The sequence below is a fragment of the Myzus persicae genome, unplaced genomic scaffold (assembly GCF_001856785.1).
Source record: "Myzus persicae strain clone G006 unplaced genomic scaffold, MPER_G0061.0, whole genome shotgun sequence".
In the NCBI taxonomy this organism is placed as follows: domain Eukaryota; kingdom Metazoa; phylum Arthropoda; class Insecta; order Hemiptera; family Aphididae; genus Myzus; species Myzus persicae.
This window is the reverse complement of record NW_019104170.1, coordinates 10225-127023: the sequence shown is the minus strand read 5'-3', so window position 1 is coordinate 127023 and position 116799 is coordinate 10225. Positions and strand designations below refer to the sequence as shown.

The 116799-nt window shown below is 29.7% G+C and overlaps 9 protein-coding genes, 1 long non-coding RNA gene and 1 pseudogene across 11 annotated transcripts; 6 read left to right on the top strand and 5 right to left on the bottom strand.

Moving 5' to 3' along the window:
• Positions 1-240: 240 nt before the first annotated feature.
• Positions 241-762, top strand: LOC111039596 (protein ALP1-like). The gene has a single exon (XM_022323173.1). It carries the CDS (start codon positions 241-243, stop codon positions 760-762), a length of 522 nt encoding a protein of 173 aa, XP_022178865.1.
• A 6576-nt stretch (positions 763-7338) lies between these two features.
• LOC111039595 (protein ALP1-like) lies at positions 7339-9526 on the top strand. The gene is made up of 2 exons (XM_022323172.1): positions 7339-7634; positions 8701-9526. The coding sequence occupies exons 1-2, from the start codon at positions 7339-7341 to the stop codon at positions 9524-9526; spliced, it is 1122 nt and encodes a 373-aa protein (XP_022178864.1).
• Positions 9527-16020: 6494 nt separating this feature from the next.
• LOC111039594 (protein ALP1-like) lies at positions 16021-23242 on the top strand. Its single transcript, XM_022323170.1, has 4 exons — positions 16021-16065; positions 16672-16715; positions 18774-18944; positions 22278-23242. Exons 1-4 carry the CDS (start codon positions 16021-16023, stop codon positions 23158-23160), a joined length of 1143 nt encoding a protein of 380 aa, XP_022178862.1. The 3' UTR covers positions 23161-23242.
• A 5300-nt stretch (positions 23243-28542) lies between these two features.
• On the bottom strand, positions 28543-29796 carry LOC111039597. Its single transcript, XM_022323174.1, has one exon. The coding sequence runs from the start codon at positions 29440-29442 to the stop codon at positions 28567-28569; it is 876 nt and encodes a 291-aa protein (XP_022178866.1). The 5' UTR covers positions 29443-29796; the 3' UTR covers positions 28543-28566.
• A 3155-nt stretch (positions 29797-32951) lies between these two features.
• On the bottom strand, positions 32952-33705 carry LOC111039593. Its single transcript, XM_022323169.1, has 2 exons — positions 33478-33705; positions 32952-33404 (listed from the first exon to the last, which is right to left on the bottom strand). The coding sequence occupies exons 1-2, from the start codon at positions 33703-33705 to the stop codon at positions 32952-32954; spliced, it is 681 nt and encodes a 226-aa protein (XP_022178861.1).
• Positions 33706-33784: 79 nt separating this feature from the next.
• LOC111039591 (piggyBac transposable element-derived protein 4-like) lies at positions 33785-34871 on the bottom strand. The gene is made up of 4 exons (XM_022323168.1): positions 34790-34871; positions 34643-34693; positions 34512-34577; positions 33785-34449 (listed from the first exon to the last, which is right to left on the bottom strand). Exons 1-4 carry the CDS (start codon positions 34869-34871, stop codon positions 33785-33787), a joined length of 864 nt encoding a protein of 287 aa, XP_022178860.1.
• A 3197-nt stretch (positions 34872-38068) lies between these two features.
• On the top strand, positions 38069-43197 carry LOC111039598 (farnesol dehydrogenase-like). Its single transcript, XM_022323175.1, has 6 exons — positions 38069-38378; positions 39761-39929; positions 42007-42130; positions 42271-42403; positions 42562-42687; positions 42905-43197. Exons 1-6 carry the CDS (start codon positions 38247-38249, stop codon positions 42989-42991), a joined length of 771 nt encoding a protein of 256 aa, XP_022178867.1. The 5' UTR covers positions 38069-38246; the 3' UTR covers positions 42992-43197.
• Positions 43198-44790: 1593 nt separating this feature from the next.
• Positions 44791-46902, bottom strand: LOC111039599. Its single transcript, XR_002605111.1, has 2 exons — positions 46133-46902; positions 44791-45122 (listed from the first exon to the last, which is right to left on the bottom strand). It is a non-coding gene; the product is annotated as an uncharacterized LOC111039599 (long non-coding RNA).
• A 2022-nt stretch (positions 46903-48924) lies between these two features.
• On the top strand, positions 48925-50955 carry LOC111039600 (zinc finger MYM-type protein 1-like). Its single transcript, XM_022323176.1, has 3 exons — positions 48925-49059; positions 49129-49359; positions 49995-50955. The coding sequence occupies exons 2-3, from the start codon at positions 49315-49317 to the stop codon at positions 50679-50681; spliced, it is 732 nt and encodes a 243-aa protein (XP_022178868.1). The 5' UTR covers positions 48925-49059; positions 49129-49314; the 3' UTR covers positions 50682-50955.
• Positions 50956-55904: 4949 nt separating this feature from the next.
• LOC111039588 lies at positions 55905-91696 on the bottom strand. 2 transcript variants are annotated; one of them, XM_022323166.1, is made up of 5 exons: positions 91398-91696; positions 58068-59262; positions 57726-57953; positions 57488-57667; positions 55905-57221 (listed from the first exon to the last, which is right to left on the bottom strand). In XM_022323166.1, exons 2-5 carry the CDS (start codon positions 59244-59246, stop codon positions 56598-56600), a joined length of 2211 nt encoding a protein of 736 aa, XP_022178858.1. In that variant the 5' UTR covers positions 59247-59262; positions 91398-91696; the 3' UTR covers positions 55905-56597. The 2 variants fall into 2 exon arrangements, with proteins under 2 accessions (XP_022178858.1, XP_022178857.1); XM_022323165.1 differs by lacking the exon at positions 91398-91696 and adding an exon at positions 67207-67741.
• Positions 91697-100036: 8340 nt separating this feature from the next.
• Positions 100037-102440, top strand: LOC111039590 (annotated as a pseudogene).
• The last annotated feature ends 14359 nt before the right edge of the window (positions 102441-116799 follow it).

Below are 116799 nucleotides of genomic sequence, written 5' to 3'. Positions count from 1 at the left end.
GAGTGGAACTCCTTTCAGACGATTAGCTTATTCTTTTCGAATTGGAAAATCCACTATTGCTACAATTGTCGGGGTGAAGCTTTATGGGAATGTTTGCAAAAAATCCATATACCTACTCCATCTTCAGACTTGTTTAAAAAAATTGCACAAGAGTTTTATAGAAAATGGGGTTTTCCACACTGTATTGGAAGCATTGATGGGAAACACATCCGTATAAAATGCCCGGCGAATTCCGGCAGTATGTACTATAATTACAAACATTTTTTTTCTATTAACCTACTGGCTGTAACTGATGCTAATTATAAATTTATAACCGTCGATATTGGATCTTACGGAAAAGACAGTGACGGTGGAGTGCTGTCGAATTCAAAATTTCTAAAATGTATAGAAAATAATTCACTAATTATACCAAAAGAAGAGGAATTGCCAAACAGTAACATTATTGTACCGTATGTTTTTATTGGGGATGAGGCATTTCCTTTACGGAATTATCTTATGAGACCATTCCCTAGAAATCAACTTCAAGATCAAGAAAAAGCAGTTTTCAATTATAACTTATCTAGAGCCAGAATGACGGTAGAATGTTCTTTCGGTATTGCAGCAGCCAAATTGAGAATATTAAATAAACCAATTGAGACAAGTGTTGATAAAGCTACTAAAATTGTTCAGGCTATTGCAGTCCTTCATAATATAATTATAGACTTTGAAGATGTACCAAAAGAATTTAATGGTTTCGTAGACACAGATGGTATACGAAAGTAGAAAAAATTTTAATATTGGAACTTCAAGAAAAAATAACCGTGCATCTCATTCAGCGATTGAAGTGCGAAATAAATTTTGTAAATATTTTATGGACCATAAGAATTAAATTATGTATATTTATATATTTACAATGATGTATGTTTTATAACTAGTAATAGATTGTTATATGCTATTTAATAATCAATGGCATTACTAAAAGCAATATAAAAATATTCAAGTCAACATCAACTGTACAGTAGAGCGGTTTATTGGTTTATACTATTAAATTGTTAATACTATTTTATACTATTATTATTTTTTTTAATAAAATTAATTAAAATAAAGAATTTGAACAGGAATGAAAATATATTTAATATAAATACACGTTCACTTTATGTACAGAATTTGAAAAATAATATAAGGTATATTATACAATAATATAACATAAATGTTACAAGAAATAATAAATAATAATTAATAAAAGAGTTTACATGGCATTTCAACTTTGGAGGCCACAATTTCCCACGCTCTATCTACTAAAAGTCGATTACGATGATTCTTGTCTTTCATGTTGTACAATATAGGCTTTTTTTGAACTTCTAACATCAAAATTTCTACTTGAGAATCCATATTTATTACTATAAATTTAAATTATTTAACAAATAACAACAATGTACATACAACTGTAGTCTACACTCTAGAAATCAGAAAATAGTGCCAGTCGCTCGCGTCAGAAACAAATTAATTTGTTTCAACGCGAGCGATAATATTATTATCGCTCGCCCGCCCGCCCGTTTACAATATAAATAGGACATTCCATATAATAATTCTATTTTGAATTTTATCGCGTCGCCCGCTCGCCCGCAAAATCGCGTTCACCTAGGACGCACCGTAATGAGTGGGCGGCTTAAGTAGGTGTTTAAATAGTAGTGGACATATTCATAAAAAGGTCAACCATCGGCAAAACCACGTGGATCCTTCGACGGGGGTCACACTCAAAGCTTAGAGATCATGACTGGGTGCAAAGACAAAGATCATAAAAACAATGAGAGGTACAACTAAAAATTTACTTCAATCCTATCTCAACCATTATTGTTGGAAGGTTGCTTGCAAACCAGTCTTAGACCTTTAGACCAGTCGCATGAAAAAATCACACACATATCAGTTTACCATATTCTTGAATGTTTTACAGCCGCATACAAAAATACAAGAACGTATTTAAAAATAATGTTATTAACAATATTCAGTGATTCTTAACACCTCTACCTTTAAATGTAATACGGCGTCTTGATAGTCTCAATTTTGCACTACATGAACTTAATTAAATTAATTTCGATCAATTATTTCCGAAAGCTGTTTCTGAAATATCTGGCTTGTACATTTTTGTATTGTTCTTTTAACTTTAATACAATGCACATATCTAAAAAAATAAGACTAATAATAGATATGTATAATATTACTATTAGTACACTGTACATCTATAGTAAGGCCTGCGAAACTAGACGAGTGATTTTAGCGCCCCCAGTGGCGTTTCTTCAGTATTGCGCCATATTATACACTATTTAGTTCTACCGAAAAACGCCACTGGGGGCGCTAAAATCACCCGTCTAGTTTCGCTGGCCTTACTATAGCTATCATCATTGGTCTAATATTAGTGAATATGCGTCTCCACAGTCCACTTTAGTATGGCCAATGAAAAATAAGCCGCGATACCAATGTTCCGGGTGGCCGAATTTCATCAGGGCTTCCACAATTATTTGCGATTACCCTTAAATATACCACTAGGAACTTATCAGTCGAGGCTCACTTTTCGCTGTCCGTGCTATAGATATCTAGTTGAGTTTCCTGAAATAAACACATATTCGTTACTGGATTGCACCGTCTCGATCTGGTTTCTTAGGGGCCACTAACAAGGGCACATTCCAAGGGCTCTTACTATTTATTATTATTCCATATTCTTCAAATTTTTCTACTTGTCTGTTTATTTCTTATTTGTGTTTGATAGCCAGGTTGTAAGGGCGCACATTTATTGGCTGGGTTGCCGTGAATATATTTATGTCATGATAAATCGATTCCGTATTCGTTATTTTATCCCCTTCTAAACTAAAGATATCCACATATTGATCGCAGATGGCGATGAGGGATTAATGTTCCTCAGAGTTTAATTGATCGGTTAACAGGACCTTTTTCATAGTAGTTATTCTACTACTTTTGTGTGAAGTTTCTGCTTGATAGGTTATCACATGCACCATGTGTTAAATTTTTCTATACTGAATTCATTTATGTGAGAAGGTGTTAATGTAAATGTTTCTTTGAGATTTATGACAATCATGAGAACACGCCCATCTCTTCAACAATGTTTTTGCAAAAATTACTTAAAATAAAAACATTCCAATTTTAATAAAACCTGTCTTAAAAAAATATCATTCCTTTCTATACATATTAATACTGGTTGTATACTATTGTATATTTTTAAACTGTCAATAGCTTTTGCCATCCACCGTGCATAGGGTATGGCTCCAGGCACTTTAAGTGAGAGTCCTCGTGGTGGTACTCTCCCAAGAAAAATTATGGTCAACTTTAACAGTTCCCTATAATCTTCCCTAGAGAGCTTATTGTTTAAATAACTAATATGAAACTATTATTTCTGTGCTAACATTATTTAATAATTTTTAAGGTACTAATTTTTGATACCAGGTTTGAAGTTTGTTGTATTTACATTTGACCAACATTTTTTAAATCAGACTCTAGGTCTGATGTAGTTGTACCAAATTTCACATCAAATACATTTCTTAATACAATTTCATAAATATGATACAGACACTGTACGTTTAAAATATTACACTGTAATAATTGTTCCAATAAAACAGAAGCACCTATTATACGGCCCATATTGAAGGCTATCACGGGATAATCCTTGAATATTATCTGTAATACACCAATCTTCGAGTATTTGAAATATGAAATATTTTTAATACTCCTGTTCCGGTATCAAGAACTGGAACTACAAGTAATAGACAAAATCCAGACATCTCATGGGACCCTTAGTGTCGAAGAAGTTGCGCCCCACAGTGGTCCACAATTTAAAATTAGGCGATCTTTATTGCTCGATTTCAAAATGAGAATAATAAAATTGAATTTTTTTATATATAGCATGTCTATATCCTGTAAAGTCCAGATATTTAACTGAAATTGTGTAAATATTTATGTAGTACCACGTGGAAAGATTAACAAATAATTGTCAGTGTCCAATGCGCATGAATTAAAAGCATCTGCATTTATTTCACACCCACGTGAAATTGCTGTTAATATATTTTTGAAACGCTTGACTAAATTTAAATTAATACCCGTTATTTCACTACTTAAATCTGGATTAGAGAAAAATCTTCTTGCAGTATTACCATCGTTTGTGTTCCCTTTTCCTGTAATTAAAATTACAATTTTTCATTACAATTTTTAAAATCAATACATTTTAGTAATACTTTTATTTACCTTGCAAAACAACATCTACTAATAAACCTAATTCTGATCAAAATCTGTCTTGAACATACTTTGTTTTTTGTTAAATAGGAGTTTATATGCTGCTAACCTTACCTATAGGTAAATACAATTTTAAATGTATTTTGATTACATATTATTATGATTTGTTGTATTTCTACTAAACTTACAGCCTATTTTTTTTATTTCTAACCGATACTAAATATACAACAAGCATGCAAAAAATCTTATCCATGCAATGAGTGTGGACAATCCAGATCTTAATGACTCTTGGTTGACATTGAATTAAATTACATTTTCAATATTGTTCATTTCTTTGGGAGAAGATCCGCAAACGAAGCATTTTTGACTTAACGTATTAGTCATAGAATTACAGACCTATATTACAATTTAAATGTCAGCAGAGATATTTGTACCAAATTTAGTTAAAATTATTTTAACTTTCCGGCAACCATAGTAAACATCAATGTGTGTGTTACTGGTAATCGGACATTCGGACATTCGGATCCCATTAAACAAAATGACTGTAGGATTTAACTGTTTTATTTGATCCTCAACTGCATTTACTCTTTTTAAAGTAGGTCCTATCGTTTCCTTTTCAAACTTAAATTTTATTGGACGGCAAAATCGAGTTGATGAAGTTTGATTATTTGTCCAAATAATATTTTTATTATTTTGTCGATCAAAACTATTCTGCTGAACAGGAACAATCGAAAAAAAGGAATAGATCTTTATCTGAGCACGAAATATCATTGTCAATATATTTTTGTTTGTACTGTGATTGTCCATCACAGCCATCACATTCCCATTTGTATAAAATTTCGAAACGTTCTAAAAAAGGTTCATTTATTTGTATGGCAGGAATTAAAAATATCCGTTTAGAAGTATGATTAAGTGGACCCTGCAGCTTAAGAGGACGCCACACCCGCATGCGTTGTCTCCGTCTTACAAACGAGTAACATACCAAATTTACGCTCAGCAGTTCAAGTTTTATGCCGTTAGCTTAAAAATTAGAGTGAATTAACCTATTATGAAACTTGATGGTAAGAACTTTATCCGTGTTTTGTTGGAAGCTTTTTTTACGATACTTCAGTTTTTAAGCGAGGTATGCTTGTATAATAAATGTAAATTAAAAATTCTCATAACTCACTTAAAAACTGAATTATTGTAAAAAAACTTCCAACAAAACACAGATAAAGTTCTCACCATCAAGTTTCATAATAGGTTAATTCACTCTAATTTCTAAGCTAACGGCATACAACTTGAACTGCTGAGCGTAAATTTGGTATGTTACTCGTTTGTAAGACGGAGACAACGCATGCGGGTGTGGCGTCCTCTTAATCTCATAGAAATGTTCAGACTTAATACAGTTTTCGGGATAACATTGTTTCTTTGCTGCAATAATTTCATTATATGGAGGAAAAATGTCTGCATTTCGTACTTTTGCGGACAATCTAATATTAGCATATTGTTGTTTTTTAAAATTATTTTCAATAAAAAAAGGTTAGCTTCGTCTGCACTATACGGTACAGGTTTTAAAGTTTCAGCATTTTTAAGTATTTTTTTAGTTTTATTGGCACGGTCTGGTGTTTCTACAGCCTTATTAAACATTTGGACTACACTTCTTTGGCCAGATTTTTTTATTTTATGTTTAGCGGCACTATTAATTTCTGGAGAGGATAACCCGATGTTAGAATTCAATAATAAATTTACTTTACGCCTCTTCGTCCGTTCTGTACATTTGTCCAGTGGCACCGAACAATATGTTTAGATGGGCGGTGGGTAAATTCATCGACTTCGCAGTAGAATATATGCATCCCGAGGCCAAATTATTTTATTTTATTTTGAACCCTTCTGGTCGCTACTCATTACAACCTCAGACCTATCCTAGGGTTTAACAGTATATTTTTTTCAAAAGGTTTATTCAATTTAAAAATGACATAAGTTAATTTTTATTTATTTTATTAAACAGTTTAATTACAATTTTTTCTGGCCTGTTGGTTGGAAAATTCGTCAATTATGTCATCATATTGGAGTTAATTTGTCATCTTTGATTTTATATTGTGCATCGCTAAGGAGTTTAACCGTTCCATTCCATATGTAAACCGTAGATAATTTTTGACTCTTTTAAAAGTAGAAAATGATATCTCTGCTGAACAATCGCTAGATGGAGTACATAATTTATATTTATTGTACCTGTAATTCTGCTGTATTTTTAGGCCATCGCCATTTGTATATGTTAATTATCTTATATTACTGAATTATTGTTGTGTGCTGTACTAAATAAGGAATTTTTATTCCATAAATAAATTAATAAATAAATAAACAATAGCATCCTAGGAGCTATGTCTACATATGGATACAGTTCAATCAGGTTATTTACATTTATAAAAGTCAACAAATCCTGAGCTGTACCTGGGACCATATTCTTAATTTATTTTATACTTAGCATGAAGCTTGTGCCCTGAAGTGAACACATTCATTTGAAAAATTTTTCCCAAGATCTTCCTTGTAGATTTGCTGTAGAACTGCAACCTTCTGATGGGTTTGTGCACAAACGAAAAACGTCTGCTGATGTTTGTTGGTTATCGATAATATTTGCCTCAGTGTTTATAGATAAAACTGGCAGCAAAAAGTTAATCTGGTTATCTTAGAAAGTAAAAATGTACTTCATAAAAATAAACAATGTTATGATATAGATACACTTAATCAATATGAAAACATGTAGCATGAATATGTAAGCAAGAGTAATATGGTATTTTGTATTTCAACTTACTGGGTATGTTTTAAAAAATAATTAAATAGCACCAACACAGCAGCACGCGAATGAGCAGGTACCATATAAACCATAAAAAATGAATATAATTTACACATTACAAGGGCCACACCACAGATTAAATAAAAACATATCTTGAAGTTTGAACTCTTAGGCTAGGTTCACACGAGAGGCGTTAAACGCGCGTTTTTTGTCAGTGTTCACATGAATTACAGATTTTACGCGTTAAGTGCGCGTATAGTATAGTTGTATATAGTATATAGTATATAGTACATAGTTATACTATATAACTATAGTCAGTCGTGTTTTTCATTCCGTCGAAGATGGACGTAGCAGAAGCTGTATGTTTATGGACCTTACATAGACGAATGCAGCGTCGTAGGCAGAGAAATAGGAAATACTGGGTTCATCCTATTTTAAAAAACAGACTAAGTACAAGCTTGTACATCACGCTGTATCCAAGTTTGATAAATCATGAACTAAAATTTTTTAACTATTTCCGGATGTCGATTAAATCTTTTGATGACTTGTTGGAGCAAATCAAACAAGAAATTGTGGCTGACGAAAATGCAATTAGATATTGTATTTCACCAGAAGAAAAGCTCATAATTACTTTGAGGTATGTTAATTTATTTATTTTAATAACAAGAACATAACATTACAGCATAATATAAGATAACAAGTGTAACATTTTTACTAACGAATATTTATTATATTTATTTATTATATCTTAATACATAATATTTTAAAGAACCCTTTGCATACATTATATAATACAATTATTGATAAGTAAATTTTAGTCAAATAAATCAAGTATAGACTGTGCACTGTCTGTTTCACTAACATTTGTTGGCGTTGGTGATGGTGCAGGTGCAGAAGTATTTAGTTGATTACTTTTATCAGCAAAATTGTGATCATAATGATACCCTTGTGTTGTGGTGTTGTGTGGCGTAGAATTATAACCATAATTTGGATATCCAAAGTTACTTGGCCGATATTGTTGTCTATACATAGCATGTTGATATCCATCAGATGATGATGTCTGATTTTGTAAAATTAAATTGTACATATCAATTTTAAGTTTGAGACGTTTGTCTTTAGGAACTTTTTTAATTTCTTTTACTAGTGATAAACAAAATAGTTTATCTTCATCATCCTCATCTTTTTTTTAGGGAACATATCGTTGAGCCATACTTTTTTCCAATATGTTTGCGAAATGTTCATCTGCTGGATGTAATTTTATTTTTTTTTTGTTTTTACGACAATCTTCTTTAGGACTTTTAAAATTGTTATCTACATCATTTACGTTGTTAGAATTTTTAGTTATTTTTACATTTTCATCATCAGTTGAAAAACTGCTTTCGGTTACGTTATTTTCTACTGACCCTTGCAGAAACCGTAATCTTTCAAAATGTAAGTAAGTAGATTTGTTCGATCTTCCTGAACCTGATTACACCATTTTACATTTTTTGGCTTATCTTACATAATTGTCTCGTAAGCTTTTCCACTTTTTTTGTAAAGTTAATCCTAAATAAAATAATATAGTTATAATTATATAATTAGGCATAAGTTTTGAAGAAAAAAATTAAAAATGGTGAGGAAGGAACTAAACTGCATTTGTTCCTAATTATATTATAATTAAAAAATAGGTTATAAAAATATAAAAAATAATATGGTTTTTATAGATACCTAGCAAGTGGATATTCCATTAGTGAATTACATTATGAGTATTTGATGGGGAAAAGTACTGCTGCTGCTATAATCCGCCAAGTATGTAAAGTCATTTGGAGAAAATTAAAAAATATTGTGATGTCTCAACCCACAAAGGAAAAATGGCTAGAAATTTCCAAAGGATTTAAACAAAATGCCAAGTTCCCTAATTGCATTGGGGCACTTGATGGCAAACATATACGTTTGATACACCCTCAAAATTCAGGGTCACTTTATTATAACTATAAACATTTTTTTTCGCTAGTATTAATGGCATTGTGTGACTCTAATTATTGTTTTATTTGGGTGGATATTGGGGCATACGGAAAGAATAGCGATTCTGGGATTTTTAAAGAATCATCTTTGTATACTAAGCTCATTGAAAAAACTTTGAATATTCCTGAACCAAGACCTATTATAGACAACGATGAAATCAAATTGCCATACGTCATAGTTGCTGATGAAGCGTTTAGTATGCTAGAAAACTTGATGAGACCATTTGGTGGAAATTTATTATCGCACGAAAAAAAAATTTATAATTACCGGCATACTTTAGCACTACGATATATAGAATGTACCTTTGGCATTATGAGCAATAAATGGCGTATATTGCATAGACCATTAGATGTGAATATTGAGTTTGCACAAGATATTGTTAAAGCTATTTGCGTACTTCACAACTACGTCAGAATAAGAGATGGAAATAGTTATGAAGAAACGTTATTTACAGCACCCCTATCAAATTTAACAAGTTCTACTACTGGACGTGCTATACGAGTAGCAGAAAATGTTAAGAGTTAAATTTATGAATTATTTTAATAACGAAGGAAGTATAGAATGGCAAAACCGCATGATATAAATTGTAAAAATGTAGTATTAAAAAATAATGTAATATTTTTAGTTTTTATTGTAAAATATTAATAAGAACATAATATTATAATGTACATTATATTGTATTCATTATTAAAATATGCATTTGTTTATGAGTTAAAGTAATAAAGTAATAAAAAATAAGTAATTAAAATAAAGTAATACATACCAAGAACTTTCTTTTTTTCCTCTGTACAACCTTCTTCAGAAAAAATGAGTACTATTTCTTGCCAGGCATTTCTTTTTATTATTTTATTTGAATAATCTCGACTGGTCATGTCCCAGATCGAGGGCCTTTTTTCGATTTCATCGATGAAAAATTCAGTATTGAATTCTTCCATTGTACGAGTAGACGAAAAACGACGTAACGCCTTGAAAAACGCGTTGCAACTGAACACGTCAATGCAAACCTGTACAATGTTCAAACGCGCATCAACTTGGGATGACGCGAGTTGACAGGTTTTTTACGTTATCGCTGCGTTGAACGCGCATCGCCATCCAACGCGCGTTACCATGAGTACAGTTAACAGCTATTAATAGTAATTGTAAACGCTCGTTTGGTTAACGCGCGTTTAACGCCTCTCATGTGAACCTAGCCTTAACGGCTTCATCTCGTTTCGTAATAATTCGTTTTATACGTGATCAGTCGCATTCATATCACAATATCACATTCAACTCAAAATGATTTACGATAGTCCGTTATCACAACATCATTGATAATTAAAAAAATGTTATATCATTATACGCGTTAATCAGTGTTGTATATTTTGAGAATTAAAAAAAAATATAAACTCAACACAATTGTTTCATTTCGTGGCATTTGGAATTTTGCATTAAGCCACTCAGAATAATTTTTTTAAATTTAGTAGTATTTCGATACTATTTACTAAATTTTTTCGATAACGCAACAGAAATTCTTTTTTTCGAAGAATAAAATGAAGAATATTTTTTTGATTTTGTTCAGTTACATGTTTTCTCCGATCTAGTGATCTAAATTGAGACCTTTTTTATGTTTGGACTGTGACCGATGTTTTTTTACAGATGATTGCATATTTCTATTATCAAATTTATGTTGATCTTTAGATTCAGATCACGACCTACTTCCTATTTCGCACTGTATCGGAATATGAGAACTAGGAGGAGACCAGGTAACATTTATTAATTGTCTTTGAATACGAGAATTAGGAGAAGATCTGATTTAATTTCTACAATGTGACCGAAATACTGTTTCAGACGAATAAGTTCTTAACTCTAGTGTCTGGTCGTAACTTGTTTTCAAACGATGCTATATATTCTTATGAACAAGATTTTGACCAATATTGTGGTTTTTTGTAGAACATTTTTTTGACTCAACCATAAACTGTCCATCAGATGACCTCGAATGCTATTCATAATGAACAGTATTTTCTAAAAAATTTAAAACTTATACATAAAAATATGGACAAGAGACAAAAACATTAACTATTTTTTAAATGAATTAATATAGGTACTAAATAACTATACTCGGCGCAAGTTAATCATGACCGGGCAGCGGACCATTTAGCGTCCGTTACGCACAGCCGATTTTTCATTGGTTCCCCAAATATCTGTCCACACCATAGACATAATAGAATGGACTGCGCTTCCCTATGTTCACAATACACATATCATTCAGCTGACATTGAAAGAGAGGGATAGACTAAGATTTGTGGGCAATCATGGAATAAAAATGAAATTTCATGGAGTAAACAGTTAAGCGGAAATATTTAAAGTGGCCCAAAATAGACATAAACACTATGATAATAGGCACCAGTGGCGGCGTGAACTCTTTTATTTCATTATTTTATTTAGTTGTGGCCGGATTATTTTATTTAATATTTAATAATGGATAAATTATGTCTATGAGTGGCAGCTTGTGAATGTATGTAAAATATGGGCAATAGCCAATTGATCGTCGATTGAATATTAAAAATACCAACACTGAAAAAGTGAAAACCCATCGTCGTCCTATATATAGATATTGTCAGTACTGTATTTTAATTTTTAACTATCGTCAAAATATCAAATTGACATTTTTATTTGATCATCAAACGTTCACGAGACTGTCGAGACACGACTATACAATAGTTACAGATCATTATTGTACCTTGTGAAAAATGAAGACGGACACCAATTGACGACTAAAAGTATGTACATAATCAATTACTCTATATTTATTAGAATTTTAAATTATTATATTCTTATATCGGTTGTATAAATATAAGTTACTAGCATAGACCTATAGGGACCTAACTAACTTAGTTTATAGGTCTATGGTTATTAGTTATAGTTAAACTTACTAGTATAAGTTCAACTATAACAATTTGTTATATTTTAGTATTCTATATACTCAACAAAAATCGAAATAAATCTAATTTAATATTTTTAACCAATTAAAATTTATAAGTTTGACACCTCCATCAATGATTCATAATCACAATTTATGATTTATGACTATGATTGAATTATTAGGTAATTAATTAATATAGGTATGAGGTACCTATTATATTTTTTTATAAATTCATAAGTATTTTTTGGGAAGAAAGAGGGATGGTTAAACAATAGGTATATTATCTTTAATATCTATGAATTAAACTAGAAGAATAAAAAACAATAGTTTCTTATTTATATTCCCTCAACACAATATAATTATAAAATATATTACATTAAGCTCAAAACTTCATGACACAAAATACCTGAAATATTATATGAATTAAGCAATAAAAAAACAACAACATTATACCTAATATTATATTATTATATTAATCACAAAATAATAAAAACTTAAATAAACCAAACTTCATTTGAGAAAATATTTATAGTTTAAAAAATAATAGTTTCTTACTTAGGTGATTTCGGGTATTTAAAAAATCAAATATGTTGTTTTGGTGCAGAAAGTAATAGTTGAATCACAGTTGTTAAAATCTGTAAGTTTTAGATTATTTTTACAATATGTCATTGCATCAGCAACACTTTGGCTGAATGTGTGTGCAGCTAACCTTACCTTCATCTTTTCTTTATAATAATTGATGTGTCTTCCTAATTTTTGTAGCAAAATGGAGCCCAAGACCATCTTGTATTGCTACAAGTTTTTCAAAGTATTGCCATTTTATTGGGTTCCCATTTTCATCATATAATTGTTTCCAGTCTCCAAGAGTATTCCTGCAAAGCTTCAGCATGTGCGCTGCATCTAAGAAGATAAGTACATTCTCATTGGTGCCCGGATGTTTAAAGAATGTGGAATCGGAATCAGCTAAAAGCTTTGCACCTAAACAACGGCGCATTGAAAAGTTTGAAGCAGTTCCATCAAACGTTAATGTTCTAATAGAAGCACCAGTATCATTAATTTTGGTCAAACACATATTAACTAAATTTGCCTTTTCTTGGGCAGACATTCCATTGGTGAGGAAATAGGCAACAGGAACTTTCCAACGTGAGTTTATAGCTACTAACATAAATACTAGGGCTTCTTTTGCCTTTGGTAAGTTATCAAAGTCTTCTGTGCCTAAACCTAAATCAACATACCCTTGAATTCTATTATTATTATAATGTACATCTTCTTTAATAAACATCTCATCCATTAATAAGTCACATATTAATTTTTTTCTTTTGGTTTTCTCTAATTGGTCGACCTTAATTTTTATAGCGTTTAGAGACTCAGCAGTGAAACCAGGTGTTCCATCAACTGAAGAATACCAACCTCTTAATGTACTTGTGTGAGGCAAGATTTTAAATGTTTTACGTACATACTCGTAGGCTGCAGGAGAATAAAAATTTAATTTCAAAGCAAATGAACGAATTTCTGGGGGAATAGTTCTTGAAGTTTTCATTTTCAATTGTCTCATTAAAATTTGAAACTCTACATTAGGAACTGTTTCCTAAAAATAAATAAACCAAACCAGACTCAAGTATGATATTATATTTATATTTAACGCAAAATAATATAGTATAATATATAATAGATATTTATTTTTATATTATTATTAGTTTCTTCGTTTGATAATGTAACACATGAGTATTCTAAAAATGTAACATTATACATGCGAATTGAAATATCGTAAAATGGCGATACAAACTTCTGTTTTTCAAATGAACACCCCCTTTTTTACTTTAAATTATTCAGCAAACGAGTTGTAAGTTAAGTTTGGATTTTGATTTAGATACATACAGAAGTTTTTATCGCCATAGGATAATCATTAAGTAGTAGAAAAAATTCAAAAATTATATTTTGATTTTTGAAGAAGTATATTATTAAAGAAGAAAAGGGGGGTGAGCATGTTTGGTGAATCACCCTATATAGTGTGTTCACGGAAACAGAGAACACTATTACTCATTACCCTGTAAACATTTTTAAATTCTGTTTGTGGGACATTGCAAGTTCTAGCTCTTTGTTGCCAGTCCTAGCTCAAACATGCAATGATTAGTTTAATAAACAAATGATCAATGATATAGGTTCATTCTAAAAGTTCATGTTTCTATAGTAATTTGTATCATGGTTGTCAAAAGTAAACAATACGTGCAATTAATAAATAATATAAAATGTCCATATACATTAGTCCAATTAAATGTTAAATAAGCAGAATTGAAAAATATTTACAGGGTAGTGAGTGATAAAGTGTTCCTGGTTTCCGTGAACATACTGTATAATCAATGCTAAGAACTTACTTTAAGCATTGTAAAGCAATTATCCGATATTTTGTTTTTATCTTTCAAATGCTCAACTAACTCCTGTAGATTTTTAATTTTATTCTTCAAATATAAGTTGTTATTCCTCAATTTTTTATTTTTACGTTTTAATATTTTTAATTTATTTTGGCTAGAAATCCAATATTTTCTTCGGCTATTTGGAGTTATTATTTCTGTTTCTGATTTCAAATCTCCGAAAAAACATTTTCTTGCTCTAAAACAAAATTGAAAGTAAACTATTTATTTGATCTTATAGAATACTACATTTCAGACTATTATAATATTAACTACCTTGGTCTTTTAACAGGTGTCAATGGTAAGTCGAAGTCTTGACTAACTATATCATCTATATTTGAATCAATGACTTCGATATTATTCATTGAAGCCACACAAGGAGTACCAGCTAAAAATAATGAGCAAAATATTTTTTTTAATTTCTATAGGTATATTATTTATAATAACTATATAAAATAAAAAAAAAAACAATATAAAATTAATAAACTTACGTGCATTTTCAGAAATTGGATAGGTTATACTCTCATCAATTGTATCAACTACATTTAAATCAATGGCTTCAATATCATTCATAGAAGCCATCAAAGCAGTATCAGCTACAAAAAAATAAGCAAAATTATTTTTAAAATATCAATTATAGTTTTAATAATTATTAAATTAATTAACTTACGTGAATGGTCAGTAATGGCAGAAATCACCAAGTGTTGTTCAGATACATCATCTGCGATCTGCATTCAAATCAATACCAAGAGTGACACAGGCTGGAAAAATACTAGGTACTGATGATTTTTTTTAAGTTTGTTTAGTGCCAGCAATGTTTAAAGTATAATCTGTTGACTGTTTCTACAAAATGATCAGAACATATGACACTATTTGCAGATTTATACTTGAACTCATGATCAAAATCTTGTATAATGTTAATCCATTTATTAAGATTAACAGCATCTTTGGGAAATCTATGAAATGAAGTAAATACATTTTAAAATATCTAAATAAAATTACTTTTCTAATTGTTGTCTTTTATAATTTGTTGCAGTGCCGTAACTAGATACTTTAGACCATGAAGGAAACAATTATTTGGGGAGACCCTCCACAAAATCCATTTATAAACAGAAATTGTTAAAATTATAGACCTCAATAATTCCATAATCATAGTTTTAAATGCGACTACAAATATCTTGGATACCTGTGAAATCTTGGACCTCCTTTTAAAGCTCGGCTTTTTCATCCCAACACACAACAAGTATTAACCATTGTTATGTTTTTTTTATAAATTACAGTAAACTAGAATCAGTAGAATCTCAAGATGTCTAGTAAGTTGTAAGCATAGACGTACTATGGTTGTAAATAGTATTGTAGTAAGTCTAATATTATTTTCAATATAGGTACTTTGATAAGATTATATGAATAACATTCTGTTATCATTATTTTGTTCATGGCGGAAAAATGTTATTATCAATTTCTCCAAGAATGCCCTCAAATGTATAGTTTTCTCTTTTGCACAATGTCGACTTAAGTTATCTCTCTTTAACACTTTGACTACGGCATGGTTTGACCTGAGCGACCCCCCTATGCGGAACATTTTTTTTTGTCAAAAAGGTTCATTTTACTCTACATTACTTGTATCAGTACTTACTTTTACTAATGTTTTGTTTTTCGAGTATAAAAAACGATTGTCGACGCTTATTCGACGTCAGCATCATAGTATGGCGTTTTTCCCAGATGCGGGATGTCGACTATGCGTCGACAATGTTTGGATTTTTATTACTGCGTCTAAACGCCATTATGATTAATGGGTCTAGGACATTTTGCCGCCACCGTTTCGATATACCACCACAACTCGTACCAGAATATACCAGAGATCCAGCAGTGACACCACCAATATGAAATAATTTACAGTGATGCCTTGTTAGCGGCACTCGTCGCTACGCTCCTCGGCGCCGTCGCTCCGCTCCGCAAATCGAAAATATAACTCGACTTGCTATGCAACTCCACCTAAAGTTGGTCACAGTGTAATGGCTGTTATACCATAGTACAACCACTCTTATCATTCAAAAGCTTATCACTACTGAAACGTCCGAAACGGTGGCGGCGAAACGTCCGGCGGCCAAATGTCCATTTCCGTGAATAATAGCCTGTTAACTAAAATTTTATTCGGTCGGAATTTGTTATGTAAAATATGAAAATAAATATATAATAATAATTTATTATTTATATAGGTAGTAATATATTTATTAAATATGTCCTATATTTCATAATAGGACAACTGAAAATAAATAACTGACAACAGTAAATAAAAATAAATGAAAACTTAATAGAATAAAAATAATCATATATTAAAACCTTTAAAAACATAGCAAACGCTTCGCAAATTAAAAATAATTAAAAAACTTAACAAAACGTAAAATAGAACCGTTAAAAATTGTCTATACAATAATAAATCAATAACTAGTAGCCATGATATATTTTATAACACGTACCTAAGTACAATCCTGGCTTTTCGGGGCATTCGTCGCAATTATATGTTGTTTCAACTCTTTTTTTGTTTCTCGTACAAATCACACATCTTTTTCTAATCGGCCTATTTATTGTATTTCTCGGAACTGAAGATATGACATGTAGTCCCTGTTTACTTGTTTTTTGTCTCGGAGTAACGATTTTTGTTATATATTAGTTTGTTGATCACAGCATCTCTGAAGTCTAACAATCTGGTGTTGCGTTTTCCAGGCTGTTGCTTGTATAATATATACGCATTATTCATAATAACATGAAACATAATATGTAACCCGATTTTAGCATACCACCTTAGTATTTTTCTTTCACAAGGATAGTAACTCATGAGTTGGTCACTACGGTCCACACCACCCATAAATTCATTATACTTTTGTACTGATTCCAGCTTTTCCGATACCTTGCCACTTCTTGCCCTGTATTCATTCATAGCATCCCCAAACTCTGACGATATCATAATCACATCTCTTTTATCGTGCCATTTCAGAACACAGATCCCCTTACTGTAAAATGCCGATGTCAACTCTCCTTTTTTCAGCTTTTTACTGACCACATCTGACGGGTTGCCCTTCCTATTTCCTCGAAGAGTCAGTGTTACATATGTATTTTTATCTAGTAAATATTCGGGAATTTCAATGGAGTTATAAAAGTTATCCATATACACCGAATGTCCCACTCCATAATAGTCGTCAAGCAAGTATCTTACGAATTTATTGACATGGCCCTTACCACCCACAATTGGATCACTTGATCCACAATAAATCCTTGTCTTTAGGACAAGGCCATCCGGTTGAGTGAGCACATAAAATTTTATGCCGAATTTGTGTTTTTTATTTTGAATATTTTGGCGGAAATAGAGATGTCCACGCCAAAGAAGCATCGATTCATCTAGACTCAACTCTTTAGTAGGATAGTATACTTCTTTCATTCTATTATGGAATAGGTCAAACAATGGTGTAATTTTATATAGGGTTTCGGGGCTCCAGTAGGCGGGTTTTCGGCGAAGTGTTAACATCGCAATATTAATAAAAATCTATCTCTACTCATAACATTTCTAAAAACATTAAAATTGTACAAATCATTTGTTTTCCAATAATGGGAGGTGGTCGGAGCAGGTATATGTCTGGTTAGAAATATCAAGCCCAAAAAAACTTCCATGTCGTCTCTCGTTATATTTTTCCAGTTTTTATACTTGATTTTGATTTTGTACTTTGACTGCTTAAAAGTCTACCTTGCCGATTTGTTTCTGTAACTATCATATTAAAAATATCGTCAGTAAATAAGTGAAAAAAATTATCTATAGGTTCATCTGAGGTTGGAACTTGAAGCATACCCGTAGAGCCAACAAAAGTAATTAATGGAGCTTGTTAAGGAATCGGAGTTCATACTTGCTGATTTTGGGGCTGAATTACTCTGGATGGTGACCCTGTAGGTAGGTCATGTGACGAGGAAGAAGTAGAAATATTTTGTGTAGATTGGTTTGGGGATTGAAGAGGTGCCTCGGTGTATTCTTCAACGATATATTCGCCGTCATCATCTTCACTGTCGAAACCAAAATTTTCATTTTTAGGGCCCCGCCACACTACTCCGGTTTCACCGGACCGGCGAAAACGCTCATTATAAACCGGACCGGACATTGTCGCCACACTATTGCGGTATTGCCGCGTAAACGGTTACCCTTTCCACCTAAATTTCCACATGTACACTTGATATAAATTATTTAGTAATGCATTTGTAGCACAGAAAATGGTCATTTGTCCGCATGTGCATTTTGAGTGAACATACGTTAATTAGTTATTATTTTGTATATAATATTTAAATTAATATATAAAATGAATAAAAAAATAAAAGCGGTTTGTATTGCGGAAGCACTTGGACTGTTAGATGAGCCCCTGCAACGTACATTTTGGGTTCATCCATTAAACGTTAATCGTGAAAAATCCCAAAGATTTTCATTATTTTTTGAAAATTTAAGAAAATATCCGGATAAATTTTTTGATTACTATCGCATGTCCATAACATCATTTGATGAACTTTTGGAATATATTCGTGAATATATTACGAAAAAAAATACGTCATTTAGAAATGCAATTTCGGCGGAAGAGCGTTTGACAGTGACTACTGACTCTGGTTAGTGATATTAAAATTTTTTTTTTCTTACTCAAACTGGAAAAAAAAACATAACATAATTATTATAACATAATGCATAATTTTTATCTTACATAATATTTTCAATACTTTTGACAAAAATATCATTGATCGGTAATATTTGTATTCTGCTTATGAATATATTTTGAATAGTTTATTAAAATTTTTTTAAGTATGATATCCCTAAAAATAAATGCTTCAAGGGTGTAAAGACCGACACAAAATTACACAAAATTAAAAAATGCATTTAAAAATTTTAGATCAAAACGTATATGTTTATTAAAGGATTCATTTAAACTCATAATTTAAATTATTATTAGGTAAAATTAATACAATTAATAGTTATACATAATAAAAAAATAAATAGTTAATACTTTTTATAGGTATACCTACCTACTTGGTATAGCAATAAATATAAATTAATTTTAACTTAAAATATTTAAATACATTTTTTTAATTTAAACATTACCTACCTGGTATAACAAAAAATAATACAATTTATAAATTAATATTTATTTAAATAACAATTATTTATCACCAATATGTTTGTAAGTATGCGCATCTGAGGGCAGTGTAAGAGGGCTAGGAAGCAAATACGGATTAAATAGAGACGGCAATGTTGAGGATGTTGGTGTAGTTAAAGTAGAAGATTGCTGATAAATATCTGATGAATGATAAGTGGATGATGGCATCCCTATGTTATGATGCAGAGAAGGGTTAAGACTATTCGGATAATTTGTTTGAACACTATATGGAACTTCAGATTGCAAAGTATTTATGTTATAGATGCTATGATTAGAGAGTTCTGGTAGAGTATTGTTTGAATTGGATTCGTGAACAGGATTTTGGAAATTGTGTGGTTGTTGTACTGTTTTGGGAAGACCTTTGAAAAAATTAATTACATGTGATTGAAAATCCAATTTTTGCTCTTCCGTTAATTTTTTAACATGGTTTAAAAAACTCATTAAAAGCGACACATCAGGATCTATATCATCGGACTTTTCTAACATACGCAACAATTTTGACTGGAGAGGAGTTTCAGAATTTTTTTTTTTTTTACTTGGATAGTTAGTTTTGTCATATTGAGACGGGCCAGGCAAATTCGAGATATTCATACTGATTTCGTTTTCAGCGTCTCCTATGACCGACTCGTCGTGTATGTTTTGATCAATTTCATCGACTTCATTTGAAATATCCACAATATTACTTGTCGTCCTGATAATAATATTTTATTAACACACAAATGACTAATATTATAATATTCTACATTTTGTAAAAATTGAAAAAATAAAATATATGAATAATATATGATAATATAAGACACAATAAGTAATAATAAACTTTTAAGATTTTTAGACTTTGAGGGGAGCGATGAATGTATTGATTTTATAAAGTTGTTTTTTTAGATTCTGAGCGGAGCGAAGAATGTATTGAGTTTACTATATGTGTGTGTGTTTTTTTTTTAAATTTTTTTTTATATGTGTACACGGGAACTTGTCGAAATAATGCTTTGATTTTCAACTTCAGTAGCTTTTCCGATTCGAAAATGAATCTAGTTGGTGCATTTAGGCGGTCATTTTTTGAAATTCTCAATATTTTTCAAAAGCACTGGGAAAAACCAAAAAAAAATTAAGGAAAAACGGGAATTTTTACGCAAAATCAAGATCAGATTTTAGATATTGGTGTAACTCTAAAACTAATTACCGTAAAAACATGAAATTTTCACAGAATGCTTATACATTTTCTATACATGATACAATTTTTAAAAAATAAAGGATGGTATTGAATTTGAATTCAATGATACAATATCATTGTATACGAAAAACGATTCTGAACAAAGACGAGTTTTCAGTCTTGAGTAATTTTTAGAATATAAATTATATTATTTTAAAATAAAATGTAGGTACCTATAAAATAAATTCCAAATTGATCAAATTAGATTCATTATGTTGCGTGGAACCTTGTTTCAAATTTTCAAGTTTTTTGACCCAACGAATACAATTTTATTGACATTTATAGAGTAAAAAACAAAAAAAAAGGAAAATTTCAAACGTCTATAAATAACTTAAAAATTATTGAAATATTTTGAAAATTTTATCAAGTATAGTAATTGATGATGTAAATATTTGGTGCAAATTTCAAGTTTCTACAAATATTCGTTTTTATATAACAACAAAATAAGTATATCGGTACAACAGAAATTGAGTGAATATCTAATATTGTAATTCAAATGCTCTTAAAAATTTAATTTGACTTTCCAGTAGAAATTGTTTTATGATAAAAGTAGACAGACTCCTGGAGAATCTTGTATAGAATTTCAAATGAATTTCTAACTCAAAATAAATTGCAATTTTTCGTGATTTTTACGTATTTTGTCAAAATTCGAACTTTCAATGCTAATAAAAAAAAATCGTGACTATGTATTTTTAATATTTTTTAACTACTATTTCAACAATATATTAGATGCCATGTATTAAATTTTGAAGCTTTTTTTTAAAATTATAACAATATAATTAATATAGTATAACATATCCTAGACTGACAAACCGTCTCCACTTAGAATCGTTTTTTGTATACAATTATATTATATCATTGAATTTATTCCAATTTAATACCATCCATTACAGTCACCCACTTGTAACCTACTGTACTTCAGATCGACATCCACTTACATACCTGCTTTTTTTAGAATAATTTTTAGTATTTTATTTAGTATTTATTTTAATTGATCTTTAGTATTATATTTTCAAATGTTACATTTCAAAGAACAATTTTTATAAATGTCTAACTCAAAATAAGAACAAGACAGTTAAGTTAAAAAATCGAAACATAATTTTGAATACTTATCAAGTACATTGTACACAGGCACAAACAGTTTAAACATTTTTTTAAAAAGACACACATTATCAAATCAATACATTCATCGCTCCATACTCCACTCAGAATCTAAAATTATTATTAAAAAAATGTTGTCTATAATATTTTTTTAGATTTTAAGTACAGCTTACTTTCTTTTTTTCACTGTTTGTTGCAAAAAATTTAATGCATCAGCATATACATATTTTTTTTTTGAACTTCCTTCATCACCACTTTTTCCTTGATTGATAAATTTAGCGTAATTGTCACGAATATGACGCCAGGTATTTTTCATTTCTTTAACTATTTAGTTTTTAAAACAAAATTAAAAATTCATAATAACTATGAAATAGTAATAATAATATATAATAATAAAAAATAATTAATGAATTATAATAACATAGAACATTTTTAGCCTAAGATAGTAACTATATAAAATTGTTTTTAATTTAAGGTTTTTATCTACTGGCACAAGTTTTGGTGCATTACAATTTGATTTTTTCATTGCTCGGAGTACTATTGGGGAAATTGTAAAGGAGACATGTACCATTTTGTGGATGGTTTTACAACCAAAAGAAATGCCAGAGCCTTCAAAAGAAAAATGGGTTGAAATCGCAAATACTTTTTATGAGAAAACTAATTTTCCAAACTGCTTAGGGGCAATAGATGGTAAGCATATTCGATGTAAAGGTCCAAACAATTCGGGCTCGCTATACTTCAACTATAAAAAGTACTTCTCGATTGTACTAATGGCGATTGCTGATGCCAATTTATGTTTTATTGCCATTGATGTTGGTGCCTATGGTAAAGAGGGAGATTCGAATGTTTTTAAAGACAGTTGTTTTGGGAAAAAACTTTATTCAAATCAACTCCAACTACCAGAATTAGCAAATTTACCTAATACAAATGAAAATCCTCAGCCTTTCGTATTTATTGGAGACGAGGCGTTCGCCTTACATTCGAACTTATTAAGACCATACCCAGGACGTGGTCTTAATGATACTAAACGGATATTCAACTATAGGTTATCAAGGGCAAGAAGGATGGTAGAATGTACTTTTGGTGTTCTAGCTAATAAATGGCGTGTCTTACATACACCAATACAAGTAGAGCCCGATTTTGTGGACGAAATAATTAAATCGTGTTGTGTTTTACACAACTTTGTTCGAAGAAGAGATGGCTTCAATAATGAAGATACAGAGACCAATATGTTGGATGATATTGAAGTTCATGGTACCGGTGCTCGAACTCAAGGTACTGAAGTTAGAGATTACTTTGCAAATTATTTCATGGGACCTGGATCAGTGCCATTCCAATTTCATAAAATTTAATCTTGATCTAAGTACCTAATTTAACTTGTTCTACTTGAATAATAATTAGTAGTATTTATTTATTTCTACCTATAATATTTATTAATATTTATATTATAATTTAGTAAATGTATACATAAATACAATAACAACATTTGTCATATTTTACACATACATACATTTTTTTTTTATATATAAATTATACATACAATTATAAAATATATTTTAATTGTAAAGGTTTATAAATTGATATTGAAATATAAAAGTAGGTTCCTACTTGTATAAATATTAGATATCTATAATATTATATTATACCTAATGTTTTACATTTAATATATATATATTAAATAATACATCTATTTAGTATTTATATATATATATATATTATTAAATTGTATTAATAATTTGATGAATAATATAATATATAATGTTCATCTTTGTCATATGTTTAAACTATTAATAGTTTTTCTATACAAACTGCGGATTCATATGAAATATAAATCATATACTAATATTAATTATATACCTATATTATACACTGATTTACATTTTTACATAATATATGTGTTATTTTCTTACCTCTTTCATCTTTTCCATTCTTTTCCAGCTCATTCCAATCTAAATACATTGAGCTCCCGATGTCCATCCAACTTTTAAGTTTCAGATGCTTGTCTGAATATTCTTTGGAACCCATTTCCCATATCGAGTTATTAGTTTGAATACATTGAATAAATTTATCATTGTCAAACATGATATTAACCGAAAATTTATTCAATAAGAAATATAACTTAAGAAATCACAAATCGCAATTTCGAAAACTGCAGTCCGGTTAAAACGCAACAGTGTGACAGGTATGATTTGAAATAATGTGTTTTGATTGTTTCATCCGTCTATCCCTTTCCGTTTTCAACGCATCGCGCCCCGTTCATTCCGGTCGACGCACGACCGGACATGAGTTTACAGGAATAGTGTGGCGGGTTAAATTTAAATCAATGTGTTTTGATAAACCGGATGACCGGTGCGTTTTCGCCGGTCCGGTGAAACCGGAGTAGTGTGGCGGGGCCCTTAAAGTCTGAATCCTGTAGAAGCGCCAACAGTTCTTCGTCATTCAAAGCATAACGTGATGTGGTAGATTTTGATGGACTTGGTGTAATGTCATCAATTTTTGACGATTCACTATCGTCATATGACAAACGTCTTTTTGCTGATTTTTTACTCATTCTAGGGAAAATAAAATTACTAAGCACACTCTGTATAATGTCCAGTAATTATATGAAATACAAAAAATAACAGCAAATATACAGCAGGCTGAATCTACAACATTTGTATAGAATTCAAAGAAATAATAATAAATGGTAACGATAAGAGTTCGACACTGCTAATGAAAAACGACATACAATTATAAACATAATATTATGTGAAGAAAATTATCAGTGTGGCTCCACGTGGAGCCGATTTTAAGTAATTTATAATAATGGAATAATGATGTAAAAATAATAATAGTAAGTATAATAATGTTTATTATAAGAAATATGGTTATCTTACCTTTATTACGAAAATAATTAAATAATTAAAAATAGCTGTAATTTCAAACCACCGCGAATTAAACAATTTCAACCTCTTATCTGTGCGGAGGCTTAAGCACGAATGGCTTGTTGTATGCTAGTATTATTGGGAGAGGTCAGAAAGTAATAAACAGGTTGTCGACGATGCATCGACGCCCGCCGCATAGAACAAATACGATTTGTCGACGACGCAGTCCATTCTATTATGTCTATGGTCCACACTTCCATAGTTATTCAGCGGATCATACAAACACTGTGCTCTAGTGGTTTGGCCGCGCAACGCCGCTCCGTCATAAAATCGACTGTACAGTGTGGTGGAGTGAGTTCTAGTTCTTTATAATCACGTGCACGTCTCTGTTGATTCACGAGGCCATTGGTGAGCGATGCGGCGGAGGAAGTTGTTTTGGATGCGCGACTGGTCATGATCTTAAAATGCGCCGAGTATAATAAGGTATATTATTATACCTGCATTAGCTATTTACTATGCCTGAATAGGGTAAAATATTCTTATTGGTAATATTTAAGTACCCACATATTATTATTATTAACCAAGCCTAAACTACAGTAGAAACAGTTTACAATGAAGTTCAAAGGATCAAAGAAAATAAGTCATAATAACCGGTTGTCATTATAACCAATATTAAAAAAAAAATTGTAACTTTGCTACATATTATTATTACATATTTATGCAGTATAATATAGAAAAAAAGTAAAGATAAAAACATTTAATTATGTAAGTATTTAAATTACAGTAGAAACCGTTTATAATGACACCGGTTGTAACGACATATTGGATGTAGTGACCTTAGATAAGGTCCCGGCAAAACTCCTTTTTTTTTATTTTTTTTTATTTTTTTTTTATTTTATTGGTTATACGGGCTTTGGCCCTTTTACATTACAATATGTATTTTACATTAGACATTTTACAATTAGATAAGGCAACTTAGATCTAAACAATTTACATTAATATGTAATATGTATATCAGATGACAATAATAGCTTAATATGTTGAAGAAAAAAAGAAAAAAAAAAAAATATAATAAATAAAAAATAAAAATATTTTACAAATTTAGCAAATCGTCAAAGGAAGGCTCTGCATTGGCAGACGTCATTAGGCGTCTTAAAGGCTTATTAGCCATATAGTTGGTGGTGGCGTGTGGGACATAGAAGAAGTCCTTTGAACGGGATTGACGGGATGGAACTTTAATGGAGATTTGAGAGAGAAGGACTGGAGAATCAATATTGTTGTTTAAAAGGTCCGCAAGGAATTTTAAATCTGAAACATAGCGACGTTCGGCCAAAGGGGCCAGACCAAGATGAACAGCAATCGGTGAATAGTCGTGAGGTGCACATGGTATCTTAAGAATATGACTAGCGTGGCGCAGGAACCGTCGCTGAACACGCTCAATTTGCCTTGCATTATCTGCTGTATGTGGGTTCCAAAGTACGGTTCCATATTCTAAAATGGGACGCACAAGAGCGCAGAAAAGTGTTTTTAAAGATGAAACAAGCCGAAAGTCCTTTATTAATCGAATGACAAGACCAAGAGCTTTTAAAGCTTTACAACATATGTATTCGATGTGTGCAGTTGGGTCCAGATTGTAGCTTAGCTTGAACCCAAGATCCATGACAAAGTCCATAGTACGAGAAACAGCTGCATTGTTGATGAAGTATGGGGACATTATCGGAGAACGGGATCTAGTGAAGGTCATTATTTTGAATTTATCAAGATTAAGTGATAAACCTAGAGTGTTAAACCAATTTGAGAACCGATCGAGGTCGGACTGAAGATTTCTGCAATCATCTGCCGTGGTTACGCGCATATATATTTTGATGTCATCAGTAAAACATAGAAATTGACAGTGATGTAGCACACGATGGAGGTTGTTAATAAATAACTAAAACAATATTGGCGACAGATGACTCCCTTGAGGGACACCAGACGATGCTAGGAACAAATTAGACTTAACATCAAATATTTTAACACATTGATACCTGTTAATAAGAAAGGATCTAAACCAAGATAGAAGGGGTTCGCCAAAACCTGATTCTTTGAGAATATGTATAAGCACATTATGATTGACTGAATCAAAAGCTTTTTGAAAATCAATGTAGATTACATCTACCTGAGTTTGGTGTTGAAAGGAGTCGAAGACATAATTATTGAATATAAGATTGCATGTGGTGGTAGACCGTCTTGGGCGAAAGCCATGCTGTTCTTCGGCTAGAATCGAATTAACTGTCGGTTGAATTGAATTTAAGACCAGGTGTTCAAAAATTTTTGAGATGTGCGATTGGATGGAAATAGGTCGATAACTGGATACAATGGAGGGGCTACCAGATTTGGGAATAGGAATTACAGAACTGAGTTTGAATATAGAAGGAAAAGTGCCTTCATCCAGTGACCTCCTAAATAGAAGCCATAGTGGATAAGCAATAATTGCTCTTATTTCAAATAAAAAATGACCTGAGAGGCCATCCGGGCCAATAGACCATACATTTTCCAACGAGGATAGGCCATGGAATACATCTTCAGCGCTGAACAAAGCATTATTGGGCAGATCGAAGGCGGGAACATCAATTTTTTTGGCATCAAAATCAACATGTTTAGTAGAGTACACTGAGGAAAAGTAGGCAGAGAAGAGATTGGCAGTCTCTTGTTCATTACTAGAAGTGAATTCGTTGTATGACATTTCCTTGGGAATATTATTTTTTGAGCGGTTGTTTCTAACAAATTTCCAAAAATCATTAGGCTTTGTCTTAAGGGCTGTTTCAGTACGGTGTATAAAGTCTCGGTAACATTTTTTTGTTTCATATTTAAGTTTGGCACGCAGTAAAGAGAATTCTCTATAATCATTAACACTTAGAGAGGATTTATATTTAATATGAGCCTTTTTTTTCGAAGATAATATACTTTTAAGATTTTTAGTATACCAGGGTGGGAATGTTGATTCATTAAAAGAGACTAGGGGGATGTGATCCAAGATTGATTTATGTAATGCATCGTATAACACATTAACCGCTGAATTCAGGTCGTATTGAGAAAAGGTTGAAGACCAGTTAAATGAAGACATAAAGGAACGGATATTCTCATAATCGCCTTTGCGAAAATTGAAGAATTTGTGATTCTGCTTACAGCTAGGTACTGGGAGACTAAATGGAAGTAAAATATTTAAAGCTGGGTGGTATTTATCAATAGGAACTAGCGGGTCAAGTGACTTTTCAACGGTTAGAGCTTTATCATTGCAAAAAACTAGGTCTAGAATCGAATTCGTTGAATTATAAATATTATTTTTTTGAAAGAATCCATTAATTGCAAATGATTCGGGAATACAAGGAGCACGAGCAGGAGAGGAATAAGAGTAAACAATACCATAGTCATCATTATCCCATACTGTTTCAGGAATATTATAATCTCCACAAATAATAAATTTGTCATTAGGATAAGTATTAAGCAAATATTCAATGGAAGAAACGTGTGATTCATAAATTAAAGGAGATGAGTGAGGGGGAATATAGGCACCACCAACGATGAAACCGTAAGAACCAATAGTAAGACGGACAAAAACATGTTCAACATTTAGTTGAGTAACTTTAACGATGCATGCAGGGTAATCTTTACGAATGCCAATGAGAACACCACCACCCCGACTACAATTGCTATTAGAAATACATCTGTCATACCTAAAAATATTATAATTAACAAGACCAAGTTCAGAATTAGAAATATTGTTATGTAACCAAGTTTCAGTTAGTACAATGAATATATAATTTACAGAAGATGCATTACATTTAAAATTGGTTAACTTAGTATTAAGACCCCTACAATTTTGGTAGAAGCCGGATAATGAGGTGGAAGCTACTAGTTGATTTTGGTGTTGGTTATTGGATCGGCTAGTCGCCGATGGTGAACTCCGTTTTTTGACCCTTCAGAGATCACAATCGGAGAACCGTTTATGTACTTGATGGATAGCCCAGATTCGCCATTTCTAGTCCTATGGTCAAATTCCGAGTGGCATGATCTCAATTGTTCGCGCTGGAGTTTGGTCTTGTCCTTGACAATTCGAAATCCCTGCGTAATTGATACCCCTTGGTTTCTTAAGTCAGCAAAGGACGCAATCAGTTTAGATGCATCTTCTTTTGAAGTGTAAATGACTTTGAGAGGGCGGACATAATCAGCGCGAGCTTTACCGAGTCGAATGTACTTAGAGCCATGAGAAGGCTCAATCGAATTCTCTTCGAGTAGTTTTTGAAAAGTTTCCTTATCGTCTTTAACACGTTCAGTGATAGTAGAGGAAATTGACTCTGGGACACCATACACAAGAGCATTATAAGAACATCTTTCACGCTCAAATGTCTCCTGAAGAACTTGTGAAACGGTAGTAGATGCAATGTTAGGGGTTGAACCTGACTCAAGGTTCGCAACTTTGTCCATAAGTGAGTCAACGTCGTTTCGTAGCGCAGTATTTTCGGCTTTAAGGTCCGCAATTAAACATGAAAGGTTCTTAAGGTCATTTTTTAAGTCTCTGAATTGAGATGCTTGGGCGGCAGATAGTTTCTCATTGGAAGTTGTAAGGTCGTTCCGAAAAGAAAGTAGAGTCGACATCACGTCATCTATAGTTGAAGAACTTGCAACCGGAGAGAGAACTTTTGAGGAGGTAGGTTGGGTAGTAGTAGTACGGGTACGAAGAACCCGGTCAGAGGAAGAGCTATTAACTGGTTTATTTCCTGAATTCATGACGAGTATTGATGGTTTGTATATAATGTAGTAGTAGTAGATAGATAAGTACCAGCGTTAAAGTCACTGGATAGAAGTAGGTGGAGGTATGGTGTATATAATAATTCAGAAACAATGGCAACCACTGTTAAAGTCTCCGGAAAACAGCTGTTAGTGGTTGTGAGAAACAAGCACAACGTGATAACAACAAAACAAAATTTCAGTACTCACGAAAAAGCTGCTCCGAGGAAACTCGAAAAAGATCACAAAAACCGAAGTAGGTGGACTGCGTCGACTTCCAGAACACTATGAATACACTTAGAATGGTTAAGTAGCAAGTGAAAGAGAAGTGCATACAAATTACAATTAAAAATTGTCTTATACCGAAGACGATGTGCACACGGAGACTGTTATCATTCAAAAAAGAATGAAACTTTATGAACACATAATGATTTAATTTTGAAGAAAAGGCACGATTATGTCGTGCCCTATCGTTATCGTTCGACGAAACTCGTGATTACATCATTCAAGGAATTTATCACAAAGAATTAGCCATGTACGTGCTGGGTAAGTATCACACTGACGAAGAAGAGCCGATGAGCGATCTGTTGGATTGGACGCGGATGAATGCGAAACGTACTGAAATTAAGCAGGAAAATGAACAAAAGGGTCGCCCTACTACAAAAGTGAGCACGAAAGGTGGCTCAGGGCCTGGATGTCTTGCTTCTGGTTCGATAGAAAAGTGGGTTGCGAAGACAGCTAAACCAGAAGTGAGTGACAAGTTAAGGTTAGGTCAACCCCTACATTAAGTGTGGGGAGGTTAACGGCGTTGAAATGACAGTGCTGTTGGACACTGGAAGCTATTATACTTTGTTGAGATCCAGTATGGCATTCCGATGCAAGTTAGAGCTGAAGAGAACTTAGAAATCGTTATACGGACTAGGTAGTGTCTCAGTGCTGTCAGTGAATGCTGTGGGAAAAGCAAACGCCACGATAACGGTAGATAATGTCGAGGCTGGTCCGGTCAAAATATTGGTTGTACCTGATGATGTACAACGGAACGACATGGTCATTGGTCGCAACTGGTTAGACCTGGATGTAGTTACTTATAAGAAGGAAGAGGGAAAGCTCGTTCTGTGCAAGTCGAAAAATGACATAGGACTGGGCGATGTGTCGGTCGTAACCATGGGCAATGAGCTGGATATACTGCAAGTGCTAACAACAGTACCAGGACAGAGACGTAGAGACCTAACAACCGAAGATTTCAAGTATGTTAACACTGATGTATCTACTGAAAAACAGACAGAACTGCTGTCGTTGATAAACGAGTTTCGCGACTGTTTTGCTCTGGGGATCGAAGAGTTGGGTTGCACGACAATGACGGTGATGGATATTAACGAGATGGAAGGAAGTGTACCAGTAACTGGCCGACCATACAAAACCATGGCTGCCGATCGAGAAGCTATAGCTGAAATAATCGGAGAGTGGAAACGACATGTTGTGGTGGTGGAAACTGACTCACATTAAGCTAGTCCAGTGATTTTGGTGAAACAAGGCGATAAAAACAGATTATGTGTGTACTATAGAAAACTGGATAAGCAGATAATAAGACACAATTTTCCATTACCTGACCTACAGGAACAAGTTGAGTCACTGAGGGCAGGATGTTACTTCACGCAGTTGGACCTGGCGAGCGGTTATTTGCAAGTGCCCCTGTCTGAAGTTGCTCAGGAGAAGACGGCCTTCATCACACCTGATGATACTGGCCAATTCACCAGAATGCCCTTCGAGTTAGCTGGAGCTCCTGGAGAGTTAACGCGGATAATGAGAAAGGTGTTGTGCAGTCTTAAAGACAGAATAGTCAAAAACTATTTGGACGATTGGGTGGTCGATGCTGAAGACTGACCGGATATGCTTAAAAAACTAAGAATGGTCCTAGGGAAATTGAGAGTTGCAAATCTAACACTAAAGCCGTCAAAGTGGCAGAGACTATTGAATTTTTGGGATTTGTCATAGGTGGAGGCCAGATCAGTCCAGGGACAGTGAAGAGTCAAGCCATTGAAAAGTTCCCGACTCCGAGAGATGTCCTCACCGGATTCTTTAGACGTTTTGTCCAGAACTACGCCACCTTGGCAGAATCTCTATCAAGACTAACAAAAAAGGATGTGGTGTTCAAGTCGTCAGCAACTCAAGAGACTGCATTCAATGAAACGAAGAGGGTATTTGTTGATAAACCTATATTTTGTATGTTTGACCCAAAAGCGGCTGACACTGAGATCCATACGGACGCAAGTTCTGTGAGGCTGGGACATAGAGTAATATAGAGAGGACATAATGTATACCGTACGTGTTAAGAAAGTGAAGCCGGGCAATCGGAACAGTACTCACTTAACAAAACTATAAGCCGCAAGATAGCGTGCAAAACCTAACCTCCTATTTATATTTTGTACGTTTTTAATTTTAAAAATTTTATTTTCAATAACGTTTTTGTGTTTTCATACTCAATTACTCAAATCTTATTTCGCATTTTCGGCTTTCGCGTTCGGCGAATTTTTACTTGTTAGTTGTTGTTTACTTTATTGACTTTGTTGTGCATCTTTAAAATATTAACTGGTTCTATACATTTCAAATACAGTTTTTATTTGAATTGCAATGCCAAGCTGTAATTTGTGTAACACAAAACTCTAAGAGTAAAAAGACACAAATTACTTTTCACAGGTGAGTGAGATTTATTAGTATTTAATCCACTGACATATTATCATTACCTTGTATACAATTGTATTGTTGTGCTGTTGTGCACTATTATCACGTTGAGTGCCATGAGACACAAATTTGGGTCTCACTTGTCTTCAACCAAACCACCAAATAATTTTTGGTGTGGTTTACTCAAAAAAAATTTGAAAAAAAAATTGCCCAAATGGTTTGAAATTTTACACATACTATCATGGCTAACCTAAGAGATTAATAATATTTTTGAAATGATTAGGAGTGAGACCCTAAAATAGGTCTCATGGCCAAACGAAGTCGCCTATCAAAAATATGTTATTTTTCTGATATTTTGAGACTCATATTTGACCCTCAACTATTTTATAAAATAGGTTATCATAGATTGACATAACCAATTATAAATGTTATTGGTAAATTTAGAGTAAACCAATAATAACATGTAGTCAATTGTATGTAATTAATTGTATTAACATATAAAAATAACATTGCTTATGTTCAATATTCTTATAGAAAAAAAACTAAAAACTTACAAAAAAAAATTTCAGATTACTCAATTGAATAATAATAGCAATACATAATGATTGTAACTTTTTTTATAAATTATAAAACAAAACAAATCAATAAAAACTTGAAACATCTTTTTTCAATCTACTCAATTGAATAAAAATACTAATAATAATAATAACTTTTTTTATAAATTATGAAACATAACAAATCAATAAAAATTCTACTTCTTTACAATTTTATGTTCCTCAAAAAAACAATCAAGACAAAAATGTTTATCACATAAAAAACATTTGGTATTAATTTTTTTTGTATTGCATTGTGCATATTTTCTGCCTTTTTTTAACTGTTTTAGAGTAACATCCAGCACATCTACTTCTATTTGATTTTTCTAAAACATGTTTTTGTGATGTAACTTCTGTGATAGTTTCTTTATTTATTAACTGTTCTACAAGTGTAGTTCTGAATGCTGTAATAGACATTTTTGAAGATGTAACTTTTTGGAATAAAACTAGAGCATTAACAACACTAATGTTTAATAATGCATCTAGAGCAACTTTTCTATACCACTTTTGACTTTGACGAAGAGGGTTGGAGTAGGAGGTCATCTGATCTGAGAGGTCAATTGAAGTCTTTCCAACATTATAACCAACAACTACTGTTGGTTTCTGTACTGTTTTTCTTCTTTTCAAATTTGTAAGAGCACTATCATGTTTAGAAGAAATCATAACTAAATCCCGTTTGTCCCGCCACTTCAGCACCAACACATTGGATGAGCTTCTCTGAGATACAATTTCCCCCCCTTTTTAATTTTTTTTTAGTCACTTCTTTCGGATTAGACTTTCTATTGCACCTTAATGTTCCAACTAAATATGTATTTCTTGATTGTAATAATTCAGCCAGTTCTACACTTGAATACCAGTTGTCGACAAAAATGGTTCTACCATTATCAAGATAGGGTTCGGCTAATTCCATTACTATGTTACTTCCAACATTTCCAACATTTCCAACATTTAATATATTACTAACTTCTTTTCCGCAGTATACCTTCATAGCAATAGTATAGCATGGGGAAATACATAACTTAAATTCTTTGATGTCAAATCTATCCCTTTTATTTTTAATGTATTGTTTAAAAGCAAGTTTTTCCCATGAATTTAACTAAGGACTCATCAATACACATACTTTGGTCTGGTTGCATACAATAATTAGAATTTATCATAATGTCATCAATAACTGTTCCTAATTTGTACAACCTATTTGTAGGGTCAGCACAAGTATTGTCAGAAAAATGTTTAGTTTTCATTAAACATTCAAATCTATTGCGACTCATTATAGTACCAAATTGTGTAGAATAAATTCTTGATAAACTCCAATAAAGATGATAGGATGGCAATGAAACTAATCCTGTCCATAAAAGAAGCCCAAAAAATTGTTTTAATTCACATTCATTTGTATCGTGCCATTTGTTTAAACGTGCATGTGGTGAAATTGTTCTAGCACTCAATAGTTGAGCAGCATATCTATTGGTTTCTATCACAATTTTATGTATTATATCATTACTCACTATGCATTGATAAAAATCTAATGGAGTTCCATCTTGAAGAGTGTCAATAAGATCTGGATTTAAACCAATATTGCTGTTATTTGTGTTGAAAGTATAATTATTAATATTTTGGTCATCATCTCTCCACTGACGATCAATTTGTTGATGAGCCTGATGAGGTATAGTACTTGGAATATTAGCAGGTGGTGAAGAATCGACAGACATTTCTGAACCACTAATATGAGATATATCTGAAATGTATAAGAAACTAATGTAAATCTGTGATTTACAGTTATACAAAATATATAAATACCAGAAAGTGATTCAATTCTGTTAATATTTTCATCATTAAAATAAAATATTCCCGACAGTTCATCATCTAAAATAAATTTCAACCTTAGTTAATAAATAATTTGCATATGTACATTATTTCTATGAGAATACCATTTTCTTCTGTTTCAATTTGTTCAGGATCTGAATCGTCTTCAAATGCAGCTATTTAATAGTTTTAAAAAATTATTAAGTTATTTAAAATGCAAAAAATCTTAATATACTGTTCATAATAATTAATAAACATTAGTAGGTATTTACAAGTATTATAATCTGGATCTTTATCCGAGTCGTCATCGTCAAAATCAGAATCCAATATTTCATTTATTTCATATGGATTCATTTGTATGAGTTAAATTTATAATTATTTAAATTTGAAATTGTTTTGATTATATGAATCTTTATTTCACTAGTAATAGTAAACTAAATGTTTTCAAAAGATCTATAAATAACCGTAGATTACGATTTAAGACAATAAGTACAATTTCTTATCATTGACATTGATACAATAACACGGTTACCGCGGAATATTATAAAACAACTATTACATTACAGACATCGATGTTACAGAATAGAAAAAAATTCATGAAAAAAATAATAAACAAGATATCCCGTTGCTACAAACACCAAATTGATGTGGCAACACTGTAGAATCAAAATCCAATGAAATAATTCCTATAAATAAGACCAATTTCTGGTAATCGCGAATAAATACAATGATATAATGAGACCCATATATGGATCTCACAAGATGTTTTATTGTACTTTATTGAGACCCAATTATGGGTTTCATGGCCAAATTAAGTAACTTAGTAGAAAACCCTTGGCGCTCAACGTGTTATAAAATATCTATAAATCTATAATAGTTCCACTATTATTATTATTTTTTCCTAATTTAATATTTTGAATGATTTTGCTTACATAGGTATCCAAAATGTCCAGAGATCCGTAAAAAGTGGATTGAGTTCAGTAGACGCTATGATGAGCATAGAATCATAATAGTAAATGATAAAAGTGTTGTGTGTTCTGCTCATTTTATGGCTTACTCTTTTAATGTGTATATTAAAAATACTATGTTGAAACCTACAGCTATACCATCATTAATAATTCAACGTGTTCGTTTTGTAAGTTAATTGTACTTAATAATTTCTTATTCATTATACTAAATTTAATATTATTGTATTGTGTTAGTATATATTAGATTATCCTGAAATAACAACAAATTTGAATTCTAATGAGGAACAAAAAGTGGATGATATAGAAGATAAACTTAGCATCATTTCAAAATCTTCTAAGGTATTTGAACCTGAAATGGATGGAGTTGAGTGTCTGGAACCAAGTAGTTCTAAAGGCAAAATTGCTATTACCAATGACAGTCTAGTATCTAATAATGAATTGTCAACCAATGTATGTTTAATTTTTTTTTTTATGTTAACCATTTTATATATATATATTTATACTAGTATGTATTGTTCTTATTGTTTTTACTAGGTCAATAGAGAATCGTTTGTTGAAGCCAGTATTGTGGAAGACGATGACACACCCAGAAGACGGTTTCTTAAACGAGGAATTTCCGTCCTAGCTCATGACACTAATTTGAAATAAAAAAAAAATTAAAATTTTGAACCAAACAATTCGAAGCCAGAGAAAAAAATTGTATCTTTAAAATGCATCATTTCAAACCTTAAAGATAACAATTTAATAAACGAAGACACATCAACATTGTTATTGGATAATTTTGGTGAGAATAAACATTTAATTACAAGGCTTGCTAAGAAAAATGCTGGAATGGCACCAATTAGAAAATATTGTCCAGAACTTCGTAGATTTACTATTTCCTTGCACTTTCATTCTGTATCTGCTTACAACTTTGTCAGAAAAGAATTTAATACAATTCTTCCACATCCTCGAACGCTTGGAAAATGGTATTCTAAAACCAATTGTGAACCAGGGTTTACAACAGAAGCTTTTAACACTCTTGCCTTAAAATGTAAAAATACTTTAAACCCTGTGTATTGTGCATTAGTTATAGATGAAATGGCTATAATGCAACATGTAGAATGTGATGGAACAAATTACCATGGCTATGTAAATATTGGCGATTCTATTTGTAATGAAAGCATGGAAAAAGCTAAAGAGTCTAGTTTTTTAGTAGTTGCTGTTAATGAGGCATGGAAAATTCCTGTTGGCTATTTTTTAATCAACCATATTAATAGTTTACAGAAAGCAGAATTAGTTAATCGTTGTATACCCCTTCTAAGTAAAACTGGAGTAACAATTGTCTCTCTTACATTTGATGGATGTTGTGTTTTGGATGTTGACAATTTGAATACCAGTTTTAAAGTTGATGGCGTTGTCAAAACCATATCAATAATTCCAGATCCAGCTCATATGGAAAAGTTAACCAGAAATGCTTTCGGTGAAAAACGTCGATTTATTGATATAAATGGGGGTGTCATTGATTTTGAATACATCAATAAGCTTTTAATCTTGCAAGAAGATGAAGGTTGCCATTTAGCATATAAGCTTAAAAAAACAGCATGTTTTTTACTCAAGACAAAAAATGAAGGTGAAGTTAGCGAGCGATCCAACTTTTAAGTTGATCTGTGTCTGAAGCTCTTAAGTTTTGTAGAGATAGGTAATTTAAAACTTTATTTACAATATTTTGTTTTAAATTTCAGGTACGATTTTGTGAAAAGTATATCCTACAATTTAAAAAAATATATCAACGAACTGTATACATATATAGTTGCAATATTATACTATAATAATAATAAAAACTTTATTTTATTAATTCATTATTATTTATTATTATTATTATTATTGTTAATACAAATATAATATTATTTAATTAAATACCCAATAACACACAAAAATACGTATCTACTTAATATTAGTGCGATTTTTGGCACTGAATTTCTCCGACAACTTATTTAATTCTGAAGAGTAATCTGTTAGTTTTCAACTTTAAACAAGCATCAAGGATATTATCATTCAGTTAATTTCTTAATTTATTCTTGATGAAGTTCATGTTTAAAAATGTTTACTCACAAATGTAAGTATATCCAAAAATGGTCAAAATTCCGAATACGGCCATTTTTAATAGGCTGAAACTTTTGTAAAAAAAATTACAAAAAAATGTTGTATTCTACTGAATAATGATAGTCGAGTTTAATAAATAGAACGCACACATATTGATTGTATATAAAATAAAACAAATTGTACTATAATATTAATAAATAACAATGAAAACATTCCTGACCCTAATCTAACCTACGTAGTTAATAAGTGGAAAATAATAAAAATAGATACTCGAAAATGTTTAGGTACACACTTGGTTTAATTTAAGAGTAGACCATATTGTACTGTTATATTATAAGTATATTGTTTATGTATATGCTAATGTGATCACACCTATGTACTTATCTATCATTTTATCGAAATTGACGAAACATTCAGAACACTCGTGCATACTAGGTTGCAACGCATAATATGATAACAAAACGCTTGAACTATAGAGTATAATATGACGTATTATTATTTCGTCCGTGAATACCTAATCAGTTCGATCGATAGGCGTAGGCGGTCGTATCTATTATTACTCGCCTAGTAGGTATTAGCCTCATAATATAAAATACTTTTATATTATTATATTAACAACCAGTTGCCGCGGCAGACATACGGAGATAGAGACGTAAACCATTTAATTTCAACGAAAATGGACAAATGGGTAGGAAAAGTCGCCGTGGTCACGGGTGCGTCTTCAGGAATCGGAGAGGCAACTTGCAGGCGACTGGTTGACAGCGGAATGATTGTCGTCGGCTTTGCCAGGAGAGAAGACAGACTCGAGGTGAGTAAATTTCGGGGTGTATTAACCATTAGGTATCGTTTTTCTCACGATAAAATGATTTCTCGAAATATTATAAGTTTATTATTTGTATTAGTTTTTAAATAATAAAGTAGTATAAAACTAAAGTTGAAAATATTTTTAAAATATATTGACATAAATAGAATTTAAGAAGTCTAAAAATTATAGTAATATGTTTTATGTTAAAATAACCTAAGTATTTAAAATTTATTTTTCTTGAGTTCTTGGCTGGTGAACTCATTGATTATACAATCATAATTGATTTGCCATGGATTCATAAACCTCAATTTTTCATGAGTCAAGACTAGTGTTCGCTTCTAAAGTTCTAAAAAATATAAAAATGAATGCTACAAATTTAAAAAATGTTTAAGTTTAACATTAAATTTGAATAATGTTAAACGCTAAATTATTTATAAGGTTTAAACTGTTCATAACGTTAAATTGTATGCACGTTCAGATTTTTATAACGTTAAACATAAAAATTCAATAACGCCTAAATTTCTTATAAACGTGAACAGTATTATTTTTTTTTAAATTAATCCCTGGACTTACAACTATCTAATTGCAACACAGACTGACTATTAGAGTAGGTACATATGTATCAGTTTCTACAAGCTACACAAAAGTGCTGTCAACAAAATATATAAAAATAATACTATTAACATAAATAGGTGGGTTTATAAGTCTTTGGAGGGACAGAAGGATTAAACATTTATACTTAATAACATGTTACTTCTTTTTTGAATACCTACAAATTTACTAATATTTAGATAGTGCACTGCAATAATAAATCTCTGATTCAAAACATAAACATTTAATTCAAAAGAACATCGTATTTAGTTATTAGAAAAAAAATTATTATACGTTAAGTTCCGAGCCCTAATAAAAACCATTTTTCAGGGTTCAATCTTAAATATACGAATATACAATTATTGGGTTAATACTTTATTTTATTTTTAAAATACTATATTTTTTTTAAATCAATATAAATTAATACGGTTTATCCTTACCTACCTTTATATGGTAATAATAACAAACAAAATAATAAAATTACAATTAGACATTAGACATTAAAGACTTTTTTATTTTTTATTTTTGTCTATTTTGTTCGAATATTTTTTATTTTTCAAAATATGTACTTGCTGGTTTTATGTTTTGTAATAAATATCGAATCACCCTCATAATATTATATATGGTACTCTGAGTATAAGGAACCCTACTTTTTCACCTCAACCACTAGATTCGGCACTGCCTATATATTTAGTTATAGGTCAAATCACCTTAGTAAATAATTTTCGATTATTACTGTAAATCGGAAACGCTTTTAATCGCCACGATTATCAAATGGCTTTTGAATCCTGCAGGAGTTACGAAAAGAGTTGATCGGAAAACCGGGTGAATTTCATTACTACAAAGTTGATTTGTGTTCGGAACAAAACATCCAAGAAGCTTTCTCATGGGTAAAGAGCACGTTGAAATCGGTCGACGTATTAGTAAACAACGCTGGAGTTTTGAAAAGTAGTGATGTCTTAGGTAAGTAACCAGTAAGTAATAGTAAAATAAATTACTTCAATAACAATAATATCATAAAATATACTTAGTAATATAGACTGACTGTTAGACCGTCTTAGCTCAGATTCCTACTTCGTATTGAATGATGTGTATAATATCATTAAATTTAAATTTAACACATACATTTAATTGACCCATTCGGCCATGCGACACCTAATTTAAAGCACAACGCAACCAACTCACCTACCTTTTTTTAAATTGTATCTCTGTGTTCACTTTTTAAGGAATTAGCTATTTATTTTGCTAGTATGGTAGCAGAAAACAACTTCGAGTGTGGTTTCTGGCAGCAAATCGGATGTAGTTGTTACCTACTCTTAGGGAGTCAAATTAAAACCATTTTTCAGTAGTTGAATAATCAAGGGAAAAAAATCGAATAAGTAGATGTCGCTCTGCTATACTGTTGGTTATAAATGGGTCACTGCAATAGATGGTGTTAAATTTGAATTCAATGATATAAAATCATTGTATACGAAAAACGATTCTGAGCGAGGGCCGTCTGCCTATAATATTACTAAGTAATTTAGTATATTTGATGATGTTATAGTGATTGAAATAATTTATTTTACTATTAAGGGGATCGGTGGCGGTGACGACTGTCTTTGTCTAACACACGCGCAACATAAGAATTCAGAGGTGTTTTTTGGCAAATGTATTGATTGATAAAGTGGAGCGATAAGAATTCTGAAAACAGATTTGAATTTGTCGTCAAGTCTACATGAGATCGGCCAGTCTACATTTTTATTTTAGATTCTGAGTGAAACGATAAAAATAAAATAAAAAATAAAAATAAAAAAACATGCATCGTTTCACACAGAATCTAAAATCAAAAATATAGACTGACCGATCTCAAGTAGACTTGACGACAAATTCAAATCTGTTTTCAGAATTCTTATCGTTTCACTTTATCAATCGGTACGTTTGCCAAAAAGGCAAAAAACACCTCTGAATTCTTATGTAACGCGTCTGTTAGACAAAGGCAGTCGTCGCGCGTCGCCGCCACCGATCCCCTTAAGTATTAGTAGTATGGTAGATTCATTTTTGCTAAAAAATTACAATTGAAAAGTTTTTGGGTAAATAAAATTTAATACTGTACTCTCAAAGTTTCAAGTAGGTACCCGCGAATAATACTTTTAAATTACAACAAAATAACTTAATATCATTAGCCTTGTGTTAAATTTTCAAACCTTTCGACATGAAAAATAAAATTTTATTGGCATTTATAGAATAAGAAAACTAAAAAAATTGAAAATGTCTAAAAATGGCTTTAAACAAGTTAAAATATTTTTAAAAATGTATAAAATATATGAATTGATAAAATAAACATATTATTTAAATTTCAAGTATACCTAAAGTAATTCATTTTTGAAAAACAACAAAATAAAAAAATCGCCACTTGAGAAATCGAGTGAATATCCAATGTTGTAAATAGTTTTAATTTAATCGCTCATGAAAATGTAATTTGAGTTTCTAGTAGACATTTTTATTGATAAAGGCAGACAAACTTTAGTGGAATTGTGTATTGCATTTGCAAATCTTAGGTATAAAAAGAAACATTTTTATAATTTTCCAACACAAAATAATTTGGCAAAATTTCCCAATTTGTACGCATTTTGTTAAAATTCGAAGTTCAGAGGTTCATAAAAATTATTGTGGATTCACGCTCAACTTTTTTTTTTATTTCCACTAACAACAATGTACGAGAATTTACGTATATTTTCAATTTTTTTTTAAAAGAACTATTTACATTTGAAAATTTCATGTCTATTAATAGCTGAACACGAGTCAAAATATTTTAAAACATTTTTATGTAATTTTTGTATTAATATGTATATTATTTTTAAAAAACTTATCGCTTGTCTATATTTTACAATATTTATCTATAAATTTTAACTGTTTTGTTTGTATCTTTATAAATATACAAGTCAATAACATTAATATTTGATAGGTGGTTAGTGCTAATGGTGACTGTCTACATAATTTATTAGTTACCTATTGTTACAATTTATTCATGTTATTAAGTTTTATACCTACTTATCAGGAAACCCACAAGACTGGAAACTGATGTTTGACACCAACGTGTTAGGACCTAGCATTTGCAGTAAAGAAGCCGTGAATATCATGAAGGAGTTGAAAATCAACGGTCATATAGTAAATATAAATAGGTAAAAACTTTTAGATTCCGAGGGGAGAGAGGAATATGTATTACTTTACAATGTGTGTGTGTTTTGTTTTTGTTTGTCTCACACCACATTTTAAAACAATAATAATGCTTCGACTTCTAAATTATTATGTTTTGTTTCAGTGACGGTGGCCATTATCCACCAACGTTAATGTCCAACGTGTCTGTCTACTGTGCAACCAAGTTTAGTGGCGTTTCAATAACTGAGAGCTTACGAGAACTTTTGGCCTTACACAACCTACCAATCAGAGTCACTGTAATTAATTAATTTTTGAAAAAATAAGAAAATGTATTATACTGAATTATTTAAACCATTAAATTATTAAGTATTATCATAAAATGTTTTGAATTATTGAAACAATACAGTTGAATTCTAGATCAAATTTTAAAATTATAATTATTTTTAATTTTCAGAGTATCAGTCCGGGATTAGTAAATACCGAAATGGTTGAAAATCATGCTTCCGGTGCACCAGTATTGAAACCTTCAAATATAGCTGATGCAATTGTATACGCTTTGGCCACACCACAATACGTTAACGTAAATTTATATGAATTAAAATTAAAATTATAATATAATATGGTTGAAAACTAAAAGTTGAAATTCTATAAGAGTTGTTAATACCTAGTTACAACATATAACTTATAACGATTTCACGAACTTTCTGAACATAGAAAATATTTACGTTGTCATGTTTGTTTGAATAATTTACTACTAGTTTCAAGTTAATAAGTATTTGTGTATAATTTTTTTACAGATTTCTGAAATTATTATTCGGCCAACAAGCGAGACAATGTTACCGTTTATTAAGGACGCGTGTGAAGAATTAAATATTAAATTGTAGTTATTCAAGACGCATATTCTCTAGTTGATATATTTAATGAATGCGGTGTGTTTTATGTAGTTGGTGTATTTTTGATTATTTTTGAATTGTATTAAATGATTAAGTTTGTAGTCATTTTTCACTACGTATCTAGCTACCTAATATCTACGATTAAGTAATAACTATTTTTAGATACATTCAATTAAATAAAAAAGCGGGTAAGTGGATGTCACTCTGCTGTAAATTTGGTGCCTACAAGGTCGCTGTGATGGATCGTATTAAATTTGAATTCAATTATACAATACGAGTATCATTGTATACGAAAAACGATTCTGAGCGGAGTCGGTATGTCAGTCTAAAATATTTTATATTGTTATTTTTTATTTATTAATAAGGTACCTGGTAAGTTTAATTATTATAGTTCTTAAATTATCGGTGGTTTTGGATAAATATTGTATATAGCTACTTCTGTAAACTTGGGCTGTTTTGGAACGAATTACAACAGAATGACTAAAAATATTATTCTTGTATTAATATGTAATTTTGTCTACATTTGAACGTAAAATAACTATAAAAACAGCTGTGTTTATTTTTATTTTTAAATTTTTTGGTTACAGAATTAGTTTCTTGCGTAGAACCTTGTATTACATATTGTCACGCTCTTTGACCCAATAAATAAAATTGTACTGACATTTGAAGAAAAAGAAACTAAAAACATATGAAAATTGAAAATGTTCGTCGACAGCTTAAAACGAGTCAAAATATTTTGAAAATTTTATCAAGTAAATGCATTGGTAATATAAAAATATGATGTGAATGTCAAGTACCTATACAGTTATTCATTTTTGAATTTTATTACAATCAAATAAGAACATCTGTGCATGAGCAATTGAATAAATATCCAATATTTAAAATATTTCAACTTCAAACGCTCATAAAAATTTAATTTGACTTTCCGGTAGAAATTTGTTTTTCGATAAATTACAAACTTTTAAGGAATTTTGTACCTACTAAATTTTTTAATCTTAGATATTAAATGAAAAATATTTATTCATTTCTAACTTAAAATAGTTTGCAAGTTTTCGTGTTTTTTTATGTATTTTGTCGAAATTTTAAGTTCAGACGCTCATATAAAATTATTGCCGACTTACGCTCAACTTTTTTTGACTTCCACCAACGAAAACAAATGAGGAACTTTATATTATATTTTCAAGTTTATTTACATTTTTTATAGACATTAATAGAAGAAAAACTAACAGAAATCGAACATTTCTTATGCCTATAAATAGTTCAACACGAACCGAAATAATTTGAAAATGTTAAGGTGTGTAAGAAATGGTATCACAAATATTCAATGGATATTTCATGTATCTACCCTCCGTACATTTTAGGGTACAAAACATTGTAGCAATGTATGATTTTGTAGTTGCAATGCTTAACATCGCACCTCAACGTTATCAAAACATCATATTTAAAGGTTTAGTTTTATAAATATTTTAATTTTGTACATGAACGTCCGAGAAAAGTTAACATATAATAATATTTCAACTTCTTTGAAACAAGTCTCTGTTGAATTACAACAACCTAATGATGTGATTAAAAACTATTTATATTTATAATAATAATATATATCTAAGTACACAATTATGAGTAATAATAAACTAATTCACCTATTATTTAAAAATAGACCAATTAAGCGTGGCAAAGTGGTATTTTTATATTTTTTATTTCTATCTCCTCGCCGCTTCAGCAACTACTAACCTAACCCACCCACCAGTCATCACACAAAACATTTTTAACATCATCGTATTTTCAACTGCAATAAACTTTTAAACACAAGCCCGCAATTACTAATGTAAATGGTTTCTGCCCTATCCGTTTGGTCATCAAACATTTTTTTTGGTTTTATTATTGTTAGATATTTTTGTTGAGCTACTGTATAGTATTAATAGAACCTATAAACTTTGACTGCACAAAGTTTAAAAAAGGTAAGTGAAATAATATATTTTAAAAGCATTTTTTCTATAGACTTCATATGGTAACTCATATGGTTACTAGGTAACTGCGTATGTATAAAAATGCCAAGCCATGCACAGTTTTAATTTAAGTTTAGGCTAACAATACCAACCTATACACATTAAGAGCACTTTACCTATGAATTTGTTGTCTACTTGTCTCGTATACGTGCAACATGGCAAGTTTTCATTCACTAGTTTCAAAATCTATAATACAAAATTAGGCAAAGAGTTAATATTCGACATTTCAGTGGGCCCTAATGATTTCAGATCATATATAAAATGTAATGGAATACTACACTTAGATATTTTACATAGTATAGCTCCAGTATTAGGTTTGAAAAATGAGAATATGATATTTTTCGTTCGAGTTATTAATTTAAAAACAATTAATTCTATAAAATTAATATGTAATATAGCTCAAGGATCATCCAGCACTCATCTTTAGTCATTCGATTTACGAGTTCTTGCCTAGTGAAATTACAAGATTTAAAGTAATTCAGTCACCACCGAATTTAATAAATTACAAATTGAATATAACAAATATTGACTCAATAACTGTTCAGCTAGTTGATCCAGATCATAATCTGATTGATAATTTCGGTGAGACATTGACAATCGTTCTACAAATTAAACTTTACAGGTCTTGAGATAGGATCAAAATTCAAAACAAACCCATTAATTCAAATCAGTTCAACTAGTCATAAGGCTAAAGTGCTACCAGCAACATCTAATAAAGTTAAAAAATTGACAGAGAAAAATAAAAAATGAAAGGCAAAATGCCTGTAAGTGATATTTGAGCTAACATTATCTTGCCTATATATTGTCAGTTAATGCCTAGGCATTGACAATATCGACTATTAATGTTAGGAATTTATAATATTAGCTAGGAATTTACGTTATTAACTAATTTACATCATTGGTGATAACATAGACATATTCATTTTTCTCACCCTTCAAAGAATCACCAATTAACTGATTTACAAAAAAGCTTGGACTTAAAAATAAAAACTATCGGGTGGGTGAATAAGTAACACAAGATGGAACTGCCGGTATAAAAACTGCGAAGCTTTGAAACAATGTTTCAAAAGTACCTATTCTTAGTGTACCTACTTAAAAAAGAAATTGAAATGTAAGAGCACTTTACCTATGAATTTGTTGTCTACTTGTCTCGTATACGTGCAACATGGCAAGTTTTCATTCACTAGTTTCAAAATCTATAATACAAAATTAGGCAAAGAGTTAATATTCGACATTTCAGTGGGCCCTAATGATTTCAGATCATATATAAAATGTAATGGAATACTACACTTAGATATTTTACATAGTATAGCTCCAGTATTAGGTTTGAAAAATGAGAATATGAAATTTTTCGTTCGAGTTATTAATTTAAAAACAATTAATTCTATAAAATTAATATGTAATATAGCTCAAGGATCATCCAGCACTCATCTTTAGTCATTCGATTTACGAGTTCTTGCCTAGTGAAATTACAAGATTTAAAGTAATTCAGTCACCACCGAATTTAATAAATTACAAATTGAATATAACAAATATTGACTCAATAACTGTTCAGCTAGTTGATCCAGATCATAATCTGATTGATAATTTCGGTGAGACATTGACAATCGTTCTACAAATTAAACTTTACAGGTCTTGAGATAGGATCAAAATTCAAAACAAACCCATTAATTCAAATCAGTTCAACTAGTCATAAGGCTAAAGTGCTACCAGCAACATCTAATAAAGTTAAAAAATTGACAGAGAAAAATAAAAAATGAAAGGCAAAATGCCTGTAAGTGATATTTGAGCTAACATTATCTTGCCTATATATTGTCAGTTAATGCCTAGGCATTGACAATATCGACTATTAATGTTAGGAATTTATAATATTAGCTAGGAATTTACGTTATTAACTAATTTACATCATTTGTGATAACATAGACATATTCATTTTTCTCACCCTTCAAAGAATCACCAATTAACTGATTTACAAAAAAGCTTGGACTTAAAAATAAAAACTATCGGGTGGGTGAATAAGTAACACAAGATGGAACTGCCGGTATAAAAACTGCGAAGCTTTGAAACAATGTTTTAAAAGTACCTATTCTTAGTGTACTTAAAAAAGAAATTGAAATGAAGACGATACAGACGTCAATGAAGCAATAGGTATAATTGTATAATGTACAAGGACCATTTGTAATATTTCTTATTATTTATGTATAACTTAAATCATTATTTTTATTTTTTAGGAATACTCTCAAGAATTACAGAAGGATAATTTGTTGTAGTTTTATTTATCGTGGCCCATGTATTGTGTTCCATTAATGTTCTAAGCAATATGATACAGGATAAAAATACCACATTAGGAAAATCAGCTTAATTAATTAACAGTATAATAAAATCAGTTGAAGACTCTCGATCTTCTGAAAGTTTTTCTAGTAGGTACGTGGACATTCATATAAACATTTGCCAAAGTACACGGTACCATTTCAATAATATTGATCAATTTCAATTTCAATCATTTCAAGCAAAAGGTCATTTTTACTAAAATGTATTAATTTTTTTATTTGACTAACATTATGATCGAATTTCTTATTGTTTCTTTCATTTAGAGCCGAAAAGGAAAAGACAAAAACCTAGTCATTTGGTTCAGTTTTTAGTAAGCACGACTACTGGTGCAACGTCTAAAGCAGTGGATATAGGAATTAGGTACTCTACTCTAGCTGAAGATTATTTTAGAATTAATATATATTTTAAAGTACTTAACTTTAATATTATAAATTTATAAAACTAAATTATGATAATTTAGTTTTATACATTTATGGAAGTAGGTACACAGTTTATTTGATTTTATAAATATTCAGTAGGAACTAAATTAATGTATAAAATTATAAATAAAATGTTTACTTTATATTAGTTACTGGTCTTAAATTAAAAAAAGTTTAAGGTCAGAAATGATGATTGCTAAGAACTTCTAGTTGAACCTGAAAGATACGATATTGAAGATATTAAAAAGAATATTTCGACTCAAGTATTTCCTAATTTTTATAAAATGATTCAAAATACTTTAACGTTACCAATTAGTTCTGCTTCGTGCGAAAGAAGTTTTTCTGTTATGAGGAAAATAAAAACATGGTTAAGGTCACCTATACAACAAAAAATCGGGTAAGTGAATGTCGCTGTGCTGTACATTAGGTGCCTAGGTTACTGTAATGGATGGTATTAAATTTGAATTCAGTGATATTAAATCATTGAATACGAAAAACGTTTCTGAGCGGAGACGGCAAGTGAGTTTAGGATATTTTTTATTGTTACTACTTATTATTAATATGGTAGCTGGTAAGTTGAATTAATATTATTCTAAAATTATCAGTGATGCTGGAAAAATATTAAATATACCTATGCAAAATTTGGATGTTTTGGAACCGAATTAGGTACAACAAAATGAACCTAACCATTATTCTTTGTCTTAATATGCAATATATTATCCAAATTTTAACTTAAAATGTTTGTAAAAAATAAATGTACCTATTCATATATTTTTTGGGTTTTATGGATTATCAGTATTTTGTGACTTTTTGGCGTTTAGTGTTTACTGTGTGATTGTGTTAACTATTTGGTAATATTTATATTTATTATTTAATATTATAGTGCCGTTAAATTATAATACGAAATATTGTTATAATTTATCGTTTATTTTATTCTTCACAATATTGGGCATTTCATAATTTTTTCTATTAAAAAATGCCAAGTCAGCGAAGTGGCTGTGAAAATATAAAACGCAAAGCTTGTAAAGAAGCCGAACTAGTAAAAATTAAAAGCCAATGTTCAATAAAAAACTATTTTTCGTCAAACATATTACATTTTCAAGACTAAGTAATCTTTAAGTATATTTAATAGATGGGTACTAGAAACTAGATGATAGGTATATTATTGTATTTGACATTTTATTAATAATTATTAATGCAAGAAATAAATGACTCATATTATATTTTTGTTAACAGCTAATAACAGTTTCTATAACTGATAAATCAAAGAAAAGTGAATACAAAAATGTACATATTGATGATGGTATGTACTTTTAGTGGCTTTTTAATTATATTGTATATTTATTAATTATATAATTTATTTAATTTTTAGTTAATATGGTAAATGTATATGATCCTGTTACTCCATTACCAAAAGATCGCTTAGAGTTTCAAAATCGAATTTTGAAAGGACGATACAAGCCTGTATTAGATCTTTATCCACGGTCAATTCAAAACTCTAAAAGAAGGTCATTTCAGAAGAATTGGTACGATATTTTTGATTGGTTGGAGTATAGTGATGCTTCTGACACAGCATTTTGTTTTCCATGTCGTTGCTTTAAAGGTAATGAAATAAATAGCAGCTACAGTGATACAACATTTAGCAAAAATGGTTTTAAATCTTGGTATCGAGCTATTGATGCATTTAAAAAACACCAATCGTCTAAATGTCACTTAAACAGTGTAAAAGCATTAAATGATTTTATTAATTTAAAATCAATTGACTGTGTACTTGATAAGAATCGTCTCGAAGAAATAAGTAGAAAAGAAAAAGATCGTTTAAAAAACAGAGAATTTATGAAACGTGTCATAGATATTATTATTTGTTTAGGAAAGAGTGGTAGGCCATTTCGTGGTCATGATGAAAAATCTGATAGTTGTAATCAAGGACTTTTTAAGGAATTAGTAATATTACTGACAAAATATGATATTGTTCTTCAAAACCATTTTCAAGATGTTCCAAAAAATGCTTTATACACAAGCAATCGAATACAAAATGATTTAATAACATCAATTAAAAATGTTATTTTACAAAATATAAAAACAGTTTAAAAAAATCATTTATATCAATACTAGCTGATGAGACGACAGATGTTGGACACTCTGAACAATTGTCAATTGTTTTTAGATAATTTGATGATGAAAAAAATAGACCAGTGGAAACTTACATTGCATTGAAACAAATGAAATCTGTTACAGCTCAGGCTATTTTTGACGTTCTTCAAGAAGTACTTACGTATACTTATGGGAAAAGATTGGCATTCAGTTTTATCAGTATGTTTTGATGATGCTTCTACTATGGCTGGTAAAATAGGAGGTGTGCAAACAAAATGTAAGGAACAATATTCAAGCATTAAATATGTTCACTGTTATGCACATTGTCTAAACTTAGCTCTTGTTGATTCAGTATGTGATAAATCAAAAAATTCCAATAGAAACAAATTGGTATTCAATTTTTTTGGAACCATACAGTTTATTTATAATTTCATTGAAAGTAGTGCAATGAGGCATGCAATTTTGGAAAAAATATCTAAAGATGTAGGAATTAAGTTACTTACATTAAAGTCATGTTCAATTACTCGCTGGGTGTGTCGAGCAGAAGCAGTCAAATCAGTACTGAATAATTATGAAGTTTTGCTTTTAGCCATAGAAGAAATCTGTGAAAGTAGTAGTGTTCTAGAAATGTGTGCTAAAGGCATGGGATTAAAATACCAATTAAAAAACTTTGACTTTATTTTTGGGCTGTATTTATTGAATCCCATATTAAATTCAATATTAAAAACAAGTTCTCTATTACAGTCACCAAACATGGATCTTGTATTAGCAATAAATAGTGTACAGTCTTTAGTTCAAAACTTGGAAGCTATGAGGAATAATGATCTGTAGCAGGAATGATTCGTCTAGATTCTACATCTGAGATGATTTCAATTTTATCAAAATTTGCTTATGTCCCAGAAGAGATATTATAGTGTCTGAGATAAATTTTTAAAATATTTACCCGCTACCGATGGTAAACCGAATAGTAACACTGATAATGAATCAATACATGAATGGCTAGATTATATGAAAGCAAAAAATTACATAAAAACATTTAACGGATTTTTTACTGTACTGAAATTATTCAGTGTAATACCACTTACAACTTGTTCTTGTGAACGGGTATTTTCTAAATTAACTATAGTAAAAAATAAGTTAAGGAGTACTATACATCAAGACCGACTTAATAGTTTATTATTAATGTTTACTGAACAAAAATTAACATCTAATATTAAAATTGACATGGTCATTGATAAATTCAAAAGTATGGGAAAAAGGAGAATTTATTTATAATTATTTAAATACCAAATGTAATATATACAATATATGTAATATAATATTATGTGTGTACAATTTTTTGTTCATTAAACAAAGTTATTTCTTTTTAATTTTAGGTATTGTGTTTTCTTCTTTTTCTTCATAATATTGTATTTATATCATTTTTAATTTTAAAAATATATGTCTAGAAATTAGCTTATTAATGTTGAGTGTACGTACAACTTGATTTTATTTACTCAGTTTTTAATTTACAATTATAGTATAAATGAATGTGTTTAAAAAAAAATATATATAGCCATTAAGGGCACTGTCCAAGTATAGGGGCATTATTTGTTAGCTAGGCTCGACCGGAAATTGAAGTCTGCGCACACCTATGAATACAATCATTATCAGATGGAATTTCTACAATTGATAACTCATTACAAATTTCAGACATTTAGACGAGGACTCATTATTGAAAATTAATACACTAAAATATAATAAAACATATTTTGGAATGATGCGAATATATAAACAAAAAAGAGAATTGCTTCTTTGTATTATACACTGAAAATCAAGTTTGGAAAAATTGTATTTATACATAATGCAATAACACGCATCTGTCATACATTTTGATAGATAATATACAATTATTTAATGTAGGTAACATTAAATTATGAGTAAAATTAATATTGTTAATAAATACATATTACGTGTACCTATGGGCTTATAAATTTGAATATAATTTGTCATATAGGTACATTGTATACTATAGTATACGACAGTTCATTCATGGTGAATTAAAATTATATGTTGCAATTACTATATTGTTTATATATTTAATCTATAGTGTAATATAAGCCAAAAAATTTATGAGTGGCTAATTATATTAAGTAGATAAGAGTTAGATCATTTTTGAAATTTTGATGAATTTTGACTACATTTTAACATTAAATTAATATTCAAAATAATTGTGTTTAGGTATCTTCAATATTAATATTATTAACTTCCTATTAAAAAACCTATGAGGAATCTTCCATTAAAAAAGTTTTTAATGAGAATAATTTTTAAAAAATGTATAAAGGCTATAAATTTCCATTTATGGAAATTGCTGAAATAAATGATGGGTGAACATTTCATGGGTCTAAGAGTATTAGATTAGAGTTATGCCAAACATATAAAATCGGTTTTTCAAAAATTGGTTTGGCGTTTGTCCAGACGCTTTTTAAAACTACAGGACATTTTCCATTTCGACCTCTCAAAAGTACCAACTAGATTTACTCTTCTATCAGAAAATATACTGATGTCAAAAATCTGAGCATTTTTGCTACAACGAGTGTCGAAAAGACAAAAAAACACATATTAGTATAAATTAAATGTATAAATTAAATCCGCTCAGAAACTTAAATAAATTGTTGATAATATATTTGAATCGGGACATTTTTTTTTAAACTTGACTTAAATGAAAAAATGATTTGATATTATTGATAGAATAAATGTATTTAAGGATAATTAGTTACAAATTAGAAGTTATCTTTTTTAGGATGGAGCGGTAAATTGTTAAATCCTTCTTGAATACTTGATACCTGACTAAATCTGTTTTTATCTTTTTAACCTAACACTTCTTAGTTCTTTACTCTTTAGATTGAATAAGTTATTTAAACAATCAACAAAAAACTCTGATGCTAGCAACATTTTTTAAACTTTCACAGATGGAAGGAATACCAATCATACAATTTTATCCAAAAAGATACTATGATGTAGTCATTCTGCTAACAAATTATGATTTTAACTTAATTGTATGGAAAATAGTTGTTTGGCTAGGTTTATTTTTTTTTTAATCATGGAGATCACATGGTTGTGTTTGATGATCATGAGTTTCAAATCATACTAGAAGAGGAAATTGTGACAAGTTGGCCTTCATAATAAACATTTGATTATATTAACAACATAATTTTTATTATTTTTGATTCTTATCCAATTTTTAATTGTTTGAGTTTTTATACACACCAATTACTCAATATAATGTTCACATAAAATTCACAATCATGTTTACATATAATATATGTAACAAAATAATAAATATAAATATATTATTAATCTTCAGTTTATTCTTTAAAATAGGATAACAAAGATTGCCATGAAGATTTTTTTTGCGGTTGTGTGGAAGATTCTATACAAGCACAAATACATTTATCCGAAATGTGAACATTAAAAGTAACAATAAAATTAAAAATCATTAAGTCTGTCATCTGTTCTCATTTTTTCATAAGAATATAACAAATAAAATCATTGATACATGCGCAATGCACTGATTTAAGTATACAGTCCAAACATTTTTAATTGATTAATAAATGTATTCTCAGTGTGTATATAATAGTTCCTTATCCACTAACTTTATGAATTCCAATCTGATTACATTAAAATATAAATAATAGATTACCACCAAAATGTTCATAATATATAGCACATTATTATTATTGAGTACATTTTTACAATCCCATAAAATGGAATTCTGATGGATAACAAACAATAGTATTTACAGGAAGAAAATGAGAAAATTTTTTTAAGGAAAATAGACAAAAATCCCTATATTATTGCAGTAGCGTTTAATCACACTTGAAAAAATAAAACAAAATAGAAAAGATTAAGTAGAAGTCATCACAACATCTACGACGATAACACCAATATCATATATATGTCCACTTAAGAATTAAAAGGTCACTAACCAGCAATTTTAATTTTTAAGCAACTCAGTGCTACTAAAATTATAGTTGGTACATCATTTGATTATTATTGTTATTGAATGACCCTGAAATTAGATTTAAAAATATTGAACATTGGACATATTGCGATATTAAATACAATAGCCGTGCTTTCGAGATTAATTAGGATAAATATATAGTTTTATTTAGAGATAATATTTAAAGATAATTGATAAACATAAATGTTCTATTATTATAGTATAATATGCACTCATGTATATATACTTAAACCTGATTACATTATCTCGAAAATACGTCTAGTGTCTACAAACAACTTACAACTCTAGCACTGAATACACAAAAGCTTCATTATAAGCCCCACACATGTTGAGAAAAAGGATTAGACAAAAATTTAAGTCACCTAGGGCTTAAAAACAACAAAAACACTTAATATATATTATTACAGTATATGAATATTATAAATCTAATAAATTTTATTAGCAAACACACTTACATGAATATAGCACTGATACACTAATCGCGATAATTGACAATCTACTATAACGATTAACTATACTATAACAAGCTTGCCTTAATATAAATATTAATTTTATTTTCTTATTTTTAAGTGCTAAGGTGTGATTATTACAAGATGAAGATTATTTTTGTTTCAAATAAATTAGTGTTACATTGGCATTTGTATAATATTCAATAATAAGATGCTTAAGAACAGTGATTTCAGCAAATTAATTTTGTCCATGAGTTACATTATTTTGTCAAATTTATAATATCAAGGCTGTATATTATGAATACGTCAATTAAAACAATGGTAAAAAAAATCTGATACATTAAATAAAATGATCTCATAAGTCAAAATAATAACTATTAAACATATATTTAAAATAAAAATAGTACTAATGATCATAATAATAAAACAGTTAATCCAATGCAATTAAACTGAATACTTTTACTAGAAAACACTATAGTGTATTCTTAGACACCATTTTTAGTCAACTCTTAATACATTGCACAAAGGATCCATGCCTGTTTTAAACAAATAAACAAATTTATGAGTAGCTTATATTCAAGTTGTAGAATAATATAACATAAGTTTCCACAGTGGAAATTCCTGTGATTTCCTTGCCATAGGAAAGGCAATAAATTTCAAGTTAGCACGTCTTTAAAATAATTTAATAATATTCTATTACAATAAATTGTAAAAAAGTAAAAAGGATTAGTTAAATACCAATATAGTTAACAAAATAATGATTATTGGTAAAAATTAACCAAAAGAAACAAAAGTATTTACATAAAATGCAATGAAACAAAATTTGAAAAAAATAAGGATAAAATAAAATACTATTAAAATGTACGAAAAATGAAATTGGTTTTGGGCGACATTAAAATTATTATTTCTATTTTAACGATTTAAAATTATTTGAGACTATTATTAATTAGACTAAACAAAAATAATACTATAATATTTCATAGATTTAGTAAAAATAATGCAATTGCTTCAAATACATAAGTAGCCATAAAATAGGTTATTATAGATATTCAAGAATATTGTTACATCAATATATATAATATCCGAATTCAGCTTTTTGTCCCTTTTCCCGTACACCCCTTATTCAATAATAAAATAAATACCAAAAGTTATAGAAAAGACAAAAACAATAATAAAAGAGCAAACTTAAAAATCACAACATTCAATTTTAATTATTTTGGACTTCAGATGATGAAATGTTATATAAATTTTAAAAGAATATATTTCTTAATTATAATACAGGTATCAATAAGAGATCTCATAATGTGTTTCAGAAATATTTAGTTTAGTCATATTAAGTACTAGAATTAGTTTTTTTTTTATTGAAAATATAATTAGATACCAAATTTAAGTAAAACAAGAAGCTATATTCTATTTTTGTATTTATGCAAACCACTATTTAAACAATAATATATTTTAATAACATCAGGAAATTTTATAAAAATGTTTTTGAAAATTGTGTTGAAACGCAATAAGTCCTTGAATAATTTACTATTAATTGAAAAGTGTTTGTCTAATTTCACACAAATTGTATTTAACGTTTATAAAAATCACCAATCACAAGTTAGTTGATAAAATATATATGATAGAATCTGTGTAAACTATACTCTTTTTATTTGAATATATGAGTAACCTTAGATGGCAGGCTTCTGCGAACAGCGGCAATGGAAGTTACTAATGCACATAGTAATGCGCTCACAGTTGTCACTTAATTATTCCAACCATCTAAGGCAGGGTGGTCCAACATTTTGTAATTGGGCCAATTTCCACATTTATAAACACTAGAGGCCACCAAAAAAAAAAATTATTTGTATTTTATTTTATAACAAACATATTATAATAATATAATACACAGTTATCACATTATAGTACTGCCACCGCCTTAGTTGTTTTTTTTTTTAAATTTATCCCACTCATGACACTAAAACTATTTTTTAAAAAGGCTGGGAGAGCTGCATTTGGCCCATAGACACCAACTTGGTCAACTCTGATATAAGGTAAAGCAATTTTTGGCAGCAGTTAATGGTCAAAAAAACTAATGCTGACAATGAAAATCAGTTAAATAGAGGGGTATGGTCTGACAGACCATAAAAAAAAATAATTTGTTGCCTGTGATTACTCCTATATGAGACAGAAAATACGTATACTATTATTATTAGGATAACCAAGTTAAAAATTATTAATTTATACAACGAATAAAAAAATTCAACTAAAGAAAAACATTTGTTATTTAACAAGTTGTCAGTGAATGGAATTTTAAGAATTGACACTTTCAACCATTGTATTTTTGATGATTTCTCCTAAATTTTCTGTTTCTAAATTGAAACTATCCGAAACCAATGTACTTGGAATATTTGGAATACCAAGTGAATCAGTATTTTCAATACTTTGTAAACTGTAAGGCTGCAATAAATCTGTAAATGTTTCGGGCTTATTTTCTATAATAGACAATCCTTTAGGTCTATCTTGCGACAAAGGCACAAACGCAGATGGAAATGGCTGATAAGGTTCATATAAAGCGTGCGAATTATTTAGCTGATAATTGTTCAGTGTACTACTTTCTGGGGCAATTTGATTATTATCATAAACAGGCAAAAATGAATGATAATTATAATCATTTAAATTGTGTTCATAGTGTTGTGGCTGATAGTATGGTTGTATGTGTCTGGAATCATGATAGGAAAAATTAGATATAAGTGGTGATGTCATAGCCAGCTTATTACAGTGCTCCTCTTCTTGTGCTTCTCTTTTTTTGATTTCAAGTCTCATTATGGTGTGAATGAAATGTTTTCGAACTCTTGTTGGATTGAATTCTATGCGACCAACAGAATTTCCACAACCATCTACTGTGCATCCACATGGGAAATTCATTCTATCGACCTAAGTTACAAAATATGATACAGTTAGATAACTTCATAATTAAATTTTATTATTTAAACTTAAATATAGTGTGGTGAAATAGCCAGTTAATTTCTCCCGTGCTTTTTAGACCAGTTTCATTACCATTAGAAATACACTGAACAAAAATAAAATACGGGTAGAAAATTTGTGGCTAGATTTCTCAATACAATTTTCTAATCTTATATTAATTTTGTGATGACAATAATAATACTTGTTTAAGACAAGATTTTTTGTTTGGTTCTTACTTGGCATGTTATGCCAGCTTGAAAACAAGCACATGTATCTGGGTCACAAAAACCACGACACAAACATCCACAGAATTCTCTTGATAGTCTTATGCTCTTACAGTCATCCTTTTCTGAAGAATCAATTTTGTCAACACCGGCTGCTTTCAATAAAGCACGTCTTTGTCGTGTAGGTACAGGCTATATATGAATAAAAATGTATTTTTTTTGTGAATCATACATAGTAAGATTAAATTACTTGTAAAAAACTTCCGTTACTATCGGAATCCATATCTGCATCAGATTCAGAGTAAACATCTGCTGCTCCTACATCGCTATCACTATCATCACTATTTGTACCAGAAACCTCGGATTGACTTAGTTGAATCAAGTTTCGACGTATTCTTCTCTGCTCTGCTATATACTCAGGTAGAGAAAAAACTCGTGTTGCACTATGAACTCGTGTCATGCCAAGAGTAGAACCACCCTAGCAAAAATAAGTTTCTTGATAAATATTTTTTAAATAATAAATACAACACAAGCTTATAATGAATAAACTATTTAATAGTATGATATTAAATGTATAATTAAAAATGTTTACCTGAGAAGGAACGCAAGTAAATCCTTGAACTCGTGGAAAATAAAAGACAGTTACATTTGCGAAATTTATATTTTTGCGTTTCTTCACTGTTGTAACATCAGATGACGGAACACCATAATTGAGGGGTTTGTTGCGTTTTAAAATGCCTTTAACAATTCCATAATTATTTTTAATGTCTAATGGTCCTGTATCTAGAATAGAATCTGAAAATTTTGGCTTCAACACTTCCATTGCTGACAAAAATTCATTTGAAGTTCTTTGTAAATCTTCAAAACTAGACTCATGGTTCAATGTGAAATCAGTTTTGTATGAAACACTTGATGTTGAAACTGCTATATCTAAGCTAGTACTATTCTTATCTTCTGCTAATTCAGATCCAAATCCAGAGTCGCTTCCATCATATCGATCTTGTATACATTCAACTTCTAAGTCATTTTGAATGCTAGTAAATCCACTGAATATTTTATTATCTTTTTTATTTGAGTACAGGTTAATGCTGTTAAGCAATTCATTTGTTTTGTCATCAACAGGCAGTTTAGTAGTACATAACTTTTTTACAGGAGAGTCAAAATAATAGCTATTACTTCTTTTGAAAGGCGTTAAATTGCTTATAGCATCTGTTTGCTCACTTAAAAAGCAAGTATAATCATTTGAGTATGTTGACATGCTTTGGCTATTTTGAGAAGTTTCGTCCTTACTAATTTCTTCAATTGAAAACCCTCGTTTTTTATTTGTTGAAAAAATATTATTTAAATCTGAATAAGATGATTCATTTGTACTTGAAAAAATTTGAGTTTCAATAGAGGGGATAAAAATTGAAGTTGAAGAGGGTGAACACAAACTCAAGTTATTATCATCACCATTGTAAGGCTTTATATTGTTATCAATGCTAGTTTTGTCATCAGAGTTAGTTTCAGATTTTATAGAAAATAACATACTTTGAACTCTACATTCTGAATCTGATGATTTTGGGGTATCTACAAGGCAATCGGATAAAGTTTTTGATACAGTAGAAATTTCTTCTTTATTAACTTGATCAATGTTTGCAACATTCTTATCCTTGATATCAACAAGACAATCATCACTATATTTTATACAGTGAGATTTTGAGTCGATATGTTCATTAGTTTGGGACAATAAAGATACTTCATCAGATTCCTTTGTTATTGAAAATTCCATTGCAATAGTTAAATACCTGCAAAAAAAAAATCACAATATTAAAAATAGTTTTTAAATATTTTAAATAAAATTACTAACAATTCTTTAAAACAGATTAATTATTAACTTTAATAATGAGTTTATTCATAACAAGTAGGTACCCAATGATAAATTTATAAAACAATTTAAAAAAACTAAATTGTGATTATTATATTATGAAGGAGCAGTTTGATAATTTTAGCAATATAAAGAGACGGTGTAACTGAGAGCACTATACACTGTTCAAAATAATATCATTACCCGGTGACGACCAGTTTTGGTCAGGCGGCGGTCAGACTCATTGTTAGACAATTTCTCCCTACCAAGTCAACGAGCGAGACCAGTGCTTTTTAACAAAGCTACGGCATGTGCACAACTTGGCAGCCTGATCTTATTTTGGATAGAGTAATTTTAAATGATAATAATTGAATCTGAGGACTTGACATTCATTTTTTATTAAATTATAATATTGTTGATATTCGGTAAGTCAAGTGCTCAATTTTAAGCTAAAAACAACTTGAATTCTTAGACTTAAACACTGCATTCAAAGGAAATGAAATTCTTAATTTGTAAGGATAATTAATGAATATTTTTACATTTAGTTAAAGAAGCATCTCTATTTTGTTTATTACTGTTTTTAATTGTATACTAGTATGTTCATATTTATTAATTATTATTCATAAAACACTACCTATTTGGATTTGATTTTAATTTTTATGTTTAGATTATTTATGTACAGGTGCTTGAGATTAAGAGAACTATATTACTATTCAATTGCATCCAAACACTTCTAAATTAATATGAAATTAAATTTATGGAAAATGAAAATTGAATTTTAATAAATTAAAAATTGTGGTAATTACCTAATACAAATAACAATACTATATTCATAAAAACAACTAGGAAAGTTGCTCTGCTGCATAGCAGTGATTGAGTTTCCCTAATTCGTCAACGAGTAGGTCACTATCATATGTTAAATTTGAATTCAATGATAAATCATTACACAAAAAATGATTCAGAGCAGAAACTATTTGTAAGCCTTTACTTCAAAGGATATTTTATTATATATTTGTATTGCTATTAGTAGATTATCTATTAGTCAAACAGCAGGTAACTACCTAATTGTTACTAAATATGCATTGCATATAATATAATATATTAATTAGTATAATATTATTTATTTCATATACCTTATTTTACAGTCTTATAAAATAACTATGTTAGCAACAGTTTCTATTTTGAATAATTTTAATAAATCTTTGTTACATACCAAGTATTATTAATATTAATTAGATAGTTGAGTGACAATATACAGTAGGTAGAAAGGATAAATTATATAACCCATAGACCACAATAATAAAATATTTCAGGAGCTACTAAAATGTTCAATTATTCGATAAAAATGATTTGAGGTTAACGTTATATTACTCACTAAAATAAAAAACCATAAAATAATATCTAAATCAACTGACAAAACTTGATAAACCTTAATATTAATATGCATTGGCTAAAAACTCTATCAACATTTTTTATGAAGCAAAATCTAATATTTTTATCCAACCACCCACAGCAATTTCCAAGTCATCTAAATTTAAGAAATTAAGCGATTGCTTCATATGATATATGAGTTTGGAGGCACTGTTAATATGAATCATATTATGCTACACACTGTCAATTTCCAAGCTGCTGATTATAGTATTTACAATTTTATCACAAAAAGAAAACACGCTTTTCACTATGTTATACAACTGCATTCATTAGGTCACTGAGAGAATGATTCTTGCAAACCAAACATTTTGGAAAGATATATGCATAGTAATGCAATTTGAAGAGCTAACAGACAGTACAGTCATAATTTCACTCAACACATAGCCACAATTCATGCTCTATAGTCTATACGAAGCCTCAACAGAGATCAAGGAAATATACAAAGCATCAGAAGACAATATGTATCTCCACATTGAAGCTAACTTTCTTCCATGCGAATTATTTAGTTCTTGTAAGCAATTACTGCCATCAACAGTGATTTCCAGGCTGTAGACCAGGGGTTAGGTTAGGTCCGCGATCACATTTGAAATTTGGCATGTATATTTTCTATTTCGATAAAATTTTAACGGCTAAGCCTCGGAAATATGATATAAGATAAATTAAATTACCTACTTAGAACAGGGGTCGACAACCTTTTTTGACGGAAGAGCCAAAAGTTACAATATGCAAAATTTTTCCAGATTTTAAAGAGCCACTAAAAATGTTTGTAATTTTTTAAATGTAATTTTATTTTTAAATTTTAATAGACATAATAATAAAATTAATTTTTAACAATACTTATAATACATTTATAATAAAAAAAAAACAAAGCATTGGCTTTGCATGTCTTTTAAAAGTTCTTTTAAATTTGGCTCATAACTTGTTTAAAGTTTCAAGCATGACTAGATTATTATTTGTTAGTTGACTTCTTACTTTATTTTTTATTGTATTCATGCAAGAGAACGCTTGCTCAAACGAAATGTTGACCCAAAAATATTATAAATGATTTCATATTTCCAAAAGCAACAAAAATAATATACTTTTTTTATATTATAATATATTGTTTTTGAACATAAAATATTAATTTGAACTGGAGAGCCGCAATTTTAGACCGAAAGGGCCACATGTGGCTCGTGAGGCAAAGGTTGCCGACCACTGACCTAGAAGATCCATAGGAGATCATTGATTTACAAAACAATAAAATATTTAAAAAATAGTACAATAATGTTGAACTTTCAATTTTTTTTCGAAATATTTTGACACAAAGACATATACTTATTTTCAAAACATCACACTAAGAATGATGTCTCTTTTCGGCAGTACTTACACTTGTGAACATATTTTTTCACAAACGAAAATTGTCAAATCGAAAACTAGAGCTCGGTTAACTGATATTCACTTGAAAAAATTACTCAGAATTGCATCGTCTCAGATCCAACAAAATAATTAGTTGGTGAAAAACAATGCCAGTTACCACACTAAAAATAAAATTAAAAATAAATGTTTATCTATATATGTTATTAAAATAATAATAATTTGTAATTTAAAAGGTAATCACAAAAATTATGATAATAAGACTGAATTTTCGTACAAAATACATGTTTTTACTATGAATGCGGATAAGAAAGATTATTAAAAACTAATACGTGGGCCCTCTGCATAAAAAGGTTGAAGACCCCTGCTGTAGACAAAGAAACATGGATAATGTCATGTCCTACAAGCATGAAAACCAAGGTACTTTGCAAACCCTACACACAAAATATAAAAACTAATATTGAAAAAAACTAACTGTAAAAATGCAAATGAAACAATTTCAAGTTCTACTCTAATAATTAGGGCTAGGAACTTCATGCCCTTAAATACCTTAAAATATGCATGCATTTATGCCCTAAAGAATCAATAAATATGCTATTAAAATATGCATTTAAAAAAAATGATATTCTTTTACAAAACCGTTAAGCCGATCATAGGGTTTTGGTTTAGGCATTTTAAAATTATTTTATTATGGGCTCACTTGAAAGAAAAAACACTTCAAAATACGAAGAACGCAAGACACCAACTGTCAACTATTACTATTCAAGGGATCGTCTGGCCTCTATCTATAACTAATCATAGTTTTTTTTGGTATCATTATCAGCTTATCGCCTATCGGGAATCACGAGTGTGGTATACCGATAAATAACAATACAGTTATAATGATAGGCAAGAAAAACGCAAACATTAATTTTTAAATATTTATATTAGGTCCAGGAAATCTATTTAAAATACAATTTTTTTTATAAAACGAAAAACTTTCTTTTCGTATAAATAATATTGTCAAATATGCACTTATAAATGAAATATGGTCAAATATGCAACTATAAATTTTAAATATAAACTTGTAATGCTATGAAACAAATTTCTATTTTACTTAGCTAAATGATTATTTAAAAACATGCAATCTCCTAGACGTCCCGAGCCCTACTCATAATATTGACATTTTTTATGATATAAATCATCAACAATTTTATAAAATAAAGAAGTACCTATCATTAGGATTTATCGTAAAGTCAATTGGCTGTACTAAATTAAACTTTTTAGAGGTACTTTTGGAACTTTTCTAGTTTACCAAATTTGGATTTAACCATTGTATTAAGGGTATTCTACCTAAAAGTCCGATGTCATAAAAGTTCCTCGAAAAAAAGTCCAAAATTTAATATATATTATCGTTTTCGGAGATTTTATTAAATAGGGTCACCTAATCTTTACCTACTATTATCTTTCAGTATTAGCCATTATAGGAGTCTAACTATATATTATTATATTTTGTTATGGATTATCGCTTAAAATGGAAAATCATATGAAAAATGAGTGAAATATTTAAATTAAAAACGAAAGGTGATAATATAAATAAAATAGTGTACGGGGGATTTTCGTACACGATACAACATAAACAAAGAAATAATGTAAGGTGGAAATGTAGCATGAAGATTAAATGCAAGTGTGATACAGTGTTATGTACATCAAAAGACATCCAAAATCCAAGATTAATACTACAACACAATCATGCTAGCGATAAGAATACATTGGAAGTAGAAAAGTTCAAATACAAAATAAAAATTTGTGCTAAATTATCATACGATAAACCAAGTCAGATTTTTACTGGGGCGGTTAGTGATCTTCAGCATGAAATTTTAATGAATATACCTCATGAAAGTGCTGTTAAACGTGTTATTCAAAAGCAACGTAGCTGTTTAAATCCTCTTAAACCTACTTCCTTAGAAGATTTGAAAATTGAAGGTAAATACTTCGCTTATTTTTAAACTATTTATAGTAATTGGAAATATTCGTTTTTTTTTTTTTGTAATTGTTAATTTTTTGGGTAAAAATGCCTTCAAAATGCTATACAATGATACAGTAATAGGTATTATGTATTATAATATACATAATATATCATGTGAAATATTAATGATATTATTTAATTTGTATTTTAGGCTATTGGTCATTGTATGAAGGAAGACAATTTTTACTATACGACAACATGGACTTAAACCACGAACGAGTTATAATTTTTGCTGTGGATGAAGGACCTAAAATATTAACAGAGGCAAGTACTTGGTATTGTGACGGAAATTTCAACATCAGTCCCCAGTATTTTCAGCAATTGTACGTTATACGAGTCCCAAAAAATGATTTTTTTAGTACGGCTGTATAGTTTGTTAGAACGTAAGACAACTTCAATTTATGAAACCATGTATGTTTAGAACAATTATTGAAAAATGTGAAGACCAAAATTTGTTTACTGACCCAGGTTTTTACATGTTGATTTTGAAAAAGCAGTAATTACAGCGGCTAGTAATAATTTTGGTTCAGAATAAAAAATAAGAGGGTGCTTTTACCATCTTTGCCAGAGTACATTTCGTAAAATCCAGGATTTAGGTTTACAAACACCTTATATGAATGATGACAAATTTAGTCATTTTTGTTCAATGGTTGATAGTCTGGCATTCCTTCTCCTTGAACGGGTGCACGAGGGAATGGATTTCTTAAGACAAACAAGCATTTCTGAAGCAAATGAATTGTTGAGTTATTTTGATACCACATATGTAAATGGTTCATATAAGAGAGTTGGTGCTGGTATGAATATAAAATTAAGAAAAATTAGTCCCTTAGGTATTTCTACCAAAAACGTGGAATGTCTTTGAAGCCACATTAAATAGTGAACATAGAACCAATAATATATGTGAATCATGGAACAATCGCTTCACACACTTGGTAGGTCATAGTCATCCAACAATATGGGTGCTAATTAAAAAATCAAACTAGAGATTGGAGCCGATAGGGCAAAAATAGCATTAAGCCGTACAGGACAAACGATAAAAAAAATAAAAACTAATCAAAAAACATCAGGCTTAAAACATCATGCGAGCGTATTAATAACTCTGAATTAAGTGTTTTTAACTGAAGTGGGAAATAACATTAGGATACGGCCAAGGTTTTAGGCTAAGGATATACATTTTATATTGTACCTACATGTTTTTTATTTAAATTGAAAAATGTATGAATGTATAAGTATAATACTGTGTAAAATATTATGTAACATATTATAATATTAACTTACATAGATATAAGATAAAATATTTTACTGTACCTACATAATTTTTATTTAAATTTAAATTTTCTTTTGTTGGAAAATATATATAATATTATGTAAAATATAATTTAACAATAATAATATTAACTTATTATAAATAAATAAACCAGATTTTTTTCGCGGGACTTTTATGACATCGGACTTTTGTATTAAGAGGATGTCAGCATACTCTTATTTTTTTGTCTCTGGCCCACGTGAAAAATGGACAAAATCCATTTATGCAGAATTATTTTTTCTATGATTTTACTCCAAGATTACTTAAAAACAGAAAAAATGATTTTGTGTAAATAACAAGTCTATGTTGCACGTAGGCCAGAGAGAGAAAACAAATAATGCACTGACATCCTCTTAAGAGGAAATTACATAAAATACATAAACCATATTGTCAAAAAATAAATGCTCAGTTAAATCTGGATTTTCCAGTAGAATTATTCAATCTATATTTGGCTTGATTTTAGTCAATTTACACATGGTCAGGCTCAGATTGGTCCATCAGAAAATCAGGAAACTTCCAATAGGCCACTTTCTATAAAATATTTTTTGATAACCTACAATTTTTGTTCAGTCATATTTTAAGAATAACTACTTTATTATGTACCTTCTTTCAAATCAACCAAATGTCACACTTTTATAAATGATTGATCCAATTAAAATAAAAACTATAAAAATATAATATTATAGATACTATTGCGTAAATTGTTGATGGCATAAAGAGACAATTTGTAAAAAAAAATCAAATCTGTAGTGAGTTAGCATGTTTGTTTCGTTCTTACTTATTTTGATAGATTTATTGACTTAAATTGACACTAAAAATTGTCTTCTAATGCCCATGCAAAAATGAATAAAGATACTACTACTATGGGTAGTTTACAATCTGCATTATTAAACTTTTCTTTAAGTAGGAATTCAATTTCAAAATCATCAAATGATTCTCGTTAAAAAAAAAACAATAAGATGTTGTTAATATTGATAACACAGACTTCTACAAAAATTCTTAAGAAGACAAAGTGTGCTGTTTGCTGCTTGATATTTATTTTTTCTTAAGTAAAAGGTACAAAAGTTACATAACTTTTCTTAAATTTTATCTTAATTTCTATTAATATGATGGACATAATATGATAATATTAAATGAGGTATTAAGCAATAAACGTTTTAAGGATGTAGGGTTTTTTAGCTGTAACGTGATGCTTACTAACAATTAACATTGGCATATAATTATTTTCTTAAGCTTCCTATATCTCAGGTACCTATTCTATAAACTTATATTAGTTATATTAAAATTGCTTGAGGTATTTATATTGCACTTGCTTAAATATTATTTTAAAACTGGGACGCTTGTCATTTTTCATACTAAAAATTACCTACTATAACTTTCAACCGAAATTCATTGAATGAATAAGTTGGAAGCATTTTATGTTTATGGCTCCCAACAAAAACATATCCAATAATAAAGAATATGTTAAACAACTGAAAAGTAAAAGTAAATTACTTCACAGTGAGGTTGATTATTTCAGTGTCAAATGCTTTAAGAGTAAACTAATAAAACTAAAATAAATACCTACCCATCAAATGTATTAATTAATTTTAATTTGGTCTGCCTAATATAATTATGCGATTTAAAAACAAAATTGCATAATATTATAAACTTAACACAACAAATAAACGGAGTTTCGAATTGACAGTCATATTTTAAATAAATGGCAGAGTTAAAAAAAAAATAAGTACGTATTGTCATTACTGAAACATGTACCGTCAACAACAAACAACAAGTTGGAATGTTACCTGGACGATGTTGGAATAACGGATTCTCTTTTTAGCGCGGAAAGTCAAACGTTTTCCTGGAACATTTTCAAACGGTGGCGGCAGCGCGGGTGAGCGGGCTTGCGCGTTCGACAGACGATTGACTTTAAAAAAAAAGCGTCGAGCGACGACCGAAACGTCGAAAGGGCGCTGCTGTGAGTGGTGTTGAGGAGGACAAGGAGGAAGACGACGGCGACGACGACGACGAGAACGACGGTCGCCGACGGCGTAACAGAGCACACTGGCGCGCGTTGGACGTCACACTGCGGACGGCGGCGGCGGTCCTACGGTATTTATCGAGACGGATAAAACGAATAATATTAAAAAAGATAGAAATGAATAATAATAATCTAGTTGCTCGATGGCGATACGTATTTCAAGGGCCGTCGGACGACGAATAAAAATAATACTAAACGTACTAGAAAATAAAAGTCGACAGCGGACGAATGACGATTATCGTGTGTAACAAATACTGGTTCGTCGTCGTCGCTGTTGTCAGTTTATTTTTTCTTTCGATTATTTCCCCCTTCGCCGCTTTACTGCACTCACACCCGTTCACGAACGCACACGTACACGGCTACACTCTCACGCACGCACACAACGACGGCTGATAATCTCGGCGGCTGTAGTGGCGGCAGCGGTATGAATAATAGTAATAATAATTGTCGCCGGGGCCAACGCATACACGCAAACGCACGCACGTACGTACGCACACGCACACATAAGGCCCGTGCACGCACGCACTGACGTATACGGCCCCACAGAAACCGTGAATAATAATAATACTGTACCTCCACCCGCGACCCACATGCCATACGGACTACGTCATCATAACGACGACGGCTATAACAGCATTGCGTGTTATAGTAATAACATTACAATATAGGAATAACGCACAACAGACGCAGAATCATATATTAAGGGGATCCAATACAACAGTAGTATTATTCAAAAAATATTAAGCCCAACAGGCAACAATTGTAAGCAAAAAAAAAATGTTATAATAAATGATAATAATTGTTTTCACTATTATGCTCCAAAACTTTCTTCCTTTAATGACATTGGTCATTGACTGTTCTATATTAATAATCCAAAAATATTCGTATTATAAAAATAAAAAAGTCTTATACGGATACAAATTAGCAATAATGTAATAAATATGCAATTGTCAAAATATTAACTAATACTAACTAACCTGCCTATACCTATGTCATAAATTGTATCATGTACTATTTATTCTACAGTGTCCTCTGACTGTAGCCTTATCAATTATCATGAATGAGGCCTAATGACTAAATAATATCCATATCCGGCACTAACAACAGTATTACTGCTACGTAATAAATAATAATAATAAGAATCTATGTACCTACTGGGTAATGGGTATACCGTATACTTAGGGTACATACTAATATTACTTGTAACTACTGTCTACTATTTACTTGATACTGTGTCAACCCTCAGGTAAGACATTGTTTTACTTCTGGAAGTCTAATCCGTAAGCTCGATTGTTAGATATGTCCAAACTAATAACTATTTCCATTTTTTTCCAATAGGATGGTATGTTTATGATTTACAACAATAACCTCGAGTACATCCAAAAGTTTTGATGAAATGAACTATGGTAAAAAAAAAAATATGGAATTATGAAAACAAATTTGAATAATTTAGAATAAATATAAGAACATTTGAGTTTTGTTGATGTTGATGCCTATCTTATTTATTGTTATGGTTATATCTTATGTTAATGTAAGTAATAGCATTGGAGTCAAAAAATCAAAAGATTTGTAACTGTACCTAGTTTCCAGTTGCTTAGGAAACAATTCGACCATTCCTACTTTTTTAAATATATTTTAGTAAAATATAAATCACTTATGTATCACTTATATTATAAATGTATAATAATAATATATAAGTAAAACACACTTTCGTCATTATGTCAATACCAACAATTTTTTTATCTTTTTAAGTAACTTTGTAATAGAGATTATCTGTGATCGGGAAAAAATACATCTAATGTAGGTACATAATATAAAAATATTTAAACTTAGCTAAATATTTTTGTTGAAGTAAAATGGCATCCAATTTAATCTTCATATTTAAATTATTATTTGAAAATTTTTTTCTCTATATTTTTGCAGTCCAGTTTGTGCAATATGTTCACCAATCTTCAGTGATCGAATACAATTTAACCAGTTTATAGAATTCAGTTTTTTTTCGATATTAATTAATGTAAATGGATTATTTATTTTAGAATATTTCATTAAAATGTATATTTTAATAACAGGAATTGTACTTACTATACTTATTTTTAATTAATTGTAAAATTAATATTATGCTTCGTAATCGTAATTCAAATAATGATCTAATGCATACAAAATTTAATTTAAAAAGCACATGAAAGTTATGTCAAGTTTGGTTGTAATATTTTTTCATCCATAAAAATTCACAGCGACTTGGATGCTGATTTTGCTGGATTGCCTGATTACAATTATCTTTTCATAAAAATACTCCACTGCAGTCTAGGAATATTATGTATTTACGTGTAACAAAAATAACTGAGACATATTATCTGAAAAGATTGCCTATGTATTTTATTGTTATCGATTTTTTAATTTAGATACTTATTATATAATGTTAATTGTTAATTGAATACTTTTTTTTTAAATTGTATATTTTCTATTTTGCTATTTCTGTTACACCTATTATCTAGTATCTAAGAATACTATAAACTCTATATAGACTTTGTAAATATACAAAAGTAATAGCAACCAAATACCAACTAAGAAAAAAAATTCTGATTACTCTCAAGCAAAACATATCCTTCGCCCATGTAATGCGGTTATTCATGAAATTATATTTCAAATTAAAGCATAAGTACCTAGTGAAAACATAAAAACAAAGATTTAAAAATAATTATTTTATTTTAAATTATAAAACCAACTTGATACGTATTAAAAGCTTCCTTTAAGAGTCTTAACAAATAATTTTGAAATGTTAAATTTTTTTCTTTTCAAAGTTCAATCAATGCGTTGAGTAAAAAACCATTGATATGAATGAGTGTTGGAATCGTATATCTCCAAGTCCTCCGAGATGAACAATGATAATTGATAGTAATATGACGTCAATAAAAATGAATATATATAATAAAGGTACAATATACTTGCGTATATCTAACTAAATGTGGTCTTAGAACAGTGCGTCGTGATAATAATATATAATATACTGCTTATCAAATCCATAAGAAATGTGTCACATAATATTATACGGCGTTCAATAAAATGACTTCGAACAATTTAATATAGATCAGGCGCGTGTATCGTTATATGGCCATTGGCTGCAGGTTGCAGCTGTACAATGTACACCTTTACATATTATTATGAATTATACCATTCGACTACGGGATCGTCGTTGCAGCTCTCAACGGACAAATATATTTATTTTTTAACTCGTTTGTTACACAGATTATTTTTATTGTATGTTATAGATCGTGTCGATCCTTTTTCTTCTCGGGTCGTTGCTCCATGTCGTAGTTTCTATATACATTATACACTATACCGTTTCATGAGTGGTGAGGGTAGAGGCGGTACATCAACCTAATACTACCTACTACATATTTATTACATAATATATATATATATATATATATATATATGTGTTATATATACTATACAGGTGTATGGTATGTAGGTTTATATTTTTTATTTATATGTAAATACTCAATATATACACGGCTACACGTGTATATCAACAAATAATGATATAATAAACGCGTGTAGGTATTAGGCATGAGCAACTACTTACAGCAAGACACTGACTGTGAAACGACCCGTGCGTTCTGTTTGTCCGGTTAGGTCGGTGGGTCGAACTCGGCGGCACAAGGCACGTGTCGTTTAGGGAAATTCTGAGGAATAGATACACTAAACATATGATTGTGAAGAAGAGTGGAATTTTTTTAATTTTTATTTAAATACTATCGTTATGATAGCATTCAGTGTACTATTCGCTTTAGTCCATAAGTATATACATTATAGTATTATACAAAATACTTGAAGTAATTTTATTTCAAATTAGAAAGTATATAATATTCTTAGCATACTATATTAAAATATATAATTCTAGCTAGTAACTTGACTGCAGGCACAACAATCTATGCATAAACAGCAAACACATATATTAATTGAATAATATAATTATACTGTTTTAGAACTACATCCAACTTCAGTTGTCTAAAACAATTTTTATGCAATGATATAAGATAATTTTTAAGTATACTTAGATGCAATTATAAGTAGATAAATATATTATAAGTACCTATTATTATACTATTGTGGACAAGTGTTAACTTCAAGTGCCTACTAAAAACTAACTATATGATACACTGTCTGTCATCTATAGGTAGGTACGGTAAGTTATTCTAAAATCTAAAATATAACTTAACAATTATAACATCGATTTACTTTTAAAATCTAAGAATGAGTGGCTCCTAGAGGGGGTTTCTCCCCATGTGAAATTGTTCATGTCAATTAAATATTTATATGTCATCAAAAATTTGTATTGTAAATATTTATAGATTACAGTACTTTTTACAATATAACATTTTTAAAAAAACTTAAAATTTGAATATCTACGTTGAAACTGGTAATGTACCTACGTATAACATTTCATAGAATTTCGATGATAAAATATTGATTTGGACAAGTTGTATTTTGCGTATGGCAGCGTGAATAGATACAAAAAAAAAACCGTGTGACCTGACCGTGTAACCTAACCTAACCTACCTCTGCTGTACATTATGTGTCTAGAGAGTCGATGTAATAGATGTGTTAAATTTGAATTCAATGATATAAAATCATTGTATACAAAAAATAGTTTAGACTGCCTGTCATTTGTCAGCCTATACAATTATTAAGTAGGTATATTTTATGATATTATTGTGATAAAACTAATTTATTTTACTATTACTTATTAGGTATATTAGTACCACAGTATTAACACTACTACCTACTAACCTGCAGCGTTAGTTAAATTTATTTTTGTCAAAAAAATTGTATTTTAAAATGTCATTGCTTGTATAAAATACTGCAATATACCTAGGTACTATGAAATGTTCAAGTACCCACGAATAATATTTTTAAATTACAACGAAATAACTAAAATCCAAATTTAAACTTAAAATAACTAGTAAAAAAACAATGTTTATATATTTTTTAGATAATGAAATCGAGTTAATATAAAATGTTGTAAAAATTTGAACTTCAACTCACATAAAAATTCAATTTGACTTTCTAGTAGATATTTTTATTTTTTTTGCTAAAGGTAAATTAACTTATGAGGAATCTCGTATAAAATGTTCAAATCTTAGATATAAAAATAAAAAGTTCTCCCGAATTCACCAACTAGATTCAATTTCCCATCGGAAAAGATACTGAGGTTGAAAATTGAAGCATTATTTTGGATACGTTTCATGTACACAGACAGACATAAAAAATAAAAATTAAAAAACACTCATCTTTGAATTTTATACAATCGCTCCTCTCAGAATCTAAAATTAGAAGAGTCCTAGAAGACTGTTAATATTCAACTAGTGGATAGACGATGTCTATAAAAACATAATTTTATAAATTATAAATACCTACATAGCCATCAGGATTTATTCAACTGGAGGTGAGGGTCCAAAAAAATGTATTTAATTACCGTTTTTCTGTACTATTCTGGCATACAGTAGTCGTCGAGTATGCCGTCGAGTTGTAATGGATGTGTATTTGAATTCAATCATACACCATTGCATACGAAAAACGATTCTGAGTAAAGAGCCAAAATATTTCTAAAATGTTACCATATATGTTAAATGCTAATATTACATTTCAAGTGTCTACGGATATTAGTTTTTGAGTTAGGTACACCAAAAAAATAAAATCAATTTTAGGTCAAAATTACTATACTTTTTTTTGTTTTTCCAGAAGTTTCTAAGACTTCTAGGACTACTTTTCTACCAGAAAGACGCTGTCGAAAATCGACTATTACCCCAAATATAAGCTACGCTTAGAATTCTATAAATACCACGGCATTATCGTGGGGGACCGGACCTGGGGTCTATCCCCGTGATTGGTTTAGTGCTGCATAATTTATACAATTATCAAATCCTAGTTATTAATCATTTATTAAATCCATATTATTATATTATGTGACAGTATACTCAGTCAAAATATGTAAGCTAGAAAATTTTTTTCTCATATCGATTTTACGTTGGTATTGATTTCTAAGTTGTATGTATAAATTAATAATAATAATAATAATAATAATACAATATAATCAAGGCTTGTCAACTTCAGCTCACGCTGTATATAATGTGATATTTTTTTTCTTCAATTAGCCCATCGGGAAATCGGGAAATTCTCAATGGGCTAACTAGTTGAGTGCGTGCTACAGAAATCCACGACCGTAGCCTATTGAAAACTAACAACAATTAGGTTTAGTCCGTTTTTTTCTTAGTGGCACCTATCTCGTATTTTTCTCATAATACGAATTACAATTTGCATAACAATACAAATTAGAAAGCAATAGCTGAAGCCAGTATACCTATAATATAAATAATAAATATTATGGTCAAATGATTTTGTCATGAGGGGGGATATGCCTGATTTTTTTAACATGCACTATTTAATTATTAAAAAAAAGAGGGTAAGTTGGTAACGCTCTCTACGTAAGGCGTCTAGAGGGTCACTGTAATGGTCACTAAATGTTAAATTTAATTCAATGATATAAAATTATTTTATACAAAAAATGTTTTTAGAGTTATTACGCTAAAAACCAAAATCGATTTGTCAAAAACCAATTTAGCGTAAAATTCTCTTATTTTCTTTCTCGGCGCTTTAAGAAACAACTAGATATTTTAAATTTTGACTTGCACACAGACACAGAAAAATAAAAAATCACTACATTCATCACTCAGCTCAGAATCTAAAATATGATTTATAGTTACCAGATATAAAACATTGAAAAATGCCATGGGGGCGTCTATCGACTATCACACTGTTTGACCGCCACTGCTATAACGTCTATAACAGAACCAAAAATCAACCTCCATGGACAGTAAAATCTAAACTACTTGCATTTTATTGTTAAAATCGTTAAATGTTGATTTTATGATTAATGTATTAACCAGTTTCTTTTTCAATAATATTTATTATTGTATTATTAATATTACCTATTGCTACTGGTTAGATATGTGTTTAAGTATGTAAGTAAATAGTCATATTATTGTATTTTTTAAGGGCCAAGTGATTTTTATCTAAAAATTACATCTAATAACAAGAATCTACATTCTACATAGGTGTCTTATATCAAGGGTTCGGAAGTTAATGTATTTGCATGCTATTTTTATCACTAGATTTATTGATAAGTAAAATTTAAATTATTTTCATGACACTACAGGAATAATATTAAAAGTTTTTAGGTAGTACATATTTTGGCATATTTAATAAATGTGTACCTACTTTCAATAATTTGATAATACATGCTAAATTTATAATACAATTATTTGAAAATTTGGCAATTAAAAAATTAAAAAATTATGATGTATCTATAATAGAATAATAGCAATAAAATTATTATTTACCTATTACTTATAAATTATCATATTCTATTCATCCACAATGTATTGTATTTATAAAGACATTTGGTTCTTTAAACAAAGATGCCATAGGCAGTTAAAAAAAAAAAATGAAGTATTGTGTTTTTCGAATCTTTGGTTGACAAGCAATTTCCTATTTTTATTAATTAATAGGTATTTAGTGAAAATAAAAATATGAAATTTTTTTTTTGTAAAATATTTGTGTTTATGAAAATTGTGAGTAAAAAAAAGAAGTAAAGTAAAAAATTCAATAGCTTGATACAATTGTTTTAATATTGATTTAAGTTACTCACAAACATCCAAAAACGTGTACATTAATTACTAAAATGTGACTAAAAATGTACTTTACAAGACAAAAATAGTACAGCGTGAATAGGGTACCAATGTATCATTGTATCAACGTCCGCGATAAATCAAAAATAGTATGGTAGACAAAATAAATTAAATCATCTTCATGGTGAGAAGTACAGCCATAATTGTAACTAATAGAGATATTCCCAACTTATTTAATGATATTACTAATTTCATTCGAATATTGTAATCTATCTGTTGACTACAACGAAGTTTCAAAATGTGTGTCCGGAATTTGAATAATTATTATTTATAATCAGTGGCGTAATCAAAATTATTATTCTACTTTATTATTTTTTTTTTTTGGAGGGGGCACAACTCATAGTCCCCTTCTAGATATTCCATTGTTTATAATAGGTATAGAATTTCAATTAAAAATTTAAAGACTTATATTTTTAAATTTAGATATTCTGTCCCTGGTTATGTAACATAGAATCACGTCAAACACAATGATACTAAAATCACAGTGGTTATAATATCACAGTGGCTTGAAGCGATTCTAGGATCTATACTGTTCATAAATATGAAACGGAGATAGGTATATGAAATAGGTATAGCTCCATGGAAGCAATGTTCACCCGGCGTCGTAGGTTCAACACTGTAAAAAAAAATGATTGAAAAACCAGCTGTTGGTGTAATCACAACCTAAATTGTTTAACACTAGAAAAGGGGGCTTATTGTGGGGGGTTAGGGGTAAAAGGGTACAACGAAAAATTCCGGGTGCGTCCATCAAAATATACAAATAAAATAAACATTATAATATTATAGGACTGGACATATACATTTAAAATAAAGTTAACACATAGTTAATATGGGTGTATCAACATTTAAATTGGAATTTTTATTTCATAAATATTATTTGCGGTTCAACACAATCTACACTTAAAATGTATTATTCCGATTCACGGCCTGTACCCCACGCCATCGAAGTATTGCAGGCTCCCCTGGGCCCGGGGTACATTTTAATAGCTTTATTGAATCACTAGTTACTAACTAATTACTAAACTAATACTAATGTAATGTATCATGTCATTGCTTTCCGATACATTTCTATTGTGTATAGTATACACTGTATACAACAAACAGATTAGTTATTTGTACCTATAGCGCGGGAAAGTGTGTATGTATATATTACTATATTGTATAAGTGTTATAACTCGTGACTCATGTGTGTGTGTGAGTATGAGTAAGGAATTGTATAACACGTTGCTTGCCTGCTTATATTTCCGTTTATCGGTAAATGCGATTATCGAAACCTTATTCGTAAAAAAGTGATTCGATAAAGCTATTATAATGTACCCCGGACCCAGGGGCGCCTGCAATACTTCAATGGCATGGCATGTGTACAGGCCTCGAATCAGAATAATACATTTTACGTGTAGAATGTGTTGAACCACAAATAATATTTACAAAATAAAAATCCCAATCAAAATGACGATGTACACATATTAACTAAGTAATAACTTTTAACTAAATATTGCTTTTTTCTCGTCGATCAGAATTTAAATACAGCTAAGTTATCGTTGGACATTTTAAATTCTGCATGACTGTTTAAATCTAGATATGTATTGGTTTTAAATAGTTGTGGTTAAAAAATTACTATGTTAGGTACTAAATGAACTTTGGCATATATAGTTAAGACGTATGAATACAATCATTTCAGTGACCGTATTTCCCCCTTTTATTTATTAAAATATTTTATTCTTGGAAATTAATTTTCAAACAATTTCATCAATTTTTGCAAAATTCAAGAAAGATTTTTCAAAGTTTGTAGTCATAGTTTTATTTTAACATACATTTGTAATTTTCATAAAAAAGACTGGAAAGTTGAATATAGGTTAGACTAATATTAATTAAGTTAATTATGGACAAATAATGTAATTAAATTAAATACGTGTAAAAGTAATAAAGGTCTTAAAAACCAAAGATAAATTTGTAGTGTAATTAAGTTAAGCATAAGTTAATATGATTAGTTAGCACAATATCTTGTTAACATATAGCTTTTGTAGACAAAGTTAACAAAAAAATAATAATTTATCTAGTATGGTAAATTTATCATTTATTTTTTATGTTGTTTTATTATCATTTTTTCAAAATTGGATATTTTTTTCGATTAATGACAATTTTGTTAAAATTAAAATATATCTATACAACTTGAAATTGTTACCAAGAACTCTTAAGGCTTAAACATTAATTAATACAAAAATGACAAAAATTCAATAATTGTAACCCATACATAGTTTTTTTTTCAATAATATTTTAGCTGTTGGTTAGCTGTGGTCCGAAAATATTTTAGGTGTAAGGAGTAAATCTTTATATAAGATAATACGATAAAGATAATATAGATCGCTATATTGTATTATCTGCCGTGTGACTTGCATTAACTATGATAATCGGATCTACTCTTGTGTTTTTTTTACTACCAATCAAGTTAAATACTATGTACACATGTGCATTTCAACATGTAATTACTAATTTATCAATCAATATCCGTTGGTTTGTCGAGCTTTCCTACTGACATTTTTATAGATTTTGAGCCAGCAATACATATAGTGCTGTAGGCTGTAGCGGAAGTCTTCCCTAGACCCTAATGCGTAAATAAGATGTCGATTTAATTTAGGGCAAAGTTGGTGGAGAAAAATCTAAAATTTAGTACTTACTAAACTATACAGGTATAACGATAACACAGACGATGTAGTCATTATTTAAAAAAAAATTTTGATCACATTATTTGGACCCTGAAAACGTCATGACTGCTTTACTGCTATTATTTAGTATATATACAGTGAAACCTGTATATAACGACAGTCACGGGACCAAAATAATTGTCAGTTATAGAAAGGTGTCCGTTGTAGACAGGTTTCAATGTTTTAAAAATTAAAATTTTTAAGTACATTTGTATTGTTTTATATTTTATAATATATACATATTAGGTATGATCTTTATTAATATTATACATATATGTATTATACACATACATTCTACATTATGAATTTAATTTTAATTATTTATTACAATTATAATTATTATTTTTATATTATATACATACAATGACACATTATTAAGGTATTATATGTACATACTATTATATTTGTATACTTTGTATATTTTAAAAAAAATGATTCTATTGATGTTTGTTTTTTGAACTTCGATTTGTGCATTTCCAACTTGTGATGGATAATTAATTCGCTCATATATGAAAATCCTTTTGTTTTAAATTTAAAGCTTTACGCGGCACGGGAGGTGGCATTGCTAAGGAAAAGATGTACAACTCTGACAGCGAACCGATAGAAACTGAATAAAAATGTTTGATACTCATGGTTATCATTTATACGTATTGCAATTTATATCTGGATATCTTGGACTGTATAAATTCAATAGGCAATTAGCGTTATCGTAATCGGCGATAATGTAATTGGTCGTAATCCATGTTTGAATGACCCAATTGCGTTCCTTATCGACGCTGTTTCGTAGTATGTATGTATGTATGTATTTTTGTCCGTTATGAAATTGTTGGATTAAATATTAGTGTCCGTGTCCGTAATAGAAGGAGTCCGTTATAGACAGGTCGAAATACATTAGAATGCCTATCTTTTTGCCGGGACCTGGTCATTTTGTCCTTTAAGAGAGGTGTCCGTTATAAACACAGGGCCGTATTTGGACAATTTGCTCCCCGGGGCAACATATTTTCACCCCCCCCCCCCAAAAAAAAAATGTTATTTCTTAAAATTTAACGTGTAACTATTTTATTGTATACAATTTTGGTCCACAGAAAATTAAAAAAACTACATAAACATAATAATATGCTACTCTCACTAATTTAGACCTCTCTCTTCTTTATAGACACATTTTAATATTTTACTAATATAGCGTTAATTGGGAAAAAAATAAAATTATTATGCTAAAATATACAAATATTAACGCAGAATAATGAATATAATATAATATTCTATATGATTAACTATGAACTCTATTATATTAATATTAGTAACAATTACATTTTTCTACGAGCTTTTAACTCACTAAACTTATTTATAATATCATCATAATTTATATTAACTAGCAATTCTGACTCTATATTTAGTATTGCTGGATCATTCAGATGATTATCTTTGGTACTAGATCTTAAGTAAGTTTTAATCCTCTTCTAAGCACTAAAACTTCTCTCTACTGAGCAGTTTGAAGCTGGACAACATAAAAACATTATTAAAGCAATGCTAATATATGGAAAGACATCTTGTAAATCACTTTCTATTATTTTCTGCAACATTCCTAAAATGGTTTTAGGAGCATTGTCTTTTGGTAAAGTTAGTAGGTAGCTCTGAAAATGAATACATTCATTTGAGAATGATACAGGAAGATCTTTAGAGTAATATTTTTGTAAAACTGATGATTGATTTCTAACTTCAGATGAACTAATTTCAGTAATACAAAATAAGAATTTAAATTTTTCGTTAATGTCTTCGTAAGCTATTTGTCTTTTATTTAATTCAGAAATTAAAGAATCCATTATTGGAATATATGTTTGACTTTTAAAGACATCTTTTGAATTTAGCTGCGATTCATTTTCATGTGATTCATCATAGGGTATTTTTCGTTTCTTCTTTCTATTAATTTAAGTTTTATATTTTTTAATTTCAGATATCTCAATACTTTAATCAGTATATACTAGTCGTCATATCACAATATTATTTTTGTACATAAAATCGTTGGGCTGATGGCGAACGATTACTACATTTAGCACAGCGACACGACATTCAGTAAAACAACATAATTAGAACAACAACAAACAGCTGGTGTTTCGGTTTCCCGGCATTTTTATGCTTATAAAACATGTTATCAATATGATATGGTATAACCACAGATATAATATAATACAACACATATCTGATTTATGATATAACTGATTATTTACTAGGCTGAGTGCACTCGACGTCTCGACCTCTGAATTTGACGCGGACGTGAACATGTTAAGTATTTATATTCAACATTAATTTTTATATTTAGGTACCAAAAATAAAAAGAGTTGAATTCGTAGTACCTAAAAATTATCATCAACGAGTGCCCCGCCGGCCGCCCCATAAAATTTGCCGCTGGGGGCACGTGTACCCCGTTGCCCCTACTCAAATATGGCCCTGTATAGACAGGTGACCGTTAAGTCAGGTTTTACTGTAGTCTGTAACATAAACATTATTGTTTGGCCACAATTAGTAGGTACCTACCTCTCGTAAGCCCGGGCCGAGACTCGTACTTTAAATAGGTATTGAGTCGCAACTCACCAACACCGAGGTGAGTAGAGTTTTGAACAACACACAGACGGGGCTTTTGTATCTTGGCTGACATTTTTTTCTTTTATTAAGTCCAATTTAATTTGATATTATGAGTTAATACGTATAAGATATTAAGATATAAGCGTCTTATATTTACAAACTACGATGAATAATTTATCAACTTAAAATTAAAAACCGACGATTTGTATGTAATATTTTACTAATAGCTGTTATTTTTATTCATTTTATCATCGACGGTCATTAGCAGAACCTACCTAACAGTAATAGGTGGACATGAAAATAATTATCAAACCATAATTTATATTTTCCATTATCCTTTGTATGACTTGTATGCAAATTTGTAATACTTTAATTATTTCGTATTACTTACTTTTGTAGGCGCCTGCCTAATTTAGTAAACAACTACCTTCTTGTTTATTTATGTTATATGGTTTTTGGTTGCTATTGTTTCAACGTTCGACAATACATTTAACCTTTATTAGTTTACGTTTAACTATTTATGTTTTCATTATTTCATGTAATATTGTAGAAGTAATATAATGGACTAGTTAGGTCTAATCTTCGTTAACTTATAGTATTGAATTTGTTTTATTAAGTGCAATACAACATAAAAGTCAAATTTATAATTTCATTACACTAAATTAATAAAAAGAAATATCCATCAGTGTATTATCTCGATCGATGTTACGCAGTACGCAATATTACTCAATCAAAGATTATTATTTTAATATCGATGGGTAGATGTTTCCTTAGTTTAGCGATGGTGTTTTCATAATTTATTGTCCTTATATTATTCATTGGTGTTTCTAAAAGTAATGATTAGGATATCAAGCCGTTATATCTCGTCATCTTGTTATCCCATACCATGGTAATAATTAAATAACTACTTTATGCATTAACCACTTTGCCATTGAAGTAAATATGGTCCGCAAATGCATAGGTTTTGAATCCAAAAGGTTTCAAAAACAATCAAAGTGGGAGATTCGTCTTCCATCCTCTACACAGAATTGTATCTATGATACAGTTCAAAATAATCACAAAGTAAATATAAATTAATACACTGTATCATTGTATACATTTGATGAAAAAAGGTTTTATGCATTTATAGTATTATATTTATACATATTTATCTTTTTCTTTAAACATAATATAATTATTATAATTGAGTGTATTCTGTTATAAATCTTGTAACCTTTGAACAACTTGACCGTTGAAGATTAAAGTTATAGGTACCAATAGATTCCTTGAGTCTTGAAGTATGTTTATAGCGTATTTTTAGCTTATAAACTATATACTGTATTAAAATTAAGATCATCTATAGTACTTTACCTATATTCAAATATCTAGTACAAAAATTATGTCGCATTTCTTAGGCCGGGCTACGGCCTCCTTAGGCCCCCTCTATTTACGTCCATTTACACTGTTATAGTCAACTATAGTAGATATACTACTATACTACCACTATTTCACTATTGCATATTATGTTCAGGTCGGGGCAAGGGAAAAAGGCCAAAAATATTAAGACAGAACACTTGAACACTATTCGGTCGTATTCCCGTGGCCCATCCTGTATTATCAGTTATTACTTATTAATTATTATATTATGTTCCTACGTTTCTATGTCATGATGATAGTTGTTACGAACATTATTATTATTAAAGATTGACTATATTTTAGCTGTAATGTTGTATTAAATATAGGTACATAGAGTTATTGAAATCCAAGTAATTATAGTAATTATAGATCAATTCTCTAATGAAAAAAATCTCTATATTGTTACTTTAAAGATGTCTATTCCCTGTAAGTGTTTATTTATGATTAGGTATACAAGTTTGTGTGTGTGTGTGTTTGTGCACTCATAAAAATGTAGGTGTTATGTCACCCATATTACAGTGTCAACGGGTTGATAGTTTAAGTCAGTGGCCATTGGCCAAGGAGTTCAAAATAACTCTCTAAAAGTGTTAGACCAAAAACATTTATCGTGTTAATAATCAGAATTCATAATAAATATTAAGAAGAAGTGATATTAATATTGGTTAATGTCATTCAAATATTAATATATGTCGTGTTGACAATAACCTTTTATGAACCTAAATGATTTATATTACTTTAATTCAATTTATACTAGGTCTATAAGTTGTAACTTGTAATGATTAAATCGTCGGATCACTAATGGTACCTATTATTTTAAACAGTATCAAACTACTGCTGTAAAGTTTATTATAGTTTAAATAATTATAACTGCAGGGGGTTATTACTGACCAAAAAACTACATATTATGATCAAAATAGTGTAAAATGAAATGCATATAATGCACAATAATGCACAGTGTTTCTAATTCAGAAAGAAATTAGTGAAAGGGAGCAATACAAGTAGCAATATAATCGTATATTTAGTTAAGTCTTGTTTAATGTAACCGAAGGCAGACTGAAGAGAGTAGTCTCCTAGTTATACCACAATACATGTATATTGTATAGATGTTTATGTTTGTTTGTATAACCGTACATCGTATGTATATTGAATGCATACGTATACGTTTGTTTCAATAAGCGATGGTCAGCAGGGGTTAGTAGTGTGACTTACAAGCAAACCGTTTTCCCCCGTTAATCGATACCTACTACAAAAAAAAAAAAAATAATAATAATAATTAATAATGTACTCTGCACAGTATACAGTGACACTTATAATATTTAAACTTATATTTAATAAGTCACTTGAGTATGTAGCTACTTACCCAGGTTTTACTTAGATTTCCCAAACCTACACACACATATAACACATTGTACGTAGTATAACTTACCTATACCTACTACGTAACTACATATAAGTAATAACTAATAAGTTCATAGAATACATTATAAATAGGCTTCATAAAGTCGTATGAAATTGTTATAATATGTATTAATTGTATGAATAAATTAAAGTGACATGATGTGCATGGTGTACAGTGTAGGTACCTAGGTACCTATCCTTCGTTTACGAGTAGCCATGGTTTCGTGGTTTCGTTTAGGTTGAAGTTAATTCGAAAGCTAGTTCATCAATATTCGTATTTAAAAAGTAAAACAAATTTTAAAAAAGAAACATTTTTACTCAAAAGCAGTTTTTGATCAAATTGATTTTGTATTTTTAGTATAACTCAACTCAAAAACAAATAACCCTATACTTGAATATTTCAACAAATGTTTATATTATTTTCCATGTATAATACAAGTTTCAAAATTGTTTTACTCTTTTTAAGCTATACTAAGAATTTTTTTATTTATTTTAGTTTTTTTTCTATACATTTAATAAAAAAATGATCAATGTACCTACTATGTACAAGGTTCTTTATAACTTATAAGTTTTTATTAAAGCTATAAAAAAAATATAGTACCTATATTCAGGCACGATTTTTTTTAACTCAGCATTTAAAGTTTAATTTAATTTAAAATGTTGACAAAATTTATTTATCACAATGTCCCTTCTAAACACCTATACTGTACAACAGTAAGATGTATAAACAATTCACAATTTTAAAATACTCATAACTCACTTTAAAATTAAAATATAATAAAAAGCTCACGAGACGCAATAGGTTAATAATCTTATCTTTAAATTTTATAAGAGGTCAATGCACTATAATTTTTAAATTTACAGAGCTAAACGTGATCTATTATTATAAGTGTAGTGCTTTGTTACGTACTTGTAAGATGGAGACAACACATGCGGATAAGATGTCCTCTTAATTTGGCTCATAATGTACTAATTATTCACTTACATTTAACGCGTAGTTCTATTTTAGTTGTAATAATAACTTTATACGATAAACTATATTACTACTTAAAAGTCAAAGCTTCAATCAAGATTTGGGTCTGATTGATTGTGTTGAAGGCTCTTAAATGTTAATCAGTAATATCAAATTAAAAATAGATTTTGGTCCATCAACGTGTAATATTTCAATTATTTATCATTAAGTAATCATACGATTTTACTTATTATACGAAATTACCAAGTATAAAAAGTGTCAAGTATACCAAAGAGTTTTGTCAAACAAAAAATTGTATTTATAATTGTTAATAGGAAGTTGATGATGCTAATAATATAGACAATAACAGTGTATGAATGTATGACGGAGAGCATGTTGGATATTATAAAAACAGTATTCTAAAAATGTTATATCTATAGCTGCAATAGAACCCATAAATTATTTCACACAATCACACGCCTACGTAATATACAGTTTTAGAAATTGTAATATAATCCACCCGACATTTTCAAAATTTCACAAATATCTAAATATCTTGGGGGAATAAGTTCATTATTCATCTATACCAATTTAAGTGTATACTATGAATGACAAAATATTAATCAGTATAATAGGTAGATAGTTATATAACTTATGGATAGGTAATAGGCGGTACAGCTGTACTTTTTACAGATACTACAATTTTTTTTTCTGTACCTACTTTTTGTTATATTGTACATTTGTGTACGGTGTATCGTTGTCCTATGCCCTTTATTGTTTAACATAATAAATTACTCAACGAAAAAAGAAACTTTATATTCTGAAACTAATTTACGTTGAGTCACTTATAAGGCACTTATGTTTTTAATTTTTATTACAAGTAGAATAGATTAAGCCTAGATTCTTTATTAGTTCTTCAAAATCAGCCTGTATTGATTTTCTCGTTGAACACTCTATGAGAAAAAATATAGTTTTTTTTAATTCATACTTAGTGACTAATGAATAATGACAACTAACAAAACAATTTAAGTATAAATAAGTAAACAACATAAACGAATTTTAGGTAAACTAATAAACTTTGAATTACCTTCTTCAAATGTCCATAAATAACATTTATTATATACGATTCAATTAATCTATAAATTATTTAAATACTCACTTTATTATTTAAATACCCATTCATAATAATTTTATACGATTTAAAAAGTAAGAAATGTAAAAATATATACTATAGGTACCTATATAGGGCATATAGCATACACAATATTATATCTTACACAAATAATAATTATTAAAAATAAACTTTTTCTATTCCTTTAACTGCATGCTCAATTACCTCCATTAGTATTACTAATAATTATTAGTTATAAGTTATAAGTTATAAATCACGAGTTTAAAAATAAATACTGATTGAAGTATTTTTTTTTATCAGTTTAAGGTAAGTTGAATGATATTACTTATTGTATGATTAAAATTTAATTTATATGAATTGAATACAAAAACCACACACAAGGTATTTACTCATATTCTACATGATATCTGATGCCATCATAATATACATAAAATATATAATGCACACGTATGTGGATGTAGCCTTTACATTCTGTTGTGTAACTTTGTATTTGAGTTAAGAATAGAACAAGTCAAAACACTCAAAACGATAGAAAGAATATAACCTGATAATCGGATTTTTCATATCGTGATTTCAAATGGACAATGGTTAAGTACATAAATATGTTCAAGTGATATTGTTACACTGTGGTACTGTCGAGTAAAATGTAGTGTATAAAATACAATTTTCTGAAACTACTAGAACCACCACGGTGTGGTGTAATTTGAATACAAAATCTAAAATATGATATAAATGTGGTCATTGAAGCATTACAAATGTCAAATGGGACTGCCCCGATGATAATACTTGTAGCTTCTAATGATAGCCTTTAATTTAAATGACTAGGTACATTCATAAATTCATATGAATGTATAATTTTTATACCTCATTCAAATTGATGTGGTTTCACATAATGCAGAGGGCCTGGCTTAATAACATACTATTTTGTAAATGGTAGTATAAAGAATATAATTTAATACCATTTTTTGAAAAAACCTTATAAGTTAGACTAATTTGGTTTTCGCTTTACAAATTGAAATTATACCACTGGTCGAATTTGTAAGATATTATAAAAACTATTTTGGGAAAATAAAATAGCATTTTAAATATATTTAAGTTAGAGGAAGAAAATTCTGTACCAAACATAAATAATAAAGCTAGATCAACAATTTTTAAGATAAATGTATGCAACTAACAAATTTTGATTAGCTGCAATATTCAGTTATCAAATATTTTATATGAGCTATTCAGCTCATTCTAATATTGGTTAAGTATACCGTTTAAAGATTATGAATTACGCAGTATAAGGGTGACTAAAACAAAAGGGTACTTAAAGTGTTAAGTTCTGTTTAAAAATATGTATTACTTAACGTAATATTTTTTCCGTTGATACAATTCCATAATAATCTAACATCACACTTTATTGTGTCATAATCTTGGCTCAAGATAAAATAAAAGGTAGTATGTAGTACTATTATGAGTTATTGTTGTCAAATGTAGATTAGTAGATAATAGGTGCATCATTGTATACTCGTATGTATAATAGGTATCTAAAGATAAATACATAATCGAATAAATGTACCTAATATACATACACATTGCATATTTGATATTATATTTATTAAAATCAAATTAGAAGTTCGGGTTTTCAACACCAGTCATATTTTCGTCTGTTAACTGTTGCCTTTTAGTATTCCTATATTTAGAATTATTTAACCTAATCTAGAATCTGTTATAACATCAACTTATACTTATATTTTATAAATTGGTTGGTTAAACTTACTACAACACAATGGCCTAGTAGCAAAACACACTATGTACGATACGACACATATTTATTAGGTGAACTGATGTCTTGTACTAAAATAAAATACATTAAGTAGTAATTGTGGTAAGTACTAAATATTTCAAACAGCACAATATCTATTTATAGAGGAACTGTAAATGATGACGGGATTCCAGCTACTCAATGAAATATACTATGTAAAGTTTTTATAAATGTAAGTTAAGCTATATGTTTAACTTTAGGATGGCTAACTAAAATCTTTGATAGAAGAATGTGTTTGATAATTATCTCATCAAAAAAGATTATTTGTACATTTTTACTTGTAATACCTACCTATTTATTTGCATCAATGGATTAAAAAAAATTTATTCGTTGTGTCAACAGAAAAACAAAATACTAAGTTACGGTATTACGGTGTATTGTGTTCACAATACAAACAAAAATGTAAGCTGTGCAAAATTGATTTTCTTGTAGGTATAAGTACGAAATATATTAACAATGTGTTCGTAACTTCTAGTATTCATATTCACTAATTTTATCAGCACATCACCTAAAATAAAAACTGTGGATACTCACCCGATTTTGGTGTATCAACCTAATGCTTAAGTAAATGTCATTACTAAAAAAAGTGGACAAATGAATACCGTTCTGTTGTACAGTAATTGTCGAGTATATCATTGTAATGGATGTTATATTTGAATTCAATGATGAATCATTACATACGTTTCTGAGCGGAGACATTTTGCCATCCTAGCACAATTGTACAAATAAATACAATTTATATCTACAAATAAATAATCGAATTGAATAATTAAAAAAAATTTAGAAAATTCGAAAATATCTCATGGCTATAAATAGCGTAACTTTCCGATTCATTTTTTTTTGAATAGAGAAGCTTGTTGGAAATCTTTCATTAGAATAACTAATGAAAAGACATTTTTTTTTAAATTTCTAACTGAAAAATAATTTAGAAAATTAGAAATATTTTTCATAGTTATAAATAGCATAAAAAATAGTCAAAATATTTTGAATAATATACTGTGTACGGGAAATAGTAATATTAATATTGAAAATACTATTTTTCTTTTTGTTTTTCTTGACTCATTCTAAAATTGTTTTGAAATTTCCACTTTTTTTAACCTCCAAGATAGCACAAAAAAATAATCACACATCATTGAAAATTCAGTATATTTATTACTGTTTATTTAGACGAATATAAAAATATATGTATCTATATGATACGTATATTTATTTTATTTATTTATTCATTACTTCGAATATTAGACATTTAGGAATGTTTATAGTGCCAAGTGGTATATTTTATAAAGGTTATACTTAAAAACTAAATACTGAAACTGCAATTTGCAACTTACAATAATACAATTCGAAACACTAACTATTAAAGGGTTAAATTATATCGCCATTTACTCATGCGAATAATTTGTTTTAGGTACCAAAGTTATAGTTTATAGGTTATGTTAATGTCATATTTATTTGACGAGGAATAAACACACAATGAATAGCAAAAATGGCTTTTTTTCAAAGAAAATACCGGATCAATAAAACTGTTTACGTAGTGGAAGAGTATATGGTTCATAAACACATACCTTCAACACTTGAGGGGCAATTCAGGGGATCTTTTTAATGACGGACTTAATTATCATTTTAATAATAATTGAAATGAAGACACTTCCACAAAGGTATTTGATTTTTAAGTCGGATCTATAATACATCAATTCCACCGATACATATTTGGGTACTCGTGAAGTGGGATTTTGCAAGTTCCCTCTCGAAAAAATTACACTCGTACAGTCGTACGTAGTTTCAACTATAAACGATTTGATAATATTAACTTAAAATTTAATTATTTTTGTGTTGCATAAATTAAATTTAGATAATTCAACTTTTATTTGAATCTATACACGAATAAAAATATACCAATATGCTTTTCATGAGTGGCGATCAACTCAAATGCCTTACTTTCTATCTGGATTTATCTTTATTACCTAATATGAAATAGTATGGACAGTCCTTTTTGTTGAATTTTGTTCTCGTCGATTATTAACAGTCAACAAAGTTCACATCTAAACAAATTTTCAATTTACGATAGGTACAATTTATCAAAATGGCGTAATTTATTACGTTTAAAATGAAAAGGGATAATTATTAATAGTTATTAATTTTATAAGAACACCGCTATAACAATTATATGTGTTTAAACATTAAGTACAGAGTTAATTGTTACACCAATAGGCAATAATGAACAATTAGTTGAAAATAATGTAAATTATCGTCAGATACTATCAAGGGAGCCGCGTTCGCAGTCGAAACTAAAAATGAAATTTTAATATAATATTAAATATAGTTTTTGTTATCTTTTTTTTGAGGCCGTTAATTTCGATCACCAATACATGTTGTGCGTCCGTGTATGTGAGACAGATCGGCTGGCGATAACCGTGAATTAGGTCATTTAACTTCGAAAAGAACTTCATTTTTTTCTCTTCGAACAAAAACAAAAACATTGTGAAAAATGTGAAAATGAAGTTTTTTGATATAATTATCGTACTCATGTGACTTACAAGGTAATGAGATCCACATTTTGTAGTTAACTGAAGAAATGACTAAAATTTACTCCACGATTCGATAATATTATGCAACAAAAACAAGCATAGCCATCCCATTAAATATTAAAACTATTATTATTGTATTCAATTTTTCATTGTAAGAAATAAATCTCAAAAAAATGTATGGGAGCCGTATATTTTATTCCAATATCAAAAGGAGCAGAAGACCCAAAAAGGTTGACAATCGCTGTAATATATACAATAAAAATTAATGATCACCATAGAGGAGAGCTTAAGTATACTAGAAACCAACAATTTCATGATTAGCATCGCTGCAATATTTTTCTTATTTGTGTAATCAATCTTTTTGCTTTTACAAATGTTAAGTAGGTATAGGCATGTACTCGTACATATAAACCAAAAACCACTTGTAATCTAAGGAACACTGAAAAAATAATGTTTATTGGACATTTAAAATGTTGAAGAATGATATAGACTACAGAACAGTATTTATTATTTTTCAATTTCTTGTTTTAATTTTTTACAGTTCTACAAAACCCGGTCTTATCGCGTTCCGGCGGAGATGTTTCGTTACCAAATATGAGATCGCCAATTACAGACTACAGTTCAGCCTAGTAGGTACCAATTTAATTTCAGTATTTATTTAATATTGGAATTACATCACTTAGAGCTAAAATTAAGCTTGCGAAAAATGGTTTCATACAGATTAACTAAGATCTTGATTTGAAAATTGATAGATTCAAAAAATATAATTTATGTTAATGTGCATTCAAATGTTTAAAAGCTATTACAAGTAATTTGTCGAATTATTTACCTTGTCCTTTTTTAAATAAAATGTGATAACTAATTAAATAATAATAATTAATAAATAAGACACGTGGATGGAATTAATCACTTTATGTAGAACAGTATCAGACTTGGTTTAGGATTTCAATGGGATAGAGACGCAGAGCAGACTTACACAGATTTGTCAATATTATAAAAAAAATAATACATAACAAAATTGATTACGATAAAAAAAGTTGAAAATGTAACTAGTATAAATTAACTGTATTGTCGTATTAAGCATTATTATTAATTGCTATAAAATGTTGTAATAAACTAAAGTGTTAAATATTAAATTGTTATACAAAATGTTGGCTTAAAAAGTCAGTAACCACATTAATTATATTTTAAACTTAAATATCCTTTAATTGCAGAGATTAAGCACCCTTTCGGTTTTTTTTTATTGAGATTGCACTTATAGATCCATCTATTCATACTTGTAAAAATCCTCGAATTTCCACATTGTCCGTAAGAAAGTAGTGACATGATGACATTATACACACACAGACGTCAAGACGTCAGACATATTCCACTTACCCAGTCAAATATTCTTACAAATATTATTATTGCTAATAGTACCACAAAAGCGCAAATAGGGTGGGGCTTGGTTATTCTAATACTCAATGGTGGAAAATGGAAATTAAGCTCCTATAATTTACCGATGTATTAAATGTATTATTTTGATTAAGTCCTGTATCGTACAATTTTTTTTTTTGTTATTCTGGATTGTTTGTTGGGAGGTGGGAAGAGATTTTTATGACAATTTTTTATTAAAAATATTGAAAAAATGATAATGCCCTCCTTGATTTCATTTTCTATTTGCACCCACATGAATTAGGTAATAATACCATCGTTTTCACTTACCGTTTTCGTTCGCGGTGCGTGCAAAGCACTGGATTCGGACGCCGTGGCGTGGGTATAAATCGACGGATTCGTCGGCGTCGGCTCTTTCGATACTCATTGTGGTCGCGAGCGCCGGCGAGAAATCAACCTACTCTAGTTGTGGTGAAGCGGAGCGGTAGACGTCAGCCAAACGCGGGTGGTAGGTGGACTGGCGGGCTAGTGGTCTGTAGGCCTAGCGGCGCGGTCGTCGACAATAATAATAGCGTTACAAGAACGAGACGGGCCTCGCGTTCGTCCCGCATGGTACGTGAAATGATAGTGTCAGCGGCGAGGACGGACGGTGTCGAGGCACTCCTCGCCCCCACTACCAGAATGCAGAAGGCTATCGGGTCGGTCGGGGAAGTTGGACGGGTGGGTGGGTTAGCCGTTGGTGGTTCGGACAGGGAGCGACGACGTCCGCGGGACAGTGGAGGCGGTGGTGCTCGACTTTCCGCGGTGGTGCGCGCTGGTCGGGGCGTAATAACGACTGTATACGTGTGTATATATAGTATATATATATGTACTGTACGGATAGTAACCGCCGGCCGCGGTATAACGTATCGGGAAATTCCAGGAATCGCGAGACCTCGGCGGTCCGCTGCACGCGCTCGGCAAACTTCGGGCGCGGAGCAACTTGTGCGTGCAATATTGATCTTAGCATATTTTTGATACCACGCGCCGCGTTATGTATAATGTATATTATATAACACGTATATACATTTGTAGGTATGTGTACACGTGCACACGTGCACGGCTCCGATCCCGTAAATCACACAGTCCAACGTTTTCGTCTGTTCGACGAGTGATGGTGGGCTTTTCAGGAGAACTTTTAAAAACTGTGGGGAGCAATATTGTACGTGGAGCGGTTATCGCAGTGCACATAGTATTTTAATATAGCGCAGTAGAATAGTTACTAACCATAAATTTGAAAATATAAATTATCAATATTGGTAGTAGCCTGCAGTAGGCATAGGTAGTACGCAGACACTCAGTTATCCAGTTCAATTAAGTATGAGTAATAATGCATGTACAAAAAAAAAATACAACATTTTTTTCAAAAATCTTAACTGATAACATGTTAGATAAAATAAAAATATTAAACTCATTTTATTGTTATAATTGTGCCTAAAATCGTTCGGAAAGAGTACGTAAATACAAACTACACATCTTATCAGACAAGTGCTATGTAGGTATTTTAAATGTTGAACAATTTTTAGTTTTTTGATTTATGTATGATAGAAGGCACAACAAATTATGATATAACATGTGTTATAAGATTCTTAATAAGTTGTTCATATACCAACTAAAAGATATTGAAAATACAATCACAATTTTTTTACAGCAGTCTAAAGTTGAAATTTTCAAGAGATTAATCAACATTGCTAAAATTTGCAAATTATTATGCAGTATAAAATCCACACAATTTAAAATATAAAATTTTTATGTGCATTTGAAGTTGAAATTTTTATAGCATTGTATATTCACTTAATATCTCATGTACACATTTTTTTATTTTGTTGTAATTCAAAAATGAATAACTGTAGACACTTGAAAATTACACCATATGTTTATTTCATTAGTTCATATACTTGATAAAATTTTAAAAATATTTTGACTTGTTTAAATTGTTGACTGACATTTTCAGTTATACATTTTTTAGTTTTTTTTTCTGTAAATGTCAATAATATGTTATTTGTCAAAAATCGTGGAAATTTAATACAAGATTCCTGATATATTGTTACAATAATAGCATTTGAAAAATATTAAAAAGACATATGCACAATTTTTTTTTACAAGCATTTAAAGTTCAAATTGTGACACATTTAATAAATTGAAAATGTACAGATTATTATAATGTTTAAAATTTATAAAACGATCAATTTTATAGCCAAGGATTGAAAATTTAAAACAAGGCTCCACGAATGTAGATCATTCTGTAACCCAAAAATCTAAAAAATATATAAATATTTTTTTTTATAGTTATTTTAAGTTCAAATTTGGATGAAATTACATATTAACACAATAAACAAATGATTTTAGTCATTTTGTTGTAATTTAAAAATATTATTCGTTGGTACATGAAAATTGTATCTTATACTATTATATTTTAAACGCGCAATGGAACTTTCAAATGTAATTTTTTTAGCAAAAATGAAATTAATGCAATGTTGTTGGTACTAATTCCTAATAGTAAAATAAATTACTTTAATCAAAATAATTATTATCAAATATATTTAGTAATATAGGGTGACAGACTGTTTTCACTCAGAATCGATTTTCTTAAAAACGTATACAATGGTTTAATTCATTGAATACAAATTTTTTAACAACATCCAATACAGCGACATACCTTTCGTTACCCACGAATGTCATCTTATACGATCGGGCAATCACTACACAACTACCAAATTACTGTAATGTACGAGTTAGATATTTTAAATCAATGAGAGATCATTATATACACTAAAAACTATTTGGAGGTAGACACTAGACAGTCTGTCAATCAAGTGTATTTTTATATTAGATTTATATTGATACTACGGTAATTTATTTTACTAATTTCCATTATATCTAATAGGTTAAATAGGTACAGTGAATTAAATTAATTTTAAATAATTTTCAAACTCATTTATTATATTATTAATATTATAATACTAATATTTATATCAAACATAATTGAAAATTATTATTAACTTTAAACAAAGAAATAGAAAATGTCAAATATAGTCGTACAGTACTGTGTATAACACAAAAAGAACCAAACAATGTGGACATTATATCATGTATCATGTATCTTGTGTAGAAAATGTCATTATAATAATTTTCACCAATTCACATTTGGTGAAAATAATCTACGGTACCTAACGGCTAACGGTTACATGAAAATCATAAATATACAAAGGCACCATTTTTCATTTATTAGCATTTAAAGTTAAGTTACAATTTATCGAAAATGTGCAAATTATTTTGTGGTTAATAATGTGTAAAATGTTGATTTTAGATTTTGATCACGGTTTCTTGCAGTAAAAAAGCTTCGAATATCTTCAACAGCAACTTTTCTGGTGGGAAAGTAAATCTAGTTGGTGCATTCGAGTGGTCAAAATTTAAAGTTTCCAATAGTTTTCAAAATCAACAGGAAAAACAAACAAAAAGTTAAGGAAAAACGGGAATTTTTACGTAAACCCACTTTTCGAAAAAATCGATTTTGGTTTGTAGTGTAACTCTAACAAAGATGACCTTGGATATATGAAATTTTCACTGAATATTTGTGTTTAGCATTTTCTAAACACCATACAATTTTCAAAATACTTAGACTCGTGCTAAACTATTTGTAGGCATATGAAATTTTCATTTATTGTTTTTTTTTTTAACCAAAGTTGATGACCAATTTTCCCCCAATCAAAAAACTTGTAAAGGTAATACATGGTTCCTCGTAAGTTGTTGTTAATGGAAATTTAAAATAAAGTTGAGTTAAAAACATTATACATTTTTAAGAGTGTTTTTTTACTCTTTTAACTTAGAATTTTGATAAAATTCGTAAAAAATCACGAAAATTAGCAAATAATAATTCATACAAAATTTTCATTTTAGGTATATCTAAGATTAAAAAAATGAATACAAAATTCTTTATAAGTTTGTCTAGTGTCTACCTTTATCAAAAATAATAAAACTTAAAAATAAAGTTGAATGTTATTTGAAATTGTAATCCAAGGTTCCAATATATTGTTATAATGGGAGTTGATAAATATTAAAAATAAATTGCCACAATTTTTTTTGAGTGAGAAATTTGAAAAAGAATTAAATCTAATTCTGTAATTCAAGATTACATAGAAGTTTCTACTTTAATCAAAAAAAAAATGTCTACTGGAAAGTCAAATAAAATTTTGATGAGCATTTGAAGTTGAAATTTTTATAGCATTCACTTCATTCCTTATGTACACATTTTTTTATTTTGTTGTAATTCAAAAATGTATAACTGTAGACACTTGAAATGTACACCATATTTTTATTTCATTAATTCATATACCTGATAAAATTTTAAAAATATTTTGACTTGTTTAAGCTGTTGACTGACATTTTCAGTTATCAATTTTTTAGTTTTTTTTTCTGTAAATGTTAATAAAATGTTATTTGTTGTATCAAAAATCGTGGAAATGTATTACAAGATATTGTTACAATAGCAATTGAAAAATATTAAAATTGTAAATTTTTTTTATAGATGAATTTCAAGTTTAAATGTTGATAATATTTATTAAATCGAAAATTTAAAATAGTTATTTTTTCAGACATTTTAAGTTCAAATTTGGACAAAATTGCAAAGTTTCACAAAAAATAACGTTTATCATTTTGTTGAAATTCGGTTCCAAAACAGCTCAATTTTACAGAGGTATACTTAATATTTTTCCAGCATCACTGTTAATTTAAGAATAATATTAATTCAACTCTCAGTTCTTCGTATACAATGATATCATCTCATTGGATTCAAATTTAATACCATCCACTACAGCGACCTCCAGACACCTAATGTACAGCACAGCGACATTCACTTACCCGCTTTTTAAAATCTTAGGATTGAAAATTTAAATTAAAGTTTCTCATAAGTATTTTGTTCTGTAACAAAAAAATATAAAAAAATATAAAAAAATATAAACATATTTATTGTGCACAGTTTTTTTTTAGAGATATTTAAAATTTGGACGAAACTAGATATTTAAAGGAAGAATAAATGAATAAAGATTGTAGTTATTTTGTTGTAATTTAAAAATATTATTCGTGGGTACTTGTAACTTTTGAAGTATATTATTATATTGCACACACATTATGACATTTTCAATTGCAATTTTTCGGGCATAAATTAATTAATTCTAAGGTTCTGTATTACTAATGTCTAATAGTAAAATAAATTACCTACTTTAATAACATTAATATCATAAAATATACTTGATAATATAGACTGTCAGAACGTATTCACTCAGAATCGTTCTTCGTATACAATAATTTTATACAATTGAATTCAAATTTAACAAATCCACTTTTTACACTATTACAGTGACTCCTCTAGAAGCCTACTAATCAGAGTGTTATCCGCTTGTTCTTTTTTTACAGATTATTAAGAAAAGTATAGGACATTTTTTTTAACCTCCCAAACTCAGTGGCATACTTATATGCAGGCACCATAGGCAAGTGCCTAAAGCGGCAAATTTTTCAAGGGATTTCATTTTTTTTCGATATTGATAGTATAACACATTGACTCAGTGAGAATTATCAAATTCTTTTTCTGTAATTTTGAAATATAATATATGTAGCATCAATTATATAAATAGCCGCAATAGCCAACAAAAAACGTATTATTTTTAAAGTTTCTTATCACCATCATAGACCTATAAACTAATGTACAGCACATTCCACTCCTCCGTGTCAACAGTGTTAGGAAATAGTGAAGGAGCCCGCATAAGGAACTACTATAGGAATACCAAGGCCGCAGCCAGAAAAAATATTTAGGGGGGTTTAGAGTATAAATATGTTATATTATAAAGTAAAATATGAAAATATAAAAATATAATTGAAATTAAATTAATCTTTATTTCAAAAATAATTAAATCTTATTTCAAAAAAAAAATCAGGGGGGGTTGACCCCCCCCCCCCCGCAGCTACTGCCTTGAGGAATACATTATACTATTTTGTTCTTTTCTCGTGCTCTCTGTATATTGTACACCCGACGTCTCTTTCTAAGCGCTGTCCATTGGTTTATAGGTCTATGATTGTCCGATTATGCCGTCTATCGGGAGTATTCATGCCACAAATAGTATATTAGTATAATCTAATAATATCAACATTCGGCGCTGCGATTTATATTTTGTTAGATTTAATTGATACATTTGCAAGAGCCAAATGTCGACGTAAATCTCATCTTCTAATAGAAATGTCTAATAAGTAAATAAGTAGTTTATTATGTAAAGGTCCGTACAGACCAAGCAACATTTTATCGGTAACATGTTGACAACACTGTTGGAAACATGTATCTCAGCAACTGGTTAAAAGTTGACGGATAGGGTTCGGGACGTTCGGGTATAATATGATGTAGTTTCTCGTAAAAAATAACATTTCTAAAGGGAGTCGCAGTACAATGGAGGTAGGTATGAGGCATCTAGTTGTTAAAAAGTAGTAAAGTAGTAGTTTAAACTGAATTTATTTTACTGACTTAATAAATCAATAAATAATATTTATATTATAATTTATTTATTTATAATAAATGAACTAAATTGAATTATTGTAAACTTAAAAATTATTGCCATCAACAATTTCTATATTGCATATTATAGACATATTGTCGTTCATGTCGCAATCGTAATATTGGGACATAACTATAAATAACTTTAAATAATTATAAACACTATAAGCAACCATTTGTGGTTTGTTCATGTAATCATGTGTATTGTGTACGTCGTTGGACGGTTGTTATTCTTATCGCATAATCATTCAATACACCCATCGTGATATTAGTACAAATAAAATAAGAAATAACACAAATATAAAATTAATTAATGTATTGAAATAATACCTCATGAAATATTTTTATTGTTTCCGAAACCATCTTTTAAATTTTAAAATTAATTAGACAATTAAATAAGATTAACAATTTGATAAAAAAAAACTATATTTGATTAAATTGACAATTTAATAAGAAACCATTAACTAAAATAATAATCATAGTCCAGAAAATGTATGCAAATCTTTCTTGCCACGGTACTTATCCTTCTCCTGAAACAAAAAATTTGGTACATTTTTTTTTGATTTCTTTTGCTTCTTGAGACACATTTCTTGGGATGCGCTGTAAATCAAGCATACTTCCCTCAGTCTCTGCTCTCCATGAACCAGGTGTTATTGAACCAGTATCTAAATCTTCACTATCAAATATCCAAGGTGGTGTGTACATCCGTACTGAGTACTGACTGTGCATTTCGTCTTAAAAAGTTATGTAGAGAAATGCAAGCAAGTACTACACTTTCAACTTTCTTAGGGTGTAATGGAATAGGTTTTCTAAATACTCGGAAAACAGTCACCAGCAAACCAAACACATTCTCAATAATCCGCCGAGCTCTACTTAATTGATAGTTAAATGCTGTTTTATGGGAACCTTTTAGATATAGACCTGGGAAGGGCTTCATAAGGTTTGTGCTTAATGAAAATGCATCATCTGCTACCAATACAAAAGGAGTAACTTGGCTTTGAATTTTCTCTGATAAGCATGTCAGTTTTGGAAGTTTTAACAAATTTTTCATAAGTTTATTGTAGAATGTTGTATTTGCAAAAACACCACCGTCAGAAATTCTGCCCTGGGATCCTACATTGGAATAAAGAATAAGATATTCAGCATCTGCTACAGCCATCAACACGATACTAAATGTGCCATGATAATTATAATATACACTTCCGCTGTTCTCTGGTGCTTCTATTTGTATATGTTTCCCATCGATGTTTCCACCAATGCTACTTCAAGCCAACCTTCTTCCGATCGTGGGGTCTGCAAAATTAGTAATACAATTATATATATATATATTGCGCATATATGCAATATAGTATCTACAGTTTTTATTTTTTGAGTAACAGCCAAATTAAAAATTCAATTTTGTCAAAAATTTGGTTTTACTTAAAAATTCCCGTTTTTCACTATTTTTTTTTTGTTTTTCACGGAGCATTTGAAAACTACTGAAATTTTTTTACTCTTGCTTCGGGTACTCGAAAGCGGCACGATAGTTTATACGGTATGTTTTGTTGGTATCATTTTTGGAGATTTTAGGAGCTACCAAACGAAGAAGTTCTTCAAAATCAAACTTAGTTAGTCCAACGAAATTGCGAAATGAACTGCCGTCATTTAAAAGTAATTCAAACACTAAGTTGTCACCATAACTTATCCCATTTTTTTAACACGTTTACTGTGGATCATATGACAGTAGGTACACATTCAAATGTGCGGAAGTAATTTTAAGTTTTTTTTTTCGTTTTCATCCGCACCACATACACGTTTTTCTTATCTGATGCTGATTGACGCCAATTGGCGTCTTAACTCATATTTTGTATATTATACTAAAAAATTACTCAGAACTATAATACCATTCTATTGCTTTTGTTCGGGGTGGGAACGTACAATAATAAAACGTGATGGCCGGTCACCAAAATACTTCGTTCGCACTCTGTACACACCGACCGACCTGCAGTGGCGCAACCAGGGGGGTGGACTCCGGGTCTGGACCCCCCCCCCTTGGCACGTATAATAGTAAATTAATATCATATTATTTTCATAAAACTTGAATAAATATAAATTGATTTTTTGACTACAACAATTAAGTAATAATGTTGTGGCTACACTGCTACAGTGCAATAGCCATTAACTATCAAGTTTACATGTTATCTGTGGTCTTAATAATTATTACCATGACCATGGTTCTAGACATAGAGTAAACTCTATGTTTCTTGATATCTGATTTATCAACAACTGTTATTAAATGCAATAAATTTCGAATGTCGATTATCGTTACAATAAATTGATATTTTCGTTTTTGTTTTTTTTTGGTCTTAGAACTTTAGTAGTTTAGTTTCGTTTAGTTTAGTTTACTACAATGAATAGTTCTATAAAAGATTTTTTTACTACTTGTAGACCTAGTTCTAGTAGTACTAATATTAATAATCTCTGTGTAAAATCAGTTGTTGCTACTTCTTCACAAGTTCCTGATAAAAGTGTTTTATCAGTCAAGTGTTCTACAAGTACCAATGACTCTAAAGAAACTGAAGACAACAATCATAGCATTTTTGATATAACGGCATATATTGGTAAACAAATGTCCATCTATGAAAAACTTGAAGCGCTTAATACAATTTGGATCCCAGGTAAAAACCATAATTTTCCAATTACACTGCATGGCAATAAAAAATTAAAATTTCAACTTTCTTGGCTTGATAAATGGAATTGGATAGCTTACAGTAGTCTATTTGATGGTGCTTATTGTAAATACTGTGTATTATTTGCCATTAAAAAAGGAGGAAAAGGAGGTCAATTGCTTGGACAGCTTTGTAGTCAGCCATTCAAAAATTGGAAGCACGCTACAGAAAAATTTAAATTGCACGAAAGCACTAATTATCATACCAACTGTATTTTAGATTTTCAATCTTTGTCTACTGTAGTTTCAGGGCAAACACCGTCTGTGCACAATCAACTAAATATCGCTTCAAGACAACAAAAAGAAGATAATAGAAAAATAATTTTGCCAGTTATAAAGTCTGTGATACTCTGTGGTCGTCAGGGAATATCAATTAGAGGTCATCGAGATTATGGTCCTTTGGAATTAAATGAACCAACACAAAATGATGGTAATTTTCGCGCAATATTGAGATTTTATATAAACGCAACTGGAATATCGGGAGATAATAGCCATATATTAGCTCGAGAAAACTGTAAAAAAAATGCCCAATATATCAGCTGGAAAATACAAAACCAGATTGTTGATGCTTGTTATACAGTAGTGTCAAAAAAAATTGTTAAAAAAATTAATTTATGTAAATATTTTTCTATTATTGCTGATGAGACTGCTGATATCTCCGGTATTGAGCAGTTTTCACTTTGTGCCAGATATTTTGATTCTACTGATAAAATAATTCATGAGGACTTTTTAAAGTTTGTACCTGTTCATGATGTGAGTGGTAGAGCTCTAGCAGACACAATAATAAATGAACTAAAAAGTTTGAACATAGATATCAAACATTTAAGAGGTCAAGGGTATGATGGTGCTGCCACTATGAGTGGCAAATTTAATGGAGTTGCTACATTAATTAAAAACAAATATCCCACTGCGCTGTATATTCATTGTAGTTCTCATAACCTTAATCTTTCAATATCATATTCTTGTAATTTACCACAAATCAGAAATACTATGGGTACCATTGAAAGTGTTTACTTATTTTTTAATACACCTAAAAGACAAAAGTTTTTCACTGAACAATTAGAAATGTTTAAAAAAGAGGAAAGTATGAAAGATGATGGTTGTCATTCAAAAAAAGAAAAACTAAAACGTCTCTGTCCAACCCGTTGGGTAGAACGCCATAGCTCTGTTGAAACAATTTATGATTTTTTACCTGTCATCTTGAATAGTTTGGAAGAAATGATTACATGGCCGGATAAGGATGTAGCAACAAAAGCCAATCAAATAATTTTAACATTAGGAACTTCAGAATTCAACATTAGTCTATCTGTAATTATTAAACTATTTCAGTATACTAAACCTCTAAGTGTTTACTTACAAAAGCAAAACATTGACTTGGTTGAAGCAATTAGTCACATCAACACTATTTTAAATGAATTAATTAATATTCGTGAAAATGCTAAAACAGTCTTTAATGATTTGTTTAAAAATCTTATTAAAAGATCAAATGAAATGGATATTGAAATAAAAATGCCAAGACTTGCTAAAAGACAAAGACATAGGAGTAATTTTTCTACAGAAAATCCAGAAGATTATTTTAGAGTATCAGTTTTTATTCCATTCATTGATGCTATAATACAACAATTAAATGATCGTTTCAATAATCATAAAGAAATAATATCTGGTTTTCAAGTATTGATAAATCCATGTGCTAAAAGTGATCTTCATCATCTTGTAGAATATTATCAAGAAGATGTCGAAAGTTATGAAAAGGTTGTGTCTGAAGTTGATTTATGGCACAGATATTTAAATACAAATAATGTTAAACCTCAGAATGCATTAGATGCATTACTAACGTGTAATCAGGACTTCTATCCAAATATTTATAATTTATTGCACATCCTTGCTGTACTCAGTTACATCTTGTGAGTCAGAAAGGTCATTTTCTTCACTGAAGCGAATCAAAACATATTTGAGGAATTCGACTTCTGAAACCAGGTTAAATGGATTAGCGGTTCTTAACATACACCGTGAAGTTCCAGTTACAGAAGATGAAGTCATTGACGTTTTAGCTTCAATAAAACGCCGCTTAGATTTTTCTTTATAAAAATATATCTTAATTAATACTTGTTTAATATTTAAAATAATAATAATAATATATAATATATTGTTAATAAAACAGGTACCTATATTGTTTATAAAAATTAAGATGGTTAATTTTTTCAGACCCCCCCCCATGAAAAATTCCTGGTTGCGCCACTGCCGACCTGTGTATGTGTGTATAGCGGCTCTAAAGAAGTGGACGGGATCGCCGAGCAAGACTAGAGAGTGCTAGTGTATGGTGGGTGTGTAGATGTGTATATGTGAGAGTGTGTGCTTAAAAACTAATGGTAGGAAGGTAACTCAGATAAATGGTAACGAAATTGAAAGGTAACTGATTTGTTGTATTAATTTACATTTACTCAAAAGTTGTTCAAAAGCATTTGCTACATCTTGAACCGGAATAAAAGCCAAAGCACACAAGTGTTATATTTGGAACGCAAATTAAGAATCTTCTCCGTATTTTTTTTGTAGACCATTAGTCTATATTTTACGCCAAACACATTGTCCAAAATGGAAAAAACATCCTTTTATTACAGCTTTAGGAAAAATTTCGCCAAATGCAGAAATAAATGGTTGCTCAAAGTCTATGCGGATCGATAATGGGTCAAGTTGTGGATTTAATATTAATAACTGTCTTAAAACTTCAATGTAACTATTTTTTACTGTACAAAATTATGAGGACTATTATCAAATAGACGTATACAGATTACAGAACGCACACTAAATATGATAAGATTGTTCGCATACATAAACTATAATTGACCGAGCGAAGTACAGATAAGATCGATCGGTATTTTGTCCGTCTGTACTATTCTTATAATCTAAGACTTGACGATATCATACTAATTTTATTTTAAACAAACTTTATTTTAACTTATTTTAAACAATATCACTTTTTATAGTACAAAACATTTATTTAAGTAACTATTTTAAACAAATTTGTTAATAATGAAAAATTATCGGACTTTTTCGCCACGGATATTTTTTCATCGGACCAAATGTCGCCGGATATTATTAACCGGACAAATGACGCGGAACCAATATCTATATTTAATAAGCCATTTATGTAAACTATAAATAATAAAGGTCCTAAAACAGTGCCCTATATGGTACACCAAAATTAACTCTAACTGTTTGGCTATGAATACTGTCTAATCTTGTATTTTGAAACCTTTAATCTAAGTATGACCAAAAAAGACAATGAGCCATTGCTCTTATACCACAAAATTCTATTTTTTAAAATAAAATTGTATGGTTAACTGAATCAAAAGCCTTTATAATATCTAGAAATACACCAATCACTATAAGTGCTATTGCTACAATCTATATACTTATATACCTATATGATCTGTAACAGCAACAAGAACATTTACCGTTCAACCGTTAATTTGATAAATTTATTTTTTATTTTTTTAGAAGTTCAGATTAATTTTTTCGCAAAATAACAACATTAATTTGTGAAGTATTTCCTAAAGAGATAAAGGTTTTAGATAACATTTTAGTTGAACCAATAATTTGTGTAGTTACAAATATTATTTTTATAGAGTGTATATTTCATACCTGCTGGGGAAGGCAATACCCATGCTAAAAGGAAATTGGTTGAAAGGTGGAAAAATGTATCCCGTAGATTGCGTAGCATATTTGCAATTGAATCCGACAAGAAAAAACTAAACTCTACTTCAGTTGATATTGTATCACAAATATTTTCTGGTAATTTCAAAGTATTATAAATATTTCTAATTAATTTTTATATTGTTTAGAAAATGTGGTAACAGCTAAAATCTGGCTTAGTCAAAATGGTTTGTCAGCTAATTTTGGCGATATAAAAAGTAATTGGATAATTACTTATCAAATAAGAAAATCTGAAATACAAGGTGTAGATAATAAATCTATAACTGATCATCATCTCTCAAATATTTTTAAATCACGGCCAATTTTGTGTAGCTCGAAAAGACATGACTTAGTAAGTTTTCCCTTAGCTAATCATTAAATAAACAAATATGATAATTAGCTTAGGATATTTAAAAATATAAATATTGTAATTAATTAAACCATTTAATTTATTTATGGCTGTTACTTTTGTATAAAATTATTGTACCTATATACTAAATATTTATTTATTTTTTTAAAGATTTCTGAAGATTTCAAACTTGAATGCCCACTGATCCATGAAACTTTTAGTGATTGGTCTGTGTTTATTAAAAAGTGGATTTTATTTTCTGACACAATTGTTGGTTTAAGGCGGAGTTCAATAAAAGATAATCATGCCAAAGAACTTTTAAAACACCTTGATGCTGCACAACTAAGAGGAAGTTAGTATTAATTTCCAAATTTCATCAAATAGTTTTAGTTATCTCTGCTATTATTCAAAACTCGTTCAAAACTTATTGTAAAGGCTCATTGAAATTAAATATTTTATTTATATTTCATTAGTCTTGTTTATTAAATCAAGCTCTAGGTAGTTATTATCAATTTAATAATTATATTTATTTTAATGTTATAAACTTAATAATTGCATACCTGCATGTACTATGTTAGGTACCCAATTTACCTACCCATTGCATACTTACTAATGATTTGTACTAAGTAGGTAATGTTCTAATGTACCAATATCCAGATGCTTTAACAGTTTAACTTCTTATTCATGGTGTTTTATATTTAGGTATTAAAACAGCTAACGAATTAAAACTTTTACTCATTCCATACTTGGTACCTACAAAAACTCAAATTAAAAAAACACTAAAAAAGTCTTGGAAGCCGTTACTATCGGGATCTGCTGCAGCGTTTGTGGTTCATGTAACTGTATGTTTCCTATATTATGAGAATAATAAATAAATATTGTTAATACTTCCTTGTTTTAACAGAACCTTACAGAGTCTGAAGCTGAACTGGGCAGAAGAAGGATAAAGTATTTACAGTATGGAACAACAATACAGCCTTTCATAGTTTTAGTTGGCCAAGACATATTTTCTATTGAGTCATCCTATGTCAGAGTAGATGATAACTGTTGGAATTTTGACTGTCCACTTAAAGCACTAAACGCTTGTTTTAAAACATACAACTCATTACATTGCATTTATCCACGTGAGTGTTATGAATCTTGGCTAATATTACAACTTCATCTATATAATTTTACGATTACGACTATATATGACCAAAAATCAGCAATAATTACAACACTGTCAAGTAAAATGAATGCTTTAAAAAATGATCATATTTTGTAAATTGTTATTTTATAATTTTTAAGTATTAATATCATTTATTAACTAATATAAACTGAAATAATTATTTTCTCTGTACTTATTTAATATTTATTCTTATTTAAAAAGTTTTGTTATTTTTTTTTTAATATATCATGTATAAAGGTTATTTATGCATAAAAAATTTCTGTTCCATATCAAAGTTAATTTGGCATATGAAAATATACCATGATCTTGGAAATAATTCGTTTTATCTTTGTAAACAACAAGGCTGTTCACTTGATTTTACCGGTATAAAAAATTTCAGGCAGCATTTAAATAGAGAACATTTACGTAATAGAGTAAATCAAAAAGTTGAACTCAATTTAGATAATACGACAACTGAAACCATTGTTGAATCTTCAGTAGAATCACCTAACATATTAAATAAATCTTCTACTACATTTTCTGAAGACGTTAGCTCACCCTTAATAAATAATATTGAATCATATGAATTAATTGAGGAAACTGTAATTATAAATGACCTTATCAATAATCATACTATACAAATATTAGACAGTGAAAATAGAAGTATAAATGTATTTCCTTACGATGAGTTTTAAAAAAAAAGTGTATTACAATTTATTACAAAATTAATGTCAAGGCCTTACCTTACTAATTCATTGGTACAAGATGTAGTAGAAAGTGTTATAGAGCTGTTTTCAAGTGGTATAATAGAAAAACTAAAATGTAAAGTTGTTCCTATATTAAATTGCAATTCTTCCACAAAAATAGAAGTAGAAAATATGTTTGATTCATTACAAGACCCATTTTCTGAACTACAAACTCACTATCAACGAATTAAGTATTTAATTTCAAATAATTTATTTTTCAAACCTGAGTGTTCAAACTTCTAGCCAGCCTAAAATGCCCGCGAAACCGAAGCGACATCGGAGATCACAAAATAAAATCGCAGTACTGTAAACACAGTAATCGGTCGCGGTTCCCCCTTCACCAGGCAAGAAAAAACAGCCGTCTCGTTGTCACCTCCGGTTAACTTTCTTTTGCCAATAAAAACCGTTAAGGTTGTCGCACACTGGATCGGAACGGAAACGAATTTTTATCGTCGGAACGGAAACGAATTTTGTCCGCACACTGTGTCGGAACCAATAGGATATACTTGGTCATTTTGATCTCATCGCTCAAGCTCGGCGGTCGAACTAAGGCTTATTGCTACATTATTTATATTAAATATTTTTAAGTGTTTATAAAATATGATATTATAATGAGTGATACAAGTAGTTACGAAGAAGACATGATATTCACACTAGCTCTTTTGTCAGAAGCTGAAGAAAACGAAAAATATACGACAAAAAGACAGTGGGTTCATAGCATACATTTGGCAAGAGAAAAAGAAGGAGAGTTCTATACACTATTCCCGCATTTAAAACAGGACAATAAAAATTTTTTTCAATACTTCCGGATGAGTTACGAAAAATTTTGCCAATTGTTATAGTATATAAAACCTGACATACAGAAAAGAAATACAAACTTTCAAAAATGTATACCAGCAGACGAACGGTTAGCAGTAACACTCAGGTCAGTATTTGATTGATTATTTTTTTTAATATTTTTTTTTATTTTATTAAATGACACCCTTGAAGTAATGTAGTACAGAATACAAAGGTAATATGTTATAATTTGAGAGTAAATAATTTTAATTTTAATTTATTACCATTTAATTATAACAATACGCCAATACAATAGGCATGTGAAACACTGTAATATTAATGTAACGAGTAATTTTTTTATAAGATTTACAAACAAATTATTTTTTATAACTCTGTGTACTGATTATTTGAAAATAACATATTATGTGGTTCAGTTCTGTCATCGTTGTTGTGTGCTTCAGATCTTTGAGTGGTTTCAGCTGGCAATGTTGGCTGTTGGTTGGAACTTGTAGAACTGGAAGGCCAATATGAATATTGACTGGAAAAAAATGTGTTATGGATAAACCTCAGTTATATTTTTTATTTCATATTCAGTAACTAATGCCGGTATCTTAGATTTTATTTCTATTTGTCGCATGGGTGAAAAAGTTCTAACTGTATCTTCCATTGATTTAAAAAATGACGTTAAATGATCCGAACTACGTTCTTTTTTCGATTTTTTGTCATCTAAGTAGGTTTTGAGCACTAGAGCTGCACTAGATGGATATTCGGAGCACTTATTTTTCTTGATATTTTGACTATGTGTATAACAAGTGAAAGAAAGTTTTCTTTTATTTGTTGACACTGAATTTAATGAATTTATTTGAGCATCATCACCATTGTTATCGTCTGATTCAATATCAACGTGCTGTTTATTTTCGATATTTGGAGAGCCAATTATTTCACTATCACTACATTTTCAGGACCATTTAAAATTTGATTTGTATTTGGCAAGTTACTTGTCTGTGGTCTTTTATCACCAAAGTGAGCTTTGAGGAAAGACATTTGTTGTTCATACTTCCAAAGTTTAGTTGTGCTTGTTGCCTGGCCACTTTTAGTTTTTCTTTTGATCAACGCTTTGCGATAGCAATCTCGTAAAGATGTCCACCTCTTTTTTAAAACATCGACTGAAATTAAATAAATTAAATATGTATAATAATATAAAAATATAACATAAAAGTATACACATACATAATTAAATTTAAAAAAAAAATTAAAAAATACGTAATTCTATTTAACGAATTTAAAATATTTTTAAAAAATGTTAAAACAATACAACTTTTTATTTTATTTAATTTAGATTCTTTGGACATGGTGGGTCATTTAGATCATTATCTTTTAGTTACAGATTAGGTGAAAATACTATTGGAAAAGTTCTTCAAACTACGTGTAAAGCAATTTGGGATAGATTATCTCCGCTGTACCTGCCACCACCTAACTGCCATATGTGGGAAAATATAGAACAGGGGTTTTCAAACAAATGGCAATACCCTAATTGCATAGATATTTATAATATTCAATATATTATTAATAACATAAGAAAATGACCTAAAAAAAAATTATGTAAATATGACATAAAAATGACAAAAATATATTTATATTTTAGGAGCATTAGATGGCAAACACGTTGTGACGGAAAAGCCCAAAAATAGTGGGTAATTTTTTTTTAATTATAAAAAAGATTTTAGTGTGGTTCTACTAGCACTAGTAGATGCAGATTACAAGTTTGTGACAGTGGACATTGGCGCCAATGGTAAGAACAGTGATAGTGCCATATTCAGAGACTCTCAATTAGGTAAAAGTTTATATGATGACAAACTGGATATACCGCCTTCAAAGCTGTCGCCCAATTCAAATACAGAACTCCCTCATGCAATTGTCGCAGATGAGGCTTTCCCTTTATATAAGCATATAATGCGTCCTTATCCTGGATCACAGCTCCGCCAAAATGTGTCGAATAAAATCTATAACTATAGACACAGCAGAGCTAGGCGTGTTTTGGAGAATGCTTTCGGTATTTTAGCTAAACAATTTCGAATATATAGTCAAAAGCTTCAAATTTCTTCAGAACATCTTGACAAAAATAATGGCAACAGTGTGTTTACATAATTTTTTAAGAGGAGATGATGTCAATTTGTGGCAACCAGGAGAATTAGAAAACAATGATACAACATTAGGTATGCAAAACATATCCAGAGTTGGGGGAAATGCAACAAATGAAGCGTTCGCTATAAGAGACAGCTTCAACTCTTATTTTAATTCAAATGAGGGAAGAGTTTTAGGCAAAATGATATAATCCAAAGAGGATGACTACATAACATCCCTTTTTTTTTGTTATATATATTAATTTGTTGTTATTATACTATTCTGCTCACAGCGCCCTTTGTATACTGGTTTTTGAATTACTGGAATTGGTTTTAATTTCCAGTGTTTGAAATAGTGGTTTAAGGATTCCAGGTCTTTATAGAGAGCTGTCTCACATAAGTCAAATGTTTTTGCTTGTGCTACCATTGATTTTAGAATATACAGATAAGCGGTGATATAGGGAGATTCGGCGACTACAATTTTGTTCTCAACAGAGGTCGTTGTAGTATTTACCGTGAACATTTAATTATTTTTTCTATTGAACCTTTTCTATTTTTGTTGATACCTACCTAAGATATACATATATTATTATTGCGTCGCGCGCCGTACATATATATAATCTAAAATCAATGATTCTACAACCGGTTATTACTTTGTTTCCTTTAAAACACAGTCACATACTCACATAGGTATTATATAATATAATCTTATATTGTTTATAAATGAAGATAAATAAAGATTAAATTGTTTATTCATGATAATTCATTTTTAATTTTTAAATTGTATGTTACAATCGTAAATTATTGATTTATAATAAATTTAAAACTAATAAAAAATAATAAAAAATTACAAATAATTATTAAAATCCAGGAGTTATACAATTAAAGTTTAGTAAAATAATTACACATTTACACGTCACATTTACATAGGTACCCTTTTATCTAAATATGACTCAGAATTTTTAATTTTGCTAATTTAATTTGATGAGATGTAGTTGAAAATGTTTTTGAAGTCCTAAAAATTTTACATATTAATAATTTTTCTAAGATAAAAACGTAATGATCGGCGCACTTATTATTTTTTTCATCGATCCAGTTTGATATTAATTCATCCTTTTTTAAAACTGTCAATAAAGTAGATCTTAATTTTTTCTTGTATTGAAGTTTCTGAAATGTTGTTTCAAATATTGACAAAGTACGATCTATTACGTGATTTAATTGATCCGACGGCGCCATGAGTCCTGTATGTTTTTCGATATCATAATAATTTTTATGAATTAACAGTATTTGATTCTTATCACTCAAACTTTTTTCTACAATTAGATTTATCTTACATTCGATGCAATTAAATTTGTTAATACATTTATAAGCTAGGTATCCCGAAAAATATGTCACAGAACAATCTTGTAACGTAATAGATTCATTTATTTTTTTCGTGTTTCATTTTTCTGATATTATTTTTGTGGGCGAAGAAGACGAAGACGAGGATGCTGTGTCCGAACACGATTCTGACTCTTCATTAATAGTTTTGTCAGGTGTAATAACATCTTGCACTAGGGCAGGATTGTCTATATTTTGACTACTTTCACAGTTGGTACCTTTTGAAGTGATTAAGGAAAACACGCATGTACTTCTAAATGAAGTTCTGATTGTTCTCGCCGTAGGATTATTATTATATCCGCCTTTTTGTCGGAAAATTGAAAAAAGGTTTTCTAGTGTATCTTGATTTAATCTATTTGTAAATAGAAACTGTATATTATTATTTTTCGATTCATCGTCAAAAAAACTCAACACTCCGTTTATAGTTTGAGTGAACCCGCTAAAGCACGGTGGGCGAGTTATTAGTTTTACTAGTCCAAATAACTAGTCTAACCTAACCAAAATAAAAATTTCATTTTTGGAAATAAAGGTTCCGGTTCTAGTTCCGGTTCCTAAACTTTTAAGGTTAACCGGTTCCAGAACCGGTTCTTTTCGGTTCCGGTTCTGGTCCCTGATTCGCAGTGTTACATGTCCTTCCGAATCTACCGAGATCTTCGTAACCTTCTATAAAATCAAAATCTTTAGAATATTCTAAGAATTCTTTTATTGACATTTCATCAAAGGAAATACTACAAGCCTTTTCTTTGTACTCCTTAAACTCAAATTTTTTTTTCAAATGGGTCATAAATATTTTATTAAAACCTGGTAAAAATTTGGATTGACCAATCCAACCTCGGACTGTCGACGGACCTGGTAGGTTAAGGTTTTGTAATCTTAAAAAATTATATGTTGCTGGCGATTTATAAAACATTGTTAATGCTAAATTTTTTTCTTCGATGGTCCATTGGCGACGTTTATTTCGTAACTGCATAGTAACAATAGCTCTTGAATGATTGGACCGAAATTTATGTGAGGAAATCAAATTATTTAAATGGTTACGGTTTTTTAAATTATTAATTCTGTTTTTCAATTTGGAAATGTGTTTTTTTTTATTTTGCATTTGATGTTGTTGAGTAAATATTTTTTGTTTTAATTTTTTTTTCCTAGGAGTATCATCGTTCATATTATAATTTTGTTTTCTCTTTGGGGTAATGGGACTAGGCATATCAATTATATCGGATATATCGGTTGTAGTATATTTTGAAGGACTAGGAAATACTAGCTCAACACACTCTGTATTTCTGACTCTTGTGTAATCTTTTTTAGGTTCTTCAAATCTAATGGGAGTTGTAGGCGAAAGTTCGGAAAAAACCAGTCCAGCACTCAAACTACTTCCTACAATTAAGTTAAATAAAATATAGATTGTTATTTTACAACATGAACTAAATTTATTTAGATACCATCTCAATAATCTGAGTAGAATAAAGTTATTTAATTGAAAAAATATGCATTTGAGGTTTGAGCCCACCCTAATAAATTTGTTATTTGTTATTTAATTGCAACAAAATAAGAAAATAGTACTCACCACTCGATGTTGGTTGGTCAATAATGTCATTATATTTATAAGGAATAGCTGATTTTATTAATTTTTTTGAAACCTGGTTCATAAATGAATCTGGTGAAAAGTGCTCCTGGCATAAATACCGATTATAACACTTTTCATCGTCAATCGAAAATAATTTTATGTTTCCTAAATTTAAAATTATATTAAATTAAAAAATGTTCATAAAACTTGCATAAATAATATTTACGTAAAATATACCTGAATTAATTTTCCACGTTTCTAATCTACTATCTTTTGGAAAACGGTAAAATTTTAAATTAGGAAATTTACTGGAGGATTTACCGCAGTTAAAATATTGGCACGTACTACCAGGCATTATAAACACTTAAAATTAAAATTTAATTTAATTATAAGAAATTATTTTTTTTTAAATGTCAACAATATTATTACAAGAAAACAGTCTGTTGTTCAACTCAACTGTAGTACCTATATATATATTATATACCTCTGTAACAAGTCACAATAGTCACATGCGAATAATGTCAGCACAGCGACGATTACGATAATAATATAAAATTGTGATCGCCCGAACCGTCCGGACGATACAATAATAATAATGCAATGATATTGATAAATTAACGGGCCCATACGATAACGTTTCATAACTTGAGTTTATAAATATACTCATGATTACGCCGCGGCTGACGAATGACGATGTAACCACTTCCCGCTATTCATACTAAGACGGGGAACACCACCTTTGCCGTCAGCAACTAAAGCGCTCTGTTGTGGCTGCCGTCGCAAAACTGGTCGCCGTTATAATATACAGTACTGCTTATCTGTATATTCTAAAATCAATGGTGCTACCAATGCTATATCATCAGCGTATATATATTTACCGGAGTCTATTAGTGTTATATCATAAGTGTATAAGTTAAATAACAGTGGTGACAGCCCTGAGCCTTGAGGTAGTCCATTGTTCAATATTTTTTGTTTGCTTTTAGCATCGCCAATGATCACTTTGAATAATCTGTTGCTTAGCATATTGCTCAATAATTTACCTAGAGTTTGGTGTGCTATAATACATAGATATGTATTAATCAGTCCTCCTAGCCATACAGTGTCATAAGCTGCTGTCAAATAGATCAATTCTGTCGCGGTTTTGAGCTGTTTTACAAATCCATTCTCAATTTAAGTTGTTAATGCAAGTACCGGGTCACAGCAATTTATCGCCCCTCTAAAACCCACCTGTTCTATAGGGATGACAGAGTCTATTATGTCCGGGATAAGATTGTAGACAAACGCTAAGCAGAACAATTGGTCCAAGCTTTGTACTTCATTACTTGGTTTGCCTGATTTAAGTATAGCTAACATTTTAGTTTTCTTGAAATACATTGGGAGTTTGTTGCTACCTATGATGTCTGATTAGATTTTTGAGAGCCATAGTCAGAGGCGCTACTAGACATTTGAACCGGCGTTTACTAGTTGGGTCCGAAAGACCCTTATATAACCTAGTAAGGTCCCAGTGTTTTTCAGGTACCACACTAGTTGGGTCCATGCAAAAAAACATTTCCCTTCTCATTTTTACAGACTTAGGACTGTCAGTGATCTATAAATTAGAACACAGGTATGATTAAAAATATTTTTTTACAATGATGCAAAAAATGTTAAAATGTTAATATTTGTTTGTATATAGTATAAAATGTTAATATTTGTATGTATAATGTATATAGTATTAAAAAAAATATAAAAATATTATAATATTCATATGGTTGGTAAAAATTTAAACGAAAGGGCTTTTATGAATTCAAATCGATTTATTTTACCCAACATTCTTTCCGTCATTTTTTCTTCGATAAATTTTTCTTTTAATAATATAATTTTTCTTTTGTTCTGCCCACTTCTGATTTTTATGTAATTATCGATTTGTACAGTTTTCAAGAGTTCGATAAATTGATATAAGTTAGGCTTTGCTGAATAGAACTTTGAATTGAAATGAGCGTGGAAAGACTCACAGGCATTTTTCGTTCTCATTGTTGATGGTTTGAAGTCTGACCAAATATTAGGGGGAAAATTGCTTCTGAGTCAATATAATTATTTAATATATAATCCGAAAATTCTTGTATTCGTTGATCATTTGGTTGAATAGACATTAGATCTTCTATAAAACAATCCGCATCTTCCTCAGGCCTTAAGAATGGTAATCCAAAAAAATATTTCAAGTATTTACCTAGTTCAGAATCTTGTTTATATTCATTACTAAGTCCTAAAGTTTGTATTTTTCTCCACCAGCTTTGCGCAATATGAAACCGACAGCCTTTAATAATAATTTCTGCCCATGTTGAAAGAGCGCTTAAATGAATTGCGTTCTCGAAATCTGCATATATAAATTCTGGTTTAAAAATTAAATTAATCTTAATACATTCGTCGACTAATAACTGAAAAGTTTGTGTATATGTTTAAGTGCATTTATCTTTGAGTAGGCAAAAAATTAAAGGAATATAAAAGTTGTTATGCATTATGTGGATTGTAAACATTTGAGTGAACATTTTCGGGACACTTTTGAATGTTCCATCTACATAAATAATATTTTTTGAGCATAACATTTTTAAGTTTTCTACTGTGGCGAAAATTATAATGTTACTAACTTTATCATTAACTAACAAAAAATTTTCGTCTCGATTTGTTGTTAGTTTTAAATCATTTAGTACACTATGAATATCGTCAATAGTTTTCGGAATTTTTGGCTGTATAGATTTTCTAGCATTATAAATATTTTTTTGAATTAGAATACAATCATTATGCGTTAAATTAACATCATTTTTTAATTCACGATGTAATATTTTAAAAGGCCTTTCACAAATATCTTCTAAGCCTTTTCTTTTGGCACTATTACTAATCGCTTGTCTAAGTAGTATACTTCCTTCATCCGTGATTGTGTGATGATGACTCGTTGATCAATACATTATTTTTACATTTAAAAAAACACTTACAAGATATTTGTACGCAGCGCCATAGTTCAACATCGTTTGATAGAGTCTTGTGAAATGAAAATTTAAATCCGTTGTGTGTAACGTACACGCGTTTTCCTTTTTCACTAAACATTAACTTAAATTTTTCCATTGCGGACAGAAAGTAGGTACAATTGTACAACTGGATTTGAATGCCAAGTTATACTGGCTTGTATAACGTTTAACATCTGGAATACTGCTATTGAGCTATATATTTTGATACATATGGGTTAATTTTATTGCTTTTAACAATATTGTACATCAATACTTGTAAGTTACAGATTACAATATTTGTATGTACTATGTTATCGTTTTTACAATCGGACCCAATTAGTATGTTATCGTTTTTATGGACGGACCAAATTAGTTGTTTACCTATTTCATAAATGTTATCTTGCACCCAACTCGGATACGTCCATTTGAACAAGGGGGTGCTTTCTAGGTTTTTTATGACTCAATGGGATCTAACATCATTATTTGCCTTTATGTAAACAAATAAACACAACCACTGACACAAAACAAATACCATAATTCCAGGTACACACAAGATAGTCAAAATTGTTTACAAAAACAGAAACAAAACAAAAATCAACTTGGTGTGGACCTAGCATATAAAGTCACTTAAAATTACTAGCAGACCCGACAGACGTTGTCCTGCATGGATAGTTCAAGCGATTATGATATTAAACAAAGTATGAAATGAAAGACAAATAGTAGAATTATTTCTTTATTTTTTTTTTTTTGAGATAACATCAATTTTTCTAAAAACAATTCGTTATAATCAATAATGTTTGTTTAATTTTTTCTGAATACGAGTTGGTGAACAATATTTGAACCAAAACGAGAACAAGCCACATATAATTGGCCATGTGAAAAGACCAGATTTTCTAGATCCAACCCACAAATCGACATTGTTTGACATTGTGACTTATTAATAGTTTTGGCAAATGCCAAACGAATTGGACATTGCAGACGTCTGAATGGAATGGGTGAATCCGAAAGGATCATTGGGATTCGTGGCAGGAGTATAACTTCAAGCTCGTTCACGAAACCACGCACGATTAATATAATTATCTTGGAAATATGGAAATATGCTCTCAAAGCATCTTTCGTATTTACCATGTTGCAGAAATTGTCTGGCAATTTGATGTATTGTGGTTTCCGTACAATGGTATTGTTCCGTTTCCAATTTTGAGCAATTGCTCTGAGAATGATAGTGCCAATGGATCGTTTTGCAGTTGAACACGTATATTTGTGTTAATACTTAATGTATTGACATTTCGCCATAGATGTGATTGTTTTATACGTGCGTTAATTTCATCCACACATGTAGCGCATGGAATGACCGGCAATATCTGTCTGAAATCACTATTCACCGGACAGCAGCAGTAAAGCATCACCGAAAAGCTTGATGTTATTATTTAGATCTTTTATCATCCTATAGAGAACTTCAAGTGAATACTTGTGGGCCATAGTGCATTCATCCCAAATAATAATTTTGCATTTTTGCAAAACTTTAGCCGTATAAGAATGCTTTTTTATATTGCACACTGCATCTGGTTTTGTGTGAATGTTCAACGGCAACTTGAGTGCTGAATACACAGTCCGTCCACCATCAAGCAAAGTGGCTGCAATACCCAGGCGCGGATCTAGAACTTAAATTTGGGGGGGGGGGG

Excerpts from the sequence above, each read along its gene's own strand:
- LOC111039594 (XM_022323170.1), top strand. The coding sequence starts at position 16,021 with ATGGCGTTTTTCCCAGATGCGGGATGTCGACTATGCGTCGACAAT. Across the intron at positions 16,066-16,671 it reads GTCGACTATGCGTCGACAAT|CAAACGCTTCGCAAATTAAA; the intron begins GTTTGGATTTTT and ends TTAAAAACATAG. Across the intron at positions 18,945-22,277 it reads GAAGAGCGTTTGACAGTGAC|TTTAAGGTTTTTATCTACTG; the intron begins TACTGACTCTGG and ends AATTGTTTTTAA.
- LOC111039593 (XM_022323169.1), bottom strand. The coding sequence starts at position 33,705 with ATGAAGGTATACTGCGGAAAAGAAGTTAGTAATATATTAAATGTTGGA. Across the intron at positions 33,405-33,477 it reads GAAAGTCTAATCCGAAAGAA|TGGCGGGACAAACGGGATTT; the intron begins GTGACTAAAAAA and ends TTGGTGCTGAAG.
- LOC111039597 (XM_022323174.1), bottom strand. The coding sequence starts at position 29,442 with ATGAATTCAGGAAATAAACCAGTTAATAGCTCTTCCTCTGACCGGGTT.
- LOC111039595 (XM_022323172.1), top strand. The coding sequence starts at position 7,339 with ATGGACGTAGCAGAAGCTGTATGTTTATGGACCTTACATAGACGAATG. Across the intron at positions 7,635-8,700 it reads AAGCTCATAATTACTTTGAG|ATACCTAGCAAGTGGATATT; the intron begins GTATGTTAATTT and ends TGGTTTTTATAG.
- LOC111039591 (XM_022323168.1), bottom strand. The coding sequence starts at position 34,871 with ATGAATCCATATGAAATAAATGAAATATTGGATTCTGATTTTGACGAT. Across the intron at positions 34,578-34,642 it reads AATTGAAACAGAAGAAAATG|ATGATGAACTGTCGGGAATA; the intron begins GTATTCTCATAG and ends AATTTATTTTAG. Across the intron at positions 34,450-34,511 it reads CAGAATTGAATCACTTTCTG|ATATATCTCATATTAGTGGT; the intron begins GTATTTATATAT and ends TATACATTTCAG.
- LOC111039598 (XM_022323175.1), top strand. The coding sequence starts at position 38,247 with ATGGACAAATGGGTAGGAAAAGTCGCCGTGGTCACGGGTGCGTCTTCA. Across the intron at positions 42,131-42,270 it reads CATATAGTAAATATAAATAG|TGACGGTGGCCATTATCCAC; the intron begins GTAAAAACTTTT and ends GTTTTGTTTCAG. Across the intron at positions 42,404-42,561 it reads ACCTACCAATCAGAGTCACT|AGTATCAGTCCGGGATTAGT; the intron begins GTAATTAATTAA and ends TTTAATTTTCAG.
- LOC111039596 (XM_022323173.1), top strand. The coding sequence starts at position 241 with ATGTACTATAATTACAAACATTTTTTTTCTATTAACCTACTGGCTGTA.
- LOC111039588 (XM_022323166.1), bottom strand. The coding sequence starts at position 59,246 with ATGGAATTTTCAATAACAAAGGAATCTGATGAAGTATCTTTATTGTCC. Across the intron at positions 57,668-57,725 it reads GTAACGGAAGTTTTTTACAA|CCTGTACCTACACGACAAAG; the intron begins GTAATTTAATCT and ends ATTCATATATAG. Across the intron at positions 57,222-57,487 it reads AAGCTGGCATAACATGCCAA|GTCGATAGAATGAATTTCCC; the intron begins GTAAGAACCAAA and ends TTTGTAACTTAG.
- LOC111039600 (XM_022323176.1), top strand. The coding sequence starts at position 49,315 with ATGCTTCTGACACAGCATTTTGTTTTCCATGTCGTTGCTTTAAAG. Across the intron at positions 49,360-49,994 it reads TCCATGTCGTTGCTTTAAAG|CTCAGGCTATTTTTGACGTT; the intron begins GTAATGAAATAA and ends AATCTGTTACAG.